Here is a 144,179-nt window from a genome sequence, read left to right as displayed (position 1 = left end):
CATTTATTTTGTTGTGGGGAGGATAGGCATTGCTCCAAAAAATATTTAAGACTGTGATGATTTGTGCGGATTTGGAAACATCGCCCCAATAAGTAAGGTCGCCAGGTCTCGAATGCATGTAAGATGGCCATCATTTCCTTCTCGTAGGTAGATTGGCCTAGATTCCTCCCACTTAGTTGTTGGCTTGCGAAGGCCAACGGTCGCCCTTCCTGCATTAAGATCGCCCCAATACCTGTACCTGAAGCATCACATTCAATGACAAAATATTTGGTGAAGTCAGGTAGTGCTAAGACTGGAGTGGAACACATGGCATTTTTTAGAGCTGTAAAGGCCTGTTGTGCTTCCTCATTCCAGAAGAATGAAGTTTTCTTTAGGAGTTAGGTGAGGGGCTTTGCTATGTGACCATAGTTGCGGAAAAATTTACGATAATAGCCTGTGAGACCCAAAAATCCTCTCAAGCTCTTCAAGGTCTTAGGTTGAGGCCATTCCTGCATTGCCTGGATCTTTTTCGGGTCCACCTTGACACCATCACGCCCCACAATGTGGCCCAAATACTCTACTTTTTCCGTGCCAAATGAACACTTGGACATCTTGACAAATAATTTATGCTTGCGGAGCAGTTGCAAGAGTAGATCTACATGCTGAAGATGTGCGGCCCAAGTGCAACTATAGATGAGGATGTCATCGAAGAAGACAAGGACAAATTTCCTGAGATATGGCTTGAGAATGTGGTGCATAAGGCTCTGAAAAGTAGAGGGGGCATTACAAAGACCAAATGGCATGACCAGGAATTCATAATGGCCTTCATGAGTTCTGAAAGCAGTCTTGCGAATGTCAACTTCCTTCATGCGAATTTGGTGGTAGCCTGAGCGAAGATCCAACTTAGTGAAGAATTGAGCCCCATTGAGTTCATCCAGCAAATAATCAACCACCGGGATGGGAAATTTATCTTTGACTGTCAACGTATTGAGGGCCGTGAAGTTGGGACACATCTGCCACTCCCCATCTTTCTTGAGCACCATGACCACTGGGGATGAATAAGGACTAGTGTTGGGACGAATGACACCTACTTCCAAAAGTTCCTTGATGATTTTTTCTATTTCATTCTTTTGGGTGAACAGATATCTATATGGGCGAACATTTGGGGGTTGGGCCCTTGGAACCAAGGTGATGCTATGATCATGTTCCCCTCGCGAGGGTGGAAGCTCATGAGGCTTGTCAAAGACCGGAAGATGGTTATTTAAAATCTGTTGCATCTCAGGATGAATTGGCAGAGGCTTGGTTTCGACTTCCTGGATGGCATTAAATTGAGATACAACTCCATGATTGCCCTTTTTTAACAATTTTTCCATCTTATGCGAGCTGATGATAGAGGGGGCTCCCGCCTGGAGTCCACGGAGGGTATGTGTGTAGTTGTTCTGCTTAAAACTCATATATAACTCCTGGAAATCCATTGTGATTGGCCCAAGAGTGCGGAGCCATTCAGCGCTGAGGACAATGTCGCAACCCCCCATGTGTATGGAAAGCATGTGGGTTTTCAACTAATAATCCCCCATTTGAAGTTTGACATTTTCACAGCGGCCTTCACATTTCATTGTGCCTCCATCTGCAATTTGAACTTGGAAGTTAGAAACTGCTCGTACAAAACAATGCACTGCTTCTGTGACTTTTTGATGGATGAAATTATGTGTACTTCCACTATCAATCAAGACTACTACTGGGAGATGTTTAATAAAACCTCTGATTTTGAGAGTTTGAGGGGAAGAAATCCCTGCCAAAGCATGCAACGAAATAACTGGTTCGTCAGAGACATTGTCCTTTTGGTTGTCTTCTTCTACCGCCTCATGTTCCTCAAGTGGTGGATCTTCCTCTGTTGAGCTGTAGTCAGTGGCATCAATTTGAAAAAAATTGGGCTCCTTTCATTTATGACCTGCGGAGTATTTTTAATCACAGTAGTAACATAGTCCTTGCTTTCTTCTGTCGGCCATTTCCGTAGGGGACACCTTTTGACCTTAAGTGTTTGAGTCATGTTGTGAGCCTGTGGGGGGCGACCTTTAGCGGAGAAATTTGGGCGACTGTATTGGGCTGCTAATGCACGTTCCACGTTACGAGCTACCTTGAAAGCCTTCGTCCATGTGGGAGGGTGGTGCAGTAGGACTTGAGCGTTGATGGCTTCTTTAAGACCACTGATAAAACATTCCATGTAGAATACATCTGAGAGACCCAAGTGCGGAAGGCTAAGGCTTCAAAAGCTGTAATATATTCATCCACTGTACCAGTCTGTCGGAGCTTAGTAAGACGACCCAAAAAAGAGATTCCTGGTCAAAGCGGTCTTGAAGAGCTTTGGTGAATTTGGTCCAAGTCCTAAAAGGTCCAGTGAAACGTTGATGCCATTCCCACCATTGCCACCTTTCATTGTCCAAGTACATGCTCCCCAACATAAGCTAAGTCTCATCATCTAAGATGTGATTCAGTTTGAAATACTACTCCATTTGTGCTATCCATGCCGACGGGTGAGAACCATCAAATTTATGCATATCCAACTTGGGAGGTCGATGACTGGGTTGTTGGTGGGTGTGCCAGACGTGAGGAGAGTGGCTAGACTCACCCTCATTGTGTCCATTGCCATTATACTCCTCCTCATGGGCTTGCTCCTTGCCCTTTGGGATTATTTTCTCGACCATGCTACATAGTCCGCTAAGCTGAATGTGGAGGGTTTGCACTGATTCTTTATCCATCCTTTCATTGGTCATCACTTGAGCTCTAGTTTCTACCGTACACCAACCTAATTTTTTTAAAATTGGGACCGCCTAAAAAAAATTTCCACTAAGAAGTGAATGGTACCACCGTGCTCAGCTCATCGTCCTGATTCTAATGGGCTAGATCACCAATAAGTACCCTGAAAGATCTCAGACTCCTAACGGAGTTTTACTCCTTCCTTATCAATACTGCAGTTTCCAAATCCTCAAAATGTCAATGCGACCAAAAGTCCTGCGAAAATTATACCCCTATATAGGAACCCTTCACAACGACTCCGATCTGGTGGATATGAGAGATCTAAATGGTGGATCTGATAGCTCTAGGCAGTGGAACAGACTGCTTCTGTGGATCTGATGGATCTAATAGATCGGAATGGCTGATCTGCGAACTTGAGACTGCAGGAATGATGTCTGCTACTGCTGCACCCCTTTGCACAAGCATATCTGGAAGAGATGATGTGTGATCCCCTGATAGAAAAGGGAACTATGGTCTTGAGGAGTATCAGGTGCTACAGATCGCAATATACATAAGGGTCTGGCAGTAGTACCCGGCCCAATGTTTCAGGGCTCTAACTAAGGAGGATCGACCGTACCCTTAGCCGTACAACCCGACTAGCCTATCGTACGGGTGAGTAATCTCTCCGAGTGTTGTTCTCGGTGTACTGTAGCCGCAAGACGGCCCATGGTTTATCTATGGCGAGGTTTCAAGGGAGCCTAGGGGGCTTCTGATATACCCATAGGGTACGTGGAAGACAGTCTGTGCGCGGTTCTGTCTAATGCGCTACTACTGGAAGGGGTACCCATAGGGGTTACAAGGGAGTCCAACAGATGTGACCACCTCTTGTATTTCCTGCGTGCATGCCTCCCCAAGTCCGCAGGTTTATGCGCTCAATGACAGATCCCGTGGTTTAAAGACGTCGGAACACATCTCTAGCCAAAAAAAATATTGCTAAGAAATGGAGATCCCACCGGCACTTGAAAGTGCTCTGATACCACTTGTTATGCTCTTAACCTGCAAAATGATACCCAAATATAGAATATGCGAAGAAAAGTTACCTAGAACACAAAATATCAATGATTTTATTATTAAGAGAGTAATGTTCACTTGCCTCTTCAAGGGGGCAACCTCCAATAGAGCAGAGCTCGATTACAAAATAACACATGATGCTCGTCGCAGGGAGTCTATATCCTTTATATATGAGTCATACATGCAATACCACGGACCAATACCGTGGGTTTTATTAATACCATCTGTCTAATACTATGGCCCATTTGCAACTAACTGTGGTTCCGTCATTAATTGCGGATTAACCACTTACAATTATTAATATGGGCTTTATTGACTCTTGACTATGACGTGATCCCATTACATAAATAAGGGGTTTAGGGTGGGACCCTAACATATCACCCCATGAATACTTTGCAGCTTTAACTTCCAACAATCTAAGGTGAATTATGAAATAATTATTTTGATATTGATCCATGTTTACTAGTCATTACATGGATAGGTATGTCTATTTTGAGATATGATTCCCAAAATTTTAATTTAATTATTAATAACTATTAGGTGGATTGTAGAGATTTTACCTCCACAAATATTCTATAATGTTCATAATAGTAAAATAAATCAAAAGTTGATATTTTTCTCCAAAGTAGTTATGTTATTTTTAAATTTTCAATTAAATTGATTAATAAAAAAAAAAATCCAACAAATGTCATATGAGTTTCAATTTTCTAGGCATGCGATATTGTTAATCCATGTTATTATAAGAAAGTCTATTTACATTAAGAATCTGCATAAGAAAGTGGCGTAAGTCTTTGTTTTTAAAAATCTTGTTCCCTATTTTTTTAAATGTATAAATGTTTGACTTGCCTATTATTTCTTTATAGTTAATAACAAAATAATAATAATTAAAAATAAAGTTATAATTGAATTAGTTTTTAATTTTTTTCTATTAGTGTTTGAATATGACTACACTAATTTAATCATAGATTTTCAAATTATTAATAGTGAAATAATACAATAAAATATAAATTATTCTTCCTAAAATATATATTTTAATATTTAATTTAATTTTTTATATCAAATGTTTAAATATTCTTAAAATATCCTAAAATTAAACCTAATATTTTAAAATACCCTAAATTTAACCTAACTGGATTATGTGTATGAAAGAACCACCATCATTCTTTACGTCACGAGGGTCACCATGTTTCGTGAGCGCTATAAAACTGGGCGTCCTCAACAGGGGGCATCCTCAGCAAATTGATAAGGATCAGAATTCTTTTCACTTGTTGTAGGAGTATCATTGTCATCTGTAGGTGCTTCCTTTTTAGTATTTGTGTATGATTCATCAATCACAACATCAATTTATTTAACAATATTTTGAATTATTCTATTGTAGGATTTATATCTTTTTCTTCTAGAGGAGTATCCAAGGAGAATTCCTTCATCATTTATAGCTTCAAACTTTCCAAGTTCATCATCATTACTACTTATATAACATTTACTTCCAAATAATCTAAAATGCTTAAGAGTTGGAGGTTTACCAAACCGTAGTTCATGATGATTTTTGTCACTGTTTACCCGAACATGAGCTTTGTTGAGGATATTTACTATTGTATCTATTTCATCCCCCAATTTGTGAGGTGTTCGAGAATCATCAAGCATGGAATGTGCCATTTGTTGGATTGTTTGTTCATTATTTCTGCCACTTCATTTTGTTAGGGGTTTTAGCTATAGAAAATTGCATCTTGATGTCATGTTGTTTACAAAAGTCGAAAAACTCATATAAATTCTCCTCCCCTATCATATCCAATACATTTGATTTTCAAATCTAACTCATTTTCTACTAGATATTTGAAGACTTTAAACTTATTAAATGCTTCAAATTAATGTTTTAATAAGCAATTCCAACACATGTGAGTAAAATCATCAATGAATAATATGAAGTATTGTTCCCCCTAAAGATATTTATTTCTTATAGGACCACACAAATTAGTATGAATAAGCTCAAGTCGCTTACTTGAAGTACCTTCTTTGGCATTAAACCCCACCCTAGATTTCTTTCAGAATTGACAAGATTTGCATATGGTACTTTCTAGTAGAGAGATGTTAGGAAAGTTGAGAACTCCTCCCATTCTGTTTGACTTTTGTAGTTGAATGAAGCTTAGGTGTCTCAATCTTCTATGGAGAGCCATCTTTCTTCTCATTTTCTCAAGTAACAACGTTCTAAAGCTCCTTTTAAGACATAGACATTACCTGGAGTTCTCGTTCCCTTCATTATGATTTTACCTGTATCAAGATTCTGAACCGCATAGTTCTTCGATATAAAAGGTTATTCCCTTATCACAGGTCTGACTAACACTCAACAGTTTATTTTTTAATCCATTAACAAATAAAAAATTCCCATCTTTAACTTTTTCTTTTAGAAAGATAGTTCCTTTTCATCTCAGAGCAACATGTGAATTATTTCCAAAGGTTACATTCTTTTCTTTATTTATTTCATTAAAGGACATAAACTTATGTTTATCACCTATCATATGCTTTGATCATCCACTATCTATATACCACAAATTTTCTTGATCTCCTGCATATACATCTAAACCACAACTTTTAGATTCCATGGTCTTCTTTTTCCATACCTTAGATGTTGTTGCCTTGTGTTCATTCTGAGGTGTTGATCACATTTTTCTCCTACATTCATATTATTTATGCCCAAATTTGTTGCAAATGGAACACTCATTTTCATCTTGAAGAGGTGAGAAAGTATTGTAAGAGTATTTCTTTACCCCAATCTCATTACTTTTCTTTCTTGCTTCTCTTGTCATGATAGTTTTATAAGAAACACCTTGAGCTACCTTATGACCCAAATTATGAAAATTGAAGCATTGACCATTAAAGTAAGAGTTTTTGGGAGTATAATACCTTCTTGTGTGTGTTTTCCCTTTGATTGTAGTAAGGGAGATTTACTTGAGAACTGTTTGATCCTTTATTCTTTTGCCGATGGCTGGAGTTTTGTTGATTGCTTCCTTTTACTGCATTGAGATAGCTTCTTGTACCTGCTTGAGAAGGATTTACAGTCTTTTATGATTCTCCACTGTATCCAAGACATGTTTTTGTGAGAGAAGAGAATTGCACTTTGTTGATTTCATCTAAGTTTTCAGATCCTTTAGCAAACCTAACATTTATACCTTTTATTTTCTCAAGTTCCTTCCTTACACTTACTATTTATAGTTATAACTTTTCATTATGCTTCTTCTTTTCTAGGATTTTTTTTATTTAGAGCTTCTTCTGCTAATTTATCTTATTCCAAACAATTTTAGGTTGAATTAGTTCTTCAATAAAATTATCATTTTCTTCTATGGCATCCATAAAAACATCATGAGTCTCATCAATACATTTACCTTCAAATGCCCTAAGTAATTGATATTCTTGATCAAAATCACCTTCTTCATGAAATACATCACTATCTTTGTGAGTGTAGAAGCTTCTTTTGTTTTCGTTCTTTCATCTAAAATTTTATTTTATGGAATTCTCCCCTTTATCATGATTTTCTCTATAAGAACATTTCGCAACATAGTGACTAACTCTACCACAAGAAAAACATTTGAAAGGAAGCTCACCTCTGAATCTTCGAGTACCTACCTGAAGTTTCTTCATGAAATTTTCGTCTTCTTCATCTAATACATAACCTAGTTCCTTAACTTCCTCCTTTTATTTTCCTTTAGAAGTAGCCTTCAATGCAACTTCTCTGATATCCGAGGGACCCTCTTTTCCTGCTTCATAAGTTTTTAGAATCCCATGAAGTTGTTCAGTAGTAAGATTCCTCAAATCCTACATTTCTTCAATGACAAATACTTTTGAATTGAATTTTGGAGTTAGATACCTTAATATTTTCTCAACCATAGATGTTTCTTTTACTCCATCACCAAGATTTCTCATTGAATTCTAAAATTTTGAAGTTTGGCACACTTTACCTTGGTGTCGCTTTCATAAATTTTGATGACCTTATCCCATATAGCTTTTGTGGTATTCATGTCCATGAGTTTAACTAATTCTGATTCTGCCCAGCTTCGTAACAAGCATTTAGAGCTTTTTCCTTTGTCTCATACTTTTTTTAAGCTTCATACGTGGGAATGGTTGATGGATAATCATAGCCTCATTGAACGATTCCCCAAACATTAGCTCCAAGTGGTTGTAGGTAAGATATTTTTCTTACCTTCCAAAAAAATAGATTGGATCCATTAAACAATGGTGGTCGGATGGATGTTTCTCCCTCTTGGTTCCTCATCTTGATGAATCTTCCTTCAAGAGATCAAGCTTCTTTTGGAGGACCCGCTCTCATACAAATTGTTAGTAAAAATACTAAGAGGGGGAGGGGAAAGGGGTGAATCAGTATTTTAAAACTTAATTGAACTTCTTGTTTTCTATTTAGATTTTTTTATGCGACTTTAATGAAGTAAGCATGCCTATGTAACCTACTATTATACAAACAACCAACCTATATCAAGTTAACTATCTTTTCAATGAATTTTCATTATTTTAACTTGAACCAGTGTATCAGTCCTTCATTAGGAATTAGTTAAACAATAAACAAGTGCAGTAAGAACATAATAAATCAACACACATAGTCAACACATATGAACACCAGGATCTTTGGGTGGAAACCCAATGTGGGAAAAATCCACAGCTCATTTTGTCTATGTCTTCTTTTAAAAATTATTCTTTACAAACTTGTAGTAGTGCAGACTCATACCAGCGTGGAGAAGGCTACAACCTTCTCTCATTTTCCACTACCTACTCAAAGGGAGCTACAACCCCCTTATCTTTAATTCGTTGTGGATGACTTTTCAGAATGTTTCAAACTCGATCGACCTCATCAACTTGTAGGCCACTTTTCATCAAATTTTCATACTCTACCCACTACCATCATGAAATCACCGAATCAACTAAAACAAATCAATCACTGAATATCATTGCAACCAATCAATTTAAACCAAAACAGATCATGTGAATTTACTATCAATCATCAACCCATACGTTATTACTAAAACCAACTATTGCTACTACAAACTCTGATCAAGAACATGTGAGAATATATAAGTTGCTGTCATACCCAAGTATATAAGCGCTTTCAATGAAACATACCTAGGTACAGATCTTAAAACATTGAACCCCTAAACTTAATCATTACACTACTGAAATAAATCATAGGCACATATATCCTTCATCACAGATTTCTCATCTACTTAGAGATCATTCACACCAATTCAATATTTCATTTACAAACCTTTCAACTTCACGACTATCACATACCGATTATTTTGAGGAAGGTCTCATCAACATACAAAAACACTCCTAACAAGACTAAGCAAACATCATTAATTGCACACACTTAAGAAACTCTAACATATGTACATCACCCTTACAAAAAACATTCACATGTGTACACTCATTTCATGAAGCATATCCGCTTACAAATCTTTCCATCATACATAATTGATATGCAACTATATAGAGGTAGACCTGCATGATGGTGACTTTATTGAGACAAACTAGCATATCGATATGTAATTATTTACTCATTCCTTTGCTGCACAACAAAACTTCAGTCAAACCCAAATCTTGGAAAACCCAGTAACAAACAAACTTTAGCACATTGTTATCACAAATCAACCCATAAACAAATCATGTAGCCATTTCAGATCTACAAGATTCGATTCCACATCACATTCCTTGTGCAACCTTATTTGAGTTTAAACAATTCATCAATAGCACATTATTTTTACACCAAACACTTTGGTCTTCATCTCCTTATATATCTTAGGCCTTATTGAATACCACAAGTCAAATCCTTAGTAATGTCAATGATATTCTTAGACAAGATCAAATATCAGTTGTTGCACTCGTTACTATGGGTCAATACCATGGTATGTACATGGCTTTATTTCACAAAGCCCGCATGTATTTATCAAAATATCACCTTCATCATTCTTCTATCTCTGGACTTATATGTCTTTTCCCAAAATCTCTGTCACATGTGTACTAGCTTGTAAAATCATCTTGTTATCATCATGTTCGCAAGATTCATCAAGCATGTTGTCATCATGCACAACACATGTTTCATAATGCCAACATATTAAGTAAATAAGGCTTCCAATCATGGACCTTTGCATGGTCTAGTTTGCTTCTAGAGACTCGTTGTCTTTATTGAGCTTGCATGTTGTTTTCATGGGAGTGCTCATTGGTGCACAACTTTCCATACAAAATTTCTTTAATACTTCTTTAAGGTACTTGGTATATGCATTTTTCTAATCGATGAACTTGCAAACCAAGAATGAAGGATAGTTCCCCCAACACAAACATTTTATATTCCTTTGAAATGTTAATTGCAAAACTTTTTCTCATATCATTAATATCACTTCCAAAAATTATGTCATCTAGATTGACAATAATGATTAGTAAGTTGTCAATTTTAGTGTTGATATAAAGTTGCTATCTCTTACCCCTCTCTTGAAGCATTGTTGTTGAAGATATTTATCCAATCTATACTATGAGGCCTTAAGTTCTTGTTTTAAACCATACAAATATTTCATCAATCATCACACATAATCCTTGTCCTCTAATAAATGAAATCCTTCACTGAGCTTAATATATAATTATTCTTGTAGTTCTCCATTTAGAATGACAATTTATATGCATATGATAAACATTAAACCCTTTAAAGATTATAAAGGCTAAGAAAATTCATATTTTGCAAAGTTTGGATACTAGAAAAGATTGTCTCTTCAAATTCCACACCTTCGGCTTGTGCATATCCTTTACATACAAGTATTTCTATGTTCCTTACTATATGTCCATTTTCATTAAGCTTATTTTTGTACATCCACTTGGTTCCAATTACATTTTTTTCCTTACGAATTGGAAAATACTCCCATGTCTCATTCTTCTAATTATGTTCTAGTACTTCATTCATAACTCTTAACCTAATGTTCATCGTGAGTGGCTTGAGAAAATTTTTGAGGTTCCACGAGGGATAGTAGAGCTAGGCTAGCCTGGCTTGTTATGCTAAGAAGATTCCTTCTAGTTTGAATTGATGATTCCTTATCTCCAAGAATTTATATATCTAGATGATTCATTTGGTCATACCTAGACTGGGATTTTGGATGAAATGATTCACCTTCTTCTTCTTATTCCTCATCATGCTCTTCATTTTGATTTTCTTCTTAGTGTGCTCGTTGATAGTTGTTTGGTTGTTCCTAGGTTCGAGGAAACATTGCATCTGTCGTTACATAAATACATTCAACAACCTTACGTGTCCTTTTGTTGTGACATATGTATACCTTGCTTCTATATGCTTATCCAAGATACATTATGTCCTCAAATATGGAATCAAATTTCCTTAAATCATCTTCATTTTTCTTAATATAGGATTTTCTTCCAAACACTTTGAAATGTTTAAGAGTGGTTAGTTTACCTTTCCATAGTTCATAGGGTTTTGTAGTATGGTTACCCTTATTTTTTGTCTATTCAACATATAAAATATTGTGTAAACTAATTCTCCCCAGAATCTATGTGATGATTGAGCTTCAATGAGCATGGTTCTTGCCATTTCCTTCATTGTTTAAATTTTTCTTTGAGCCACTCCACTCTAATGTGGAGTTCTTGCAATAATTAGTTGTCTTCTAATTCCATGGTGCTCAAAAAATATTTAGATTCATGGGAAATAAACTCACATTCTTTATTGGTCCCCAAGAAATTGTTTTTTAGATGAGTTTCATTTTCAACTATAGGCTTGAATGATTTGAATTTCTCAAAAGCCTCATATTTTTCTTTGAGGAAGGTAACGGGTGTCATTGAAAAACATCATAAAATACCTTTCTCCTTTATGATTAAAGTTATAATTTAGGTAATTTTTATGTCTTTTTTAAATCATGGCAATTTTAGGTGTATTTTTTTTTTAACCGAGAATGTAAATGTTGTATTTATATGCAATTTTGTTTGTGGATAAGAACAAAAGCAATTAAGGAGTGCCTATCTATATCTTTGAAAAGGAATAAAAATTCTTGTCACTTATTTATAGTATAGTAAGGAGAAAATGGAAATATGATATTCAAGAGAACCATTCAATTGCTTTCCTAATTCTTTTAGTAGACCAAATGTTGATTAAGGAGGAGGGAGTCTCACTGTTTTGATTGATAGTACCAAGAAAGTGGAAATATGCTATTGAAGAGAACCCTTCACTTGCTTTCCCAATTCTTTTTATAGGACTTCTTAATGTCTTTTTCCTTGGAGAGGAGATGTTAACTAAATCTTGATTAAGAAGGAGGGAGTCTCTCATAAGAGTGAGACACTTTGGTTGTTTGTCGTGTATCACCCCATGAATACTTTGCAACTTTAACTTCCAACAATATAAGGTGAATTATGTAATAATTATTTTGATATTGATCCATTACACTCATAGGTATGTCTATTTTGAGATAGGATTCCCAAAATTTTAATTTAATTCTTAATAACTATTAGGTGGATAGTAGAGATTTTACCTCCACAAACATTCTATAATATTCATAGTGGTAAAATAAATGAATAGTTTATATTTCTCCAAAGTAGTTGTACTATTTTTTTAATTTTAATTAAATTGATTAATAAAACAAAAATCCAAGAAATGCCATATGAGTTACAATTTTTTAGGCATGCTATATTGTTAATCCATGATATTATAACAAAGTCTATTTACATTAAGAATCTCCATAAGAAAGTGGGGCAAATCTTTGTTTTTAAAAATCTTGTTCCATATTTTTCTAAATGTATAAATGTTTGACTTGCTTATTAATTCTTTATAGTTTATAATAAAATAATAATAATTAATAAAACAAAAAATCCAAAAAATGCCATATGAGTTACAATTTTTTAGGTATGCAATATTGTTAATCCATGATATTGTAACAAAGTCTATTTACATTAAGAATCTGCATAAGAAAGTGGGCAAATCTTTGTTTTTAAAAATCTTGTTCCATATTTTTTTAAATGTATAAATGTTTGACTTGCTTATTAATTCTTTATAGTTTATAATAAAATAATAATAATTAAAAATAAAGTTATATTTGAATTATTTTTTATGTTTTTTCTATGTTTTTTACTTCTTTAATGTTTCATGCAACAAGTGTTTGAATATGACTACACTAATTTAATCATAGATTTTCAAATTATTAATGCTGAAATAATACAATAAAATATAAATTATTCTTCCTAAAATATATATTTTAATATTTAATTTAATTTTTTAAATCAAATGTTAAAATATTCTAAATATATATTTGAATATTTGATTTAATTTTTTAAATCAAATGTTAAAATATTCTTAAAATATCCCACGAATATTCTTAAAATATTTTTAGAATGTTAAAATATTCTTATAAGAACCACCATCATTAGTTACGTCACCAAGGTGAACATGTCTCGTGAGCGCTATAAAACAGGGGCGTCCTCAGCAGATTGATAACGCTGTCTCTTTGAAGGGATTCTTATTATTATTAGCAGAGGTGACATTATTTCATCTGCAGCTGCCATGACGATCACTTCACTTGCCTTTGCTTTGCCTATAATGTCACTGCTCCTGCTGCTGCGCGCAGGAGCAGTGGATTATAATCCAAATCCACCCTGTGCCCCGAACGGGATTTCTGACCTCACAGGAACCTGTAACAACGGCCCGCAGAGTCTAACGTACTCTGCTGGTTGTAACCCCGACACAATCCCAGACGAAAATTCTTTCCTTGGGACTGTGGGAACGCTGCTCGGATATCTGGGAGCACCCACGGTCACGCCCTACAAGACGTCGATTGCAGGCAGCGGCGGCTCACCCACTGCCTACGGGGCAGCAAACTGCACCGCCCTCAGTGCTACAGCCAATGATTGCCTTGCCTGCCTCACTTCCCTCACCCAGTCGGTGCTCACCATTTGCAGCGAGAGTGTCGGTGCTCAGATGTATACTGATCTTTGTAGCATCCGCTACGAGCAGTACGACTTTTAGCATGCATCTGGTATCTTAGTTGCTTGTGTGGTATTTAAAATAAAATAATAATTTAACTAGTTTTTTTTTTTTTTTTCAAATTCAGCAAGATGGCATGTATCTGATGTTGTAGTAAGTATTTTGATGGCATAGATTCATCAAATAATGAAATAAAATATGAATTATTATTTCTAACTTATGAGTTGCCACAAATGCACAATTTGTCATTAATAAAATAGAATTTTGTTTATTTTAAATACAAATTTTAAATTTTATTTTTTATTTTTTATTTTTGTTTTTTTTGGTTATTTCTAAGGTATGAAGTGAGTGTCTTTATTTTAGTTGTAAATTGCAATAATTTAGAGCCAAACGAATTGATTTGCATGGGATTAATCAATCTTGAATTCAAACCTTATAAAAAGGGGCTGAATATAACTTACTTTTGAGTTTGATTTTAGTTTTAGTTTTTTTTTCTATAATTTAATTAGTTTTTATGTTATTTTATTTTCTTAATTGATCTTTATAGAGAGTTATATGAGTGCACTAATTTCATCATACATTTTCAAAATCATTAAGCATCAAATAATGAAATAAAATATGAATCACTATTTCTAACTTGTGAGGTGTGAGAAATGCACAATTTTTCATTAATAAAATAGAATTTTGATTATTTTGGAACACAAATCTGAATTAGTTAAATATTATTTTTCATTGTTTATGTTATGTCCAATGTATCTACCTCTTCATAAATAAATAAACTAATAAAATAGTATTCTCTTGTTTTTAAATTTTTGTTATGCTAAGGTATCAACCTCTTCTTCCTAAATAAACCAAATATTGCATGAAGTGACTACCTCTATTTTCATTGTAAGCTTTAATCATTTAGGGGTGTACAGAAATTGATTTGCATGGAGATTAACAAATTTTGAATTCAAACCTCATAGAAAGGCTTTGAATATAATTTACTGTTGAGTATGATTAATTTTAGTTTTTTTTTATTCATGTCATGTTGCCAATATTTCTATTTCCATGTCTAAAGACACTTTCACATTGCAAAATCCCTCAAAAGTGTGACTTTCAGAATGAACTATTAATTTATTTTCTTGGCATGTTGTACTAGTTTTATGTTTATATACAAATCCCATATCATGCGTAGTGTCATATATTTTGTTAATTTAAAATGAATAATGGATTTTTTTGAAGATCAAAATTATTATCGGCCTCATTAGGCTTGTTGAAACATTATTTGATTTAGTTTTATGTTTATCTACAAATCCCATATAGCATGAGATATTTTGTTAATTTAGAATGAATAATGGATTTTTTCATTATGGATGTTTCAAATTCAATGATTGTCTCTAGCATTTTTAAATTAGACATAATTGTAGATTCATCCTAGCCTTAAATCTATGATAGAGTCAAGACAAAATCAAATCTCTTGAAGTACAAATTTTTTTTTACACTGCAAAACTTGAGGAAAGGTTGTAGATCCATGTATTTTATCCCTTTTTTACTTAGAGGTCCAAAGCTATAGTAGAGTAATGTTGATTCTTTCCATATATGTGTGTATATACACAATGTATCAACTTTACTTCATGCTCACATAAGAAGCAAATTAATAAAATGTTATAACTATATCTTTTTCAATTATTTTATATATTTTTTTGTCTATTTTATACTATGTCTTCCAAAATGATAATATAATTATTAAGTGGATGGTAGAGGTTTAACCTATGAGAGAATATTTATAGTAGTATTCAAATATCAAGCGTTAATATTTTTCTCCAAGTTAGTTATTCTCTTCTAATTAATTTATCTCACATTAATTAATTGAATAGAATGTGATATCAACCCTTATCATATTGGCCATGTGGTATGATAAACCATGGGAGCAAAAACTATTTTCAATTTAACATTTTATGTGGTAAAGTGTGTGTAACTCTGTATGATTGAAAATATCAGTACATGTTTTCTTAAATGTATATGTATGTAGTTCATATATTAATTCTTTTCATAATTAATAATAGTTGATCTAGCCTAGAGGGTTAGCTCCATGGAAAATTTTAGGGGCTAATGTTCGCCCAGTGGGCTAATTTTCCATGATTTTTCTACAAAAAAGATTCGCCAATTTCCAATTTTATAAAAGACGATTCGCCCAAATTTTAGAATATAAAATTATTTTACCTTAAAAATCGCCAACATTATATAGAGACTATATATAAAATAATTATAAATTTGAATAATTTTACAAATATATCAATAAACATTTATAATTTGCATATTAGGGATTAGTGAGATTCGCCAATGTTTTAAACTTCAAGAAAATTTTCCATCCTTAAAATTTTCCTTGGTTAGCTCAATTGGTCATGGGAGGTCTTATGATTTTTTTAATCTCAACAATGTGAGATGTATCATGGAATAAGTGTTTTGATGCTTATCATTTATGATTTATATGGCTTCATAATGTTTAATGTATACCTACTCCACATTGAAATATTTTACCTGGTATTGAAATATTTTATTTATGTTCTACATTGTATGATTTTTTTGATCTCAAAAATGTGAGAGGTATCATGGGGTAAGTGTTTTGATGCTTATCATGTATAATTTATATGGCTTCATAATGTTTAATGTATACCTACTCCACATTGAAATATTTTAAGTGGTATTGAAATATTTTATTTATGCTCTACATTGTTCATATTGAAACATACTTTTTGTTATTAATATATTTTTAATTCTATGTCTCCTTTATAAAGTATATCTCTATATGTATTTGATATTGTGCCGTCTCTCTCTATCTAGTTGATATTGAACTATTTTAGTTAATATTTATATTGAATTATTTTATTTATAACTCACATTGAAATATTTTTTAAATGTTTATTTCCTATTCCATACTAAAAAAAACATTAATCTAGACAATGTGAGATGTATTATGGGGTAAGTGTTTTGATGCTTATTATGTGCGATGTTTTCTTCTGACATTAAATTACATATTAAATATATTAATATATATATATATATATATATATATATATATATATATATATATATATATATATATATATATATATATATATATATATATATATATATATATATATCAACATTAAATATGTTAACATATATGAAATTGATATTGAAATATAGATGTTATTATGGATATTCAAATATTTTATTTAAGAATAACATTAAAATATTTTTAAAAATTAAAAGAATTACACATCTTGGATTAAATATCTAAATATAATAGTTTTTCCATCAACTCAACAATTTCTTTTACATTTACCTAGGAGGTCTACAATTTTGGGAGTTTCAGTGGATAAAATGTTTTTTCTATGGCTAGATGGCCATATTGGGTGGGTCTTCGCCTCTTCTCCCACCCCATGCTAAGATAGAATTGATTTTAATTCATTCTTTGCAAATGGGTTGTTTTACCACAAGGAAATTACTTCTAGTTTTTTCAAGAAGTTGGGAGAAATTCCAAAGGTCAAGGATTTTCCCCACATTCAAGAGCAGTGGCCCTACAACTGCTTGAATATGGATTGGTAGGCCAATTCATGGCGATTTGGACATCCCTACATTCTTTGAGGTAATGGGTTGAAAACAATTGGAAAACCGTGATCAAGTGTTTTTCCACTTTGGCTTTCTGCAAAAAAGATTTTTTTGACCTTTTTCAAGAACAAGGATGATCGAGACCTAATCTTTTGAAGTGGGTAATGAGGACCCAAGGGTTATATCTAAATTGAAGGAGCCCATATTTGAACCTTGAAAGTGATTCCCCATCTGTTTTCCCTTTTTGGGTAAAGATCCCCTTTCTTCCCGTGTACTATTGGAATGATACTACTACCAAAAATATGAACAATGAGCTTGGGAAATACATTGATTGATTTGAGCCACCAAAGGGGCTCTTCTTGTGTGCAAGGATATATGTGGAGGTATATATAGATAAAGGCATCTTAGTAGAAATAACTCTAAATCTAGATAGCTAGACCCTATTCCAGAGGTTTATTACTATCAAATTCCTTTTAAATGCAAAGTTTTACATGAACATGGACACTTTGCAAGAGGATGAAAAATGAAACAGGAGAAGAACTAGAATAATGCCAACCAAAAAAGAGTAGAAGAGGCTCACCTAAATAACAAAATGATCCACCAAAGTAGGGAGATTAGAATGAGAACAAAGGGAAAGGACCAAATTCCCCTAAGAAATCCATTATCAAGGAGAGAGGAAAGATCTAGTAAAGACCCAAATGAGAAAAATAATAGCTTCTAGGCTCTCAATTCACTCATTAAAGAAGTGGAATTTCTAGAAACCAATTTACAAGAACATGTACACAATTTGGGACTAGGGCTTGAACCAGAGAAAAATATTGAATCCATGCTGCCATTAGAAAATGATCCAACACTAGGGTAGAAAACAATGGAATATTTATCAAAAGAGGAAAAATTCCTCTCCCCTAAAATCTCCAAATTTGGGCCTTCTTTCCAAGCTCATTTGATGGGAAATTAGAGGAAGAGAAGAAAAAACAATTAGGAATGTTGTAATGAAACGTAGGTTGGGGGACTGATAGAGAGGTAAGGAACCAAAAAACATAGAAGGATAAGGAAATAGGAACTAGTATCCAAAACTAAAGGGATATAAGAAAAACTAGAAAAGGAGGTAACTCATCCCCTAATCACGGGGAAACTAGTACACAAATAAAGTAATGAGGGCTCTCTCATAGAATTCTAGGGTTTTAGGGTTGACAAAAAGGATATAGGAAGTGGAATATTTGATCAAGAAAGAGAGACCACTAGTTCTATACTTTAGGAGATAAAATATGGGGATTAAGAGGTCCTCTAAAATCAACATAAGATTTGGAATTATGGTGGGATTATTTCCAATAGTGCAAGAGGATCTTAATGTGGGATATTCCCCATATAGTCTCAATATTTTCTTTATTTTTAGAATCTAGTTCAACATCTCACTAATTGGATACTTGTTTTCTACATATTCCTTCAAATTAGGTATGTTTTGTTGTTAATATTTACATGCATATTCAATTTAGAGAAAAACATGATTGTTGGAATTCCTTAGTGGCCCTTTGGGAGACAAATTTTGGATCAGAATGTATATTGGATGGCAACTTCAATATAAACTCTGCCTCATCAGTGGGAGAAAAAATGGGGATCTCACATTCAATATCAAATCCAAGAACATTTAGAAGACCGTATCCATAAATTATTATTTTTTTATATAAAAATCCTTCCACTAATTAATTCACATGGAACAATAAATAGATTAGACTCACCCAAAAAAAAATTCCTGGTTAAATAGATTTTTAAATTCAGATCCATTCTTATCCCAAAAATTATTGGTCAGTTCCAAAATGCTCCCTTGAATCAGCTCAAAGCATAGCTAGATGGCTTTCAATATCTTAGAAAAAATAGACATGAGGTCACTACCATTTTTCTATTGTTCTATTTGAGAAAACTCTCCAAACTTCAATGATTTGGTGAAGAAGGTTTGGAAGGAGTGGGTATTGGGAAGAATAGTTATGATATGGGAGAGAAATATCAAGCTCTTGAAGCTTGCATTAAATAAATAAGTTCAAGACCAACAATAAAAGAAAAATAGGGAAAGATACATGGACATGAAAAAAAGAATGGAAATTATAAGGGATAAGATGGGAAATGGGCTAGTTTTCATGATCTTCTCCAAGAAGAAAGAGAAGAATTTGCGTCATATCATAAATCTCTCAAATATCAAGAAGATATTTGATGTTTAAAATCCTAGAGATTTGGTTAAAGGTTGGAGATATGAACACAATTTTGTTACAAGTAAGAAAAAAATTAAGTCTAGAAAAATAATATAAAAAAGAATGTTGAAATTGATATACAAATTCAGATTTTACATATCTCAAAGAGGAGGCAGTTTGTCACTTCACTTATTTGTATAGGGCCATAAGCCCTAGAAGCCCTAAAGTGGAACCAAGCACTAGGACTAGATGGATTCACTATTCATTTTTACCAACAATTTTGCGAGGTAATAAAATATTATTTTTTTAGAATGGTGGGTAATAGTTTAAAGAACAATTGTATGAGGGGTGGAATTAATTATTCCTTTTAATCCTTGATCCCAAAATATTTAATCCTACTTCCTTTTCAAAATTTTGGCCAACACTAGTACAAATCGGGCCAAAATCTTAAGGCTATTAGTTGGATATGTGACCTATTGGGGACTATTATCTGACACATTGGTGTTTATATAATCATTGCTGGAATTATGTCAAATACTAAACATTTTAATCACCATCGGATATGCCACGATACACATGTCAATTATCCAACACATAAAAGGCCAAAATGGTCATTAAAGAGTAGACGTTTACAAGTAGGTTTTGGGATGCTCTAAATCATCACATATCCTACAATTATAACATCAAATATTTGACACGTCATGCACTAGTAAGTAGTCATATATTTGACACATAGTTCATTCTATCTCATAGAACAAACTGATGTTGAGGCGTCATGTAATAAGCCACATAAGAAAATTGTGCAACAGAAGTGTTGTTGCTATAATGCTTCCAAACCAACGATGGTGCATCGAATATGTGATGGATAATTGACACATAGGTCATTTTTTATTTTGTAACAAAATGATGTTGATTGATCCAAGTGGTTTAGGAAAGGCTAAAAAGTCAAAATATTTAGATTTTTCTAAAACTATGACTAGAAGGTAGAGCTCATTGTCCCAATTCAAATGGTGCAAATGATGCTCAAATATGACTTTGTATGCTCAAGATATTCATAGTTAAAGTTTTGGTCAACTTGGCCCTATTGGCTAAATTTAGCACGTCACTAACTAAATTTGGAGTTTCGAATAAGTTTGGTGGCCACTAAGGTAGCGACAATTGTATATTTAGCAATGGCTGTAAATGGTCAATTTGTCACCTTTTAATTTCTGTGGTGCCCCCAAAAATTATGTTGATGGGTTTTGACCCCACAATCACCCACAACCAATTACTTAACTTGGGCACCTACCAAGTGGTCCTCCCAACAACCTTCTTCGGAATTCTTCCCACTAAAATTTATTTAAACCCTCTATGTCATTCAACCACAAAATGGATGGATATGGAACCCAACATGAAAACCAAGGAGTGAAACCCTAAACACACACACTTGACAACACACTGGAACCCTGACGTAGGGAATATGTGATGAATCTTTTAGATTTCTTGGAGTTGATTTTTGATAGAGTCAGAATTATGTCAACTTCATACTTGGATTGTTGGTAATTTCGCTAGGAGTGTGATGGTGGAGAAAATTTTATGATATGATTAGTGGATTTTTTTAGAGGCAGATTTTTGATCGAGAAACCATGAAGTTGGAACCTTGACGTAGAAATCTGCATGGACTCTGAAATATTCCCTAGAGGCCTCAAATTGTTAGTTTTAGAACTCACTTGACTTTATACTTATTTGAATTGATTTTTCACGAGGAATGTGATGGTGTGATTAGTTTCTTCATCTGAGGAGCTGAATTTTAGTCAACCTGTAGAAGAGAATCTTTGAGGAATCTTTAAGATTCCCAAGGAGTCCATATTTGACTCAGACACGAAGGGGTCGAGTTTATACTCAAATTTCATGATTTGTTTGCAAGGAACGTAATGACGTATTTTGTTTCTTCATGTGAACAATGAATTTTTAGGCCATCCTCATAATTCAAGGTATAAGGTGTACTTTTGCAATGTGTTCATTTGATTTTGTTGAGATAAATTTCTGATTCTGAGATCCATGTATGCCACTTTGTGAGAGGATCATTGTATGCCACTTTATGTGAGATTGTTCCTTGTCACACTCAAGGAGAAAATATTGTGAGTGTGAGCTCTTTGTAGGAGAACATCTCATGGAGAGACATGCCACTCTAGATAAGGGGTTCATCCTTGTATTAGCAAAGATTACATCATATACTCATCATATTCTTGCAACAACTAATGAAGTGACCGCCCCACTCTTGATACCAAGATCAAAGACGTAGTCCACATTGGACAAAATCCATCATCATATCTTGTGTAATGGTTGATCATGCTCATTTATTATTGTTTCATGTTGATGTTTTGTTGAAGTTGTTTAGAATATGAATTATTCATGATTTCACAACCAAATCTTAGTGTGAGTAAAAGGTCCTGTATAATGGGGATTTTTGTTTGAAAGCATTCATGAAAATTTCTCAAATAAAGTGGTATTAGAGAATTCTAGCCTTTTTTCAAGGGATTGTGAGTTGAGCATGCAAGAAGAAGGAAAATAGAGGATCACAAAGATCTCTACGAGGCCTTCAAGCAGATGGAAAACATAGTAGATATAATTTATGTAGATTATGAGGAGAAGATGGAAAAAGAGGAATAAGGGAAAGAGAGAGAAGATGATGATGCTCCGTTTCCATCTTCAAAAGAATATTCTTCTTCTTCATATTCTTCTGATCATTTAAATGAATATATCAACGAAAGCCTTCAGACATAGAATGATAAATTGAGAAGACTTCTAGAAGAAGCGAAAGAGGAGAAGCAAATCTTGTAGCTTCAATTACGAGCCTTAGAATAGGACTTGGAAAGTTAAAGTGCAACTAAGGCTTAGAAAAACCATCATCACTTGCTTCAAAATAAAAAACTCAGGAAAACAATGTTGATAGTTATTTTGTTTCATTTTCACATGATGTGATTTCTGTTGGAAGCATGGAGGTATGCATTTCAGGAACCGACATGAGACTCCTTACGAAGATGGAGTATAAAGGAGGACGATTTGGTGTTAATGGAAAAGGAATGAAAACCATTGGAGGTTGTATGAAGATCTCGATTTGCAGGATTCGGGTACACTAGAGGGGAGTGCTCAGAGGTAGTAGAAGAAAGGGTTCTTTAGGAGAAGAATCCAAGTGAAAATAATTGTGGAAAGAGGATGTTGGGAACACATCAAAATTTTTCTGTGATTATGAGAATTAAAGAGGAAGAGCTAATGCAAGCTCTCATCACGAGACATGCACTAGAGAAAAAAAAGAAAGGTATAAAATGTCTCGATATTCTAATTTTTCATTTTTGTGGCTTCTATAACCATCTTGTTTCCAAGTGTTGTAAAAGAATGACAACAAGAAAGAAGACAAGACATGAAAAACCTTCGCCGCATCAGGGCAGGAAGAGGATCAAGATGTCTAGAGGAAGAACCACTTTTGCAGCCATTGTAACAAGCATGGACATCAGAGAGCCACATGTTGCAAGCTCCATCTAGAGTAGTGACTGAGGGATAAACAAAAATATCATGAAAAGGAACACATCAATGAAGCAAATCAACAAGAAATCTAACTATACGAAGAGAGCCCATCAACCTAGTTGGTTAAGATATGAGTAGCATTTTTAAGTAGTTGATAATGGCCACATTTTGTAAATCACATGTTTTAATATGTTTGTAAAAGTGATGAATTAGTTTCCATCACTTATGAACGCAACATGGTTATATTTCTATCCTTTTTGTTGATCATTGGTGTATTGGTTTCTATTATGATCCTGATGTAAACATGACCAAAGAGTGTGTTATAAACTCTTGGAAAGTATGGGTTTTTCTTAGATCATGATAGGTCATGTAATTGAACATGTATTTTTTAATATGTACTACAAGTTTCCATAGGAGTACACACGTCAATTCATCACTTACGATTCCAAAGTACAAAGGTGAAGGAGAATGAAGTGTGACCTATTAGGGAACTTGGTGTGTAGATGAGAGAGTATAGCGGATTATAGATAGTTTTCATGCCTTTGGATGATCAAAAGCTCCTCAATGGGGAGGAATGATCTAAGTGGCTCACGAAAGGCTAAAAAAATCAAAGTCTTCATATTTTTTCAAAACTAAGACCAAAACGTAGAGCTCATCATCCTCATTTTGACAATATAAACGAAACACAAATCGGACTTCGTATACTCAAGATATTCACAATGAAAGTTTTGGTCAACTTTGCCTCACTAGCTAAATTTACGAATTCACTAACTAAACTTCGAGGTTTGCTAAATATGGAGGTTTGACTAAATTTGGTGGCCACTAGCAAAGAAACAATTTGGTATCTGGCGCTAGTCGGAAATGGCCAACTTATCACCTCTTTAATTTTTGCAGTGACCCCAAAAATTGGATTGATGTGTTTGACCAATTTGTTTATTAAAAATAAAATATATTAAAACAAAAGGGATGGAGGACCAAAACCCCTTCCACCCCCAACATTAACTGTATTAACAAATATAAAATATGTTTATATGGCACAATTTCCTTTCAACGGTCAACGGAGAACCGAGGTTGGCTAGATTTGAACTTGCTTGGTCGTTTTGTCAACCCATCTATCAGGCAGCCCCAGAACTACATAACCAAACTCGAAGTCAAAACACAAATGAGCTAGGTTAAAAAATAGAGTAGCGAGTTTCCACCCCACAACCGCCCACAACCAATTACATAACACAAGCACCCGCTAACTAGTCATCCCAACGACCTCATTGGGAACTCCACCAAGTGAAATTTATTGATACCCCCTATGTAATTCTACCGTTAGAACTGAGGGCTATGAAACCAAACACATAAACCAAGTAGTGGAACCCTGAATAGGCATGTAGGACAAGACAGTGGAACACTGACAGAGGTAATACGTGAGGAATCTTTTAGATTCCTTGGAGCTGATTTTTTGATAGAATTAGAATTATGTCAACTTTATACTCAGATTGCTCAAAATTTTGCTAGGTGTATCATGGTGCAGATAATTTTTTTACTTGAGTAACGGATTTTTCAGAGGATAATTTTTATGGCAGAACCATGAAGTTGCAATCTTGACGCAAAAATCTGCATGGAATCTGAAAGAGTCCCTCGAGGCCCAAAATTGACACTTTCAGGACTAGGTCAACTTTATACTCATTTGACTTGATTTTTCATGAGGAGTGAAATAGTGTGATTAGTTTCTTCATCTAAGAAATTGAATTTAATTCAACCCACATAAGAGAATCTTTAAGGAATATTTAAGATTCCCATGGAGCTTAGATTTGACCGAGACAGAAGGGGGTCGAGTTTATACTCAGATTTCATGGTTTCTTATAGGGAACACAATGGCGTATGCCATTTATTTATTTGAGAAATGTGTTTTCAATCCATCTCCATAAAGAAATGTTTAAGGTGTATCGTTGTGATGCGTTCATTTTTTTTTTTTTTGAGAAGATGTTTTGATTATGAGATCCATGTTTGCCACTTTGTGAGAGGATCATTGTATGCCACTTTATGTGAGATTGTTCTTTATCATCTTGAAGGATAACATCTTGTGAGTGTGAGTTATTTGTAGTAGAACGTATTGTGGATAAAAGTTTTACTCTAGATAAAAGGGTTCATCCTTTTATTTACAAACATTACATCATGTACTCAGCATACTTTTGTAGCAACTAATGAAGCAACCTCCCCACTCTTGACACTGGGCCCAGAAACATAGTCCATATTGGGTAAACTCTCTTATCATATCATATTTTTATGGTTGTTCATGCTTACTGCTTCTTGTTTCATGTTGATGGTTTGCTGAAGTTGTTTAGAATATTAATTGCTCATGATTTCACAAGAAAATGTAAGTGTCAGTAAAAGGTCCCGTATAATGGGGATTTTTGTTTGAAAGCACTCATGAGAATTTCTTGGATCATTGAGTCTTTGGGTAATCAATGAAATAAGTAAATTGTGTGACTTAAGTGTTCATTAGGGTAACATTGAGGTCTAAAATGGGCCTCTTAAGTAAATTATAAAATATTAGTGGAAACAATAGAATAAGATTAGGTTACACCATCAAATTTTAGAGGGAAAAAGAAAAAACTATTTTCTGAACTCATATTTTCAACGTATCTCCCTATGGGTTTACCTAAATTTCAAGCAATAACACTCATTGGATGCAAAATTTGATTCCTCATCCAAGGATTACCCATGTTTCATAGTTTCTATGGACCTTTCTACATGAAAAATGAGAAATACATGAAAAACGTGATTGCAACATGAGTACTCCTTGGATGAGGAATCAATCTTTACTTCTAGCGAGTACCCCCGCTCAAAATTTGAGTAAACCTTTAGGGAGATAAGTTGAAAATATGAGCTGAAAAAGTAGCTTTATTATTTTACTATTTTTTAAACTTTTATTTTTTTTATTCCAAAAATGGTGGATCATCCCCCATGGTTGACATCATCATCTTGAATCCTATTGGCTACTATAAAATTTATTTTGGTGGTACATTTTCTATGCACATTTTTTACCTTAGGAATTGGAACATACTCTCATGTGTCATTCTTCTCAATATGTTCTAGTAATTCATTCATAGTTCTTAACCTAATGTTCATGTCCCACCTTACCAACCATCAATAATATAGAGAAGAAGAGGTCACATTAATCACTAATACTCATTTTTTTCTTGTAACATTACTAACTTAGTTAACATGTAATCATGTTCCTTCATCTATTTCAATATAAAAATATCACATAAGAACTTGGGGATAACTTTCCCTTAAAATCAATTCCAAAACACATTTCTCCTAAAGTTTTAAAGAAGCATGTTCTCTTTTCATACTTATATGTGACCTTTAAGTAATATTTGAAATACATTCCACCATAATGCCATGTGCGAGCATTAAGCTATATCAACCTATTTGATATCCTAGATTATGCTAAATAAGTTCTAGATATTGACTCTTTACATCATAAGCATAAAAGTATGCCACAAGAACCTAAAATATTATTCTTCTATCAAATATAATGGTATGAATATTAACCTACTTGTAACAAGATAACTAAAGGAGGAATATGTCTCCTTTCATCAGTAAGTCTAATAAATATGATATGTTTACTGATTCATCAATGAAAAACTCCCAACAGCTTATGAGCCCCATAAATGGGTAATTATATGGGCTCATTTGGTGTCCTAACTTAGATTAATCCACCATTCTCATTATTTTATTACATGTTTTATATTATATTTATGCTAATAGAGTGAGTTGGGTTCGTCATTGTGCCAAGAAGTCTAATGTGTGCTTTATGCAGATTTTTGGTCAATTTTGAGACAAAATCAATGGTTTAATGAGAATTTGGCAGCCAATATTCAAGGACAACAAGGGAGAGGGTTCATAGGAGGGTGTCCCCCTCATTTATGACTCTCTACTTCGAATCCTCCTTCAGAAGGCTCGGAGCACAAGCAGCCACATCAATGCATCAAAGGGGAAGCTGAGCAAATGAAGAGGAACTGTTGTCTATCTTAAGTCTTGGGAGCCAAGCCTCTTTGATTTTAGGAGAGTTGTTGGGGGCTCCAGTGGTATAAATAGAGAGGCTTAGGGCCTCATTAGGTTGTTGGATGTTAGTCAAGTTTTCTCACTTTTGTTGCAGCTTTTGCTCAGCTCATTTCAAGCTTACTTTTGTGAACAAATTTATGTAATGTGACTATTATTTTGATAATGGAGATGAAATATTTTCTAAGCCAGCACTGAGTTATTTCACGGGGCTGAAGAACTTGGGTTAGGGCCAAACCCAAGCTACCCAGCACCTCTTGTTTTGTATTTATATGTTTTGTTTCAGTTCATGAATTAGTTGGTGTTAGATAGATTTCTTCCTTACTAAAATAGGTTGCTTTCTGGTGATTTACATTGTTGTTTCCATTTCAGTTGCTGAAGTAGGTTAAATAGTGGTAAGAGAAAGATACAAAAATTCCATCAACAGAGCCTTGACCTCCTTTCCTCCCTTTGGGAGCATGAACTGAGGTCAAGATCTCCTTGCTGCCATAAAAACACAGTTTTGCTTCCTTCATGCAATTTCTAGTGTTATAATTTGATTTAGAGGTTAATGCTTTGCTTCAGATCCATGTTTCCATACTCATTTCTATTTCTGCAATAAATCTCTTTCCATGCTTTCCTTTCCATATAGCACTATTCAGCATTTTATTTTCCTAGATCAGAATTTAGGTTAACATGAGATATAGTTCTATTTTTGGTGCAGCTAATTGTTTTCTTGCTCAGATTCAGTGTTTTGATTTGCAACTCTCTTACATTACATCTCTTCTCATAATAAGTCAATAAATATTCCATCACCATCTCTTTTGCTACATGTTTCACAGGTCATTCATAGCCCTTCACAAAAATGCCCCAATTCCTGCACTTTTCTCATAAGCTTTCCTCTCGTCTCTTGAACAAATCCAACAATAAATTTCTTTCCTAATCATCCTTGATGAACTTCAGACACCTTAACACATACCTCTAGTCTTTAGCTACCCTTTGCCACCATTTTTCCACCTTTAAACCCTCTAAAATAGCCCTCGACATCCTCCTATAGATCCTCTTGTAGATCCTCCTGTATATCCCCTGCAGCCTCGTGTAGAATTTCCTGTAAGTGACTTTTTTAAGTCCGATTGCAGGGAAAGCCTCCAAAAGGTTCTCGGAGGCCTCCTAGGATCCCTCCACACCTTCCTCCACCTTTGAAAATCCCAAAGCCACCCTCCATCGCCACCTAATCGCTGCCACATCCACAAACAAATAAACTACATGCATAAAAATTTCACATAAAATACATAAAAATCCATTTTTTTTTTCTTATTTCCTTCTAGAAATAGCTTGAATAGGTGTATTTTACTTCCTCAGTAGGTAATGGCACTCCTTTCCTAGATTTTCACCTCTCTTTTTGCAAAAGTAGGGTTAGTCAGTAAATTAGGGTTTGCTAGGTTTACTTCACATTTCAGTCTTCTTTCTCTTTCTGCAAGTAGAATAGCCTCTGTAGAGTAAGCTTTCCTTTCTTTCATCACATTTAAATCTTCTTATGGAATTCATAAAAGTTGGCTTGAGCTCGTAGTGATCTTGTGCCAACTGACCAAGTGACAACCTGTAGTAAGAACTAGTACTTGTGCATACAAAACTGTCGCTTCCAAGTTTGTTACGAACTATCGGGTTGATCAAAGTAAAGTAGGAAGCCCAAGGAGTTGTAGCATTATTACTGCAATACTGGCACTCACCACTTTTTGCCACTGTTTCCAGGGAAGTGTCAGAGTATTTTTTGATTACTACTTTTCTTCTATTTTCTACTGCAACATTCTACTAAGTAGTTCATTTCAGCAAAAGTAGAGTAGTTGTTTCTTTCAATTTCTACATTTCCTCGCTTCTATTTCAATTTTGCAATTTCCATTTCAGTAAAACTAGATTAGCCCTTTCAATTCTGCAATTTCCATTTCAACAAACAGTAGATTAGCCCTTTCAATTCTGCAATTTCCATTTCAACAAACAGTAGATTAGCCCTTTCAATTCTGCAATTTCCATTTCTGCAAAAGTAGATTAGTCCTTTCAATTTTGCAATTTTCATTCCAAATTAGTCATTTCCTTGCTTTCATTTCAATTATGTAATTTCCTTTTAGCAAGTTTATTTCAGTAGTTGCAATTTGTTTTTTCAATCAATTTTAGGTTTGCAAGTACAGGCAGAAAAAAAAAACAAAAATCACCCAAAAAGAGATTTGCTTTCATGCCTCATAGGAATAGAGATAATTCAGGGAAATTCTTACCCAACATCCCCACCACATCACAATGCCACCCTTCTCTCTTCTTCGGTGGCAGTGATCCAGAAGAACCTTTAGGGGAACAACCTGAGATATTTGAAGAACCTATAGGAGAAGAAGAGGAATAAAACATCCCTCTTGAGACAATGGCTGAAAACAGACATGCTAGGGGGAATGAAGAAAGAGAAGAGGGTACCTTTCCCATCTGAGAGACAAATGGGGACACTAAAATGAAGAACATAAGCCCTTCAGCCCTACCTCACTTCCATGGATTGACTACAGGAGATCCTGACACCTTCCTGTTTGAGTTTGCTGTTATCTGTCGAACCTATGACTATGGAGAAGATGAGCATAAGTTGAAATTGTTTCCTTCGACCCTCAAGGATGCAGAATTGCACTGGTTCATGGGGTTACTTGGCAACAACATCACAACTTGGGCTCATATGCAAGCCTTCAATAAAAAATACCGGGACTACTGTAGGTCAAAAGATACCAAGGAAGAAATCTTCTAAATGACCATGGGAAGTGATGAATCCTTGGAAGATTATGAAGAAAGGTTCCAACTTAGTTATAAAAGGGCCAGGTGCACACTTGACCCCGAATCTCTTAAGTTGGTACTACTCAGAGGAATTCCATAACACCTTCTAGACACCCTCCATTTACTGGCTGGGGGAGACATCTACGTCTACCTTATGAAGACATAAAGACTGTTTTTAGAAACAATTCTAGGGTAGCTAGAAAGAGAGGTAGGGGTGTCAACCCACAGCCAGTACCTCGTCATCCAGTTCATCCCTTAAAGGTGAACTTGGAAACATGCTGGAAGACTTCAAGGGTGAGATGCTCTAGACTCTTGCCATGCAAATGGATGCCTTGAATATCAAAAGGAAACAAGAGGAAGTAGAGAGGGCTTTGGCCATTTTTTGTCCTAGGTGCATGAGAAGGAATCCTAGGAACGAATGTCCATTGAACTCTATAGAGGTTTGTTCAGTTTGTGAAGAAGATCATTCTACAGATAAGTGCCCTTCCTTTCCTAGACTTAAAGTTGTATACCAAGGGGCCGAAGGAGCCACTGAACTACTCTATTTCGTGAACCAAATGAGACCACATGGACCTAGACCATACCACTAGGGAATTCAAGGGACATCTCATGCATACTACAACCCCAGTCAAGCCACTTCCATACCTTCTTGGGTCCCCCTCCTCATCCTTCCTGGTCCACACCTCATCCTTGGTCATATCAATCTCAGTATCATGCCCAACGTCGCTTGTTCATTCCACTCCTATACTCAGCCACAACCTCAGTGGAATGCATCTCATCAGGGGTGGACGCCCCAGTACAACTCTCCTCCAGCTCTTTTGCCTCCACCACATACTCAACTGCAACCATTTCCTCTTGCTCCACCAAGGCAACCCCAAATGCCTGCTCAACCTAACTCGAACCCAAACAATAGACAAGCTCAGCAAGTATACAGTGGGGAACCATCATTCCCAGCCTATGCTGTGGAGATTCGGGAGATTAACCTATGATCTCGGAAGGTTCCCCTAGATAGCCAGCCTCCCCCTCAGGAGGTTGAGGAAGATAAAGAGGAAAGTGAACCAAAAGAAATTCCACCCTTTCCTGAGAGATTATACAGAATAACATAGCCTACCCTAGAAGAAACTGAACTTCTGGGAGAATTGAAACAACGATGTGTAAAGATACCACTTCTCCAAGCCACAAAGGATGTTCCTATATACAATAAGACGATCAAAGAGAAGTGTTTCAGGCATCCAGGTAGGCACAAGAGAGATGCCCCAACCATCAATGTCATAGGACAACTGTCCAACCTGATGTTGGGGTAGGTAATCTGTTCGAAATATCTAGACCCTAGAAGCCCAGTCAGGGAAAATTTTAAGAACCCTCTAAATTTATAAATATAATAAATGGGTGAATCTCCATGTTATATAGGAAAAATGGAAGGCGATTTTATCAATAATATAATATGTATATATATTTTTTTGGCGAATCTCTCACCAGGCATGGCGAATATTTTACTCAATTATAAAATCTTGTAAGATCTTGGCGAGTCTTTCACTAAATAATAAAACTTTGTAAAGTCCTAGTGAATCTTAGCATAGGCTACATGCTAGTTTAATTCCCCCATTTAAATAGGCTACATTCCAGGTGAATACCATGGGTCAGTACCATGTGCCATTTTTATTTTTATTAATTCTAATATTAGGGTTAATAATGGTTTTTTGTATGGTATTAATAACAATCTAGTCCATGGTATTTGTCCCATAGTATTTTGGCCATAGGTTTCACCTAAATATAACCCATTTTTTGAGTGTTCGTAAATATAAGGTGACTTATGGAGTAAATATAAAAAAATGTTTTATTTGTTTACCATACCTCTTGTTTATTTATATTTTTATTAATTTACGATACCTCTTTTACAAATATGGTATTTGGCCCATAGGATTCACTTAAATAAAACCTTTTTCTTGACCCTTCATAAATAGAACGAGGGTTATGGACTAAATATAAAAAGAGGTTTTATTTATTTACGATACGTCTAGTTTATTTATATTTTTATTTATTTACCATACCTTTTGAGTAAGTATAAAAAGACGTTTTATTTATTTACCATACCTCCACTTTAGTTATATTTTTATTTGTTTACACCCTTACAGGTATATAAGGTGGCTTATGGAGTAAATATAAAAAATGTTTATTTATTTACCATACCTCTAATTTATTTATATTTTTATTAATTTACCATACCTCTTTTATAAATATGATATTTGGCCCATAGGATTCACTTAAATAAAACCTATTCTTGAAAATGGGCTAATGGAAGGTTGTAAGTCCTAATTTCAAGGGCTAAATTTACCTTTTTTACCCTCTCCCTTAAAATAAGGTGGGCTATTTGAGGTGATTTGTAAAAATGTACTATGATACAAAATATTCGCCCACTAAAAATTTAAAACCCCTTAATTTCGCCAAAGGGCGATCATTCGCCCCTAAAATTATCCTTGAGCCCAGTAGTTGATTTCCACATCAATGGCACCATGATCCCCCATACCCTGATTGATCTAGGGGCTGCCATTAATGTGATGACCAAGGAAACCATGCACAAGCTCAAACTCCAGGGCTCCTTGAGAAGTACCACGACAGTACTATAGCTAGCAGACCGCTCCACCGTGACCCCTGAGGGGATTGTGGAGGATGTGATGGTCTCCATTGATTCTTAGGAGTACCTTGTTGATTTCTTGGTTCTCCAGTCGAAAGCAAAGCTCACTGGGTATCCTCTCATCCTTGGAAGACCCTGGTTGGCTACTGCAGATGCCTACATTAGCTGTCGAGCTGGGAATGTGACAATCAAGAATGGGCATATGTCCAAGCAGCTAATCCTATACCCTCCTACCCAACCCTTGCTAGAACATGATCTACCTCTCTGGTTGGAGGAGGAGGATGAGGATGAAGTCTATTCTGCACAACTGTGTGTAGTAGAAACTTTTATGAGGGGGAAACTGCAAAATGAGGATGATATCATTGAAAATATAATTCAGAATCCACCCCCCAGTATTTTTCCATTAGAATATCTAGTGAAAGACACACAAGACAATCCCTTAACTGATCTTTGTGTGGCCAACCCAACCTCTCTCCATGTTAGGAATATAGAGTTTGGCCCTAAAAGGACCTTGAAAATCAACTCATCCATATCCACCTCCCAGGAGAAGGAACTGTGTAGCTTATTGAGAAAACATTTAGATGTCTTCACTTGGAGCTATAAGGAGATGAAGGGAGTGCACCATTCAGTCTATACTCATCACATTTACCTTAAGGAAGATTGCAAACCAGTCAGGAAACCTCAAAGGAGGATGAATACAACCCTTAAGGACATTGTCAAGGAAGAATTGCAAACGTTACTAGATGCAGGATTCATCTACCCCACCTCTGACAGTGAATGGGTCTCTCCTTTGGTGCTAGTGCCAAATAAAAATGGTAAGTGGAGAATTTGTGTCTATTATCAAGAACTAGAAAAGGCCACCAAAAAGGACCATTTTCCTTTGCCTTTCATAGACCAATTGTTAGATGGTCTAGCGGGGAAAAGGTTTTTCTCCTTCATGGATGGGTTTAGTGGGTACAATCAGATTCAAATTAGCCCGGAAGACCAAGATAAGACCACTTTCACTTGTCCTTAGGGTACCTTTGCATATCGAGTCCTTCCTTTTGGTTTGTGCAATACTCTCGCCACTTTCCAGAGAGCACTATTGAGTATATTCTCTGAACTGGTTCATGATGCAACACAAATATATATGGATGATTTTTCTCCTTATGGTTCTGACTTCCAAGAAGCTTTGTCTAACCTAGGAAAAGCTTTGGACAAGTGTATTGAAATGAACCTATCCCTCAATCCAAAAAAATGTGAATTCTTGATGACTGAAGGGACCGTGCTAGGTCATGTAATATCTCAACAAGGATTGTAGGTGGACCCCAAAAAAATTTCCATCATCCAAAGGGTCCCACCTTCTCAAAAGGTGAGAGATGTCCAAATTTTCCTAGGCTTAACTAGATATTACAGAAGATTCATTAAAGATTTTAATAAGTTAGCCTCTCCATTGTTTGGTCTTTTTGGAAAAGATGTTAAGTTCATATGGACTGGCAATTGTCAAGAAGCCCTAGATACCTTGAAAATTAAACTTGTGACTGCCCCAATATTGAGAGGCCCAAACTGGACCCTTCCTTTCCACATTCAAACAGATGCCTCGAACAAAGCAATAGGAGTAGCCTTGGGGCAGATTGATGAAAAATTACCTTATGCCATATACTTTATAAGTAAAAATTTGTCCAAGGCAGAGTTAAAATACACGGTCACTGAGAAGGAACTCCTAGCTGTAGTGCATTCCTCAAATAAGTTCAGACATTACATCACAAGCTATCAAACCTTTGTACACACCGATCATGCTGCAATTAGGTATTTAATAAATAAACTAGACATAAATGCTCGCATTATTAGATTGTTGCTTTTATTGCAACAGTTTGATTTAACCATTGTTGAAAAGCCTGGTAAGGAAAATGTTGTTGCTCACTTTTTTTCTAAAGTAAATTTGCCTACAAGTGAGGAAGGAATGGTGGATGATCAAATTCCAGATGAACACCTATTTGCTATCTCAGTACTCCCTCCATGATTTGCTGATATAGCAAATTACTTGGTTTCAGCACCATTCCCACCACACCTGTCCTCAAAAGAGAAGAGCAAGATCATGAGAAAAAGTGACCCTTTCACCTGGATTAGGGGCAATCTCTTCAAACTTGGCCTAGATTAGATTTTTAGAATATGTGTGAGGGAGGAGGAAGTTTTTGAAATTGTTCTAACCTGTCATTACGGGCCTTGTGGAGGCCATTTTGCAACAAAGAGGACTGCCTTCAAAATTCTGCAAGCAGGTTACTATTGGCCCACTCTTCATCAAGATGTGAAAAGATATATCAGCCAATGTGATTAGTGCTAAAGGATGGGGAAACCTACTCCAAAGGATGAGATGCCCATGCAACCTCAAGTGACTTTTGAGCCATTTGAGAAGTGGGGCATGGACTTTGTGGGTCTTATCAACCCTCCTTCAAAACAAAAACAATACATCATTGTGTGCACTAATTATCTCGCAAAATGGGCAGAGACAAAAGTAATCAAGGCAGCAACAGAAGAAAAAGTAGCTGAGTTTTTAAGAGAAAACATATTCTATAAGTTCGGGTATCAAGAGAACTGGTTACAGATCAAGGCAATCAGTTCACTTCCAATTTGATTTAAGACCTGATCACACATCATAAAATCAAGCATAGGACTTTCAGCCCTTACAATCCACAAGCCAATGGGCAGGTGAAAGTCACTAACAGAGCTTTGGAAGGAATTATGACCAAGGTAGTGAGCAGCAACAGAAAATATTGGGCAGATAGATTGGTTGAGGCCACCTGGGCCTACAACACCACATGGAAGACCACCATTGGGTTCACACCCTATGAACTGGTCTATGGGAAGAAGGTTTTGCTGTCAATAGAATTTGAATACAATACACTAAGGATGGCATCTCAGCTAGACCTAGACCTCAGCCATGCACAAAGGGAAAGGCTACTCCAACTCAATGGATTAGATGAACAAATATTCGATGCCCTTCTTCACACAGAGGTAATCCAGCTTCAGAGGAAGATATGGCATGACAAAAATATCAAGGAGAAGCAATTCCTAGAAGGAAATTGGGCACTGGTCTATGACTCAAGGTATAAATATTTGAAGGGAAAGCTGAGGACAAGATGGGTAGGACCCTACACTGTAGAAAAATTCAATGACAATGGTTCAGTTCCGATCAGAATCATTGATGAGGAAGCCATCCCCATGCTTGTCAATGGACATAGATTGAAAATTTACAAGAAGCCCCTCTCCAAGTGAGAGTTCGTTGAAGGTCTGAATAAGACAGTGCTGGTAGTGGAGCAGGTCTCAGCCTCCACTCCCCCCACTCACTAAGAAAAAAGAAAAATAATAAGGACTCAAGTGAAAACCTCTATGAGGTGCTTGAGTCCCATCATTGGGTTGAAAACCTATTTTGAGGCAGCCCAGTGATGACAAAAACACAAAAAGAGAGAGAGAATAAGATGCCTGGGTGAAAACCCCCCTTGGAGGCGCCCAAGGCAGGAAGATAGGGTGAAAACCTCCTGGAGGTGCCTTAGTTGTCTTTTTCAAAAAAAAAAAAAACAGAGAAGAAAAGGAAGAGGAAAATGATTTTTAAAATACATTGCATGTTACAGATGGACTACAAGAAGCAAGGAGACATGCCACAAAACCTTTTACACATCCTCTATACTCTTCTCCACCATTTCTGATTTTTTTCTCCACCTCTCTGTGTTTTTTCCGGAAGACTGTGCATCCTACAGGAGGCCCTGTGTGTTCTACAAGAGGCTCCTGTAGAAATCTTATAGGGCTCGGAATGGAGTTTAACAATAGTTCGAGGAGCTGGGGATTTTCATAGAGAGCATGTAGGCAATCCTACAGCTATTCACCATCGTGGCCATCCATCCCACACCTGCACCACCTCATTTACATTGATTTCTTTCCTTCCTGCAGAAAAAAACATAGAAACCAGTTTAAAAAAATAAATAAATAAGGAAATAAAAAGAACAACACCTCCACAACTCACCTGTAGCTTACCAAATCCCTGTCCATTTCCATCAAAATATTTAGTGGCCTCCTCACAGCTCCCAGCACAAGCATCAACTAAAAATTTTAGAGGGAGAAGCAACTACAGGAGCTATCGTAGGATTTCCTGTAGTAGCTGATCCCCTTAAAATCAAGCTCCAACAGCAAAATAGTTGCAGCCACCGGAATGCAGGGGATGTCAGAAGCAAGACTCTGCTAAATGGCATAGGTACGAAGAAACTGAGCACATATCAAGAAGCCAAAAAGCATATAACAAAAGTGATACATGCATGCAACACCGAAATCCGAGCATGCAGCAGCAACAGAACCTGACAACACCGTAGCACGAACATTCAACTTGCAGGTAAGTGCCTAACCCTCTCCTCTATTGCATCTGTATAATTCAAAAACTGCATGAACGAATTAGATGGTTGGAATTAAACTAGAAAGGTGGCCAGTTAATTGGCCACCCTCATCCAGTTCGACTGTGCTCATCTGGAGATCCCACCACACATGTGTCTAGTCAACTCATAGAAAATCCAAAAGATAGGTAGTGGTGGATGTTTAAACTCCAACGCAAATGATGGGAAGTGATTGCGGGTAGAAGGCATGAAGACTCATGATGACACAGTAGTGGGGACCAACAGTCCAAATAATGACAATGTACCCTTTTTGCCACCTCACAACATCGCGAGAAATATCTCCAGTAAACATGAGTACTCTTCCTTGAACTCATTCAACACCTTTATTTCCATTTTCTTATCGTCCCCATAGCTGCAGAAAGCTGCATGCCACCTCCATAGCCTCAAAACCACCATTCTCTATTGTTTTTCAGTCCTCCTCTTATCAGGTTCTGCAGGAGCATTATCAGGTTCTTCAGGAGCTATAACAGGTTCTATAGGAGAGCCTACAACTATTTCTACAAGAGGACCAGTAAGCAGTTTTGCAGAAGAGAACACAGGATTTTCACTCAAATTCGGGCGTGAAGAGGTATGTACAAACCCACCTTGGATATTCATATATACAAGGAGTGATGCAATTTTAGGGAAGAATTAAGCATGAAAAATAAGAGGAATTTCATTAAAATGTCTGCCTATTTCTTAAAGAAAAACACAATCTTTTTCTCTGTTTCCTATTTCTACAGAAATTATTGTCTCCTTATCCACCTGAGGTATTCCAAAAGATTATAAACATAATGACAGGGGGATTGATGAGGAAGGAACGCCGAAATTCAGTCAGGCTCCATGAACATCCTGAGGCAGTAGCCATCTTTACCAGAGCCAATTGGATGCCATTTTTTGAAAAACATCGAGGGTATGATGAAGAAGTGACTCGGGAGTTTTCCCTTTCCTTAGTACCCCACTCAAAGACTCATGCCACTCTTAATTTCAGAGGTCTCACCATGGAAATCACCCCAAAGTTTATCAATAGGGTTACCAGTCTTCCAATTGGACTACCCTGGAGCAAAGACGAAAAGCCACTGGGTCAAGTTGCCAGGAAAACTTTCTTCCAACCAAATGAGCACCTTGTAGAGGACAAAAATGGCATCAGAATAACAAGCATACCTTACCCTTGGGATGAGGTTAGTTACCAAATTATCAAGGACATTTCCTATGAAGGGAGGTATAGCATAGTTTATGGTTATAATTTCAGACTTCTGCATGAGTTGAGATATTGCATGGATATTCCCACACCCCAAAAACTCAACATTCCCTATTTTCTCCTACAGTCCCTTATAGATTCCAGCATTAAATTGAAGGCAGTAGGTCTAGATAAATTGTCTCACCATGGACTAATTAAACTGCTAGTGGAAGAAGCCCTCCACACCTTCACAATCCCCATAGCCTGGGAGATCTTTAGAAATATGACAGGAGAAGATGATATAAAAGCCCTCACATATGATCTCAGTCCTTCTTAAAGTGAGGGGGAAGAACAAAAAGGGGAAGATGGAAAGGAAACCAAAATAGAAGATGAGAAGGAAGATTATAAAACAGAGGAGAAAAATACCAAAGCAGAGAAGAAGGAACCTAGTACAGAAGAGAAAAAGACTAAAACAGAAAAGAGAAAGACTAAACCAGAGAAGAAAAAGACTAAAGCAGAGAAGGCAGAAACCAAACAAGATGAGAAGGAAACCGAAACAGAGCTAGAGGAAATAGAACCAGCAAAGGCAGAGAAGACAAAAGAATAGGAAAAAGGGGGAAATAAGATAGAAGTGTCTCCTGAGACACTAGAAAGGGAAGCATCAGTTGTTCTTGTTGCCCTCAACACCCCAGTTAAACCAAAACAAAAGGGGAAAAGGCCACCATCAATGTATTTCAGGGCCCAAAAAAGCACAAGAATAAAAATAGGGAAGCCACAACTATCCTGAAAAGATCCTACCATAATTGAAAATTCCCCTACTGTCAAAAGGGAAGAATCTCCATCCAAAACACCTATTACTTATGAAAGAGGAAGTCCTAGATCTTCCAGTTGGAAGGAAAGGTAAAACTGCAAGACTCAAAAACAATCCTATAGGAGGCACAGACTGCTCTACAGGAGACCCTAACAAAGCTACAAGAGATTGAGAAACTTGAGAAAATGGCAGAAGAGAAGACCAAAGGGAAGGATGAAACAACAAATATTCTAGAACCTGACCCCCAGCCTAGTTTGGGTTCTTATTACAATATCCTTGAGGAGGGAAAATTCATCCCACAGAAGTTTGTAGTCCCACTTTTCTTTGAGCTGGAAAAAGAAAGAGTAAGGAGCCATAGATGGATGCAAATTGCCAAGTCCAAATGGGTGGAAGACATTGGCCACATGGAGAGAAAGCTTAGAGAGATGGGTTAGGAATTAAGCACTGTAAGACATACAGAAGCAAACAGAAGATCTCACTTGGAAGCAGAATATGAAATGTTAAGAAAACAGTTGCAAGAAAAGGACACACAATTGGCATGGATGGCCAGCTGGTCTATGGAGGCACTACAGTGTAGGCAAGCAACCAAATAATATGGAGTATACCTCAAATACCAGTGGCTACAGTTTCAAATCAAGACCTTGGCACAGAGAGGCAGCATGCTTTTCAGGATTATAAACAATTTACAGACCTATGTGACCAAAGTTCAACAAAAGACAAGGCAAAGATAGCAGAGTTTTATTTGCATAACGTGGCCCTTACTAATATGAACCTACGGGATCCCAATGCTAGGCTAGGTGTCTTGCAGCTGATGGCCATGACATCATGGATGAATCATGAGGAGAAAAAGGTGGCAGAAATCAAAATTTTGATGGCAAAAGAGAAAAATGAACCCTTAATGATCTGAACTGAGCCAACAGACCCCATGGCTCTCATCAGTGTCCACTAGCTTCTTGAAAATAATCCTCAAAGTGCCCCTAAGTATATCAATGAGTAGGCCCATGATATTGCACATTTTGAAGACATGGAAAGATTACTTAGGGAAGACTGTATTCATGCTTGTATGAGGAGGTGGAACACTCTCCCACATAGTCTGCAAATCAGGGAGTATTACTCCCTAAAAAGGATAAAATAAGATTTTGGAGAGTGCCTTTGTACAAGAGCTGTATGCAGAGTTTGAAGGCCAATTGGATTGGCCTCAAATTGAGTCCTCCACTACTACTAGGCCTACTGGAAGGTGTAAAAGAAAAAGAACAACAACATCAGTGGGAAGAGGTGGACAGAAAGGTAGGATTCCATGAAAAGGAGGAGGATCTCACATCAAAAGCATGGGATGTCAGGGAGTCTGTCAGGGCCATCAACGATGAGGAGATAGACTAGTTGCTCAGAGGATGAGAAACACATTCAGTAGGGGGGCGATGATGAGCCCCATAAATGGGTAATTATATGGGCTCATTTGGCCTCCTAACTTAGCTTAATCCACCATTCTCATTAGTTTATTACATATTTTTTATTACATTTATGCTAATAGAGTGAGTTGGGTTAGTCATTATGCCAAGAAGTCTGATGTGTGCTTTATGCAGATTTTTGGTCAATTTTGAGACAAAATCAAAGGTTTAATGAGCATTTGGTAGCCAATATTTGAGGAAAACAAGGGAGAGGATTTGTAGGAGGGTGTCCCCCTCACTTATTGTTATCGGGAAAACTAGTGTCCATTCAGAGCTACTAGTCCCACTAAGACAGGTAACTATCTTAGAACGAAACAAACTAAAGTCACTTGTGTTTTCCTTTATGAGAGATAGATGAGAGAGAAGAAAATCGTACCAATCTTAGTCTTTCGCTAGTCGCATTGCTTGTTTCCTCTCTCCTTTGACAGAGCTTTCACCACTCCTTCCTCACTTGTCCTGCTTCAAAGAACACCTGTACAGTCAAAGCAGCAAAATACCATTAAGGCATATAGATCTATAATCATAAATAATGTAGGATCAGATATACATTAACCATACAAATGCATATACAAATACAAGATTTAGAGATATACAAACATATGGAGGAAAACTCAAATATATTTATTGATAAAAGTAGTAGAAGAGAGGATTACAACTAAAAACAATTAAATATATTTTTTATTTTCAGAGCTTTAATTTGGTTAAGTTATATGATCCTGATGCAAATGTTGATTGAAAAGCTTTCTTTTGTAAATGCTGCAAATGTCTGTCTAACACATAATTTTCTAATGAATCAGTTAATGTGTTTAAGTTTATGGAAATGTGTTGATATTGAACAGAATCAAACCGCCTTTCCAAAATCCTGACCCTTAGGAACATATGATAGATAGCTGGATTCCGAACAGAATATATGGCAGTACGCAGTAGGACAACAAGTTGTGAGTCTAGACTGACAAAACATCAGCGTATGCCATGTGCGATGGCATCAGAGAGAAGTTCTATCAATGCGATATACTCAGCGATGTTGTTCGTTGATCGACCAATACACACTCCTCTAAAGCTCATTAACTCATTGTTTGGATAAAAAATGGCCCAGGCCGTAGAAGATAGGTCCCGCGTATTACGACTAGCTCCATCGGCATATCCAACGAATGATTCCAATAGGTTCGACATCTGCAACAAATGTAAAAGTGGATTACCTAACCAAAATGATCACTCTTGATGAAACAAAAAATGTAACAAAAGCATATAAAGAGGTTACTACACTTAGTCAAGCATAGTAACGCTTAAGGTACAACCCGTTTCGGGGTTGCACCAGTGGAATTCCATCGTAATCTACTAGCTCGTAGGCTCCCTTTGCTAACACTCGTTTAACAATGTAGGGGCCCATCCAAAAAGATTGGAACTTACCTGCTCCCAATTTATCAGATTCCTAATCGTAAATCAAGACTAGGTCACCTTCTGAGAAGACACGGGGTTTGACATTTTTGTCAAACTGCACCTTAACTCGTTTCTTATGGGCTTTGTTACCCAAGGTGGCATCACGATGGGTTTCATCCAATTGGATTAGTTCCAAGAAATGAGCCTCTTTCTCTGAATATCTGGGGAGAAGGTCAATTGCGAGCTTGAGAGATGAAATCTCGCATTGGATTGGTAAGACGGCTTCCAGGCCATATACCAGCTGAAAGGGTGTAAACGCGGTCGCATTTCTTACTGAGGTTCTGTATGCTCACAAGGCTAAGTACAAGATTAGGTGCAAACTTCGTTTGTGGACTCCAATCATCCTTTGCAGCATGCACTTTAGGACTTTGTTGATGGCCTCAACTTGTCCGTTAGCTTGCAGATAATATGGAGTATAATTGTTGTGGGACAATCCTAGTTTGGCAGCCAATTCGACCATCATGTGATTGCGAAAATGCAATCCATGATCTGTGGCTATAGCCTATGGAATACTAAACCTAGAGACTACATGATTGAAAAAGAAAAGAGCAGCCGTTTCGCCGCTGTTGTTTAATGTAGGCATCGTCTTAGCCGATTTCGTAAAATAGTCAACTGTGACTATGATATACCCATGCCCCCCGGTCGAGGTGGGGTTACATGTCATGAAATCTATGCCCCATTTGGCGAATGTCCCAACAGAAACTACTGGTTGCAAAGGTGCAGGTGGTATTCTAGTTTTGCAGTCGAAGATTTGACAAGCATGGCAACTTCTGACTACGGTTATGCAATCTTTGAACATTGTTGGCTAGAAGTAACCTACTCGTAAAATATTTTGTGCCGTAGCATAACCAGATTGATGCCCCCCACACGTGCCTAAATGAAAATCATTCAAGACTTTTTCGGCCTCCTCATGGGTGAGGCACCTTCGCAGAACTGTATCGATACTGCGACGGTAAAGTGTATCACCAACGATCATGTAGTCTTTTGCTTGGTATCGAGTACGTCGTTGTTCAGAGCGAGAGGTATTAGGCCTGTATGTTTGGGTTTGGAGATAGATGATTATATCTCTGTACCATGGATCGCTTGACGATATCAGAAACAAAGATTCATCCACGATTGTTGCTTTGGATGTTGAATCATTGGATGACGATGGGAAATCACATAATAACTCCGTGAAAACTAGAGATTTCTTTGATTTGGATTTTACGAATTCTAGATCAAACTCTTGCAAAATAGCTATCCATTTTGAATATTTGCCCCCAAGTAACTGACGCGACAGAATGTAAGTCATAGGGTTGCAATCTGATAAAATGGTAGTTTTGCGAAAGAGGATATAGTGTCGAAATCTCTGTACTGCTTGAACAGCTGCAAGAGCCAACTTTTCAACATAGGATTATTTTCTTTCTGTATCATTTAGGTTTCGGCTTAAATAATAGATAGGATGTTTGATTCCATTTTCTTCTTGAACTAAAACCATTGCGATGGTTGAATCTGGTGCAGCTAGATACAGGTTAAAGTCTTTTTGATAATCAGGAGCGTACATTAATGATGCTTTTATTAGGGATTCCTTTAGAGTATCAAAGGAATCTTGTGCAACATGATCCCAGTTGAAGGGTACTTATTTTTTCAAAAGACGTGTATACCTTTGGCAAGTTTGGCGTAATTCGGAATGAACCTTCTCAGAAAGTTTTCTTTCCCTTGGAGTTTCTGAATCTGAAGCAAATTTGAAGGTGGAGGCATATCGATGATTGCCTGAACCTTATATGGATCGATTCGAATTCCCTCCTTAGAAACCACGAAGCCAAGTAAATGACCATAACTGACACAAAACACACAATTGTGTGGATTGAGTCGTATCTTGTAGTGTCGGCAATGTAGAAATATAGCTCTCAAATACTGCAGATGATCAGTCGGCTTTCGCGAATGAGCCGGAAGATCATCGAGATATGGTTGAATGATGATCTTGATGTCGTGGAAGGCATAATTCATAGCCCTCTAAAAGGTTTCCCCTGCATTTTTTAAACCGAAAGGTAATTTGTGATACGCAAATGTGCCCCACAGACATATAAATGCAGTGTTCGACTAGTCCTGTGGGCAGATATTTATTTGATTATACCCGGTGTTATCTCAAAATCAGATCCTGATAGGTTGCTGGTCAGGTTGACTCTAAGTAACTATTTCAAATCGACTTTAGGCTGAGGCTTAGCCTCCTCAACCTGAGAGGGCTCTCTCTTGATGGATTAATGATTTTGATTAAAGATAAGATGGCTAACTCTTATAGAACAACTGTGAGAAATATGAATGGTGGAAACACATTAAACAAAACTATCCATTGGGCTTATGGAGTCAAAAACACCTCAATATAACAATGAACTCAACCCTACATGGAAGTCAGGGCATTCAGCATTTAAACATTCAGAACATAAACTCATATGGGACCACACAGTTTATAAATGTATACAGGAAGTCAGAGCACATTCAGTGAATTCTGAGTGATTATACATCCATACCACTGTAAGAATTAAGAAAAGAACAACATCACATATTCTGAACATAAAAAGTCCTTCATGAATCCTGAGAAGTAAAGTCAAGCATGTATTACTGAAAATGAGTCTTACATAGGCCAAATACAAGCTTTTCCATAAAATTTTCCAACCCTGATTACATTGCTGTTTCAGCTATATATAGAGCTCTTATTCTAACTGATCGAGATTCATCCTCCAGCATGAGGGGAATTCGAAAACTACTTCTATTACTGACAACTCTTAAACTCTAACTAAATAAATACAACAAAGTGTTGACTGGAGTTTTTAGAGATCTAAATCAAGTAGGATTCTAACACCATGTTATGCTAATAATAACCTTGATTACAATGGTTCTCGTTCTTTGACATCTGCTCCCCTTTAGTTTGGCTGTAATGGATGTTCAAGGCTCCATGTTTGATCTTCAATGGCACATATTTTCCATTGCCCTGAAACATAGGAAACTACCCCTGTTTGTCGGTCCTCGGTTTGCCTCAAAATGTTTGAATCCAAAGAAGCATGCCTTTTATCTTTGATTACCCAAATAGAACAAATTGCCACGTCCATGATGTGCTGGCCACCCTTTTCATGTGTGAAGGCACCAAGCTATTATGAAATATCTTGAACTGTGGTAAATATGTTCACTTTATGACAAAAAAATTTAAAATTGTATTCGAATACATATCTTCTCCACCTGTCTTGTCCTGGTTTAATGTTAATAGTTTCAAATGATGCCTTATATGCCTTATATATATTTCCTTTTCAAAATTCCAGCTTCAACTTCAAAACTGCTTGATTTATGTTGAAATCATCACTTTCAGCAGTTTCGTAGTGCGCTACGAAACTGCTGAGTTATTTAAAACATCTTGTTTTTAACCTTAGACCTTTATTAACCGAGTGCTTGATTGCCAAAAACTTCTTTAGACTTTCTAAAGGCCGAATAGGGATTTAGATTTCTTCAGAAAGATAAGATCAAGCAAACTTATCAAAATTTTGAAATAGAATCTTACTTGAAATGAAAACTCATTTAGCATGTCCTTTAAGCTGGCTTAATTGTGCCTTCAGATCTTCAATTTGTTTCTTCATAACCTTATTCCCAGCTCTCAGTTGCATATTGATCCTTCTGATGTACTTGGCTTCTTTGATTGCTGGTACTGTCCAGGTGTGAAATTGTGAATGGCCATCAACCATTGAATTCAACTGGGCTTCTACAGTTTCATTCCCTTTCCATAGAGTTTTATAATAGTTTGCTTGTATGACTGCATGTTTTCTAGCAGCTTTCTTCAATTTGGAAATCTCATGCTTAGCTGATTCTAATTGGCTCTTCAGGTCTACTATATTATCTTCTTTAGATGTGATGACTGTTTTGCCTGTGTTTTTCTTTTGCCAACGTTGTGTCCCTTCCCCTGTTTCCTCTGTTCTTGACAGTGCTTCCTGTACTTGCTGGAATCTCCTTGTCATAGGTCTTCTAGGTTTAAAAACAAACTCTTCAGCTGGCTCATCAAATTTAAGCCTTTTTGAGGCCTTGGCTTTCTTGGTGCTTTCTTGTTCTGACTGTATCAACTCAATTTGAACTAGTAGAGACTGCTCAAAGTCAATAGCCTGTAATAAGGTATTTAAACTTCCCTTGTACACTGGACTTTCTTCGACTGCTACAACTTTACCTTTTTCCTTATTCATCTGGATTCTTGTTCTTATCCTTGAGACTACTTCAGATGTGCTTGTTTCAGGTACAGTCTTTTTACCATGAGATTTTTCCTTAGTTTATTGTTGAGGTTGATCTTGGATGATGAGTGGCTTCACTTATTTTCTTACTTGTGAATTTGGAACTTTTTTAGCTCTTGCTTCTGTTTGGAGCTCAGCTATTGTAGAATCTCTAGCAGGTAGAGGAGTGAGGCCAGTCTGGCTTTTGAAGCCAGCCATAAAAATGAATGAATTCCAATATCTGTCTACCTTTTGGAGCCCATCTAAAACCAGTAGTTTGATCAAACCATGATGAAACAAAGAGGTTTCACAATCCTCTTTCCTCAGCTGTACCTTATCACACATCTTACTCAAACTACGGAAAAGATAAAAAGGTAAGTCTATGGAGACCTTCCCGGTGAAATGCAAAAGGAGTTTAAAATGGTAAGAGTAAACCTTGTTATACCTTCCTTCACAAGTCAGATATTTCTGTATGCAGGTGAGTAAATGAGCATAATATTCTTTGACATAACTCCTGGGCACTGCCTTACTTAAATCTTCATTTACAAATTCATCCTTCAAAAACTCGCAAGGATTCATGTCAAACTTGAAATTTTTAAACCATTGCTCTTGTCCTCGTGGTATCTCTGTCACATTAGATATCACTTCTGGCGAAACCTGCAATTCTTTCATGGCTACTTTTCAATTCAAGCCTGTGAAGTTAAGTGCAAATTCTTTAGTTACCTGTGCATGCCCTCGTAACTTTTTGCAAAAATTCCAACACCCGGCCTTTTTAAATGCTTTCTCCACCTCTTTATTTCTCAGCGTTATATCTAAGCCCTCAGGCTCATTCCTTAGACATTTGCCGGATCTGTGCTCCTTTTTCTCCATTGGTTCTTCCAAATCTTCGCAAACAATAACTACCAGTTCCGGTTGGAATTGTGATTCAGCTTCTATTTGAATTCAGCCTCGCTTGATTATCAGCCTCGCTTGATTATCTTTGCAGTTGAATTTTAAATTTTTCCGTTTAAAATCTTTCAAGTTGTAATCTTGCAGATTTGTCATTTCATGCAAGACTTACGACCATCATTAAGTTTTATGCACGGTGGTCTTTCTTGGAAATGATGATTCATGCGTATCAACAGATCTAGTGGTGGTGATAGTGGCAATAAGTGGTGAAATGTGATAAGAGGGGTACATGAGCTGACATGAGAAGACACGGCCTATGACTCACCTAACGGATTTGACATTTCGGGAAAGATTCGCTGCGAAATGTACGAATCCATGATTTCGCAGTGCTGTCAGTTTTAAATTTGAATGATGCGCTGCGAAACTGCCTAATCAGGATTGCGCTGCGAAATTGCCTAATCAAGATTGCGCTGCGAAATTATAAAAAGACACGGTGACTGACATAAGATAACAGGTGGCTATAAAACAATGGTAGATGGAGGGGAACCAATGGGAGCTGAGAATAACTCGACTCAAAAACTCTTCAAAACTTCAGATTCTAAGTGAAGAAATTAAAACAAAAATAAACTAGCACTGACCTTTGTCATCGGGCTAGGATGAAAAGTTACATATATCAATTTTAGTTCTAAGTGATAACACCCGAAAAATCCATCCATCAATGAAAAGATTTTGCATCTGGCGCATTCATCAATTATCTGGTCGATGAAGGGTGTAGGGTAGTTATCCTTTGTACAAGCTTGATTTACATACCTATAATCAACACACACTCTAATCGTTCCTTGCTTTTTCATCACAGGAACAATATTCGATACCCAATCAGTTAGAGGAACTGGGTAAATGAAACCAGCGTGTAAAAAAATTTCAACTTCTGCCTTGATGGCAGCGACTTTCTTCGGGTGCACCTATCGAAGCCGTTGTCGTACCGATTTGACATCTCGATACATCTTGATTTCGTGTTCAACTATACTAAAGTCAATTCTTGGAATTTCTTCGTATGACCATGCAAAGAAATCTCTGAATTCGCGAAAGAGAGTGCAATATATTTCCAGTTCTAAAGAAGAACAAGATTTTCTGACATGAATATTCTCTACAACATTAGGTTTGATCGAGATATTTATGGCGATAGTTTCTTCAATATTGGACAAATTTCCCTTGGAATCCACCGTATTTATAGTATTTGATAGAAAATAAAAAACTGAAGGATGATCAAGGTCACTGGAATAATCTTCATTGTAATCCGAAAGATGGGAACGATGGTGGTAATATTCCCATGGTGCCTCTTCTATCATCATCGATTGAATAATTCCTTCGTTTGTAGAATGTACATGTGACCAAGGATCTGAAGAGGTGCCATATTCCTTTGACCTATCTACCCAAACACTCGATGAGCGTTGATTTGGGTTTTCTGCCCAGGCTGAGAAAATTGATTGCTACAAAATCTCTATTGGGCTTGGAGACAAAACCTGTTGATGATCCATGCTAAAAAAAAAATTCAGAAATATTTTGAATGGAAGATACCATATTGTAGGTTGCTACTGTTGCCACTTCTGCCATATTACTCAGAGGCGGTAGGGAAAAAGTACCCATTAAGGTAGGGTCTTTTAGTAGGCCTACTCCGACATTTTGAAGTGAATGAGAGCTTCCCTGGATCACTAGGATGCCTCCTATAAATTGCGAACTGCTGGGGATAAAGGTTTGTTGATCAATGATTGTAATTCCTCCTTGGAAAGGAAATGCAATCTTTCTAAAGTAAGTTGATACAATGGTGTCCATGGCGTAAATCCAGGGCCTTCCTAGTAAGATATTGTAATCGAGGTTTCCATCGATAACTTCGACGTCAATTTCTACTATCTTTCCCCCCAGTTCAACTTGTAAGTTACTTCAAATCCCATACAGGGTGTATGTTTATCCATCAAATGCTTTTAATTTCGTTGATGCTCTTCACAAGGGTGGTGATCCTAATGTTTTCCAGCAACTCATTGACATAATGTAGGTAGATGCCCCCTCATCAATAATTGTTCGATGAACAATTTTGTTGAGGGCTTTCACTTGGATGAGGAAAGTGAGTTGAGCTGGTAACTAAGGTTCAAATCCTTTATGATTAAAGGCCACAAGACTGGAATCCATTGGGTCAATCCCACCTATTGCTGATAATAGAGCTTTCTTTTGAGAGGGGAAATTTTGCAGTACTTCAAGTGCCGACATAGCGGATGGCGATTGGGCCAGATCCTCTACTATATTATAATTTTGTGCTGCTCAGGCATGAGGATTAAATGTTGATTTGTGTACTACTCCCTTTGGCGGCTTTATTGTTAGCTCAAGAATGATGGGTGGCACAACTTCGGTTGAAGTTGTTGTCGAACTACTCGGTTGATCTGTAGCCTTGTTGTTTGATAACTGTGGATTCTTGTAATCTTTGTTCCTTGTCAATATCAAAGCATCATTTTTCTATTTCGAAATGGACAACATAAGCACTTGGGATGGGGAAGCATTGTCGCTAGCAACCAGATTGGTTTCTGGGTTTGGAAATGGGTCAGTCAATACCGCTGAAGTTCTTGAACTCTTAAATATTTTCTTAACTTCAGCTTTGTATGGACAATCTCTCGTCCAAAGGTCCTCATCACATATGAGAAATGGCTGATTAGGTTTCTTTTTCCTAGAAGGGTTTGCAGAAGATTTTTCAGGAGATGAATCATCACGTTTCTTATTTTTTCTTTTCACTTTTTTCTTGCCCCCTAGTTGCTTCGGTTCTTTTCCTTTTTCGGTGGACACGGCATTAACCTCCGAGGCAAGAAGTTCTTCATTTCCATTTTGACCAGGAACCGTACAGGCTTTCTTAGATGTGGCCTTTGCGGTTTTCTTGCTGGTTGTACGTATCACACCATTGCCGACATGAGAGTCTTTGCTTGATTTAGGAGGAGGAGGAACGAAAAACTCTGGTCTAGGAGCATCACGAATTTTTTCATAGAGTGTGCCAGACTGAGTATAAATCAATTCTAGATATTGTGCACGAGCAATGACTTTCTCTTTAGTGACAACTCCCCCCTTAGCCACATCTTCTGTAACAGAAGGTAATAATGACTTAATAAACCATTCAGCTAGCATCTGATCAGGAACATATGTTTTTACCATTCGACAACGACGTCGCCACTCATGAATATGATCAGATATGTGAGTGGTTGTTGTTTGCTTAAAATTGGTAAGAAGCTCCATTCCAGTTTCGTACCTTATGGGTAATTTAAAATGGGTTAAAAAGGTTTTGGCAAGGGCACTGAAGTTATCGAATGAAGCTCTAGGCAATTCGATGTACCATTTTGTTGTCGGACGAGTTAACGTTCACTGAAAGAGGCGAAGCCTGATCGAAACATCATTGAGAGTGTTGGATGAACACCACAGATGAAAGGTCATCACATGATTCGACGGATCTTCACCCAAATTTCCATTGAATTTAGGAATATCTGACAGAATTTTATGAGGAATCACCAGCCACCAAGGGGTGTAAGCAATTGGATCATTTGTTAGCCAATTCGGATCTGGTAATTCCAACGTTGCGAGGAAAGGAAATTGTTGATTCAGGTTTGGCGAAGCATACCCAGGATGAGATGGGATTGTCTGAGCAGTGGATCTTTACATACCAGCATAATCTATCTGATGCTGATAACTTTGATAAGGTTGATGGGCGTAACCATTATGATATGATTGATGGTGACCGTTTTGAATATACGATTGCCCATTACCTGCAAAGCTTTGTTGCTCAGGTCCTCGGTAAGCTTGCTGGGATTGCGATTGTTGATATTGCACCAGCCATGGTTGTGAAGCCATTTTTTGTTATCAAATACTGGATTTTTGACCAAGATGAGGGGTGATAGTACCCACTTGAGCCTGAGTTGCTTCAATTAAGGAGCCATTAATTGCTGATTGTGGTTGAGTCGTTGAGACAAGAGGCTATTGTATTACGACCTGAGAGACTTGAGGTTGACAGACAACAGGCAGTGATTGTACTTGCGACACCGTTACAATAGCCAGTGTAGTGGGAATATTCGACAAAGGTAGATTTGGTTGCATTGAATATGCAACTCTTGGTTGCTGAGGCAGTATTCGTACCGAACCACTGGATGCAATTCCAGCTTGACCTAAATTCTGTTGTGAACTCTCATATGGTTGTTCTCCTGGAGGGAACAATGAAAAGGCATACTGCCCCCCATATGGCGGAAGCCCAATGTTCAAGGGGAAAATTAGCCTTTGTAGACTGGACTGCCCAAATTAATACTGTTTTGAAGGATCAATTTGCTGAGACCCAACATAAGAAATTCCATATATTATTCCAGACGAACAAACGGGAACAGACCATACTCTGGAAGTAGTCCCTGGGTGGACTCCATCTAGCGGTTGAGAGTTATTTGGGACAGATGGTACACTAGTGAACATTGTCGGAGTAGTGGCAGGAGGTTCTGCTACTATTGTATCGGATGACACAGTCCTAGATGTCGATGGTTGTTCAGACATATTGAGTCTATCCAAAAGAATTCCTAGCGATTCTACAGGAGCTTGCGATGAAGGTTGACTGTCTTCTGAATTAGAAGGATATAGGTGGATCCCAGTTCCAAAATGTAGTGGGGTACTGGATGGAATATCCTCCACAATCTCTTCTATTGCAATCAGTCCAGGTGGAAGAGGTAGACCATCAGGTCCATAAAATATTTCTGGTGCTGAAGAAGGTACACACTCTGCAGTGACAGATGTTCGAGGGTTAACACCTTCCGAATAAGTCCTAGGTGGAGTTGGTCCAGGAATAGATGTGTTTACCGTTATAGTAGGATCAGTTCTAGTGTCCTCTTGTAACTGTGGAACTTCTCCTGTAGAGGCAGGGATACCAAAAATAGTTGGAGTAATTGGAGTTTCTGAGGATGTTGAAACACAAGTTTCAAACAAACCAGGATACTTTGACCCAGTTATATGAGATCTCTTGGCCCGGAATGGTTTCGTTTCCAGAGTCAAAGACGGTTGACTCGTTAGTCTCTGTGAACGATGGGGTTTTGATTGAATTTCTTCCACGATTGCGGATTACTTAATCAACTCAAAATAAAAGGGGGAAAAAGTTATTCCGAATTAGATGGATTTTATGACACTTTGACACAACTTTCTTTTTCAATTTTTAAGAGTCGAGAAAAAGCTAAAGATGACTCTAGTCGCCTTTGATTTTTAATGACCCTGAAGTGACAAGTGCTCAGATGGACCTTTTCTTTTAGGGAGTCTGAAAAGGAACGAAAGTGACTAATCTGGAAATCTAGACAGAGGGATTACCAAACCAATCGCAAAACTGTAGAATACATTTTATGGTACGGAAATCAATCTTCCCGAATGCCATGTTTAGTGCATTACGATCGATAGGGCAGCAAACACGGCTTCCTAAGGATAAAGGATGTAGTCTATTGTGGTCTCCCAATATATGATCGATGGTACGTGGGAGAACAAGTCTATACTGGCACTTGTCGTCTCAAAGAGGAGGAATCACCCAACCTACGATGCAAGTGATAGCTACCAGGCTTTACGACATCGGAATATGTCTCTAGCCTAGACTTCTAAATGTTGTGCGTTAGGTTCCAAAGCATTTTTATGTTCATTGAAGTTTATTTTATAGTTGATCTCTCTTAAGAAGTTTTCCTTTAAGGTTCATCACGTGATGTAGATATACAACTCCTGAATATGCAATCTAAGATGATAAACAGTCATTTATTTTCTTTTTGCAATGAAAATCCTAGCTACTAAGGAAAGAGAAATGAAATTCTTTCAACATAGAGCAGAGAGAAGACACTAGATGCACTTTTCCTAAATCAACTTCAACATGTAGTCTTAATGCAAATGCACATGCATGTACTGTTTTTCAGTTTCCTTAATGTGAGAATGACAAAAAAAAAACTAAGTATAGATCTGAACTATCTTCTTTCAAAGTGACAGTACTAACAATTCTCCTTTCAAAAAAACGAAAGTAAAGCCAAGATGACACTTTGGGATTTCGAATTTAAAATTGCTTTCGACATTTGAAATACTAATGATTCAAATCAAATACAATGGAAAAAATGTAATCAACTATCTAAAAGTGGAATGCTTTGTGACACTCTTTTTCTTGACTGAAAATGACACTTGTGACACTTTCAAATCAAAAGACGACAGTTCGATTAAGCTACTATTTCAAAGGAGAACTGTAAATGACGCAAAATACATAAAAAAAACATTCACAATTCCTTCTGATGGAGGCTAAATAATGCAAAGGAAGATGGTTTCAATAGAGATACACTGATCATAGACAACAAAACTACTGAATAAAGCTGAAGACAATGAAGAAAAAACCAAAATCTGGAGGCAAAAACAGTCTCATTCAATCATCGCAGCTATAACATAGGGAAACAGGGATTAATCTCACCTGCAACACACGAGAGGTGCGATGCATCTAGGTTTCCAAGAAGAGATAGTGTGATGGTCCAGGGACAAGACTGTGCTTGGTTTTCGCTCATAGTTTGCAGCTAAGTTCAGGGGTTTAGGCTTAGCTAATGATAGTCAGTAAACACAAAGTATAGGGGCTGATCTAATGAGGTTATTTGAGCTACCACTAGGGCACTTAGGATGTTTGCAAGCTAGATGTTCAGTTCATAAACCAACCCGGAGATTGACTGAAGCAACGTTGATCTAATTTGCAGTTGCATAGAAAAAGCAATTCGAAGGCTAGCTGGCTTAACTTCAGGCTCCGTCTATGATTTATAAAGAAAACAATAGTAACAGAACAAATAAACTATTCGCTCCCCAGTGGAGTCGCCATTTTATTATCGGGAAAACTAGTGTCCATTCAGAGCTGCTAGTCCCACTAAGACGGGTAGCTATCTTAGAAACAAACAAACTAAAGTCACTTGTGTTTTCCTTTTTGAGAGATAGATGAGAGAGAACCAACCTCAGCCTTTCGCTAGTCTCCTTGCTTGTTTCCTCTCTCCTTTAACAGAGCTTTCGCCACTCCTTCCTCACTTGTCCTGCTTCAAAGAACACCTATAGAGTCGAAGTAGCAAAATACCATCAAAGCATAGAGATCCATAATCATAAATAATGTAGGATCAGATATACATTAACCATACAAATGAATATACAAATACAAGATTAAGATATATACAAACATATGGAGGAAAACTCAAATAGCTTTATTGATAAAAGTAGTAGAAGAGAGGATTACAACCAAGCTGTCTGATCCAGCATCATCCTCCCATCATGAAATCCCTCTTCACCTCATACAAAGCAAGATCACCCAACAATGTCTTCAAAGAGAAACCAACAACACTTCCTTGCAAATTACAAAATTCCAGCCTGTGGATCTCTAGGATGAGGGATCCATATATAGATGTTTACAGGAGAGTGAGTTAGCTTCTGGGATTTTGATTAGTGTCATTTCACTGATAGTTCTTGGTTCCACTTGGATATTTTAGATCTCTTACTCATCCTTGGGTGAATTCAGAGAGGCATGTGTCATATGAGCAGTTTTTAGAAGATTCTATGGGTTTCCACCTAGCAAACTACTTCTTCCATTTGTCTGCTCTCGCTCATCACACCCTACAGAAGGGCTTTCCAGTATGCATCGCACCCCTCGTGTGTAATAGGTGAGATGCATCACACCCTATGCATGGAGCAGTATGTATGGTCCTGTTTTGACCAGTTCTAAGTAGTTTTTCATGGAGAACTTCTCGGAGAAGATGTAATCAGCTGACCTTGTTCCTTTAGGGTATGAAACAACACTTTTAGGAGTTTAGAAGCTCTTAGTTTATGCACATATGTCATTGGGATTACAGTGCCCAAATATGTCTATAACACTTATGACTCCCTACTTCGAATCCTCCTTCACAAGGCTCGGAGCATAAGCAACCACATCAATGCATCAAAGGGGCAACCAAGCAAGTGAAGAGGAATTATTGTCTATCTTAAGTCTTGGGAGCCAAGCCTCCTTGATTTTAGGAGAGTCATTGGGGGCTCCAGTGGTATAAATAGAGAGGCCTAGGGCCTCATTATGTTGTTGGATTTTAGTCAAATTTTCACACTTTTGTTGCAGCTTTTACTCACCTCATTTCGAGCTTACTTTTGTGAACAAATTTATGTAATGTGACGATTATTTTGATAATGGAGATGAAATATTTTATGAGCCAACACTGAGTTCTTTCAAGGGACTGAAGCTCTTGTGTTAGGGTTCAACCCAAGCTGCCCAGCACCTCTTGTTTTGTATTTATATGTTTTGTTTCAGATCATGAATTAGTTGATGTTAGATAGATTTTTTCCTTAGTAAAATATGTTGCTTTTTGGTGATTTACATAGTTGTTTCCATTTTAGTTGCTGAAGTAGGTTAAATAGTGGTAAGAGAAAGATACAAAAAGGCCATCAATAGAGCCTTGACCTCCTTTCCTCCCTTTGGGACCATGAACTGAGGTCAAGATATGCTTTCTGCCATAAAAACACAGTTTTGCTTCCTCCATGCAATTTCTAGTGTTACAATTTGATTTAGAGGTTAATGCTTTGCTTCAGATCCATTTTGCCATGCTCATTTCTGTTTCTACAATAAATCTCTTTCCATGCTTTCCTTTCCATATAGCACTATTCAGCATTTTATTTTCCTAGATTAGAATTTAGGTTAACATGAGATATAGTTCTGTTTTTGGTGCAACTAGTTCTTTTCTTGCTCAGATTCAGTGTTTTGATTTGCAGCTCTCTTACAGTACATATCTACTCATAATAAGTCAATAAAGCTACCATCACCATCTCTTTTTCTACATGTTTCACAGGTCATTCACAGCCCTTCACAAATCTGCCCTAATTCCTGCACTTTTCTCATAAGCTTTCCTCTCGTCTCTTGAACAAATCCAACCATCATTTTCTTTCCTGATCATTCTTGATGAAATTCAGAGACCTTAACACATCCCTCTAGTCGACAGCTACCCTTTACCACCATTTTTCCACCTTTAAATCCTCTAAAATAGCCCTCGACATCCTCCTGTAGATCCTCCTGTAGATCCCATGCAGCCTCCTGTAGAATTTCCTGTAAGTGAATTTTTGAAGTCCGATTGCAGGCAAAGCCTCCAGAAGGTTGCCATATGCCTCCTAGGACCCCTCCACACCTTCCTACACCTCTTCAAATCTCAAATTTACCCTCCATCTCCACCTAATCACTGCGACATCCACAAAAAAATAAATCACATGCATAACAATTTCACATAAAATACATAAAAATCCAAAAAATATGTTTTCTTCTTATTTCCTTCTAGAAATAGCTTGAATAGGTATAGTTTACTTCCTCAGTAGCTAATGGCACTCATTTCCTATATTTTCACCTCTCTTTTTGGAAAAGTAGGGTTAGTCGGTAAATTAGGGTTTGCTAGGTTTACTTCACATTTCAGTCTTCTTTCTCTTTTTACAAGTAGAATAGCCTCTGTAGAGTAAGATTTCATTTCTTTCATCAAATTTAAAGCTTCTTCTGGAATTCATAGAAGTTGGCTTGAGCTCCTCGTGATCTTGTGCCAGCTAACCAAGTGACAACCTGCAGTAAGAACTAGTAACTGTGCATACAACATCATCGCTTCCAAGTTTGTTACAAACTACCGGGTTGATAAAAGTAAAGTAGGAAGCCCCAGGAGTTGCAACATTATTGTTGCAATACTGGTGCTCACCAATAGAATTGCTTCATTATGAGAATCATATAATGAATGTTGTAGCAAGAGCAACCGTTGTTACAAATTCATAAGCATATTTTTTCAAAAGTGCCAAATAAAACGTTGGACTTGCCAAAATCAACCACATTAGTGTTTTGCTGCAACCATTAAAACATACGATTTCACTAATGAATACATGCAGCTTAGGTGAAAGGTATTATGCCTATTTGAACAAAATCCTACATAATTAGTCACTGTAAAATTGTTTCCAACAACAACACTTTTTTAAATGAAAGCTTTAGATAATAAAAGTGTTAGGCCCCTATAGTACTAGTGTAACCCCTTATTGTTATTAGTAAAACCCCCTTATTAAGTTGTTGTACGCATGTAGTCCCATATTGTCATTTTTGTGCCCCATAGAAGCCCACTATTGTTATAATTGTGCCCTTACATTATTATTGTTATGTCGGCTCTCATTATATTATGACCCCTTAGACTCCTATATATAGAAAGGAGGTCTTGTCATTTGTATCATCGAAGAATTGTTCATTTGTGTAATGTAAAGGAGGTTTACCCCTTGAAGAGGCTTACTTCTAAGGCATTTATATATATTTTCTATCTTTTTGTGAGTAGGTTTCATAACATTTGGTATGAGAGCTTTGGATTCTAGGGTTTCACTGCTCCAAACAGATCATCCTAGAATTTTCATTATAAATTTTTTTCTACGATGTTTTAGAAGCAAAAAAAAAAAAACCCCCATTTGAGAGGAAATCGTGTTGAACCTTGGATCCAAATTTCAGATGTTGTCTCACTACATGTTTGGAGATATGATCAGAGGAATTTATGGTTTTGGCAAGCTCCATAATTTCATTTAAAACAGGTCATCGTGGAATTTTCGATATACCATTTTTGCTATGAAGTTTTAGAAGTTAAAGGAAAAACCCATTTGAGAAGAAATTGGTCTGAACCTTGGGTCCAAATTTCAGATCTTGGATCATTATATGTTCAGATATATGATTTGACGAAGTTGGGGTTTTGGCAGACTCCCGAATTGCATCCTAAAAAGGTGACCTGGGGAAAATCATCATAACTATCTCTCTGAGCATTAGATTGAATTTTCGTAAGAATTTTAGAAAGAGGATGGACTTTAATTTCTTTTACATAATTTTCAGATCCACAGGTCACTACAGTGACACCTGGAACTTCATACAAGTTCGCTCTTCTGAAAAGGTATATAATTCGGTAATCTTGGGAGATTATGCATAACGCTTTCTTGGAGAATCCAATTTTGATTAGACTGGTGGAATTGGAAAGAGGACACAGACAGCTAATCCAGGTAGAAATTTCAGAATTGGAAGAGTCGAAATTACAGAGTTATAGTTGTTTCAAGATCAAGCTCCTAAAATCAAGAAAAGGTGAAATGAGGAAGTTTGATGGCAATGATCCGATAAATTGGATACTATATATGGAGCAATATTTTTATGTACATGAGATGAAACTATTACAAAATGTATGTACTTCATCTCCATATTTAGAACCGGATCAATTTTTATGGTATAAAGGGCTTTGTTCTCATAAACCACTTGTTACATGGTGAATTTTCATGAAGGAAATGATAGTGCATTATGAGAATACAAAGAGAAACACCTTCTTTAGCCAATTGATAAATCTCAAAAAAAATTGTTCAATGGAAGAGCACATTGAAGACTTTCAAAAATTGAATATAAGGGTAAATGATATCCAGAGAGGCAAAGGACTGATGTCTTCATAAGTACTTTAAAGGATAACGTTCAACATGAGGTTAGTCTTTGGGAACCTAATTCATTGGAGAAGGCATTCAGGTGGGCAAGAAAAATTGAAAGTGAAATTATGGAAACAATGAATCCCACCACTCATGACTATAATTATGGAAGTGTTTCTTTTCCTAGCCTTCAACAACATACAAGGTTTACACCACAACAATTGGAAGAAAAAAGAGAAAAAGGGCTTTGTTACAATTGTGATAACAAATGCACTAAAGGTGATAAGTGTGCTGAGAAGAAATTACTTTACATAGAGTATGAAGAGGAGGAAGAAAAGGATCAAGAAACGTCAAAAGAAGAGGATATATGCCACGACCCAACCCTAGAGAAAGAACAAATGAATCCGACCATACCTTGTAAATCATTGGCAAGAATTACCACTCCTTAAACTCTCAATATATAAGGACATATCAAGAAGAAAAATGTTCAAAAAGTGAAAGATCACATCAAGAAAGAAGAAATGAATCCAATAATATCTTGTAATGCATTGGCCGGAATTACCACTCCTCAAACTATCAATATAGAACGACATATCAAGAACAAAAATGTTCAAGAAGTGAAAGATCACATTGAGCATCAAGAAATGAATCTCACCATATCTTGTAAAGCATTGGAAGAAATTACCACTCCTCAAACTCTCAAGATAGAAGGACATATCAAGAAGAAAAAGGTTCAAGTAGTGAAAGATCACATCAACCATCAACAACAAGTTCTCCAACTTTTAAAGGATAACGCCACCTTGATGCAGAATCGAATGAAACAACAGGGAGATCAAAATCGTAGTGAAAAAGGTTTTGACGTAGGTGATTGGTTATTTTTACAACTACATCTCAAGCAAGCTATTTATGAGAAGGAAATGTTGGCAATACTACATGCACTTAAGAAATGGTGACCTTACCTAATGGAAAGACACTTCAAGGTAAAAATGGATCATGATAGTCTTAAATACTTTTTAGAACAAATATTACCTTTAGAATAATAGAAAAAATGGGTCACAAATATTTTGGGTTATGACTTTGACATCATCTACAGAAAAGGGAAGAAAATTAAGGATGAGGATGTGGAAGCATTATTTTGTGCCACTTCTATTATCCAACCAGATTGGATAAGAGAAGCGATGGATGAATGGAAGAAGGACAAAGAAGTGTGGCCACTTATTCAAAAGTTGTACAATATCCAAATCCAAACAATATTGCCAGAACTTGAAGAGGAAGGAAAAGTCATATTGGAACCTGGAACAGTCACAGAGACAAGAACCCAATAGCTACGAAATCAATTAGTTTCAGAGTATCTCATCAAGTGGAATGACTTACCCGCTGAAGATTCCACATGGGAGGACAAGAATTTTATACTGAAGCATCAAGAACTACTCAAATGTTGAGAACAACACTTTTTGAAGGAGAGGGGCATGTTAGGCCCCTCTACTACTAGTGTAACCCCTTATTGTTATTAGTACAACCCCCTTATTATATTTTTGTACCCATGTAGTCCCCATATTGTTATTATTGTGCCCCATAGAATCCCACTATTGTTATTATTGTTCCCTTACATTATTATTGTTATGTTGGCTCTGATTATATTATGACCCCTTAGACTCCTATAAATAGAAAGGAGGTCTTGTCATTTGTATCATCGAAGAATTGTTCATTTCTGTAATGTAAAGGAGGTTTCCCCCTTGAAGAGGCTTATTTCTAAGGAATTTATCTATCTTTTCTATATTTTTGTGAGCTGGTTTCATAACAGAAAGTAACAACTATCCTATTCTATATCACACTCCAACAACTTATTAAATTCGTTTTCACATTCATATAAAAACTTGCAGACATAGGAAGCTACATCCATTAAATAATCTATTCATAGATTTTCTAGTACATAAAAGCTACATTAAGTATGGCATTTACTCTAACAATTATATGTACAAAAACTACATCCATTGAAGTTTTGAAAAACACTTTGCAAGCATGCAATCTACAAGCTACAACCGTTGAGGCCTTTTGGAAAAAACTTTGCAAGCATCTAATCTACAACCATTGATGCCTTTTGACAAACAATTGCAAGCATGAAATATATAGCTATTGAGGTATTTTGTTAAATACTTGGAAGCCATACTATCTTAAGGAAATTTGACATGAATCTAAGATTATTCCTCAACCTATTTAGCTCATAAAATTTATAAATTAGTTCTTCGAATGAAAAAATATTAAAATAGGGACTAAATCATCTTATTATTTCACCGAAAACTTCACAACAAGTGATAAGCCTCATCATTGGTTAATTATATGGGCCTTAATTCACCTCCTAGCTTAGTCAAACCAACTATTCTCACAACTTATTGCATACTTTGGATTCTATTTAGTTTATGAGATGAGTTAGAGTTGGATATTTTGCCTTGTGGTCTAATGTGCATTTAATGCAGGATTAAAGGCTAAAAGAAAGGAATTTTGGCAAAGGCTTTGGTTAAAACTCGAATGGGACAAGGGAGATGAATTATAGAAGGTAAATCCTCCTCATTTACTACTCCTCCATTCGAATATTCCTCCATAAGCTCGGAGTGAAAAAAACAAAATCATGTTGACTAGAAGGCAGTCGAGTAAGTGAAAGACAAATCACCAGTTTATCTCAAGTTTGGGAGCTGATCCTCCCTAATTTTAATGAAGTCATTGGAGACTTTAGATGTATGAGTAGAGAGGCCTAGGATCTCAGTAGGTTTCTGATTTTTATTGTAAAACTCTACTCTATTTTTGAGCTACAAGACTTGTGATAGTTTTTTATGTAATCCATTGTTTTGATAATAAGAATGAGCTTTATTTTGAGCCAGCATTGAGGTAAGTCAAAGGGCTGAAGCTCTTGGGTTAAAGCCCAACCCTAGTAGCCAAGGCTCCTCTTTTGTACATGTATGGTAAAATAGATTCCTAGTTTACTTGTTCATTTGCTTAAGTAGTTGCATTTCCATTACAACAATGTAGAGTAGGTTGGTTGTATTTTAGTTTGCTTCCATTTGTGCCTTCTTTCAATTAGCATTTTAGCAAGGAGAAAAAGATCACACAAGGTCGTGAGCAGGTGTCTTGGCCTCACCTCCTCCCTCTGGGACCATGACTTGAGGAAGAGACCCTACATCAACCCCGAAAACACAAATTTCTACTTCTTGCATGAGCTTTGGGAGCTGAGCCTCCCTAATTTTAAGGAAGTCATTGGAGACTTTAGATGTATGAGTAGAGAGGCCTAGGACCTCAGTAGGTTTCGGATTTTTATTGTAAAACTCTACTCTATTTTTGAGCTACAAGACTTGTGATAGTTTTTTATGTAATCCGTTGTTTTGATAATAAGAATGAGATTTATTTTGAGCTAGCATTGAGGTAAGTCAAAGGGCTGAAGCTCTTGGGTTACAGCCGAACCCTAGCAGCCAAGGCTCCTCTTTTTTACATGTATGGTAGCATAGATTCCTAGTTTAGTTGTTCATTTGCTTAAGTAGTTGCATTTCCATTACAACAATGTAGAGTAGGTTGGTTGTATTCTAGTTTGCTTCCATTTGTGCCTTCTTTCAATTAGCATTTTAGCAAGGAGAAAAAGATCACAAAAGGTCATGAGTAGGTGTCTTGGCCTCACCTCCTCCCTCTGGGACCATGACTTGAGGAAGAGACCCTACAGCAACCTCGAAAACACAAATTTCTACTTCTTGCATGAGATTTTTAGTTTGTTGTTTTGATTCATCATTTGGTTCATTTCATTGTCATATTTTTCCCATTACCCTATTTTTGCAATAAGATCTCACTCATTTTCTCATTTCGTTCAGCACTTTCTTCATGCATAATATGGGCAATTGATTCATGCTTTTCTATTTTATGAAAATGTATCTTGTTGCATAGTTCTTCGAAGACACACATGTTTTAAGCACTGCAGGTACTTCAGGAGGAGGTCTAGACTTCATCACCAACATCCATCTTCCAACTCATCCACCTTAACCATCTCTTGTTCCACTGTCACTCTCACTAGTTTTTTTGTCATTTTTCATTAAAATTCCCCTAGACACATTAAGCGAATCTGGCCATCTCTTATCTTGGATATTGACCCCTGATTGTTCATAGACCCTCTAACACCCTATTCCACTCATCACACACCTTTTCAAAGCTTCAAAACACCTCAAACACCTCACAATGAGCTCTCAGATGCATCTTGTAGGTTTCATGTAATTCCTACATGATCATCCTGTAGGTTTCTACTACATCTTGTAGGTTTTCCTGAAACGACATGTTTTGAGGCTTGATTGATGGGGAAACTCTAGGAAGTCACGAAAAACCTTCGAGGACCCTTCCGCACCATCCAAACACTCCATAGACCTTCTAGCCATCCTCAACCAACTTCCATCCACCTGCCACATCCACAAGAACAATTAAATTGCATGCTTGATTTTACCAAAAAACCAAAAAAAGTGAAAAAAGATTTAATTTAGTTTCCTTGCTTACATATTAGTATGGTTTGATGCTCTTTAATTATGTAACTTAGATAGCAGCATTAGGTTAGTGTTGATTTCAAAATTCTGATTAGCATAGTTGTTTAACTGGTTAATTAGTATATGGTGTGATTTAGCATTACATGTTGTTTTCTTCATTACTGCAGTAGAGTAGCTCTCTTAGAGTAGATTTTCTCTTCTTCCATCAAAGGATCAAGCTTCTTTTCACTCTATAGAAGTCTGGCTTGGAACTCGTGGGGTCTCTCGCTGGCTGAACAATGACAACATGCAGGACCTTCACTTTTAGTGTGTCACCTCCAAGTTTGTACGAACCCCAGGTTTATAAGTAAAGCTGGTAGCCCAAGAGTTGCAACACCCGTGCTGCAATATTGGCACTCATCTTTTTTTCCCGCCATTTTTGGGGAGGTTTCTGAGTAGAATGTGATTATTTCTTTCTTTTCTTCTATTTCTAGTCTCCAATTTTCTGCCATTAGTTTATTTCTGAAAAAGTAATCTAGTATCTTCCTTTCTTTGGTTTTTCATTATCAACTTTCCTTTCTATTATGCAAGTAGAATTTCAATTCAGCAAGTATTTTTTTCTGTCAATAGTTTTCATTCAATCAACAATTTCATTTATGCAAAGTACTTTCTAGCTTAAAAAAATCTTACAAAAACCAACCTAAAAAAATTTCCTTTAATTCCTTGTAGGAATAGGGATAATTTAGGGAAATTATTGCCAAATGCCCCCACTGCATCCAACATCCAACCTTCTCTCTTCATTAGTGGCTGTGAACTATAGGAAATTTTAGGTTAGCAACCTGACATATTTGGAGAACCTACAAGGGAATAAGAAGAAGAGGAACCCATTCCTACTGAACCAATCGTTGAAAACTGAAATGACAGAGGGAATAGAGAGATATTTGAGGGTGCCTTCCCCATCAGGGAAACCAACGACACACTAAGATGAAGAATCTAAGCCCTTCTTCCCTACCTCATTTCCATAGCCTGACCACAGAGGACGCTGATAATTTCCTATTTCAGTTTTTTGTTATATTCCAAACCTATGACTATAGAAATGATGAGAAAAAGTTCAAATTGTTTCCATCTACCCTCAAGGATGCAGCATTGTGTTGGTTCATGGGTTTACCTTGAGATAGCATCACAACTTGGGCTCAGATGCAACAAGATTTTAACAAAAAATATTAGGACTACTGTAGGTCAAAGGATACTAAAGAAGAAATTTTCAGGATGACCATGGGCCAGGATGAATCTTTAGAAGACTACGAAGAAAGATTCCATCTCGGTTACAAAAGGGCCAGGTGAACACTTAACCCCGAGTCACTAAAGTTGGTCCTGATCAAAGGAGTAAGGGAAGATATTTTGGATACCTTACATTTGTTAGCAGGAGGAGATATCTACCAATTACCCTATGAGGATATCAAGACTGTCTTTAGACACCATTCTAGGGCAGCCAGGAAAAAGGGTAGAAGTAGTCAACCTATGGCCAATACATCATCTTCCAATTCATCCATCAAGAGTGAAGCTGGAAATATGCTGGAATACTTCAAAAGTGAGATGTTGCAAACCCTTTCCTTGCAATTGGACAACATGAAAATCAAAAGGAAACAAGATTAAGCAGAGAGAGCCTTGGCCATATTTTGTCCTAGATGCACCAGGAGGCATCCTACGAACAAATGTCCATTGAACTATATTGAAATTTGCTCAGTATGTGAAGAAAACCACTCCACAGACAAGTGCCCTTCTTTACCCAGACTCAAATTTGTATATCAAGGAGTTGAAGGGGTCACTAAGTAGCTTTTCTACATCAACCAAAGGATACCTCTTGGGCCTAGACCATATCAGCTGGGTATGAAAGGGTCATCCCATGCATATTACAACCACAACTATACCTTATTAGGGACCCCCTACTCATCCTTCCTGGCCTACACCCCCTCCTTGGTCCTATGCATCCTAGCCAGCCAGCCAATAATTTCAACCTTACCCTCCACCACAACCTCAATGGAATACACCACTCTAGGGGTGGAGGCCCCAATACAACAATGCTCCAGCTCTATTGCCTCCACCACCTACCCAACCACAACTCCTACACTCTTCTCCACCTGAGCAACCCCAGATGCCTACCCAGCCAAATATGAACCCAAACAATAGGTAGGCTCAATAAGTATACAGTGGAGAGACATCATACCTAGCTTATGTTGTAGAAATTCAGGAGATCAATCTAAGATCTTGGAGAATTCTCCCAGATAACCAACCTCCCCCTCCACATAGGTAGGTTGAGGAAGAAAGGGAGGAAAACAACCTTAAAGTAAATCCACCCTTTCTTGAGAGATTAGCCCAACCACTCCAGCATACCCCAGAAGAAAAATCTATGTGTAGATATTCCCCTTTTCTAGGAAATAAAATATGTTCCCATTTACAATAAGTTGGTTAAGGAGAAATGCTTCAAGCATCTAGGAAGAAGAAAAAGGGATGCCCCTACCATTAATTTCATTGGGCAACTGTCCGAATTAATGTTGGGGAAGATGATATGTCTGAAATATTTGGACCCTGGAAGCCCTGTAGTAGATGTGCACATCAATGGTACATTCATCCGACACACTCCCATCGATCTTGGGGCTGCCATTAATGTGATGAGAAAGGACACCATGCTCAAGCTCAACCTCCAAGGGTCATTGAGGAAGACCACAACAATTATGCAACTTGCATACCATTCCATAGTCACCCCTTAGGGAATTTTGGAGGATGTGACGGTCTCCATTGACTCTTAGGAGTATCCTGCAGATTTTATAGTTCTCCAGCCTAAGGATCAACTTACTCATTATCCTCTCATCCTTGGGAGGCCATGGTTGGCCACAACTAATGCTTAAATTAGCAGCAGAGCTAGGAATATGACCATCAAGAACAGGCATATGTCCAAACAGTTAGTCCTATACCCTCCCCCTCAACCTTATCTAGAGCATGATTTACCTTTATGGTTGGAGGAGGAGGAAGAAGATGAGGTTTATTCCGCCCAACTTTACGCTTTGGAAGCAACCATAGGAAGAGGATAAAAAGATGAGGATGATTTAATTGAGCGCTTGCTCCAAAGTCCAACTCCTGGTTCATTACCATTAGAAGAATAAGAAAAGGAAAGAAAGAACAATCATCCATTTGACTTACGCTTGGCCAATTCCAACACACTCCGTGTCAAAACCATAGAATTGAGCCTAGATAAAACTTTGAAAATTAATCCATCTCTTTCTATTTTCGAAGAAGAAAAGTTATGCAACATGTTGACAGAAAACCTAGAAGCCTTCACTTGGAGTTACAAGGGAATGAAGGGAGTACACCCCTTCGTGTGTACTCACCACATATACATCAAAGACAGTCGCAAGCTAGTCTGAAAACCACAAATAAGGATGAATCCGGCTCTTAAAGATATAGTCAAAGAAGAATTGCAAAAGCTGCTAGATGCAGGATTCATTTACCCTATCTCCGATAGTGAGTGGGTCTCTCCTTTAGTGTTAGTTCCCAAGAAAAATGGTAAGTGGAGAATTTTTGTCGATTATAGGGAATTGAATAAAGCTACAAAGAAGGATCATCTTCCGATACCCTTCATCGACCAAGTACTAGATGACCTAGCACAGAAAAAGTGTTTTTATTTCCTAGATGGATTCAGTGGGTACAATCAAATCAAAATTTGTCCAAAGGACAAAGATAAGACCACATTCACCTGTCCTTGGGGTACTTTTACCTATAGGGTCCTTCCTTTTGGCCTAGGCAATGCTCCTGCCACTTTCTAGAGAGCAGTCTTGAGTATTTTCACCGAATTAGCACATGATGCAATGCAAATTTATATGGATGATTTCACACCTTATGGATATGATTTTCAAGAAGCCCTGACTAACCTAGGAAATGTATTGCAGAAATGAATCGAAATGAACCTGTCTCTCAGTTCAGAAAAATGTGAATTCTTAATGACTGAAGGGATCGTGCTAGGTCATTCAATATCTCAGCGAGGATTATAGGTGGACCCGAATAAAATAACAATCATCCAAAGGGTCCCACCTTCTCAAAAGCAGAGACAGGTCAGGAGTTTCTCAGGATTAGTTGGATACTATCGAAGGTTCATAAAATACTTCAGCAAGTTGGCCTCCCCTTTATTTTGGTTGTTGGCCAAATATTTCGAGTTGATATGGTCAAAAATCTACCAAGAGGCCTTATACATTTTAAAGGGTAAGTTGACCACTACACCAATTCTCCGAGGCCCAAACTGGGCCCTACCTTTTCATATTCATGTTGATGCCTCACACAAAGCTATAGGAGCACCCTTAGGTCAGGAAGAGGAGAAACTACCCTATGCCATCTATTTTATCAGTGAAAACATGTCAAAGGCTGAGCTAAATTATACAGTGACTGAAAAGAAACTCTTGTCTGTTGTGAATTCATTAAACAAATTTAGGCATTACATTACAGACTATAAAACATTTGTGCATACTGACCATGCTTCAATCAAATATCTAATGAACAAACCAGATGTGAATGCTCGAATTATGAGATGGTTTCTTTTATTACAGCAGTTTGATCTAACCATAGTTCATAAGACTGATAAGGAAAATGTTGTTGCAAACTTTATATCTAGTGTGAATGTACCTGTAGGTGAAGAAGGAATGGTGGATGACCAGTTAGGAGATGAGCACTTGTTTGCTATTTCAGTTCTCTATCCATGGTTTGCTGATATAGCAAACTATTTGGTATCAGTACAATTCCCACCAAACTTGCCCTCCACCTGGATTGGGGGCAATCTTTTCAAACTTGGCCCAGATCAAATCTTGAGAAGGTGTGTGAGGAAAGACGAAGCTTTTGACATCCTTCTGACCGGTCATGATGGGCCTTTTGGAGGTCACTTTTCATTAAAGAGGACAACATTCAAAGTGTTACAAGCAGGCTAATATTGGCCCACTCTTCATCAGGATGTGAAAAAGTACATTAGTCAGTGTGACCGGTGCTAGAGGATGGGGAAGCCTACTCCAAGAGATGAAATAACCCTACAACCTCAAGTTACTTTCGAGCCAATTAAAAAGTGGGGCATGGCCTTCATTGGGCCTATCAACCCTCCTTCAAAGCAAAAACAATATATTATTGTGTGCACTAATTATTTGAATAACTGGGCTGAAACCAAGGAAATTAAGGCAACAATAGAAGAGAATGTGGCTGAGTTCTGATGGGAGAATGTATTCTACAAATTTAGGTACCCTAGAGAGCTAATCAGAGACCAAGGTAGCCACTTTACCTCCAACATGATTGAAGAACTACTCAACCATCAAAAAATCAAGCATAGGACCTCCACTCCTTATCATCCACAACCTAATCAGCAACTGGAGGTGACCAATAGGGCAATAGAGAGCATCTTAACCAAGGTAGTGAGTAGCAGCACGAAGGATTGGGCAAAGAGACTAGTTGAGGCCACCTAGGCTTATAATACAACATGGAAGACAACCACTAGATTTATACCTTATCTGCTGGTCGATGGGAAAAAGGATTTGTTGTCCATTGAGTTTGAATATAACACATTGGAGATGGTAGCCCAATTAGATTTCGATCTCAGTCATGCACATAAATAAATGTTGTTCCATTTGAATGGCTTGGATGAATTCAGAATGTAGGTCCTCCTACATACAAAGATAGTTCAGCTTCAGAGGAAGATCTAACATGATAGACATATTAAGAAGAAACAATTTCAAGAGGGCGATTGGGCATTGTTATATGATTCTAGGTATAAATACTTCAAGGGAAAGGTAGGGACAAGATGGCTCAGACCTTATGTGGTGGAGAGATGCCATGATAATGGTTCATTGCAAATCAGAACTATAGATGAAGAAGCCATTCAATTGCTTGTTAATCGACGTCACTTGAAAATGCACAAGAGGCCTTTATGAAAGCAAGAGTTCATTGACAATATCAATAAGACAGTGATGATGGTGGAACAAGTTCCAGCTCCTCCCTCATTAGGTCATTGAAAAAAAGAGAAAAAAGAATAAGGATTCAGGTGAAAACCTCCATGAGGTGCCTGAGTCCCATCTTTGGGTTGAAAACCTCGTGAGGCGGCCCAATGATGAAAAAAAAATGGAAAGAAGAATAAGAATATGCTTGGGTTAAAACCTTCCTTGAGGCACCGAGGGAAAACATCTAGGGTGAAAACCTCTCTGAGGGAGCCTAGGTGTTTTTCAAAAAAAAAAGAGAAAAAAAATTAATTGTTATTTACAGGTGGGCGAGGAAGACAATCAAGGAGCAAAGAGAGGATCCAAAGGGAACCCTGCCTCACACCTATCCATCTACCACTCCTTACCATGCATCCCTCCATCAATTCCATTGCTTTCTTTCACTCCATTGCTTCAATTTAGGCGAATATTGTGTTTTCTACAGGATCCCCCAAAAACCTACAGGATGATCCTGTAGGAATTACATTGGCTTGGAAAACCTACAGGAAGCAATCCGAGGGTGATTGGTAGGTTGGTTAGCTCCCTAAAATTAATCCTAGACATGATATAACCCCTCACCTCATCCATTACCATCATCTATGCACTCGCCATTATAAACAAAAAGAAGTTAGTTTCTACCAATTATGGAAAAGAAAGAAAAAGGAAAAAGAGACGAGAGTAAGAGACTTACCTGAATGTCCCCTGCTCCACACACACTCCTACTCCCACTGTCCATTCATTGCAACATCCTGACAGCTTGAGCCAACAACACGATTAAGAAATTCCTAAGGGAGAAGCAGCTACAGGACATCATGTAGGAAATTCTATAGTAGCCTATCCCAGAGAATAACAATCATCAGCTACAAGTCTTCACTAGGATGATCCAGGATCTCCACAGCAACAACAGCATCAGATCTTCAGTCATAGACACCTGCAAAAGCTAAGAAACCATCAACAGACAATAGAGGAGGAAGAAGAGTGACTACGCAGCAAATAAACAACACAGCACCTCTGATCTTCGACAACTACAGCATGTCATCAATAGCATAGGTAAGTATCCCGCTCACTCACTCATATGCATAATTTGATCAAAAGTTGTAAGGGTTACGAGGTAGTTGGTTTATAAGTGAAAAGGTGGCAAGTTAACTTGGCCACCTTAGTTGAGTCATCATATACAAAACCGGGTGTCCTCTCACATGTTGTTGTAGTCAACTCAAAGACAAAGGAGGAGTAGGACAAGAAGTGGTTAACTACGCATCTATGAGGTGCGAACTGATTATGAGGAGTGGGAATGATGAAGTGGTAGTGGGGATGAACGGTTCAAAACTGGCAACATACATCTACTGTCAACACACCACCTCACCCCGAAACACCATAAAGGGAAATGTAACATCATGTGCATGCATTCATGCATTCCACCTCCTTGAAACTGCCTCACTCAAGTCACTCTCATAACTCTAGCCACCCAGCAGAAGCAAGGATCCATCGCTCTGAAAGAAAATTTCTACAGGAGCATGCATAGGAATTCCTACAGGAACAGCCTACAGGAGCAGTCTACAGGATACATAGAGGCAGTCTACAGGATAGGTAGATAGGGGTTTAAGAGGGAATATCATGAGAATTGTCCACCGCCACCATTATAAAGATGTAGGCCATAAAAATCCATCCCCATTTAGAAGAAAATGAATAAAAAATGCTCTAAGATCTAGTGAATTTAGCAACTATGGAAGGTGAATTACATACACAATAAACTATGTTTTCCTCCTAAATTTAAAATTTTTGTGTCAAACCTTTCATTTTCTTCTCAAGCCTCACAAGCAAGATGACAGGAGGGTTTAACACGAGAGAACCCACAAACTCTGTGAGGATACAACAACACCCCCAAGTGCTTGAAATCTTTATGAGACACCAATGGATGGGGTTTTTCAAAAAATTCATAGGGTATGATGATGAGGTGGCTCAAGAATTTTCTCATTCCCTCACTCCATACAGTAGAATCCATGCCACTATTATAGTTATAGGGCTCACTATATATCTCACCCCAGAGCTCATCAGTAGCGTCACCACACTTCCCCTAGGAATTCCATGGAGAAAAGAAGACAAGGGAGACAGCCAGGTGGCTAGAAGGAAATTCTTTTTAGAAGGTGAAAAACCCACAGAGAATAAAAAATGAGTAAGGAGGGATAGTCTGCCATACCCATGGAGTGAAGTAGGCTACCAAATCATCAAATATATCTCATGTGAGGGTAGATACAATATTGTTTATGCCTACCATTTTAGGATGCTTGAAGAATTAATATTTGGGGTAGAAACACCAATCACCAAAGACTCAACATACCCTATTTCATGATGGAATCACTCATACACTCCAGGAACAAAGTAAAGGAAGCAGATCCCCAACAATTGGCTCAACATGGGTTGATCAGGATCCTCATTGAGGATTCCCTCCAAAATCTTAGAATCCCTATAACATGGTCAGTGTTCAGAGACTTGCCAGCAGAGGATGACATAAAAGCCCTCACTTATGATGTTAGCCCTTCTGTCAGTGAGGAGGAGGCAAAACAGGGAGAAGAAGATACAGAGCTAGATATGGATGAGAGGGATGAAGAAGAGACTAATACAGAGGAACATGATGAGGTAGAAGAAGAAGAGGAAGAAGAGAAGGAAAATGATGATGAAATCGAGGAGGAAACTAAGAAAGAAACTAATGGAGTTGAGGAAGAACAAAAAGAGGAAGAAGATAGGAAAAACAGAGAGGAAGAAGGCATTAAAACAGATAGGGAAGAAAACAAGGAGGATTCCCCTAGGGTGTCTCCAGAGGCCCCTAAGAGGGAGGCAACGGCTTCCCTCACTGCTCTCAGCACCCCAGTCAAGCAAAAAGTGAAAAGAAGGAGGCAAGGCCCACTATATTTTAGAACAAGAAAGAGCACAAGAATCAAACAAGGGAAGCCATAAATGTCAACAAAAATCACTATTGATATTGAAGATTCCCCTACACTAAGAGACAAAATGCCTTCCCCTAAGTCACCAATCACCTATGTAAGGAGGCCTAGTACTAGATCAACTTCCAAAAGGGTAAGGCCATCCTATAGGATCCACATAAAAACATACGGGAAGCAAACACAGTCCTACAGGATACTCTGCAAAAACTATAGGAAGCACAAAAATTGGAGAGCAAGGTAGTGGAGCAGCAAGAAACAAAAAAGGAAGACCCTAAAACAAAGGAACCAAGCCCCCAACGTAACCTAGACTCCTACTACCGATTTATTGAAGGAGGCAGGGTAATACCCAAAAAATTTTCCATCCCGTTTTTTTTCGAACTTGAGAAGGAGAGGGCCAGAACCCATCGATGGATGAAAATCACCAAGTCGAAAGGGGTGGAAGACATTGGGAACGTGGAAGAGAATATCCAAGAAATGGGCAAAGAGCTAAGTGGCTTAAGGGACAGAGAAGCAATAATGAGAGATCAACATGAAAGGGAAAATGGATGGCTAAGGGTACAATTGCAGGAAATAGAAAACCAATTAGCATGTATGGCTACCTTCTCCTTGGAGGCCATCTAGTGTAGGATGCTAGATGAATCCTATGCTCTTTACCTCATAGAACAATGACTACAGTTTCAGATTAAAATACTAGCACAAAGGGGCACCATGCCATTCTAGGACTGCAGGCAGTTTATTGATCTTTATTGTCAAAGTAAACTAGAGGATAGGGAAAAAATGGTTGAGTTTTACTTGCATAACATGGCCCTCATAGACATGAAGGTTTGGGATCCTAATGCCAAGCTAGGAGGTATATAACTAATGTCTTTGGCATCATGGATGAACCATGAGGAGTCAAGGGCTGCAGCAATGAAAATAATATTGGCTAGAGGGCAAAATGAACCTCTTTTCATCATAGCTAAACAATCAAATCCCATGGCCCTAATCAACATCCATAATATGATTGAAAATGATCCTCAACTGGCACCTAGATATCTTACTACCCAAGAGCAAGAAATTTCACATTTTGAGGATATGCTTAGGCTTCTAGGAGATGATAGTATACATGCTTTCCTAAGGAGATGGAACACACTTCCACACAGCTTGAAGATCAGAGAATATCACTCCCCTCAAAGGTTGAGAGAGGCACTCAACAAGACACCTATATATAAGAAATCAATGCAAAGGTTGAAGGTCAATTGGATAGGCCTAAAACTTAGTCCACCACTACTCCTAGGGATGCTAGAAGGGAGAAAGGAAAAAGAGGAAAAGAGTCAATGAGAAGAAGTAGAAAAGAAAGCAGGATTTTATGAATAAGAAGAAGAGACCACATCATAGGCATGGGATGTTAGAGAGGCTACCAGAGCCATGAAGGTCATGGACATTGACTAATTTACTTAAAGGATGAGAAACACTTTCAGTAGGGGGGTGATGATGAGCCTCATCATCGGGTAATTGTATGGGCCTTAATTCACCTCCTAGATTAGTCAAACCAACTATTCTCACAACTTATTGCATACTTTTGATTATATTTTGTTTGTGAGATGAATTAGAGTTGGATATTTTTCCTTGTGGTCTAATGTGCATTTAATGCAAGATTAAAGGATAAAAGAAAGGCGTTTTGGCAAATACCTTGGTCAAAACATGAATGGGACAAGGGAGAGAAATTATAGGAGGTAAGTCCTCCTCATTTACTACCCCTCCATTCGAATATTCCTCCATCAAATCGAAGTGCAAATAGTAAGATCATGAGGACAAGAAGGAAGCCAAGCAAGTGAAAGACAAAGCACCAGTTATCTCGAGTTTGGGAGCTGAGCCTCCCTAATTTTAAGGAAGTCATTGGAGAATTCATATGTATAAGTAGATAGGCCTAGGACCTCAGTAGGATTTGGATTTTTATTGTAAAACTCTACTCTATTTTCGAGCTGCAAGACTTCTCACAGGCTTTGATGTAATCCATGGTTTTGATAATAAAAATGATTTTTGTTTTGAGAAAGCACTGAGTTAACTTAGAGGGCTAAATTTCTTGGGTTAGGGCCCAACCCTAGCAACCAAGGCTCCTCTTTTGTACATGTATGCTAGCATAGATTCCTAGTTTAGTTGTTCATTTTATTAAGTAGCTGCATTTCCATTACAACAATGTAGAGTAGGTTGGTTGTATTTTAGTTTTCTTCCATTTATCACTTCTTTAAACTAGCGTGTTAGCAAGGAGGAAAATATCACACAAGGTTGTCAGCAGGTGTCCCGGCCTCACCTCCTCCCTCTGGGACCATGACTTGACGAAGAGACCCTACAACAACCCCAAAAACACAGATTTCTAGTTCTTGCATAAGCCTTGGATTTTGTTGTCTTGATTCAATGTTTGGTTCATTTGATTGTCATATTTTTCCAATTACCCTATTTTCGCAATAAGATCTCACTCATGTTCTCATTTCCTTCAAGACTTTCTTCATGCATAATATGGGAAATTGATTCATGGTTTTCTTGTTTATGAAAATGTATCTTGTTGCATAGTTGTTGGAAGACAAACATGTTTAAGTCACTATAGGTACTTCAGGATGAGGTCTAAATGTCATCACCAACATCCATCTTCCACCTTAACCATCTCTTGTTCCACCATCACCCTCACTAGTTTTTTTGTCATTTTTCATTAAAATTCCCCTAGACACATTGAGCGAATCTAGCCATCTCTTCTCTTGGATATTGACTCCTGAGTGTTCATAGACCCTCTAACACCTTATCCCACTCATTGCACACCTTTTCCAGGCTTCCCATCATCTCCAACGCCTCACAATTGGCTCTCGGCTACATCCTGTAGGCTTCTTGTAATTCCTATAGGATCATATTGTAGGTTTCTAGTATATCTTGTAGGTTTTCCTGAAAGGGCTTGTTTTGAGGCGGGATTGATGGTGAACCCCTAGGATGTTATGAAACCAACTCAAGAAAAGATAGAAAAGATAGATCAACGCCTTAGAATTTAGCGTCTTCGAGGGGGCAACCTCCTTTACATTACATAAATGAACAATTCTTGGATGATTCAAATGACAAAACCTCCTTTCTATATATAGGAGTCTAAGGAGTCACAATATAATCCAGCCGACCTAACAATAATAATATAAAGCCACAAAAACAACAATAGAGGGATTCTATGGGGCACAGAAATAACAATATGGGGGTAATAGGGGCACAATAATATAAATAAGTGGTATAACTACAATAGTAATGGGGTATGACTAGTATTATAAGGACCCAACATGCCCCTCTCCTTCAAAAAAGTCTTGTCCTCAACGCTTGAGTAGTTTTGGATACTTCTGCATAAAATTCTCATCCTCGCATGTGGAATCTTCAGCAGATAAGTTCTTCCACTTGATAAGATACTCTGAAATTGATCGATTTCGTAACTGTCGAGTTCTTGTTTCTGTGATTTCTTCCGGTTCCAATATTATTTTTCCTTCCTAGTCAACTTCTGGCAAAATTGTTTGAACTGGGAGCTTGTCGTCTATAACCTTCTTTCAACATGAAACATGGAAACCTGGGTGCAATCGAGAAGCTGCAGGAAGCTCCAATTTGTATGCCATAGTACCAATCTTTTGCAACACCTGGTACGAACCATAATACTTTGGTGATAATTTATTATCCTTCTTAGCTTGCTTTAGGGACATTTGCTTATATGGTTGTAGCTGTAGGAATACCCAATCACCTACATCAAAACTTCTTTCACTGTTATGTTGATCTCCCTGTTGTTTCATTCTATTTTGTGCCAACACGAGGTTATCCTTTAAGAGTTGGAGGAATTGTTGTTGATGCTCGATGTGATCTTCCACTGCCTGAACCTTAGAATTTTCTCTTAAATATGATGTGATGGATGGTGGATGATACCCATAAAGTGCCATAAATGGGGTCATTTTTGTTGTTGTATGGAAGGAAGTGTTATACCACCATTCAGCCAGAGGCAACCATTTGACCCATTGTGTCTGTTTATCAGATACAAAGCAACGAAGATATCCTTCCAAACATTTGTTTACTATCTCAGTTTTCCCATCAGATTGAGGATGATAAGATGAGCTATGAGCTAACATAGTACCAAGACAAGAAAATAATTCTATCCAAAAATTTCCAGTGAAAATGGGATCTCTGTCACTTACAATAATCTTTGGGTTTCCATGTAGCTTTTGAATTGTTTCCATAAATGCAGTAGAAACTGTACTGGCTTTAAATGGATGTGATAATGCACAAAGGTGTGCATACTTGGTAAGTCTATCAACTACCACCATGATGACACTTTTTCCCTCAGACTTGGGTAAACCTGTGATAAAATCCATTGAAGCCTCCTCCCAACGTTGGCTTGGAATGAATAAAGGTTGTAGTAGACCCAGTGTCTTAATTTTTTCAACTTTATTTTGTTGGAAAACCAAACATTCCGCCACAAACTTTTGAATATCTGATTTAAGGCCATCCCAAAAAAATTCCTTCTTAACCCTGTGGTAAGTTTTTAAAAATCCTGAGTGCCCTCCTAAGGGAGAAGTGTGCAATTCCATAAGAATCTTTTGTTTTAGCTGGGAATTCTTACAGAGGTATAAGTGATCTTTGTACCATAACGAATCATTTTGGCAGCTAAATGTATCAGACGTACAAGAATCTTGTTGTAGCTTTCAAATAAGTGCCCAAACTTCTTCGTCATTCTTCCATTCCTCCCTTGCTTCATTTATCCAATCTGGTTGGATAATAGAAATGGCGCACAACAATGCTTCCACATCCTCATCCTTTCTTGAGAGTGCATCTACCACCACATTTTGCTTCCCTTTTTTGTAGATGATTTCAAAGTCATAACCCAACATATTTGTGACCCACTTTTGTTGCTCTTCAGAGGATAATCTTTGTTCTAAAAAGTATTTAAGGCTATCATGATCCGTTTTTACCTTGAAGTGTCTTCCCATTAGGTATGGTCGCCATTTCTTAAGTGCATGGAGTATTGCCAACATTTCCTTCTCATAAATAACTTTGCTTAAAAACTTTCCCTTGATTGGACGACTTTCAAAAGCAATGGGTCTTTCATCTTGCATTAGAACAACACCAATTCTATTTCCTGAAGCATCACATTCCACAATAAAGGTTTTTGTGAAGTCCGATGTAGCTAAGACCGGTGCTTGGCACATTGCCTCTTTAAGATGTTCAAAGGCCTTTGTTTCTTCCGGAGTCCATGAAAATGCATCTTTCTTCAATAATGTTGTTAGAGGTGCTGCTATTCTCCCATAATTCTTAACAAACTTGCGATAATACCCTGTCAACCCAAGAAATCCTCGCAGATGCTTTATGGATGTGGGGATTTTCCATTCCTTAATGGCTTTAATTTTGCTAGGGTCTACCTTAACTCCTTCATGAGATACAATATGACCCAAATATTCCACCTCCTAGACTCCAAAGAAACATTTGGATCTTTTTGCATATAATTGTTTCTCCTCCAATAGTTGTAGCACCCTGTCAACATGTTCAACATGATCCTTCCAAGACTTTCTGTAGATTAGTATATCATCAAAAAATACTAACACAAATTTTCTAAGGAATGGTTTGAAAATTGAATTCATCAAACCTTGAAATGTTGAAGGTGCATTGGTAAGGCCAAAAGGCATGACCAAAAATTCATAATGACCCTCATGAGTTCTAAATGCTGTTTTCGGAATGTCTTCAATCTTCATTCTGATTTGATGATATCCCGAATGAAGATCCAACTTGGTGAAGTAAATTGATCCATGCAATTCATCCAGTAATTCATCAATTACAGGAATGGGGAACTTATCTTTAATAGTGAGCTTGTTGAGCTCCCTATAATCTGGACACATGCGCCATGATCCATCCTTCTTGTGCACCAATACTACTGGAGCAGAGAAAGAACTTTGACTCGGTTGAATTATACCAGCCTCTAGCATTTCTGCAACCATACATTCAATTTCACTTTTTTGGACATAGGGATATCTGTACAGCCTGATGTTTTGAGGAACACTTCCTGGAATCAAATGAATAGCATGATCATGATCACGCATAGGTGGGAGACCTTTGGGAGTCTCAAATACCCTGGAATTATTGTCCAGGACTTTTTGGAGATCTAGAGAAATAGATGATTCCAATGTGGAAACATCTAGCGAACATAATTGTGCAATTACACCTCTTTGCTCCTTTTTTAGAAGCTTTGTCATACCATTAGAGCTGATTATCTTTCATGGTTTCCCTGCAATACCCCTTAATTCAACTTCCTTTCCTTCCGTAGAAAATTTGATGAAAAGTTCTTGAAAATTAAAAGCTATTGTACCCAAGGATTGTAGCCATTGGACTCCTAGTACAACATCAACACCTCCCATTGGAATGGAAAGCATTGGGCTAGTCAATACATATTCTCCCATGGATAGCTTGATATTATGGCACCTTCCAGAGCAATTTATTGTTCCTCCATTTGCAATCATCACTTGACACTCTGGTGTTGGATATAGGAAGAAATTTAATTCTTTTGCTACCCTACAATGAATAAAATTGTGGGTGCTTCCTGAATCAATCAACACTATTACCTTTTTCTTCTTGATTTTTCCTTCTATCTTTATGGTTTGAGGAGTGGTAATTCCTGCTAATGCATTACAAGATATGGTCGGATTTAATTTTTCTTCATCTAGGCTTTGTTCCTGGAGTATATCCTCTTCTTTTGACCTTTCTTGCTCCTTTTCTTCTTCCTCTTCACAATCTATGTAGAATAATTTCTTCTCGGAACACTTATGACCTTTAGTGTATTTGCTATCACAACTGTAACAAAGCCATTTTGCTCTTTTTTCTTCCAATTGGTGTGGTGTCAACCTTATAGGTTGTGGAAGACTAGGGGCAAAAGCACTTACATCTTTATAGTTGTGAGTGGTATGCTTCTTGGTTGCCATAATTTTGCTTTCCATTTTTCTTGCTAACCTGAATGCCTTCTCTAATGAATCAGGTTCCCAAAGGCGAACATCATGTTGGATATTATCCTTTAAAGACCCTATGAACACATCAACCCTATGCTCCTTTGGAATATCTTTTACCCTTATGTTCAATTTTTGGAACTCCTCAATGTGCTCCATTACTGAACCCTTTTGTTTGAGACTTATCAATTGGTTAAAAAAAGTGTTGCTTTTTGTATCCTCATAATGTGCTATCAATTCTTCCGTAAAAATTTCCCAAGTGATAAATTGTTTACGAGAGGAAAGCCATTGATACCATACAAACTGATTTGGTTCCAAATATACAGTTGCCATACGTACCTTTTGTGTGTTTTGCACATTATTGAGATTGAAGAATTGCTCCATCTGTAATATCCATGTGGCAGCATCCTTGCCATCAAACTTCCTCATATCGATTTTTGGAATATGATGAGTCTTCGATCCAACATTAGCATCTATGGAATCATGATTAACATTTCTCTTATTCTCATCATGAGTTTCCTTTAGTACCCTTTCATCCTTAGTGCCCATTTCTTGTAGCAACTTATTCATATTTATCTTTAATTCGTCCATGTTTGTCTCCAAATCTGTCTTCAAATCTGCCATGTCTCTCTTCAAATCTGTGTTCGAATCATCCATCTTAGCTTCCATGCCCTTTATCTTAGATTCCACACCATTTATCTTAGCTTCTGTTATCTTTTGTGAGCGTGACATTTGTTGCACTTGTTCTTGTAATTTTGATATATCATGTAGCATTTCTTCCTCTTCTTCATGAGTCATGCTAGAGCTTTCAGGTTCCTTACTAGGTGTTTGTATTTTCTTTCCTCGGGGCATCAGTTATCGATAATAATACTTTACTATTCCCTTTGAATTCCTTCAAACCAAGCTTATGCAAAAATAAAAATAAAAACTACACACCTTTTTTCACTTTGTAGAAGCCTGATATTGAATCTAATGTATCTCTGTAATTTTAGATCATTCAATTCTGCAAATTTTGACCTGTAGTAGCCTTTTGAGTTCTCTTTCCAATGACACAAGTCTAACCCAAATTGGTTTCTCCAAGGAAGAGTTATGCGAAATCTTCCACAATGACTTGCTTATAGACTAGTTTAGTACAGAAAACTTGTACGACGTCCCACGAGTCATTGTTTCGACCTATGGATCTGAATAATACATACAAGAAACTACATTCTGTCCTCTTTCTGTACCTTCTTACGAAATTTAAATCCGATCCTCAGAGAGAAAGTTATGACAATTTTCCCCAGGTCACCTGTTTTGAATGTAGTTCAAGAGTCTGCAAAAAGACCAACTTCCTCAGATCATATCTCTGAAACTATCATGTGAAAAAATCTGAAATTCGGACCCAAGGTTAAGCTCGATTTCTTCTAAAATGGGTTTTTTTTTCCACTTCTGAAACATCACAGAAAAACGTTATAGTGAAAATGCCATGATGACCTGTTTGGAGCAGCGAAACCCTAGAATCCAAAGCTCTAATACCAAATGTTATGAAACCAGCTCAAGAAAAGATAGAAAAGATAGATCAATGCCTTAGAATTTAGCCTCTTCGAGGGGGCAAACTCCTTTACATTACATAAATGAGCAATTCTTGGATGATTCAAATGACAAAACCTCCTTTCTATATATAGGAGTCTAAGGAGTCACATTATAATCCAGCCGACCTAACAATAATAATATAAAGCCACAAAAATAACAATAGAGGGATTCTATGGGGCACAGAAATAACAATATGGGGGTAATAGTGGCACAACAATATAAATAAGGGGTATAACTACAATAGTAATGGGGTAATCACTAGTGTTATAGGGACCCAACATAGGAAGTCACAAAAAGCCTTCTAGGACCCTTCTACACCATCCAAACACTCCATAGACCTTGTAGCCATCCTTAACCACCTTCCATCCACCTGTCACCAAGGATAATTTTAGGGGCGAATGTTCGCCCTTTGGCGAAATTAAGGGGTTTTAAATTTTTAGTGGGCGAATATTTTGTATCATAGTACATTTTTACAAATCACCTGAAATAGCCCACCTTATTTTAAGGGAGAGGGTAAAAAAGGTAAATTTAGCCCTTGAAATTAGGACTTACAACCTTCCATTCGCCCATTTTCAAGAATAGGTTTTATTTAAGTGAATCCATTCGCCCATTTTCAAGAATAGGATTTATTTAAGTGAATCCTATGGGCAAAATACCATATTTATAAAAGAGGTATGGTAAATTAATAAAAATATAAATAAATGAGAGGTATGGTAAATAAATAAAACATTTTTTATATTTACTCCATAAGTCACCTTATATACATGTAACTGTGTAAACAAATAAAAATATAAGTAAAGTGGAGCTATGGTAAATAAATAAAACGTCTTTTTATACTTACTCAAACGGTATGGTAAATAAATAAAAATATAAATAAACTAGACGTATCATAAATAAATAAAACCTCTTTTTATATTTAGTCCATAACCCTCGTTCTATTTATGAAGGCTCAAGAAAGAGGTTTTATTTAAGTGAATCCTATGGGCCAAATACCATATTTGTAAAAGAGGTATGGTAAATTAATAAAAATATAAATAAACGAGAGGTATGGTAAAGAAATAAAACATTTTTTTATATTTACTCCATAAGTCACCTTATATTTACGAACACTCAAAAAATGGGTTATATTTAGGTGAAACCTATGGCCAAAATACTATGGGACAAATACCATGGACTAGATTGTTATTAATACCATGCAAAAAACCATTATTAACCCTAATATTAGAATTAATAAAAATAAAAATGGCACATGGTATTGACCCATTGTATTCACCAAAATGGCACATGGTATTGACCCATGGTATTCACCTGGAATGTAGCTTATTTAAATGGGGGAATTAAACCAGCATGTAGCCTATGCTAAGATTCACTAGGACTTTACAATTTTTTATTATTTAGTGAAAGACTCGCCAAGATCTTACAAGATTTTATACTTGAGTAAAATATTCTCCATGCCTGGTGAGAGATTCGCCAAAAATTATATATACATATTATATTATTGATCAAATCGCCTTCCATTTTTCCTATATACTATGGAGATTCGCCCATTTATTATATTTATAAATTTAGGGGGGGTTCTTAAAATTTTCCCTGCCTGTCACATCCACAAGAACAATTAAATTTCATGCTTGATTTTACCAAAAAAAACAAAAAAGTGAAAGCATATTTAGTTTAGTTTCCTTTCTTACACATTAGTATGGTTTGATGATCTTTACTTTTGTAATATAGATAGAAGCACTAGGTTAGTGGTGATTTAGCAATTCTTCTTAGCATAGCTGTCTAACTAGTTAATTAGGATATTATGTGATTTAGCATTACATGTTGTTTTCTTCATTACTGTAGTAGATTAGCTCTTCTTCCATCAAAGGATCAATCTTTTTTTGTCTCTATAGAAGTTTGGCTTGGAACCCCTAGGGTCTCTCACCAGATGAACAGTGACAACAGGTAGGAGCTTCACTTTTACTTTTGCATATAACACTATCACCTCCAAGTTTGTACCAACCCCAGGTTGATAAGTAAAGCTGGTAGCCCAAGAGTTGCAACGTCCTTGCTGCAATACTGGTGGTCATCAACAAGCACATGTAGTTGGCAGCAATAATCTGCAAAATCACCCAGATTTAGGATCTCGGTTTGGAAAAGTATTTTTTCAGAATCAAGTTGGGGATTACATGTCAAAATTGTACGGATACCCCCTAATGTTGTCCTAAATAATTATGAAACTGCCCACGGACGCAATTGTTTAAAGTAGAAAATATTATAACTCCTAGAATCTCATTTACAGGTTTTGTCAAATATATGGCATGCGAACTTGAATCTACAGCCATGAATAAAAAATAAGTAACACATAATTAAGATATAATTACTTATTTAATTCCCAAATAATTTTCTAAATCATTTCATCTATTGTAAGTGAGTTGAAGGGTTTTGAGATTCACCAAGCATTCTTTTTCACTTAGTCATTCGATCAAACACATGACAAGCATCCTAAGTTTTTAAGAATCACACCAAAATAAGAGTTAACCAGTGATGATTATTTTAATGCATTATGTATCCTTACTTGTCATCTACATTTGAAATGATTGTCAGCATATAATAAAAGAAAATTACCTCAATTACTTTCCTTACTTACCTCGTCGGCTGAAAGTTATCACTTATTCATGCATAGTCATTTTCATATATAATAAAAGTTATAGCATTTCCCATTTACAGATTTTTCCAAATGCTTTGCAACATATTTTGAAACCTTTTCTAAAACATGTATCTAGTTAACTATTTTAATTAAAATGAAACAAAAACATAAGTCATGAAACTCTTACCCAAGTACTTTGTAAATTCTTTACTGAAATTACCTTCAACAATATTTGGCTTTCCTTTCTCAAATGATACAATACCAAGGTTAGTACCATAAAATACACCAATAATAATTCCAATATTATTCTAAATAACATAATATTAAACCAAATTAGATCCTTACAACTCTAAAATTTCAAGACAATTAAATTTATACCTGATCATATGTGCAAATCCAATCGCCGAGAATATGATCCATATCTAATTCCTTAACCAACTCATTTCAGCCATCTCGTTTTCCACCCAACCATGTCCATGGAGAAATTCCCCCCTTAGAAAGCCTAAGCTATAACAGCTCACAAGCAGTACCAAAATATAGCAGTAGAGAAATATATAATGCAAGTTGAGGAAGATAAAATTTACTTCCTCTCAATAACACTCATTTTCAACTCCATTGGGTAGAGATACTTAGTAATTTTGATTAGCATTTGGATACTCTCCAAATCTCTCCCTATCACAAAATTCTTCAAATCTCTCAAACTCTTAGCATCACCATGCACCTCCCCCAAGTGAGAATAAATGAGACACATATTTAGGAGGAGAAACAAATTATTTTCATAAAACATGAGTAATATGCATGCCTTGTATTCCATTTAGATGAGTGTAACTCATTCCATTAAGGAAAGGTATGCATGCCTTAGGTAAAGGGAGTGTAACATATGCATTAAAGAGAGCATAAGAGGAATATTTTATGTCATGTCCTTAATGAGTGTAAGATGAATATGCCATTCTTTGATGAGTTCGTAAAAGAGACTCTAATGTACTATTAAAAAAAATAAGAGATTAACATAGAGCCATGAGAGTCATCAAGGATAGAGATGTGAAGTGACTAAGGAGATGAAGGTGACTTGTAATTCCCTTTTAATAATAATATGATAGTCTCATAAAAGATAATAATATTAATATTATTGAGTATTAAGTCGAGATTAAACTATTAGGATTGAGTAATGATAGGTTAAGTGATTTTCCTTCAACTATACTTTATTACCCATTGATTGAAGATGACTTTATATTCTTGGAAAGTCATACCTATGGTGCTAGACATGACTTCCTATTTTTAGAAAGTCACTCCAGAATGATCATAAATGAGATTTTTTTTAAGGAAATTCATCCCTGTGCTGCCCGCGAGTGCTATTTTTCTTCCGGAGAATAGAGATTCTGCATCGCTATTTCATACATCATTGTGTCTTAGTAGATGGATGACTCCGTGCCCTGATCTACTCCAAGGATACAATACTCCACACCTTGATCTTTTAAATATTTAGGATTATGCATCCCAATACTTTTATTATAGATCCAAGACTCCATGTATTTATCTTTCATAGATTTAGGAATCCGCACCCTAATCCTTTTATTATAGATCCAAGACTCCATGTCTTTATCTTTCATGAATTTAGGAATTCCTGCCCTAATTTCCATGGATTATTGTCTACTCTTGTATCATGACTTCTACAATCATTTATAATTTGAGCATCCTTGTTTGTAAATAACCATGTCCCTTACCACATCTTTCTCAATACAATTTTAAGCATATATAATCATACAAATCATGTATCATGACTTCCACAGTCATTTATAATTTGAGCATCCTGGTTTACAAATAATGATGTCCCCTGCCACATCATGCTTAGTACAAGGTTATTCATATATAATCATACAAATCATATGTCATCCATTAATAATAATTAACCATATGTTCTACATAACCATGATCATTCATGTATCTATGTGTATCAATATTGGATCACCATCCATGTCATACACATATGTCCAAACTAGGATACAAAAAGAGAAAACATTGATAATATGCTCTTAACCAAAATCAATTCTTATACACAAAACCATAGATATTATCATAACCACATTGAAACTAGGTGACCCAAGCTAGGCCTATACCATAAAAGCATGTACATAAGTATGTCATGCATAATATTATATCATTACATCAAAATCACCCTCTCTAAGTGTCACAAAACTAACCTTGCCAAGGTGGGACACTACATACTCCCCCTCTTGGGCTAAACTTGGCCTCGTGTTATTCGTACAATCATAAGATACTTAGTAACTCTTTTTCATTCTCTTACCAATAAGGTTTTAACCTTATGTATATTTATTTTATTTATGTTTCTTCATTCCAATCCATAGTTTAATATCTCCTAATTTGGAAGAAACTCCATGAAAACCAAAACATACCATTTTTAATTAGGTAGAGAATATATCCATGCCATATTAGGCATGTTTTGATATAAAATTCCAAATATTTCTATGTAAAAACCAACCATACAATTTATAATACCATATCAAAATACTATTTTATGTACTCTACTTATGTTATCTATAATAATTTGATTTTCTACATGTCTTTCTTTCTCATAGTCTACATGAATCTTACATGTGTCATCTTCTTGGTTCTATAGTAAGTTGAGCTTGAAAAGCTATAAATATCTCACACATTGGTTGAATAAACAACAATTATGGTCCATCCCATCTCACAATCAAATTTCTATACAAGAAGCATAGAATTATCCACATACAATTGCCAATGAAACTACACAACAAAACCTGATGTCATATATAAAACCCACTCTTACAGCCCAATTGATTTATGTCTTATAAATCCAAGTTTCCCCTTATCATTCCATAAGACATCCTTGCAATCAAAATATTTAGGATATACCTATAGCTTTTACTAAATGTTTAATCTTTAGGAAAAATCACAATTTGAGGTTCAAGACACCATTTTTTTCTAACTAACAAGCTGAGGTTCTATACAATCTTCATTGACCCACTTATGTATTACAGATCATTGATTTCCTTTGTTTCCATAACATTCCTTATTATTGAGAATAAACTATGAATGAATTTGCTAGAATATCTTCATTCTGAAAGAAAATTAATGATATCTTTTTGAAAGCAACATCTAATACAGAACAACCCTCATAATTATGTAATTACATTATCTATATTCTTTGATCTACCCTAGCAACTATAAGTCAATTTTTTTCCCGCTATAAAATCATTCATGACTTATGTTGAGTAATTAATCAAATCGTTTGAATAAAATGATGAAATTAGTGACTAGGTGACTAAGAAAGTTAGTCACCGCAATTATTTCAAGTGAATTACTACTAAATTTGAGCAATTTTAAGTCGCTGAACTTCAAATGACTAACTTAAACGACTAATTTAGTCAAGGGATAAAATATATGGCTAGATAATAAGTGACCAAACTGAAAGTGACTAACTTAAATGACTAATTTAGTCTAGGACTAAAATATATGACTCGATAATAAGTGATAAAATTCATTATCCATCATAAATGCCATAAAACCCATTCTTATTATGCAAAACATATTAATTATGCCCATATTCCCATTCCAATATCTTGTTCATGGACATTTAACATGAGAAATACTTATTTTAGTCCTAAGGTCCTTTTTCATTCCTTGGCCAAGATATAAGCCCTTACTCACATATATGATGTGGAAAACCTCATAATGGAACACTTATTCTAGATAGATGCATAAAATCCATCAAAGGGGATTTATATTGTTCTTTATGGTATTTTTCATGCAGTTTAAGCCAAAGATGTTTCGTTTTTGGGTGCTTGAGGCCACTGTTTCCATCCCTTTGCCACGGTACAAGCCTAAGACCCATTCTTATTATCACTTCTGCAATCCAAACTTACAAGTGATATGGAATTAGTAAACATTAGCCGATAATAATCATGTCCTCCATGTGGGTCCAATAGTAAGAAATCAACATCTCATCTGAAAAACATATTTGATGAGCAGTTGTGTGTCTTCAAAGGTTTATCATGGTGGCCACATTTGTACTCAAAAAATATATATCATGTCGATAAAAAAATCATGGTTACCATTTAATTTATTTTGTGTTTCGACAAGGATATCAAAGAATAACATTGTCTAGATTCTCTTCACTCTTCGTCAAAACTATGCCCTGCTCTAGTCTGAAACTCCACGACCCTTTCTCTGCTTGCAATTTTTGTGTGGGCCTCCAGGGTTTCTCCAGTGTTGAATTCCTCTCACATGGTAGAGATGTTGTAATGTCCTCTTTAATATTTTGGCTTCGTCAAAATAAAATAAAATTTAAAAAAATAAAAACATAAAATTAATAATTACAATTATAATTAATAATTAAATCAATCTAGATTCATCTTAACTCTAGATATACCAAGCGCCTAGAGGTAGGAATGAAATATCTTGAGGTATAAACCTCTTTTAAAGTGAAAAAAAAATTGATCCCTCTAGGAATTTGGTAAATTTGAATTTAAGATGGATCTAGATTACTCATATACAATGAAAAAAATGAAAAACAAATGAGGAAAAATGGCTTGCAAACTCAACATGTTTCTACATTTATTTTGAAAATATTAAAATATTTATAATATTGGAATAACTTTAAAATAACTTAAAGTATTTATTATATGCAAATAACGTTTTTACATTATGATAAAATTTTGGACACTTCCCATTAAAATGCTTTGACTTATGAATATCATTTTCCCACTCCATTTAAATTTCAAGAATGTATTATCCATGGAGGATTGGAGCGAAATCCAAACATAGATCACATTTAGTTACCAACACAGTAAGGAAGTGCCTTATTGCAGAGTGATTGTCAAAGCTAGCATCGGCCCTAGATATGTTGTTGATTGCTGGAATAAGTTGGATAAAGAGAAAATCACTGCGGAGAAGTATCATGGGCTACGAGATAGAGTTATGTGAGAGTCACAAGCACGATACCTACTTCATGAAAAAATGGGAGCAACACACAAACAAAGACAAGCATAGCTTGTGTGGATTATCCAAATCCATCACAAACAAACTTTATTTAGCAGACAATCATAAATTAACTGGAACGATTCCTCTATGAAGGGTCATATTTTCTTCAAATTTTACTTATAGTGTTATGATGTCGATCCGGCAACTACAATGAATTTTTTTTCACTATAATTTCATGTAAAATTCCAATAGAAAGGTGCCATGGTTAGTGATCCGCTAGCGTGGTAACTGAATCAAAAAATTAAATATAAATGGTTGGCCATCAGCTTGACAGGAGGGATGTCAGGGAATATGGTAGATAGTAGAAGCCCAGGGTAGGTCAGTTGAGCATGAGAGGATGTAGCAAGAAGACCCAATGATTGATTTCTCCTTTAGTGGTGGAGCCAATTTTTGTGGCTTGCTACAAGGCCATGGCGCCATCCAAGGAATTTTATAGACCAAATATCATGAGGCAAGCCAAGGAAACCATTGGAATATGCTTTATTTTCACAGTGTCCTCTAGGTATTGCACTAAAATCTTTATGTCATTAAATAGTCAAAGGAATTATCATCCAGGTATGCCCCGCAAAGTAGAAGGTACTACATGAATATGGAATCTAGAGCCAATTCAAATGAATGCTCAGAGATCATAATAAAACGAGCTATCGGGATGCTCCCGTTATACTTGACAAAGATTTGGTTTTAATGTAGCACATAAAACACTGGATGTGGTAGCGATAGTAGGTTCAACAGTACATTGCTTTAATATTTTAGATTTAAGAAAAGTTCACTCTTGATCTAGAGCAAGGATTGTTAATGGAGAGTTCCCTATATGTAAGTTGATATGTGCAGAGGTTAAAAAATGATGGAGCATGGTTTCTAGGATGTTCTACAATGTAGAGGACACTACACTACTAGGGACTCATTAGAAGACACTACACTACTATGGACTTAGAAATATTTTTGGTGCTTTCATTCCCCATTATCTTTTGTTCTACTTGGGTACCTCCTTAATGTATCTAATTTGTTTGTGCACTCCTTTTGAAGATGTTTCTTCTCCTATGATGTGAGGTAATCACCTCTTCACATGTTCAATGTGTGCATTATAGCTAGCTCCTACTATTTTGAACTTCTCCATGGTGAAAATAATGTGCAATCTTGGGAAACTATTTGATGTTCTAGATTGCATGCTAGAAAGGGGGGCTTGGGTTAGCAACGAAAGAGTATAAAAATTTCTTGGAGGTCACAACTTTGGGATATGACACTGTGAGCACTGGGAGGGATATACTAATTTCACCATTTTCTCAAATACAACTAAAATATTTAAAAGTGCAAATAACATATTATATCTATTTTCTGAACATTTGAAAATGTAACACTTTTAAAAATTTAAACATTAATTTTGTTTTAAAATACCCCTCCCAACCACAAACTTTTCACAGTGTGGGAAAATTACATCTGAAAAAAAATTTCATAATGCCCACAGTAAAATGACATCCCAACAAACCTTTCATAATGTCCAAAAATGACATCTGAGAGAATTATGAATTATGGTCTTACTACTAGCGGACCCAATATGGAAAGCCACCATCGAATCTTCAATGTATTGATGGCGACGGACCCAATATTGAATGCTACAATCAAATATTTAGTCCATTGGGGTAGATGCAATATTGAATACCACCATTGAATCTTCATGGACAGGAAGTGATTCTGGTGGAGGATGCTAAGGGGATTTGTTAATACTATATTATAGCATCTAGACCTAGCTAGCCAGATATTGTAGTATACCTAGGGGGGATAGTATGGTGTACAGAAGCAGATACCCAAGGGAGTAATGTAATAATGGGACGGGCCATAGTAATAAATAAAGTGGCCATATGAAATGATACCAATATACCCAATAACTATAAATAATCACCAAAAATAACAAGATTTGAATATGGATAGAAACCTTTCTTTATTGATCAAACCCTTAAGGTAGGGCAACACCATACATTCACTCCTTAAGGAAGGAGAACACTCCACAATTCACATCCTTGTTCATACAATATTCGTTGATATCTCTCAATGGGGAGTCTCTAGCCTCTATATAAGCCTCATACATACAATACCATGGGTCATTACCATGGCTCCCTCAATACCATCTATCTAATACAATGAACTTATTACATTATTGCTAACTACTTGTGGTCACTTACATGATACTGGTTAACCACTTTATTTATTACTATGGCCCATCCCATTGTTACATTATTCCCTTGGGTACCTCCCTGTGTACCCCATAAAATCCCCTCTTGGTATACTACAGTTTTGAAAAAAAATCACTTACTTGGCGAAAATTTGAAATTGCCACAGTTTAGTCAATATTGCTTAGAATACCTATTATGACCTATTTTTGGAAATGAAACAACCATTATGCATCTTTCCATGTAATAGAAATCCCGATCTAGAAAATGAAATTTCAGATTGGCACCGCAGCTGTCATGTCGTCACTTTTTTTTTTATAAAAAGGAGCTGATTTTAAACCAACGCTATCTCCCTCATCCGGACTTCGATTCGAACAATTGTTTTTTTTAAATTGGGTATTTTTTCACAAAGAACCCATATCTGCAATTATATTATGCAAATTTTGCATCACAATGTACAGATCTGATCTGAAAACTCGCCGCCCCAAAAAATGTCTGCAACACAGCTGATTTTTAAGTCAGCGATATCTCCCTCATCCGGACTCCAATTCAGCCAATTGTTTTTTTCAAATTGGATATTTTTTCACAAACAACCCAGATCTGCAATTATATTCTACAAATTTTGTATCATAATGGACAAATATGATCTATAAACTTGCCACCCCAAAAAATTTCTTTAACACAGCTAACTTTTAAATCAACGATGTCTCCCTCATTTGGACTCCGATTCGACCGATTTTTTTTTCAAATTGGGTATTTTTTCACAAAAATCCAAAATATGCAATTATATTCTAGAAATTTTATATAAAAACGTAAATATCTAATCTGCAAACTCTCCGCCCCAAAAAGTTCTTGCAAAAATAAAAATAAAAATTCTTCTTTTGCCCAAGAAAGTGCTCTAATACCACTTGATATAGATCTGACCTACAAACATAGGAAATGATACCAATATACCCAATAACTACAAATAATCACCAAAAATAACAAGATCTGAATACAGATAGAAATCTTTCTTCATTGATCAAACCCTTAAGGTAGGGCAACACCATACATTCACTCCTTAAGGAAGGAGAACACTCCACAAGCCATATGCTTGTTCATACAATATTCCTTGACATCCCTCAATGGGGAGTCTCTAGCCTCTACATAAGCCTCATGCATACAATACCGTGGGTCATTACCATGGTTCCCTCAATACCATCTATCTAATGCAATGGGCTTATTACATTATTGCTAACTACTTGTGGTCCCTTACATGATATGGGTTAACCACTTTTTTATTACTATGGCCCATCCAATTATTCCATTATTCCCTTGGGTACCTCCCTCTGCACCCCATAATATCCCCCCTAAGTATACTACATATATCTCTGAGTGCTAGATTCAGGTATCTCTCTTGTCTGCATCACGGTTGCAGGTAAACATTGTTCACTCTTTTTATAAACTACCATTCGAGTCAAATTACCATCGGAACAAGTAATTATAGTGAACCCTCTATAGAGGAGCACAATTTTTGGCCTCGGAAATCAGTGATGGAGTTCGGGCTAAGAACGATACAAGAATGTTTGTTGTATGCAGTTTGATCCAAAGTTTAGGTCACGTGATCGACTCCGAGAGAGTCTCAATTCAATCGGACAACTTACAGAGACTGTGTTTAGTGCCAAATAACTAAACTTCCAGAGCTCTGTAGAGAAATAAGGCAGCTCTACAGGATTTTCCAGATCTAGGAACCATTATCTTTCAAAAACTCAGAGACATATACTCTTGTTGTCGTTGCTAATATCCATCTTCCTGAAGCAACTTTCCTCTTTTCAATATATTCAAAACCTGGTGAGTCATTCCCAGCTTTAAGTTCATCTTTAAAAGCATGATACTACCATTCTGGTACAAATTAGAGTTTGACTTATACTATAAAAACTATCCCATTCTCGATTCGAGACATGAAGTCGCAGATAAATACTAGAGATCACTTTTGTACATTTTGTTTTGAGCCCAATCTGACACTCCAAACTATTTTTCTATAGAAACCAAATCCAGAAAACTGAAATTGCAATCACATTGTGATCCCAGATGGGTTCAATCCTCCTCTCTCCAATAGAATCCTCAATTTTTTTGAATCCATTGCCGACCTCTTTCTATAAGAGTGAAAGTATATTATCCCCTACCTACGGGATAAGTTAAGGGTGCTTTGCATTCAGATGTTGTTAGTGGAGGTTGTTGTAGTGATCCCTTAGGCGAGTCTAGCCTTTGGTGCAACAAAAGATGAGGAAACACATGTGAGGATTTCCCTTTTGGTTGGGCTCCGTTCCTCTTCATTTGGAAGGTCCTTCATGCCATTCCCAAACATTCCAAAGATGATATGGAAGATTTTCTATCGATGCTAAGTGCATGCTGATTAGACAAGCATACATATATATTATGCTCCATTACAGGTGTGATCTGCTAATGTTCTGTCATGTAGTAAAAATATTTATAGCCTTCATTAGATAAATTTTCATGGCTTCATGCAGATAAAACACTAAGGTCACATGATTCGAGTTCATCCCATAATGGTTAATTTTTTCAAAGAGTTTTAGTGCCTCCTTGCCCTAGTCATGCATTGTGTATCCTAGAGTCATTGCATTCCATGAGACTATATTTCATTGAGGCATTTTCTCAAATAATTCATGTTACTTATGAATGCACCAACATTTTGCATACATTTCTATCAAGGAATGCACCCCCATGACATCAAACATGAATCCATTTCTACTTATTTTATCATGGATCTCCATACCCTGCTCCAAAGCTTCTAAATTGACACATACTAGAAGAATACTGACAAATGTTTTTGAGTTTGGATTCATACCTACCAATTTCATTTGTTGAAAAAGTTCGAAGGCTTCTCCACCAAGCCCATGCTATGGAAATACTCTTATCAATGCATTCCATCTGTCTACATTCACATCAAGAATTTCCTTAAAGAGTTCCAGGGCTTGCTGAAAAAGTCCATTTTGTGTATACCCTATAATCATTTTATTTCATGACATGAGGTCTCTATGATGCATTTTGCGAAATAATTACCATGACTTGCCTATCATACATATCAATAAGTGCAGTCATCACCACAACATCAAAATTGAAATCCATTTTGAATTATTTCTTGATGGATTTCCATACCGTGCTCCAAGCCAGCACAAGCTAGAAGAAGACTAATAGATTTTTTTGAATTAGCTCTCATGCCCATCAATTTTATTTCGAAAAATAGCTTTAGGGCTTCCTTACAATGCCCATTCTGTGTAAATCCATTCTGTGTAAATCCTGCAATCATGGCATTCCAGGACGCCACATTCTAATGAGGCATTTCCTTAAATAACTTTGGGACTTCGTCAATGAGTCGATTTTGTGCATATCCTGAAAGCATGGTTATTTGTGAGGCAACATTTTGTTGATGAATTTTGTTAAACAATTCACGTGACTTCGATATACTTCCACATTTTGCATACATTTCTATGAGGGAATTTTTTACAACCACATCATACAGAAACCCATTTCTAATTATTTCTTCATGGATCTCCACACCTAGTTCTAGGGCTTCCATGTTACTACAAGACGAAATAATGTTGGCAAAGGCAACAGTGTCTCACAATTGTCAATGCTATTGTGGTTGTCTTGGCCCCTGATGGGTTGATTCCAATGAGGGATCTCTCTATTTAGACTCTTGTGGATGGCTATGGACTCTATGGCATAGATCTGGAGACAGTCTATATGATTAATCTGGGAGGAACTAAGATCGATTCCAGGAATGATACTTTGTGAATAGTTTGGGAGATTGTTCAAAAGAATTTGAAGATAAAAAATACTGCTAAGAGTGCTTCTATTAATCCCATCTTTATCAAATACAATTCTCTTTTTAGTGATGTTATTTCTACTAACATGGTCTATGAAACAACAAATGAAATGGTTGTGAGTGCATCCAGTACTATAAACCCATTTTCAACATTTCTTGGACTTTTAGTGTGGACTCTATTCTCACATATTTTGTTCATATGCATTTCTGTGATATTGGTAGTTGAGATATATATCTATTGATTTGTAGTGTCTATATCAATGGCCAATCTGCATTAGTGGAGTTTCATATGTCTAGCAAGTTAAGGGGGTTGGATGTGTCATTTTATCGAGACTTTGTTGCCAACACTTCAGTTGGGTCGAAGCTAGTCCAGATCCAAGTTGAGCCGACAAGTCCTCTATATGATAATACCAATGTTAATGCTATACTAAATGGGTTGGAAATATTGAAGATAAGCAATCCTGCTGGAAGTCTGGATGAGCCCTATCCTATTCATGGCAATAGTCTTATGAACTCCAAAATGAAAAATTGGAAGATGGTGGGAATTCAGAAACTATGGCCAGCAAAGTTTCCCCAGCTTCCCACAAGAGTGGTATTGGTAGCTATGTTTCATTTTCACCTTCAAGTATGGCCCAGTTCTTTACATTTGTAGAGATACAATAATCTACCAGCAACCTTGATGAAAATTTTATACTTGGCATGAGAATTTTTTTTTAAGTTTATAAAGGTGAACCAGAAGATGGGAGAATGTTTTTCTAAGGGATCTTGTCAAACATATCACCTACAATTTATATGCTTCCCGATTTCACATACATGCTTACAAAGGGATTCCATACAAACATATTCATCTCAAAACCACTCCCTTGATTCGTTCATGAATCTCCATGCCTTGTTCTAGAGTTGCCAAAGTGGCACACATGAAGAACCGTATAAAATCTTTTGGATTCTAGACCAATACCTTAATGTTGTATCTTTTCATAGTTTCAAGGCCTCAAGAGCATTTCAATTATGTGCATATCAAGCAGTGATAGTGTTCCATCAAACCACGTTTTGTAAAACAATTACCTTGCCTTATCTATAGTTCAACATTTCACATGCATGTCTATGAGGACACTTTCCACAAAGCCACTCAACTAATATCTACTTGTAATTATCCTCACATTGAAACCTTCTAAAGATCTCAGTTTGGCACACAATCAGAGCAATTAAATGCACCTTTTTCATTTTAATTATGTTTTATGCTAGTTATCAAAGTTTTTTTTTAGTCATAGGGTATATGATATTAAGTTGTAGTTGGTGGACTTGGTCAATGGTGGTTGGAGGTAGCTGGTGAATTTGCAGGCCCTAGTTCAATGAATGGTGTGGTCTCTTTTGTGATCTGACAATAGTCCAAGAAGTCTTAAAATCACATACTTTAGTTCCTTCATAGAATCATTTGTATTGGAAAATAATGTACTGCTACAGCGTGCTCTATTTTTCTCCCCTTCATTGCCAAGGAAGGTATTAATTTTTCATCATTGACATTAACTTTTGTTGCAAGACTTGGAGTCTTCATGCCTTCACCAATTTTCCATAGTTTGTTGCTAGTTTTCTCAAACAAGAAGAATGAACGAATATGTTTTTCTTATCGTTACAATCTACACCAATATGGAAAACATTCTTTCACAAAATCCTATCTCTAGTTAATAAAAATTTACCATTTTGAGATGAGTCTATATTATTAAAAGTTGTTACCATGATCACGTATTATGGTAGCGATCCTTGAATAGGAGATATACATAAGAATCTCTACAAAAAAATGTACCTGCAGTGAATAGATGAAGGGATTTTATACAAACATTGATGCTAGTGCCACCATTGCATTCAAATATGACAATGTTGACTACATGGTGCATGCTGATGTACACTATGGAATGATATTAAGAGGACTTGTGCATGAAGTCTTATGTTCCTATTTAGTGTTGTTTCACACTACTACAAAATGAACAAGTCCTTAACTTTCACTATCGTACTACAAATAGTTGCAACAAGGCATCCACAAATGACTCTAGTAGTACCAAATTTCTGGTCACAACTTGTAGATCCCTTCATTGAATTCCTAACATTAATTTTATGAATTATTATCTTTTCACTAGGAACTGATTTACTTTTAGCTCCATTGAATCCAAAATTACAATTCTAGAGTATTGATTTTGCATTAGTAATTTAAAGATTTCTCTTAAAAACATCAATTCCAATGTGTAATACAATAATCCTTGATTATTTATCAGAATCCTCTTCTCCAACCTTACCATTAAAAAATTCTGAAGAAGCATTCAAAAAACACTTTCAGCCTTTTAGAGCACACGAGCTGTGAAATGGGGTGTTGACTTCATCTTTACAGTTCTTAAGATGACCTACATGTTCCTCATCACCTACTAATTCCACCTCTATAGAATTTTCAAGTTCATAACATCTCTTCTGAGCTTCTTTGTAAAGCATTGTCAAATTCTAGTGCATTTGACTTATGAACTAGGGTGTTCAACTCATTTTTACAGTTCTATACAATGCCTACATGTTCCTCATGACCTGAACATTTCCTTTCTCTATAATATTCTAAGTTCTTAGAGTCATATCTTCTCATCTTCCTCATAATGTTGAATATATTTTGAGAAGCTTTGTTGAACAGATTATTTAATATATGATTTAGATAAGCCTAATAATTCATTGATGAGTGCTAATAAGCAGTCTTCCTCTCCTATTATAATTTCTTTGCATCTAGAAAAGCTACCATTGATGGTGTGCACCTATGAGCCAAGAGTGGTTCGAAGGTTCTCAGGTGGAAAGTAAGAAACATCCATTCTCCTTTGATACTTATTAGGTAGACAATGGCCCCATTAACTAGTATTTTAATTATATCATCAATCTAGCACCAATTTTCTCCTTTCCAAGCACAGTGGTGGAAGGATTGCCATTAAGTAGACTAGAAACAAATTTTTTATCTGACCGCATTCCATTTGTATATACTTTACTTTCAAAAGTCTAGAGTTGATTGGATGGTGATTTTTGATGTTGAATCCTGGAGAGAAGGCCCTAAGATTTAAAAAGTTTTACTGTCATAAATAGTAATAATGTAGAAGCATAAAAGGGAAATGTTGAAGGTAATATCACATCAATTCAGAAGGCTACTTATCTACAAAGTTCTTTACATTTCACTGGGAAGTGACATCCCCAAGTGGAGCCACTGTTAGGTTCCTATACCAATAGGAGTCATAATTTTGAATGGCTGAGATTAAATCTTATAATATTGTACACACCTTAGCTTTTTGCAAATGTTTTCCATATTCAAAAAATTAAATAAAAAATGTAAAGCAGGTATGTCCTAAAAGAATAATCAAAGGACAAAAAGGGTCAAAAATATGAAAAATATGAACCCCAAGAAAAAAAAGACCATGAAAGTGAGAAAGTGAAAATGGCACTACTATTTACTTTTTGTGCACAATAAATGATCGTGTGCAGCTTGTGATCATTGCCATAATCCATGATAGTCAAAATGTTTAAACTTGGCTATTTCATGTTTTCAATTTACGTTTATAAGTAGAGAATAAAAATATGGCCAAACATTGTAACCTTGGCAGATAATTATATAGGTAGAGTGAATAAAAAGAGCTCAATTGTTTAATCTAAGCCCTTGGATGTAATAAGGTTAGATTTAGTTAGTTTACTATTGTAAAGAAAAAGAAAAATATTTGATAAGGGTTTGCAAGCTTAAGTGCACCCTAATAAAGTGAAGTAAAAATGGTAGGATCCAGTAGATGGGTAAGTAGGAGAAAGGTTGCAGAAATACGATGATTGATTAGACAAAAGAATATTTATCATTCTCATCATAAAGTTCCAGGTATGAATGAACAATCAAGCATGCAAACGGATTTTAAAGTCAATTACTTAACTTCCCCCATTCATTTCACCTTTTACTTAACTAATTTCCCATGAGAAAGTTCAAAGTGCTAGAAAAACTTTAAGTCAAAGGAGCTCAAAGCATTTCTCTAAATTTTGGAGGGACCAGACCCTTGGCTCAACTACTTATAGATGTTAAGTACTAAATTCCCCTAAAAAAAAATTCATCTCCCTTCATTCCCCCTTGTTTCCCTAATAAAACCCCTTTTCCTAAGGTTAAAACACTATTTGCCTAGGGAAAGTAATCACCCCCATGTAAAAACCCTTTTTCTCCAAAAAAACCTAGAAGAAAACTTTAGCCTTAGTTATAATGCATATATACAAAAAGCAAACAAATCACAGAAAATACATTATGCTTAGCACAATTTTATTTCCACCATTTTCATATTAACTTCTAAATTTTATATATTAATTCCCATTAAATACCCTTTCCCGTATGTATATATTAAATCACTTACATTAATATCCTTAAACCTAGTTTAACTGTAAAACTACAAATTTCACCCAAACCCCAACAAGGTTCATTATCTAATCGAATCACGATTACGTTAAGTAAACCCTTTGCTAATCACCCTAATAGCCTAAAGTTTAAACCCACCTTAATCCATCATTAACCCTAATACTGCCGCATTTAAGTGCCCATCGGGCCCCCCATTAACCCCTACGCGCAATCGCGTCCTGTTCATTGTTCGATCTGGAAGCCCAGATCTAATGCCCCAAAAATTATTTCGGGCGGGGTTATCTGCCGAACAATACATGCCTGAAAAAGTTTTTTTCCATGAGACCGCCTAGGCAACGTGGTAGTCACTGAGAGAAATCGGGTGGCCCCTTCCAAAAACCATAAGGAGACCAAAAGCGGTGCGAAATTTACTGCTTACCATCTACCTGCACCCGCCAAAAAACATTTTTCTATGTATAAAAGCTAAAAAGCCCCTAATATATCTTTTTCGTTGTAATTTCACCTGCAAGATTCTGTGTGTATGCACGACACCTACAAAATTTTGAAGCCATAAACCCACGTGAAAATCCACTCCAAAGAATGTTGCAGGTCACCTAGTCAACCATGCAGCTTCTGCAAAGACCCTTCAACCAATTGCAGTTGCCATTCACCCTGCTTAGAGCCAATTGCCCAGGTTTGAAGTATTTAAACCTGAATTCACCAAGCACCCTATTTGTTTTAAAGCAAAACCAGTTATTGGGTATTTTCTCTAACTTAAGAATTAATTAAAAATAATCAATCCTTCGCATAGCTGAATGCCTAAGAAAAACCCCCAAATTGCCAAATTACATTTGCAAACCTCAATTTGACCCTGTGCAAACCTAGTTTGAATCCAGAGAGAACCGAACCATGGCTACCCATGTTACATTGAATGTCAATCCTTTGTATACGCCACATCTAATCCTAGACCACCTTCCATTGGCTCACCAAGATTTCCAGATAAAAGACATGAGCTCCACTAGCCCGTTGATTAAAATACACTACTTAGCAAGAGATGCCTACCTCAACAATGCTGATGAACTTGGAGTGTGGGAATCCAATTTACCCAAGTATATTTTCCCACAAATCCATAGCTTTCCTGAGATCATTCACCAATGCAGAATACAATACATTCCTAGCACCAAGGCAATCATGGGCCCCCATGAGGGAATCCCTTTTAAAAATCAATGTTGAATTCAACAACCAAATGCTGCAGTTGCAACTAGGCTAAAATCTGACCCCAGTGGTTGTTGGAGACTTGTTAGAGAAATACTCCACTTTGGGCCTTTCCCGACTAACCGAAATTATAAAAGCTTTTATTGTAAGAGAAGAACACATGCCCACTAATACCCCAGCATATGTCTCTGCTATCTTTTCTGAAAAAGGAAAAAAAAATTGTTTCCATGATTTCTTCTATCTTGGGCTACACCACTGATGAACAGATAGATCAAACAATCCTTGCTTTCATGTCTATCTTCAGCCCTGGCAAACCTCTAGCCAAAATCTATGACTAAGCCTAGTTCATTGCAGATAGAATGCATGAACAACTCATAAGATTACCCATTGAGAGAATTTTCAAGTACTCTTCAGTACCCTTGTTACAGGGAAAAATGTCTATGTAGAACTAATAATCCCACTATGGCTGGTAGCTACCTTAGAAACAAACAGAGTAAAACTACTTTCGTTTTCCTTTATGAAAGATAGATGAGAGAAGAATAAAGGAGACCAACCTCTGTCTTGGGCTTGGTTCCTTGCTGGATTCCTCTCTCTTTTGATAGTCCTTTGCTACTTGATTTCTCGTATACCCAGCTTCACAAAGTACCTGTAGAATCAAAGCAGCATAAAAGTACACGAGAACATGGATCTATTATCATAAACAATCTAGGATCAGATGTAAATTGACCACACAAATGCATAAAACATAAATCACACAAGAGTATGGAGGAAAACTTTAATAGCTTTATTGATAATCAAGAAAGAGCCAAGAGAGTTACAACCAATTGTTCTGACCCAGCATCATCCTCTCAGCAAGGAGCCCTTCTTCACCTCATGAAAAGCTTAGATCACCCAACACTATGATGTTGCACCAATAAAGTAGCAGCACTTCCTTACAAGATACAAAATTCCAGACTCTGGATCTCTGGGATGAGGGATCCATATATAGATGTCTGCAAGGGAGGTGAGTCAGCTTTTGAGATTTGATTAGTGTCTTCCCTTTGATAGTTCTTGCTTCCACTTGGATATTGATGATATCTTACTCATCCTTGGTCAAATTCAGAGAGGCAAGTGTCACAGGAGAAGTTTCTGGAAGATTCCATGCTTCTCCACCTCGCGGATTGACACTTCCATTTTTCCCTTCTCGCCCATCGCACCCCATAGAAGGGCTTTTTGAAATGCAATGCACCTACTGTGTGTATTTAGGTGAGATGCAACACACTTTACCTATGGAGCAGGTGAATGGTCCAGTTTTGACCAGTTCTGAGTAGTTTTTCATGGAGAACTTCTGGGAGAAGCTATAATCAGTTGACCTTGTTCTTTTAGGGGTTGGAACAACACCTTTAGGGACATAGGAGCCCTTGGTTTATGGACATTTATGCTTGGGGTTGCAGTGCCCAAAAATTTCTATAACAGTTGCCCCTAAAGCATGAGGTCGTTAGTCTTTTTGATGTCAGGTGAAATGCTTTATCATGAGGATTCGAAGTTCTTTCAAGCTAGAAGGAGACCTGTAATAAGATACAATGCAAAACATTATCTTCATAATACTTTCATGATCTAGCTGAGGTGGGCATTCCCATGCTCAGCTTTATAAATTCATTTTCATATACATGAGACAAACAATCGTCTGAGTGTAGACTGATGATTTTGGTAGAGCCATCATCCCATAGATTGGATGATTATCTGTGCAGCAATGATGTACATTTTATGTCTTTATTTTCCTGAATATATATCGCAGCCCGGATGGATGAAACTAGATCCGAGGTCTTCAATCTCGTTCGATCTTCACTCAAAGTACAAGTCGATCCATGTGAGAGATGTTCTGGAGTCAAACATGGAAAGACATCGCCTGATTACCAGCCAGTGATGTAAGTTGTTAACAGGTGCGAGAGGAATCACCGATAATGATGATGACCCTCAAGGTACTATAGTACAATTCACGTGGTGTGAATAAAGGACTTGGCGTCGAACACCATGCAAAATCATTTGGTCGAAGGTCATTGATGTAAAACTGTCGCCGGAAGTGAGAAACTTGCCATTGAGGCATGCAAGCTTCAAAGTACTGAAAGGGGTGTTCCTAGATCGACTTCTCGGATAATGAGCTGATGTCAACAAGAAGTGATCCGTCACAGGAGGGCCTTAATGAATCCAAAATCAATGAAACGGAACAGACCAAATGATTTTAATGGAGGTGAAAATGATCTAGTGATATAAGGTTCAGGGTGGCGGTCATGAAAGAATGGAGCGTAAATGTATTGCAGCGGGTGAGATACAGGTGAATTCTCTGAGTGACTTCTCTTGAACATATCGGCGACACTGACATGATGGATCGGTAGCATAAACCCAAAATGTGGATGGGGTGATGGAACCATGGTGATGTGACCAGTGAATGGAACAACCCAACCCGACTTGGATGCAGAGTGAAAGTGTCATGTTCAAGAGCGACTTTCTACCAACAAAGTTTCTTCAAGTTTTCTTCCCAATTTTTCCCCAGTCATTGTTGACCAGTACCTCTTTATTTTTGTGAAGCTTGAGGAGGATAACATATTCTTGTTCTATAATTTTCCCTTCGGACAAACCCATCGCTACGTTTTAACGAGCCTAGCGATAGTGAAACTCGTTCTTGTCTGTTATGGACAAGTTTGTCGCTATTCGGTTTTAACGAGTTTAACAACAAAGATAACTCGATCCTTTTCAATTTTAGAGAGTCTGAAAAGGGACGTAAAGGAAACTCCAAAAATTATTTTTCGTCATCTAATCCCTTAAGTCTGAAAAAGTATAAAACAATAAAGAAGGGATGAATTTTCGGTACTTTTAACGAGCCGAACAAAACAAGCGCTCGATATTTTTGTGTAATAATCCCTCAGGTACAAAAAGATTAAAATCTAAAGGAGGGATAGCACTTCCGGTCACTTTAACGAGCTGGAGAGGCCAATGGCTCGGAAATCTTTTCATATTTTACGAGTCAGTTGAAAAGAGCTTAAAGGAGACTCGTTTTTGAGGAATGAGTGATAAATTGGGGTAGCAGCTGATTCCAGGTAAGGTTTGGAATTTTCCAATCACGACAGTGTTACAAGGATGGCTAATAGGATCACTCTTCGCAGTTGTTCCTCAAAAGGGGTAAACAATCAAGTGGAGGTGAATGATCGGCCAATACAGAGTGTAGGTGGCGATGAGAGCATGACCAAGGCTTTAAAGGCTGAGGTACTACATTCACGACGGTTATTTACCAGAAATTGGTTCATTTTTTTTTGAGCTTAAATGTTGGGGGAAACATTTGCTCATTGCTTATGTTTATTTTTTAATGAGCATGAAGTCCACGTTAAAACTGCTCGATATAACAATCTTTTCTTGACTTTACCATTAATAGCTTTTTTCCTTCAAAGATTGTACTGCATGCTCAATTGCTTCATCAAACTAGTTAGAAATGAACAATATATGTTTGAAAAATGAGTTAAGACACTAATATTTTACTTGAATTACGTAAAAAGTAATTTAAAAGTGCTTTTACCTCTCATTTTACCATTTCATTTGAACTTTGGCTTGTTGGAGCTTTGGAGGTGATTTCCCCCCTTGATTTTCACCATCTAATTTTAGGAGATTCTGTGGATGGTTTTTGGCGCCGTGTGGACCAGGTAGGAGCTAAACCTGAGCTCTTTCATTTCATCCTTTCCATTTTGCATTCTGAGCCTCATTTCTAGTTTTTCTAAGCCTCTGGGGTTTGAAAAAATTTCCCTGGCTCCATCGCAGCCTTTCTATATCAAAAAGTGCGTTGCATGTTGGCCTGTCGACTGGCCAATTGACATGCAATGCACCCAGAACACTACTGTAGGTGCGATGAGCGCAAGGAAGGAAATTTCTGCACAATTTTCAATGGAAATTTTTGCTTGTTTCTCACCAAATCAGGATCTAACTCTTCTCTTTTTTGTTTTAGAGATTTATTGGAGCAAAATGACCATTACATGGCGAGAACATGAGCATGAAGAAGAGGACATGCTTGCTTTACATGATCCGGTTACAGTAAATGCACTGCGGAACTGTGGCCTGCTGAAGTTTTTCCGTATCTCTAGAATGAGGCAACAAATCAACTTGCTGCAATACTTTCTCGATGCTTGGGACCCTATCAGCCAGGTGTTCCAGATTAGGGGCAAATCCATCCCCTTGACTGTCGTGGACGTCTATTTTTTTACCAGCTTATCGAGGCAGGGTGCCCCCATCTCCTTATCAGGTTCGGCCCATGGGGGTGAATCTGTGAGAGATTACATTCGCAGGTATTGTAGAGAGGGATCTCATCCAAGTAAGGACAACAAGATCATCATCTGAGATGTCACTGACAGGTCACTGAGGACCATTCTGCTCACCTTTGGTAGGATGGCTGGTGGTGCGGTTCTTCATGTGGCCAACCGGTCTTATATGCAGTATGCCTTGGAATGTCTCGAACTGAAGGTGTTCAACTGGTGTGATGCAGTATTCCTTGTGATGAAAGAACAGTTGACCAAGGTAAAAAATGGAAGATTGAAGAACTTTGGATATGGTTCTATTTTGACCGCCTTCACCTTGGAAAAGATACCACTGATGCAGGCGCAGTATATTGCACTTGGTTTACCTCGACCAACTGAACCACGGATGCAGAGATGGGTCGACCATATGTCCAGGCATGCTGGTCAGTCTCAAATTTCTTTTTCTGATACCTTCTTCGAGTGGCTCAATCGTCAAGAGATGGTTTATTTCGAGTATCCATATGCTGGTATGGACTTCCTGGGTGACCTGGATTTGGTACTGCCGGCTGGCAAACAGTGGGGTGCCATTGGTAAATTCTTGACCATATTTTTGTTTATTGTTTTTCTTTTATAATGTCCTTTTTCTTTACTCTGTCAAGACTAATCAGAACTCATGTGCTCATGCAGATGTTGGTCCCATTCAACCAGTAGTACGCTTGAAAGTGCGAGCTACCGCTCCGGCAGGGGAGGCTGTAGGAAGGGCTATCATTCACGACCTTGATGTGGCCGAGACTATTTCAGCATTACAGGATCAGGTTGAGGGCCTCACTCTCGGTATTCAAGATGTGAGGACTGACAAGCTGCCTTTGAGGTTGCATCGACATACTACTGGCGTGCCAATTCGATGGACTAGGCTTTTATGCATGATTGCACAAGCGGTGACTTGTTATCACCAGCATCATTAGACTAGGGTGCCCCCTATCATTTTGAGTTTTGGGTCATTTGACCAATTTTGTCTTGGTTACAGAACATTATGTGTAAACCATAAACATTTATATATATATTTTTGATTTTCGGAGTTTTATTTTGGTTAAGTTACATGATCCTGATGCAAATATTGATCAGATGCTTCTTTTTATAAATGTTGCAAATGTCTATCTAACACGTAATTTTCCAATGAGTCAGTTAATGTGTTTAAGCTTTTGGAAATATGTTGATATTGAATAAAATCGAATTGTCTTTCGAAAATCTTGACCCTTAGGAACATGCGATAGATAGCTGGATTTCAGACGAAGTAGATACTAGTGAGTTGTAGTATGATGAGCTGTGAGTCTAGCCTAACGACCAGTCGGTGTATGCCATGTGTGATGGCATCAGAGAGAAGTTCTATCAACACGCTATATTCAGCGATGTTATTCGTTGATCGACCAATACATACCCCTCTGCAACTTACTAACTTGCCGCTTGGATCAAAAATGGCCCAGGCCACAAAAGATAGGTTCCGCGAACTACGACTTGCTTCGTCGGCATATCCAACAAAAGATTCCAATAGGTTCGACATCTACGACAAATGTAAAAAGCGGATTTACTTTACCAAAACAAATACTTTAGCGAAAACAAAATTGTAACAAAAGCATATAGGTTACCACACTGAATCACGCATAGTAATGCTTAAGGTACAACCCATTACGAGGTTGTGCCAGTGGAATCCCGTCATAATCCATTAACTCGTAGGCTCCTTTTGCTAACACTCGCTTAACAATATAGGGGCCCATCCATAAAGACTTGAATTTACCTGCTCCCAATTTATCAGATTCTTGGTCATAAAGCAAGACCAAGTCACCTTCTGAGAAGACACGGGGTTTGACATTCCTATCGTACTACACCTTGACTCGTTTCTTATGGGCTTCGTTAGCCAAAGCGGCATAACGACGGGTTTCATCTAATTGGATTAGTTCCAAGAAACGAGCCTCCTCTTCTGAAGTTCTGGGGAGAAGGTCGATTACGAGTTTGAGGGACGAGATTTCACACTGAACTGGTAAGATTGCTTCTAGGCCATACACCAGTTGGAAAGGTGTAAACCTGGTTGCATTCCTTACCAATGTTCGGTATGCCCAAAAGGCTGAGTATAGGCTCAGGTGCAACTCCCTTTGTGGGCTCCAATCATCCTTTGCAACATGCGCTTCAGGACCTTGTTGATTGCTTCAACTTGTCTGTTGGCCTGTGGGTAATATGGAGTAGAGCTGTCGTGAGACAACCCTAATTTGGCAGCTAATTCGACCATCATGTGATTGCAAAAATGCTATCCATGATCTGTGACTATAGCCTATGGGACGCTGAATCTGGCGACTACATGATTGAAAAAGAAAAGGGCAGTTGTTTCACCAGTGTTATCTAATGTAGGCATCGCCTCAGCCAATTTGGTAAAATAGTCCACTGCGACTATGATGTACCCATGCCCCCCAGTCGAGGTGGGGTTACATGTCATGAAATAGATGCCCCATTTGGCAAATGGCCCAACAACAACTATTGGCTGTAGAGGTGCGGGTGGTCTTCTGGTTTTTCTATCGAAAATTTGGCAGGCATGGCAACTTCTGACTGCGGTTATGCAATCTTTGAACATTGTTGGCTAGAAGTATCCTGCTCATAAAAAAAATTGTGCCGTAGCGTAACCGGATTGATGCCCCCCACACGCGCCTGAATGGCAATCATTTAGGACTTTTTCGGCCTCCTCATGGGTGAGGCACCTCCTCAGAATTGTATCGACACCACGATGGTAAAGTGTATCACCGACGATCATGTAGTATTTTGATTGGTATCGAATGCGTTTTTGTTCAGAACGAGAGGTATTAGACCTATATTTTTGTGTTTGGAGATAGATGATTATATCTCCATACCACGGATTTCTTGAAGATATCGGAAACAAAGATTCATCCACGATTGCTTCTTCGGATGTTTCATCGTTGGACGATGATGGGAGATCGCATAATAATTCTGCAAAAACCAGGGCTTTCTTTGACCTGGATTTTACAAATTCCAGATCAATCTCTTGTAGAATTGCTATCCATTTTGAATATTTTCCCCCGAGCAACTGTCGCGATAATATATAAGTCATGGGGTTGCAATCTGACAGAATGGTAGTTTTTTGAAGGAGGATATACTGTCCAAATCTCTGTATCGCTTGAACCGCTGTGAGCGCTAGCTTTTCAACATAGAAATATTTTCTTTCTGTATCATTTAAGTTCTTACGCAAATAATATATAGGATGTTATGTTCCGTTGTCTTCTTGAACTAAAACCGTTGCGATGGTTGTATCCGCTGTAGCCAGATACAGGTTAAAGTCTTTTTGATAATCAAGAGCGTACATTAATGATGCTTTCGTTAGGGATTCTTTTAAAGCATCAAAGGAAGCTTGTGCAACCTAATCCCAGACGAAGGGCACTTCCTTTTTCAATGGACATGTATAACCTTTAGCAAGTTCGGCGTTATTTGGAATGAACCTCCTCAGAAAGTTTGCTTTCCCTTGGAGTTTCTGAATCTAAAGCAAATTCAAATGTGGAGGCAAATTAATGATTGCCTGAACCTTACTTGGGTCGAGACGAATCCCGTCTTTTGAGACTACAAAGCCAAGTAAACGGCCAGAACTGACACAGAACACACATTTGTGTGGATTGAGTCGTACCTTGTAGTGTCAGAAACGTAGAAATATCGCTCTCAAATGCTGTGGATGATCAGTCCACTTTCGCGAATGAGCCGGAAGGTCGTCGAGATATGGCTGAATGATTTTTTTGATGTCATGGAAGGCATAGTTCATTGCCCTCTGAAATGTTGCCCCTGCATTCTTTAAACCAAAGGGTAATTTGTGATATGCGAATGTGCCCCACGGACAAATAAATGCAGTCTTTGACTGGTCCTGTGGGCGGATATTTATTTGATTATACCCAAAGAATCCATCCATAAATGAAAAGATTTCACATCCGGCACATTCATCAATTATCTAGTCAATAAAGGGTGTAGGGAAGTTGTCTTTCGGACAAGCTTTATTTACATCCCTATAATCGATGCACACTCTAATCGTTCCTTGTTTTTTCATAACAGGAACAATGTTTGATACCCAATCGGTTAGAGGAACCGGGTAAATGAAACCAGCGTGGAGGAGCTTTTCAACTTCCACCTTGATGGCAGTGAATTTCTTGGGGTGCACCTGCCGTAGTTGTTGTCGTACTAGTTTGACATCTGGATACATCTTGATTTCGTGTTCAATGATACTCGAGTCAATGCCTGGCATTTCATTATATGACCAAGCAAAGACATCTCAGAATTCGCAAAAAAGAGTGTTATATATTTCTAGTTCTGAAGGAGAACAACATTTGCCAACATAAATATTCTCTACAACATCCGTTTTGGTCGAGATATTTATGGCGATAGTATCTTCAATGTTGGACAAGTTTCGTTTGGAATCCACCGTGTTTACAGTATTTGATAGGAAATCAAAAACTGAAGGATGATGAAGGTCATCAAGAGTATCTTCTTCACAATCCGGAAGAAGGGAACGATGGTGGTAATCTTCCCATGGTGCCCCTTCAATTACCATTGATTGAACAATTCCTTCGTCGATGTAATTCACTTGAGACCAAGGATCTGAAGGGGTGCCATATTCCTTAGACCTATCTATCCAAATGCTTAATGAGCATTGATTTGGGTTTGCCTCCCATGCTAGAAACATTGATTTCTACAATATTTCTATTGGGCTTGGAGGCAATACCTGCATATGATCCATGTTTATAGCATTTTCTGAGATCTTTTCAATCGAAGATATCATATTGCAGGTTCCTACCGACGCTACTTCCACTAGATTGATTGGAGGCGGAGGGGAAAAAGTTCCCATTAATATAGGGTCTTTTAGTAGGCCTACTCTGATATTTTGAAGCGAATGAGGGCTTCCATGGATCATCAGAATGCTTCCCGTAACTTGGGAACCATTGGGGAGGAAAGTTTGTTGATTGACGATTGTAATCCCTCCTTGAAAGGGAAATGAAATCTTCCTAAAATAGGTCGACACAACAACAGCCTTAGCATATATCCATGGTCTTCCCAGTAGGATGTTGTAATCAAGGTTTCTGTCGATTACTTCAACATCTATTTCTACTGTTTTCCCCCCTAGTTGAGCTGGTAATTGAGGATCGTATCCTTTATGATTAAAGGACAAAAGATTGGAATCGTTTGTGTCTATCCCATCAATAGCTGATAATAAAGCCTACTTTTGGGATGGGCAATTTTGTAGTACCTCAAGTGTCGACATAGCGGATGGCGATTGGGCCAGATCTTCTACTATATTATAATGTTGTGCTGCTCTAGCATGAGGATTAAATGTCAACTTGTGTACTACTCCCTTTGGCGGTTTTATTGTCAGCTCAGGAATGATGGGCGACGCAACTTTTGTCGAAGTTGTTGTCGAACTACTAGGTTGATCTTTATCCATGTTGTTCGACAGCTGTGGATTCCCGTAATCTTTGTTCCTTGTCGATATCAAAGCATCATTTTGCTGTTTGGAAACCGACAACATCAACACTTGAGATGGGGAAGCATTTCCACTGTCAACAAGATTTGTTCCTGGATTCAGAAACAGATCAGTTAATATTGCTGAGGTTTTTGAATTCTTGAAGAATTTTCTAAGCTCAGCTCTGTGTGGACAATCTGATGTCCAATGATCCTCATTGCATATAAAGCATGGATTTTTTGGTTTCCTATTTCCAGTAGGGTTTGCAGAAGATTTTTTAGGTGATGATTCCTCCTGTTTCTTCTTCTTCACTTTGTTTTTCTTCTTGCCTCCTGGTTGCTTGGTTTCTTTGCCTTTATCAGTCGAGACGGTATTTACCTCCGAGGTAAGAAGTTCTTCTTTTGCATTTTGACTGGAAATCTTATGGGCCTTTTTAGATGTAGCTTTTTTCGATTTCGTGTCTGTTGTGCCAATCACGCCATCGCCGACATGAGAGTCATTGTTTGATTTAGGAGGAGGGGGGACCGAAAATTCCAGTTTGGGAGTGTCAGGTATTTTATCGTAGAGCATGCTAGACTGAGTGTAAATCAAGTCTAAATATTGTGTAGGAGCGATAACTTGTTCTTCGGTGACGACTCCCCCTTTTGCCACATCTTCCGTGATGGAAGGAAATAGTGACTTAATAAACCATTCAGCTAAAAGTTGATCAGGAACATATGTTTTTACCATTCTACGACGACGTTGCCACTCATGTATATGATCGGATATGTGAGTGGCCGTTGTTTGCTTGAAATTGGTAAGAAGTTATGTTCCCATTTCGTACCTTATTGGTAACTAGAAATGGGTTAAAAAGATTGTGGCTAGGGTACTGAAGTTGTCAAACAAAGCTCTGGGTAATTCGATATACCATTTTTCTGCCGGACCAGTTGATGTCCTCTGAAAAAGGGGAAGTCTAATCGAATCATCGTTTAGGGTGTTTGATGAACACCACATATGAAAGGTCATCACGTGATTCGACGGATCTTCACCCGGATTTCCATTAAATTTAGGAATATCTAATGGAAGTTTATGCGGAATTGCTGGCCACCAAGGGACATAAGTGATTGGATGGTCTGTTAACCGATTTAGATCCGGTAACTCTAAAGTCAACACGAAGGGTAACTGTTGATTCAGGTTAGGTGAAGCATACCCAGGATAATATGGAATCGCCTGAGCAGTTGGTCTTTGCATACCAACATAATTCATTTGATGTTGGTAACTTTGGTAAGGTTGATGGGCATAACCATTATAGAATGGTTGATTTTGACCGTTTTGAATATACGGCTGCCCACTATTTGCAAAGATTTGTTGCTCAGATCCTTGGTATACTTGTTGGAATTGCAGTTGTTGGTATTGCACTAGCAATGGTTGCGAAGCCATGTTCAGTTGTCCAATACTGACCGTTTGACCATGATGTGGGGTAATTGTACCCATTTGGGCCTGTGTCATTCCACTAGTTGGCGATTGTGGCTGAGTCGCAGGGACAAGGGGCTGTTGCATTACAACCTGAGAAACCTGAGGTTGACATACAATAGGCAACGCTTGTACTTGTGACACCGTCACAATAGCTGGCGTAGTTGGTATATTTGACATAGGTAAACATTGTTGCATTGAATACACAACTCTTGGTTGTTGAGGCACTATTGGCACTCGACCGCTAGATGTAATTCTAGCATAACCCGAATTTTGTTGTGAACCCCCGTATGGTTGTCCTCTCGGAGGAGACAATGAAAGGGTATACTGCGCCCCATACAACGGTAATCCGGTACTTAAAGGAATTGTCTGCCCTTGAGGACCAGACTGCCCAAATTGACATCCTGAAGGATCAATATGTTGAGACTCAACATAAGAGTTTATGGATACTAATCCGGATGAACAAATAGGAACGGACCATATTGTCGAAATAGCCCCTGAGTGGGCCCCTTATAGCGATTGAGAGCTAGTTGGGACAGATGGTATACTAGCGAACATTGTTGGAGTGATGGTAGCAAGTTCTGCCGTCGCTATGTCGGATGACACAGTCCTAGATGTCGACGGCTGTTCAGACATTTCCAGTGTATCCAAAAGATTTCTTAGCGATTCCACAGGAGCTTCAGATGGCAGTAGACAAATTTCTAATGAGGAAGGATACAAAGTGATCCCGGCTCCAAATTGTGATGGGGTACTAGATGGAGGATCCTCCATAATCTCTTCTATAGCAATCAGACCAAGTGGAAGAGGCGAACCGTCTAGTCCGTAAAATATTTCTGGTGCTGAAGAAGGTATGGAATCTACAGTGACAGATGTCTGGGAATAACACCCTCTGAATCAGCTGTAGATGGAGTTGGTTAAGTAACACAAGTGTTTACCCTCAAACCAGGATCAGTGCTACTGTCCTTTGGTGGATGCTGAACTTCTTCTATAAAGGCAGGGACACCAAAAATGTTTGGAGTAACCGGAGTCTCTGATGGTGTTGGAACACTTGTTCTAACTTTGCCAGGGGATTTGGAACTGGTTAGACGAGTTCGCTTTGTCCGTAACCGTTTCAATTCTGGAGACAAAGACGGTTGACTCGTAAGCCTCTGCGAACGACAGGGGTTTCAATTGACTTTCTTCCACGATTGTGGATTGCTCGATCAACTAAAAATCAAGGGGAAGTATATTTCCAAATTAGATGAATTTTAGACGCTTTGACACAACTTGATTTTTCAATTTTAAAGAGTCGAGAAAAAACAAAAGATGACTCTAGTCGCCTTCGATTTTTAATGAGCCTGAAGTGACAAGTGCTCAGATGGACCTTTTCTGTTAAGGAGTCTGAAAAGGAATGAAAGGGACTACTCTGGAAATCTAGACAGAGGGACTACCAAACCAATCGCAAAACTACAGAATACTTTTTACGGTACGACAGTCAATCTTCCTGAATGCTGTGTTTAGTGCATTGCGATCGATAGGGCGACAGACACAGCTTCTTATGGATAAAGGATTAAGCCTATTGTGGTCTCCCAAAATATACTCGAGGGTACGTGGGAGCACAAGTCCATACTGGCACTTATCGTCTCAAAGTGGAGGAATCACCCAACCAGCTGTGAAAACAATAGTTACCAGGCTTTACGACGCCGGAATACGTCTCTAGCCTAGACTTCTAGATGTTGTGCATTAGGTTCCAAAGCGTTATTAGATTCATTAAATTTATTTTATAGTTGATCTTGCTTAAGAAATTTTCCTTTCAGGTTCACCGCGTGATGTAGATGTACAATTACTGAAATGCAATCTAAGATGATAAACAGTCATTTTATCTTCTTTGTGCAATGAAAATCCTAGCTACTAAGGAAAGAGAAATGGTGTTCTTTTAGCAAAGAGCATAGAGCACACACTATATGCACTGTCCTAAATCAAACCAATCAAACAGTCTAAATGCAAATGCACATGCATGTATTTGTTTTCAGCCTTCTTAATGTGTGGATGATAAAAAGAAAGCTAATGCGCAAATCTGAATTATTTTTCAAAGCGACAATTACTAACGAGTTTCTTTTCAAAACAAAATGAGGACAATGGCAACACTTTGCAATTTGGAAATGAAAACTTGCTTTCAACACTAGAAAAACTACTAATTCAGATCGAATACAAGAGTAGCAGGGTAATCAACTATCAAGAACAATCAGATTCTCTTCTATTACTGAAAACGACACTTGCGACACTTTCAAATCAAGAAATGACAATACAATTACGTTACTTCTTTGTAAAGGAGAACTGAAAATGACTCAAAAAATACATAAAAACGTTTACAGTTCTTTGCACAATGGAGGTGGAATATCAACAAGGAAAGGGGTTTAAAACAGAGGTGTATTGACTACAGACAGCAAAACTCCTGAATAGATCTGAAAAGAGTGAACACAGAAACCAAAATTCAGGAACAAGGCCTTGTCTGATCAGCACACCTGTAACACAGTGAAACTCAAATGAAACGCACCTACTACACTCGGGAAGTGCATTGCATTTGAAGTTCACAGAATAGACAGTGCGCTGCACCAGGGACGAGACTTTGATTAGGTTCTGGATCACAGTTTGCAGTTCAATTGAGGGATTTTGGCCGAGCAAATGGTAATCAGTAAATCAATCATAGGGGTAGATCTAAGGAGGTTACTAGAGTCACCACAAGGGCAACTAGAGAGCTTGTAAATCAATTTTCTAATTCATAAACGAAACCCGGAGATTGACTGAAGCAGCATTGATCTACTTTGCACTTGCATAGCGAATGTAGTTCGAAGGCTAGCTGGCTTGACTTTAGGCTCCGTTTGTAAGTTTATAAAGTAAAAAAATGTAGATAAACAATCAATCTATTCGCTCCCCAGTTGATTCTCCATTTTGTTACAGGGAAAAGTGCCTATGCAGAACTGTTAATCCCACTAAGGCTGGTAGCTACCTTAGAAACAAACAGAGTAAACCTACTTTCGTTTTCCTTTATGAAAGATAGATGAGAGAAGAATAAAGGAGACCAACCTCTGTCTTGTGCTTGGTTCCTTGCTCGATTCCTCCCTCTTCTGATAGTAATTTGCTACTTTCTTTCTCGTATATCCAGCTTTATAGAGTACCTGTAGAATCAAAGCAACATAACACTATACAAGAACATGGATCTATTATCATAAACAATCTAGGATCAGATGTAAATTGACCACACAAATGCATAAAACATAAATCACACAAGAGTATGGAGGAAAACTTGAATAGCTTTATTAATAATCAAGAAAGAGCCAAGAGAGTTACAACTAATTGTTTTGACCCAGCATCATCCTCTCAGCAAGAAGCCCTTCTTCACCTCATGAAAAGCTTAGATCACCCAACACTATGATGTTGCACCAATAAACTAGTAGCACATCCTTACAAGATACAAAATTCCAGCCTCTAGATCTCTGGGATGAGGGATCCATATATAGATGTCTGCAAGGGAGGTGAGTCAGCTTTTGAGATTTGATTAGTGTCTTCCCTCTCATAGTTCTTGCTTCCACTTGGAGATTGATGATCTCTTACTCATCCCTGGTCGAATTCAGAGAGGCAAGTGTCACAGGAGAAGTTTCTAGAAGATTCCATGCTTCTCCACCTCGCGGATTGACACTGCCATTTGTCCCTTCTCGCCCATCGCACTCCATAGAAGGGATTTTTGAAATGCAACGCACCTACTATGTGTCCTTAGGTGAGATGCAACGTGCTTTGCCTATGGAGCAGGTGAAATGGTCCATTTTTGACTAGTTCTGAGTAGTTTTTCATGGAGAACTTCTAGGAGAAGCGGTAATCAGTTGACCTTGTGATTTTAGGGTTTGGAAAAACACCTTTAGGGACTTAGGAGCCCTTGGTTTATGGACATTTATGCTTGGGGTTGTAGTGCCAAAAAATGTCTATAACAACCCTATCATATGTTCCTCTACTTCCAAGATGATAAATTCTGACTCACATTGCAAAAGTTGGACACCAAGGGCCAACCAAGATCAGTGATCTTTTGGACCCCCTTCACTCATTAGTATTCCTCCCCCTATTCATACAATGAATTCATATATTCCTTTATTCATCCTTTGATGACCATGCATAGTGGAACCCCTCCACCAAGAATTAGTTTTGAGATCAGGAAAGTCCTGCATCTGAACATGAATCATCAAGTGGGAGATTTGTAATTGTATCAGAACCACACTAAAATCAGAATATATGGATGCGAGCTAGCCCCATATAAAATACCAAAATACCTCCCAGTGAGGTTATTTGCCCTGGAGTACTACATGTAGATAATCAATTCGGATGAGGTAAACTTTGTTTCTGCTAAAAAGAAAGCCCAACTTAAGATCAAAGACCAATTGGGTCCTTTTATTTGCAATAGGAGAGAAGCTGGGAAGGAGGCAGACCTCATCCTTCAAAGGTTAAAATTGAAACAGAGCTTCATATGGAGGTATGATCCCTTAGACTTCATCTACAAGATGATACAGAAGAACAAAATGGATCCCTACATCCATCACCGCATCCCTGAAATAGAAAAGTATGCCAACTAATTGCAATGGTTGGAAAACACTTTAGAGGATAGGGAAACTACTGAAGTTGCTGTGGAAAATACATTACTTGATCTAGAAAAGCAACTTGATGGGAACTCATTTCTGTAGGTATCACTTCAAGATGGTACAATGAGTACTCCCCGATCATGAAGACTCCCTGCAACATCCACAAACTCAGGAGGTGTTACAGTCTCAAACTCATCATGAGGAACTAATGGATTTGGTCCTCAAATTGAATGATCAATTAAGAAACACTGAGAAGGAATTGGATGCCTTAGTCTGATCAAAGCAAGGAGAATTGTGGAGTAAGGTAATCCCAACAGTGAATATTGCAGTACCAGCCACATTGGCTCTAAAGACTCCCATAGTCACTACCTCACCCATCAACACAACAACATCTACTTCAGCAGCATCTACAACAGCAGCAGGTACATCCACAGATGAAACAGCCAAGCTTGTTCATGCGATGGAAGAAATTTCTATAAAAACAAATGAGATAAACAAGCTAAAGGAACAAGTGGCAAGCTTAGAAACAAATTATAAGCTTGGAAAGATCATGTAGGAAGAGGAAGAAAAGAAAGATGCCAGGATAAAGGAAAGGCTCAAGTCAGTAGAAAGAGACTTGACACTGATGCAACCACTTAGAGAAGCTAAAGAACAACTATGGGCCAATATCATTGACTCTGTCAATGATATTTGGCCATCCATACAGACTATATTTGAGCAAATTGACCTCATAAAGTTAATTACATATGCCATTGAGAAAGTGAAATTATAATTAGGCCATAGGCCTAGAGAGGCTATAGACTCATCTAGTACTTAAACTCAAATAACAAGTACGAACTCCAGGAACTGGAAATTGAAGACAGGACTGCTACTATTTTGGAAGAAAAGAAAGTTATCACCAAGAAAGACCTTATGCAGAAATTAGTAGAATAGAGAAAAGAAATGCAAGTAGCCATTAATAAGTTCATGGCTAAGTTTGATAAGTTAAAAGAAAAGGGATTACCTAATCCCCTAGTTATCCATGATAAACTTATGGCTTGAGGAGATTACAATGATAAACTCCGGGATGAAGCAAGACACCAAGTAGCTACCTCATAATGATCAGGAATGCTAATTGGGAAAGTATTGTACAGTTCTTTTGAAAACCTCTTTTCCCTCCAGCATGAGGTAAAACATCTGTTTGTAAATAAGCCTTCATTTTCCAAATACACTGTGTTGGCATTATGATTCAAGTGTTGTCCTTGATGGCAACTCACTCAGAGGTTGGTACAGATGCTCAGAAGTTGGTACAGGTGATGGCAACTTAATCATAAGACAGATCCTAGTACAGCTTGCCAAGGAAGTTCATACACGCAGGTTTGTTAAGCCCAAGTCGCGTGTACACGCAGGTTGGCTTCAGAAAAAGCGCGTGTATGTGGAAAAGTACCTTTGGTCCATGGCGGTTAGTCCTTGGAAGTTGTGCCTATGGTTTCGGACCATTGTGTCTCGACGGGCGTGTCGATCCCTAGTTTTGAAGTTGATGGTATTGTGTTTCTATGGTTTTGGCTCTTGGTATTGAACAAGGCCTAAGGCTATATAAGGAGAAGATCACTAAGCAAAGATATGGTTGTGGGTGTCTGACGCAGTGAGAGGATCTAGTATTGCTGGTTATCTGTTCGGGACGCTTGGCAAGGGTCGGATCTGACAGCAAAGGCAGAAGTAATCATTTCTAGATCTGCACGCGGGTTGCCTTTGGAGAAAGCGCGTATACACGCGGTTTTGGTACAGTGAAGTAGTGTATGCATGATAAGGGTTGATATTTCAGGTTGCTGCTGATTCTGGTGGTTGTTGCAGAGTTCTAGATTCTGGTTTGGGTTCTGTGTTCTTGATGACAGTGTTTCAGTGATTCGGTATTGGGTTGTTTAATGAATTATGATGCAAGTATAAGTTGATGATTGTATTGCGGTAATGTTTGCTTTGTACTCTTGGATCCAGTCTGAAAATTGATGAAACGTGGTCCCTGAAGGTTGTAGGGTCAGCACCTACGTACTAGTAAATGGATCAGCTAGTACAAGAGCTGAGGGGGTTGTAGCTCCCTTCCAGAAGTAGTTGGAAAACGAGAGAGAGGGTTGTAGCCCTCTGCAGGTTGTAGCCTACATACTGGTAAAGGACTGCACCAGTATATTGTAAAAGAAGTTTCTCATTAAAGAAGAAAGAGACGAATTGCAGCAGGTGGTTTTCACCCACATTGGGTTTCCACCTTTTATCATGGTGTTCATGTGTGTGGCTCTTGTGTGATGTTCTGTTCTGTTATACTGCACCTGTTTACTGTTAAATTGCTTAATAATGTTCTGATGCATTTACTGAAGATAAGATTAACTGAATCATAAGATATCTGCATATACGCTAGTTTCTTTAGACACAGTCGCGTGTACACGCGGATTCACTTAACTGAAGTCGCGTATATGTTTCTGAGTATGAAATTGAAAAGGTTTTATTGATCTGATAATACTGATTCACCCCCCCCTCTCAGCATTATTTCCAACAATTGGTATCAGAGCAGGTCCTTCAGAGAAGCTTGATCGCTTGAAGGAGATTCGTAGAACAATGGGGAAGAAAGCACGTCAGAAGAAGAAGACAGCTCAAAGGAACAATGACAACCTGCCATTGAGTGGAAGCAAGTGTTCAGATCCTGAAGCATCTCAGATTGAAGATGGACAAGCAAATGAAGCATCAGATCAAATCATAGATCAACAAGATCTACCTAGCAAAAGGGAGAATGCCCTCAAGGAAGAAATCATCAGATTAGAAGATCAGTTAGAATGTGCCTCCAGAATTCGAGAAATGCTGCTAGCACTGAATAAAGAGCAAGAAAACGAGATTCTCAAACTAAGGCATCAGTTGGATGAAGGAAGGAAAGCTGAAGAGACCTTGGAGAAGCAATGTCTTGAAAAGGAAGAACAACATCAAGTTGAGGTAAATATCTTGAAAGGTAAAATAGAAGAAAAGGATAAGCTTTTACGATTTCAAGATAGTACTAAAGTCTTGGATGATATTCGTAATAGTCAAAGATCTCCTGCTATCAAGACTGGTCTTGGTTTTCATGGATATGTTGAAGGTGAATCTAGTTCACAAGGTGAGGCAAGAAACTCTAATGAGAAATCTAAAATGCCCAACAAGGAACAACCAAGGAAAGAAATTCCTCAAGGAAGATTCTTTACTCCTAACTATGGACGTGATAGACGATTATTTCCTCCACTGAATAATGTTGAATGTTATGTATGTCATAATCTTGGACATGTTGCAGCCATATGTAGAAGAAGAAGGTTTCAAGACCATCATGCAGAAAGATCATCACATTCGAGGTACTTTAATGGATATTGTTTCTCTTGCAATATGTTTGGCCACAAAGCTGCTGATTGCTACAGGAGGAATATGAAACATGTAAGATGCTATGCATGTAACAAGTTTGGACATAAAGCAGGAGATTGCAGGAACAAAGCTCATGATAAGAAGAAATCATCAAAATGCTTGAAGATATGGAAGAAAAAGGAAGTTCAGTCAGAAAAATATGGCACAGCACAGGGTACTCAGCACAGCACAGACATAACAGACTCAGGGGGAGCTGAAGGTGTAAAACTTCAGTGTTCTAATTCTCATACGCAAGTTTCATGAAGGAAAGCCGCGTATATACGCGAGTTAAAGGCTGCAAAGTCACGTATATGGAGAAAGGGCAACAGAACAGACCCAGGTTCAGTCATGGTTGGCTCAGGCTCAGGGGGAGCAGAACAGACTCAGGAAATGGTTCAGACATGGTTGGCTCACACTCAGGGGGAGCAGATTCTTCAAATAATTCATTGTTGGCATTATGGTTAGAAGTTGTTGATAAAGTCTATGAAGCTAAATGATACATCTTGCTGTTTAGGAATGGTATTGCAGGCTGATGCTTATGATACAGATCATGATGCTACTGTTGGCTTTCATAAGTCTTGGTCTAGATATTTCATCACTATGTCATGTATCTCTTTGTGATATCTCTTTTATGATGTCAAGGTCATGTAACGGTCTATGTTGGTTTCCCCACTATGCCTGGGATGAATGATGAAATGTTTATGTATTGTCATGAGTAAACTCTTAATGTATCTCCACATGGTTAGGTGGATGAGTCAATATTGGTATATCCCCAGTAGGTTGGGTGATGAATGTATGTATTGAGTCTTTGGTGATAGGAAGGTCTTCTATAATGTATAAGTCTTTGTTCTTCTTGAAGAACATCTTTTGCAGATCTTGCCTACAGTCAAGGGGAGCATGAACAACACAATTTAACAAGAGCAGGATGGATAGATTGGTACACTTTGGCATACTCAAAGGGGGAGCACATTTGGAGATTTCAGCAGGTACTTAGGGGGAGTATGGATAGCAGAAGGTATACCAAAGAAGAGAATATCTTGGTCCACCCTTTGCCCTTGATGTCAAAGGGGGAGAGTGACGTGGTGTGGTGGTTGCCATCAAGTCCAAAGGGGGAGATTGTTGGCATTATGATTCAAGTGTTGTCCTTGATGGCAACTCACTCAGAGGTTGGTACAGATGCTCAGAAGTTGGTACAGGTGATGGCAACTTAATCAGAAGACAGATCCTAGTACAGCTTGCCAAGGAAGTTCATACACGCAGGTTTGTTAAGCCCAAGTCGCGTGTACACGCAGGTTGGCTTCAGAAAAAGCGCGTGTATGTGGAAAAGTACCTTTGGTCCATGGCGGTTAGTCCTTGGAAGTTGTGCCTATGGTTTCGGACCATTGTGTCTCGACGAGCGTGTCGATCCCTAGTTTTGAAGTTGATGGTATTGTGTTTCTATGGTTTTGGCTCTTGGTATTGAACAAGGCCTAAGGCTATATAAGGAGAAGATCACTAGGCAAAGATATGGTTGTGGGTGTCTGACGCAGTGAGAGGATCTGGTATTGCTGGTTATCTGGTCGGGACGCTTGGCAAGGGTCGGATCTGACAGCAAAGGCAGAAGTAATCATTTCTAGATCTGCACGCGGGTTGCCTTTGGAGAAAGCGCGTATACACGCGGTTTTGGTACAGTGAAGTAGCGTATGCACGATAAGGGTTGATATTTCAGGTTGCTGCTGATTCTGGTGGTTGTTGCAGAGTTCTAGATTCTGGTTTGGGTTCTGTGTTCTTGATGACAGTGTTTTAGTGATTCGGTATTGGGTTGTTTAATGAATTATGATGCAAGTATAAGTTGATGATTGTATTGCGGTAATGTTTGCTTTGTACTCTTGGATCCAGTCTGAAAATTGATGAAACGTGGTCCCTAAAGGTTGTAGGGTCAGCACCTACGTACTAGTAAATGGATTAGCTAGTACAAGAGCTGAGGGGGTTGTAGCTCCCTTCCAGAAGTAGTTGGAAAACGAGAGAGAGGGTTGTAGCCCTCTGCAGGTTGTAGCCTGCATACTGGTAAAGGACTGCACCAGTATATTGTAAAAGAAGTTTCTCATTAAAGAAGAAAGAGATGAATTGCAGCAGGTGGTTTTCACCCACATTGGGTTTCCACCTTATATCATGGTGTTCATGTGTGTGGCTCTTGTGTGATGTTCTGTTCTGTTATACTGCACCTGTTTACTGTTAAATTGCTTAATAATATTCTGATGCATTTACTGAAGATAAGATTAACTGAATCATAAGATATCTGCATATACGCTAGTTTCTTTAGACACAGTCGCGTGTACACGCGGATTCACTTAACTGAAGTCGCGTATATGTTTCTGAGTATGAAATTGAAAAGGTTTTATTGATCTGATAATATTAATTCACCCCCCCCTCTCAGCATTATTTCCAACACACTGAAGCAGATGAAACTTACCAGAGAATGTTGAGTATCCGGTTGCCAACTGATCAGGAATGGGAAATGTTGACTGATCTACTATAGTAAAACACAGTCAAAAGTCAAACAAACAATCAACAAGGTAAAAGCGTATCAGAGTGAAAGAGTATCCGTTTGAAAGAGTATCGATATAGAAGACAACAACCCTTGGCTAGCACAGAGCAGAGCTGCAATAAATATCCAGCTAAATCATAATAAAAGGGACAAAAATTAAGCAATTAAACATCTGTATCTATCTTCGTGCAAGAAGATATTTATTCCTCCTAGATTAAATCTCAAATTGTTTTGAGATATTTTGTAAATTTTTTTGTATAAATACTTCATATTTCGAAGTATGCAGTGTGGATTCCGAGACATTTATATAGACTTTTTTCTCTCAAATCAAAATTCTATTGTATCAATGACTGGATTGGCTTGCTCGATTAAGGAATAAATATTAGATATTTTATAGGATTCTTGTGTAAGGAAAAATACAAATAAGTATTCTCTCATGTTTAATGTTGTCTTTCCTTATGTTATTTCCATAATATTTTATATATCTCTAAATAAAAATGTTATAACATGGAATGATATTTCAAAAATTGCTTAAATGCACTCTGCCTTCACTATTATGCATTGTTGTATGTTTTCTTCACAAATCTAAGTTAACGAATTCTTGATTTCTCCTTAGTTCAGGTAACCCCTAGTGAACCATAACAAAGGATTCTTAGTTGCCTTTTGTTCATAATTATCCTCTGTTCTTCATTATGATCCTGGTCCAAGGATTCTTAAGTGCCCTTTCACCTTGGTTAGAATTACTTCACCCATTAGGCCTAAAGGTTTTCATTTTTCTCTACTAGCTTGCCCTGTGAACATTCCCTTTAATGATCTGGTCCAGCTATGCTATCCATTTGTTGACTCCATAGCCCAATGGCTTGAAGACCTTTATATATCTATATGTTCCAATAATTCCACCACCAAACCTTCAATTCAAAACCATAACTCCAAGGACCACTAAGAACTAGCCTAAAATCCATTAAAAACAAAGCTAAATTATATAGAGAGCCCTCTCTGAGTCATAGGTTAGCTAGAGCCTATACTTAAAAGATTGGTTTGTGGTCAACTAGGTTTCTTCCTTCTTCTGATAACTTCTAAGGAAATTATGAGTGATAACATAGTGACTACCATACTGGGGACAAAATCCTTAGTCTTAATAAACCTTTAAGAAAATTTTATGTCCTTATTTTAAGCCTCTTAAAGAGTTTATTAGAAGCTATTTGCAAAAACTCACAAAAATAAAATAATTAGAAAAGCTTGAAATTATGGCTTCAAGGAGAACTCACTACACGAGGGCTAATCCATATCCAAATCCTGCCCCAGTAGTTGAGAATCCCAACCTGATTTCGAGAAGGCCCAAAAGACAAGAGAGTTCAGTCAGTCTAACACCATCAATCAAAGCAGATTCTTGCCCATATGAGTGGTTGCCTTTAGAAGACCTTCCTTTTGATGTGCCATTTTACCTTTCCCTATTTAGAACCAGGTCTGAAAGTGCACTTGATGACATAGTTCTAGATCCATATTTTATTATAGACTTAGAATTCCAAAAGGCCAACAAGTCAATTGATGAATATATTCTAAATTCCCCATAGTCATCCCTTCCTACTGCTAAGATCCCCTCACTTTCTGAACCAGTATCCACTACCCTTAGTTCACCGTTATTCCCTTCTACTTCTAAAGTTATTTCCTCACCATCATTTATACCTTCATCCCCTTATTAGCATGTCATTACTTATCATTCCTGTATCATCCCCAAGTACCTAAAACCCACATCCTAGCCCCACCCGACTTAGAGTTGTGGCAAATAGATATTCTCCTGTTGTGTTACTTGCCCCACTTGGTGCCATGCCACAAGACTACCAAAAAAAAATTGTTCAGTTTGATGGTATGGGACCTTTTACAACACAAAATCATGTAAACAAAATGACATACTACTTTGAATTACATGAAATTGATATTGTAGATGTTCAAACGAGACTTTTTGCTCAAACTCTAGCTGGTGATGTTAGGAAATGGTTTAGAGAAGTACCTGCCAATAGTATAGATAGTTTAGATGTATTTTAACAACAATTTTTAAATAGATGGGAAAAGAAAAATAACCCTTTCCATATCCTTTCAGAATATGAAGATATCAAAAGAGGACCTAATGAAACATTCTAGGATTATTTCACAAGATTTAACAATATTTATAATGCAATACCAGTTAATCTCAGACCCCCACCTGACTTAGCATTAATTAAACTTGTTGATGGGTTTGATACTGATATGGCATTCCAGCTTATAGAGAGTAATCCCCCAACTTTAGAAGACATGTATAGTGTAGCAGTTAGCATAGAAGCCAAATTGCTAGCAAAAAGAGCTAGACTTAGGAATGAAAGGAGAGGATCTACAAAAGATGAAGCCTTACCCTCTGACCTTAAAATAGATGTTCTGGCCAAGAGTATGGAAAAGCTTATGGATAGGATAGATAACATGGAGAGGAAGCCTTAATGGGACAATCAACACAAACGTCCAGTTAGAAACCTAAACTTTCGAAAGAATCAGAATCAAAACACTAGAAATAATGGACCTGATCAGAATATTAGGCCTCCCTTTCAAGAAAACTATGCTAAAACATCTCATTAAGATGACCATGAAAAAGACACATAGATTAACGTAATGGGATTGGATGAAGAGGACATTGTCATCTTGACTCAAGATGAGCAGGAACTGCATATGCTGAAGCAGTTGCAGACACAGTCTGGAGAGTCATTTGATTATAAACAAGGGTACGATTCTGCCATCTTTGAGGTACACAAACAACACAACTTAAGGAGTAAAAAGAACACTGATACTCCAGACCAAACCAACAAAAAAGTACCAAATCAACCCAAGAAAGTCAAAGCATCTCCAATTACTAAATCTCTCCAAATTCTCTGCAGACCAAACAAGAACCCTCTTGCCCCCACCATTGTAGATATAACTCGTAATCAACCTTCTGATGATCAATCTTCCACGACAATCCCTTCCAAGGAAACAATGGAAAAATATCCAAACACCATAGAAGAAAATCCACATAAAAAGGCTCCAAATACGGAAAAAGAAGAACATCCTACTCAAAATCCTGCCATGAAGATTCCAAGCCCTCAAGCAGAAAAAGCTCCTTTGCCTTTCAATTTGGGAGCATAGGTAGCTAAACTAAATATTTCAGTTCCTTTGACAGAACTAATTGAAAGTGAAACCTATAAATCTCAAATAAACCAAACTCTGAACATTGTTGAGAATGAATATTCTATCAACTTATTTGATGATCAACCAGAACTTATATTTTGTCCTGATGTGAACGAAAAACCAATAAAATGATGGGTACCACCCTTTTACATCAGCCTGAGCATTCATGATAAAACCTTACACAATGCAATGTTAGATTCTGGGGTCTCACACAATTTAATGCCCAAATCAGTTATGGAAAAGTTAAACTTAGACATTACAAGGCCTTACAAGGACCTATTTTCATTTGAATCAAGTCAAGTAAAGTGTCTAGGATTAATCAAAGACCCGTGTGTTACCTTAGTAAAATACCCTACTAAAAGCATTCTCATGGACACAGTAGTCGCTCACATCCCACCCAAATATGGCATGCTATTATCTAGATCATGGGGAGCCAAAATTCAAGGGTCTTTACAAATTAACATGGCATATGCCACCATCTCTATTTTTGGACAACCTAAAATACTGTATAGAGAGACCCTAATGAAATATGTAGTGAGTACACAAGATAGGCCTCAAAACTTTCCTATCTACTCCATGCATTCGGACATTGTTTTTTTTATTTTGTATAATGTTGATGTTGGCTTAAATGGACCTGACCCAGGTTCGTAAGAGTTATTTAGCCAAACAAATCCTGCAGCTACCGGCCCTTTCGGCAATAGCCCGCAGAGTGCGGACTGAGCTCTCACCCGAGGTAGTAGGGGAGGGTGATGGAACCAGGTTTTCGCAGCCTTGGGATGTCCTAATGTGGTCTGGAGCGTTCACACATCGTTCTAAGGCCTAGCGCCATTCTGCTTCCACGCAGATCCCAAATAGGGCTATTCCTTAATACTTATTAATTAATGAGTTTATTATAGATTAGATATACTTGTTACGGTCTTTAAGCAAACATTTAATAAAGATAACCAGTGCACGCACTCAAAAGAGATACATATTTGCATAAACGCGTAACATAAGCATAAGCATACAGATCTAGCAGAAATATCAAGCATAAATTAACCAGATCCATAGTATTTCATATTCAAACAAAATATTTTAGAACCAACTTATCTTCTTTCAACTCTTCTGCCACTGCAACCAGATCTACCGTGCACACTCAGCTGTAGGGGTCCACGCACACAGCTGTGGACTCTACCAGGCCTCTGCACACACAGCTACAGAGCCTCTATATACCCACAAACACCCTTTACTTATACATAAAAACGCTCCAAAACTTCTTGCCTCATAAACCCATTACAATTTAGATCAATATTGCATCAAAACTAACTACTCCCTAACCATAGGACCTTGCTCTATTTATAAATTTCCATGGTCCACAAACCATGGGCAGGCCGACTCACTTCCTATTATTTTACATTATCTTTAGGCAGACAACCCTTTAATTTGACTCATTACAATTCGTGCTCCACACATTTCGCAGAGTCCTTTACCATAAATTTCCCAAAATTGCGAGCTTTGAGCCCCAAAACTGTTATGCTGGCCCTTTGCTACCCAACAGTCCCCCAACACAATCATCGTGAATCATCCCGAGTCACTCGGCTGGTGTGAAAATCATTTCACAGAGGTCACTTAGCAACTTCCACGCTTTGCTTGTACTTGCAGCAAACTCTTCCACCATCCACTGTACTTGTTCAACGCGTGCCACCAACACATCTCTCTCTATCTCAGCTACTTCCCTGGGTGCAAATTCTGCCTGCATGTGTGCCACCTTACGATCGATGGTAGTGGGAACCACGAATGCCTCATCAATCCATGGATAGAGTAATTAATTGTCATTCTTTAATTACTGCTTCCTTCTGTCAGGCAGCATCAACTTGTAGTTTCAGGGCCCGGGCCTCCCTAATTTTGGCCAAACGCTGCGTAATAGCAACTGTCTGCGCGGTCCCTCTAGCATTATCATAGGCTTTCTAGAGCTCCCTTGCCTCTGTTTCCAACTGCTATAGGGTTGGATCTTCCTGAAGTGAAGTGAGCGTAATAAGCGACTGTGTCAACAAGTTGGTGCATTCCTTCATGGAGCGTGTGATTGTTTCCCGCCCTGAGTGAATGATGCTTTTGTGCTTCTCAATGACCTCTAGTGGTGTCGAAGATAGTACGTATAATTTCAGCTATGTGATCTGCAAGCTGAGCTCCAATTCAATCCTCATGGCCTCCTCCCTTCCTACATGGAAGCCACGAGCCAGCTTGTCGATTCGTGTGCCAACAGGCAACTTGGCTGTAATCTCCACCTCAAGGGCACTCGAACATGCTTCCCCTACAAGTTGCTCCAATTGTTGACTCTGTGCGATGGCTTCATCCCTTTGGAGGCTCAACTATTCTGTATTAATTCTCTATTCACTGAGCACCTATTCTGCACGCCCTTCCCCGGTGCAGAGCTCCATCATCGTGCCATCCTGGAGCTGGTGCAAGCATTTGCGCGAGAGGGCAACAAAGTCTAGTCCCAGCCCCATAATCCATCCTAGCACAGCTCTATCCTCTACATTCTTTGTTATCAGTGCTCCTTCTGGAACCATGATAGTATGAGCCATTTGGGCCTTCAGCAGTGGCTCAGTAGCTGACATACCCGTAACTCCATGAGTAGCACCGGTGCCCATCGGTGTTGCTCGTATCCCAAGTTCCTATAGTGGCACGCGGATCTCCCCCAACACAATCAAATGCTCTGACATGGCCTCGTCGATGGCGTCTCGAGTGACTTCGTGAATTATGTCCCCTATGTCACCTAGGTTGCCCTCGGTCAAGGTGGTTAGTTCGCCATCCCATTTAGACGCCTTGGCCTTCTTCTAAGGCTTCGTTCGTTTTGTCGTCAGCGACCATTTTAAGGTCGCACCCATGGTGGTTAACGGTGTTCCTTCTATCCCTTTCTTTGTGGCCATCTCTGTGGGCACCTTCTGACTACTTCTGTTCTTTTTCATCGCAACCCCTTTTGCTGGTGCCTTTTCTGTCAAGGTCTGCGCCACCTCTTCGGCTGCTCAAACCTCTGCAACATGTTGTTCGTTCGTCTTATACTATGCTACATGCTTAGCTTCATCCTTCTACTTCTGGATAGTGGCCTCATCACACCCTACTGCATCTAGTCTGCGCCATTCCATTGGCCAGGTATCCAAGACCGCATCAACAGCTTCGCCAATGGCAAGGAAAGGGAGTGTGGTCCATGTCTGGTCGGGGTCCTTGCGCGCTAAGATGTAGACAAAGTGCATGTCTACTTTAAACTCAACAATGTGCTTCACACTGTCATAGATTTCGGTGGATAGATGGGGTTGCTCGTTAATCCATTATCGAACATTGACATACATCAATATCTAGAAGATCTCGATGACCTAGATTATTATAGCATCCCTTGTCGCCCACAGTGATGCATATTTCGCAGCTTCTGGCCAATCGTTGTCCAAGGAGGGAAATTGGCTATCCTCGAGTAATTCAGTGGTAACCAGCATGATGGACAACATTAGCCACGCATAATGGAAGGTCTTTCCCTTCTCTTAGACCTCCCTATAATTGGTCAGGAATTTTTCACAAAGGAACTGCGACCAATTGAACCGTTCACAGCTGCGCATTCCTCAGCGAGCGCGATGACTATCGATGGAACCTTGATGCCATGGAATTTCTGCATCACTTTCCCTGCTAGCAACTGGGTAGCAACATGGACTACCTTATCTGAAATACTATCAATAATTTACCCTCACTGCCCCTTCTTGATCTTATATTTCTTTTTTAGGGTTTCTGTCATCATCACATCGCCACTCTTATCGAAAATTTCTCTCGGGCCTCTTCCTTCACAGGGAAGTTGCGGGATCCTATGAATGAGTTCGACTATGATGCAGAGAAGTTTTCCAATCCATTAGAATCCATCATGTACCAAATAGATAAATTGTCTGATGACCAACATTGTGATAGGGGGCCGGAGAAAGTGGGGAATGGACAAGAGATAGAGCAACCCGGCTTTCTCCACATTTCATAGCCGCTCCTTTGGTTGAAGTTTCGTAACTATCCCTTCCGCACTCTTCTCCATCAGCTCGTCAGTCACCAAATAGGGAAATTTTGTTGTATCTACAAGGTCCGAGTCTTCAAATTTCATTGTCGAAATACAGCAGTCAGCGTGCTTTCAACTGGAACCCCTTTTGGAAGAGATGGGGCGATGAGTATATTATCGACTTCATCCAGATTGGTAGGGACCTTAGCCTTTCCTTTGCTTGGAGGCACATACTTGGGTCATCGCACTAGCTCTTTTCCTCCTCGTCGCTTTCAATTATAACAGTTTTGCCCTTTTCTTCCATCTTGAGCTTACTAAAGCACAAATTTCATGGCAACCTCCTTACTAGTTCTGGTATCTGGGGTCCTTCTTGGTCTATGACATCCTAGGTGATTTAGGGAGTTCGGTTTTCTGCAGCATGGGATTCTGTGGAGTCTCCTTGGTAGGGTTTATCGACTTGAGGAATGACCCTCGGAATTCCTTGGGTAATTCCTGAAACCGCGGGATTTCTTCTATTGGTTTGTCATTCATCTTTCTCTCGACTTGAACCCAGGGCATCCTATTTGTCGAATGATAAAGCTGGATTGTTTTCCCATTTACTTGTTGGTTATATATGATTTCAAATTCAAAGTCGACCGTTCGACCCCGTCGTGGCTCACTAATGTGATTTTGGCGATTACCCTTACGCCTTAATTTCCCACCGCCCGCTCCTCCATGTCTTAAATGGGACATCTTATCATGAACAACACCTGTAATGGTCACCTTTCGTCCCTCCCCCGTGGCAGCACAACCCTTGGTACGTAGATGCGTCCTCTATATGTGACCGGTCTTGCGTGCCGCAACCACATCATGTAGCTTTCTTGCAGCCTGTTTTATAGTCCCATGCCCTGTTCCAACTACCTGGGGTGTTGAGACTGGGGCTCCTATGGATATTCGGGTGGTCGCACCCATCATGCGATCATTCCACGGCCTTACTAGCCCGGGTTGCAGGCACCATTCACATTCCATTGAGTCTAACGTCGTATTGCGGTCTGTGTTTCCTTGTGACCTAGGGTGTGGTCATAACGATGCTAGCAGGGTCGCGGCTTGTCCTACTAGTGTAGGAGAGCCAACGATGTCTGATCCCTTCAATAGCTCTTTCACGTGGCCTATGTGGGTGACTTCTAATTTTAGCTTATCAATTTCTTCATCTAGCCTCGCACTTTTCTCTCGTAGTCTGGCCCCCGTTTCCTCTAACTCACGAAGTTTCATCTTGCCACACTGAACAGCTTCCCATAACTACCGAATCCCTTCACACAGGTCTTTGTGTCCAGGTCAGACTGTAGGGGCACTGGCCCGTCTGGCTGGGGATAGAGTTTCCTTGGCATACCCTGCTCTACGTACAGTCTCTCCGGCCCAGCAAGCCCTTGTTCTGCGCAAAGTTGGGTGGGTTGGTGGTTGCACAAAATACAACCATACCCTTTGTTGTAGATGGATGAATGCCCTACTCCAACGTGGCTGCCACACCCATCCTTCAATTTGTAACTGGAACCACCCTTTACTTCTCAGCCTTGTCTCTGCACACCACCTTGGTGCGTGTGGTGCTCCTTCTGATTCACAAAGCTGCTTCTGGGCTACGATTGGAGTGTCAGGGTTGACAAGCTGCCCCTCATCTGTGGCATTGTTATATGTTGGTCGTTGTCTTACTTCAGTGGTAATGCGTCACAATCATCTAACCATCGTATTATAGTTGAGTGTTGTGACATCATGTAATCATTTCTGCCATGGTTCAGTCTCCTCATCCGAATCCGAGGTGCAGGAACTATCACACTCCCATGAGATTCTTCCATCCTCTATGGGATTCACCCAATCCTGATCTTGCACTGTTATCTGTTAGATGCAGTCCAGTTCATCGTCACTATCCTCCTCGTGCACTGGTTCGGTGTAGAGCTCTCCTTCAGCTAGGTCTAGTGGAACTATTACCCATAATCACTTCTTTCTGAATGTCATTTTCCTTCTTTTTAAGTTGATGGCCCCATTCATGTCCACGGCCCAATCGATTCTAAGCAATGTAGGGTAGGGATTAGTATCATCAAAAAATTGTATTACCTTGAAGTTGGTTTGCGTACTTACATCTTCAATGTCCACTGTCACCACTTGCAGTCAGCCCATCGGTAAGATCTTTTGCTGGTTGGCCATATTTAGTTGAATCAGAGACCATTGTAGTGCGGGCCTACCCATGAACTGCCACGTTTGCTTAGGTAATACATTCGCATCAGAGCCTAAATCCAGAATGACTTGGTCCATCTCGTACTCGCCGATTTGCGCTATCGTTCTCATCTCCTGTCCGGTGCGCAGAGCATGTCTTCCCATTTTCTAGACTACGCAATGCTTACTTGACCCTACGCACTTAGTGATCATCTCCTATAGTCATTTAATGTCTTTACTATCGTGCAGCAGAATCATGCATGTCTCCAAAAAGGTAGTAATCATGGAGGGATCCATTCCTGGCTCAATTGGGTCCCTCCTACCTGGAGTAGAGACTTCCGTGAAGCTCTTCTAAGCTCCCTTAGGTGTCCTCATCCCTTGTTCCACCTCAAAGTCAGGTTCCCTTGTAGGGAAGTCATGCCCCTTCACGTATTCTGCAAACTCTTTCCACGCATCTCCTCCTGTGTTTATGCCGCTCCTTAAAACCATGTTTACGCTGGGGTCCTCTTTGCGTGGTTCCAATCTCATCATTTGGACATTTTGAGTTGAGGTGGGTTGTAACACTCCCTTCTCACACATCTGGGCAATTAACGTTGGATAATCTACCATTTCATGGTCAAACTAATCATAGTATGGACAAGAGATCCTAGTCGGGTTAGTGCAGTCGCGAGCATAGTGTCTTGGCCCTCCACAGTTATAACAGATCAGCTATCTGCACGCTCACCTAGGTCCCATTCCTATTCCTTGGCCCCATCCTTGAAATCCCCTGCATGGCCCTATGGCTGGGTCGAAGCCTCGCGCTTCAATCTGTACTCGGTAGGCTAGGGTCCTTTCAATCATTAAGTCATAACTCCGACATGTTCGCTCATTGTGACCCACTGATCTACAAATTTTACAATATAGATGTTGCGGGGTCTGGGTATACTTCGGCAACAATGGTAGTTTTGTTTTCAACCCACTTGACAAATCGTGCACCAAAGCATATGTGTCGTACTTGGCCATGCTTGTACCTCCAGCTTTAATGGCATCCCTCCCACTCCCCCCCCCCACCCTCCAGATAGTTCGTGAAGACGGGGTAGTGGTCCTTGTCATGTCCTTGACCTTTTCATTTAATGCATCCTACCTCTGTATGCACTTATGGTTAGGACACCCTTTCTTGCTTCAAGCTTTAAATTTCTAAGCTCAGGTTTTGTAGTTGTGCATGGATTTACTGAACTCCCAACCCTGGATCCTGGATTGGAGTTTCGTGTAAATTCATTTCTATCTCTAATGCTTCAGCTTGGGTTGAGATCTTTTTTTGTGACAGAGTCATCCTCAGATGTGGTGTTAATGACACCACAAACCACACGTAGTGTTGTGCATCTTTCAATGTGATTTTAGCCTCACGGATGGTGCTTTTCAATCTCTGATCCAGATCCCATAGGGTTTCACCAGGCAACATCGCGATCTCCTTGAACCCAATATCTGATTGTGCCTCTCATTTTGGTTTACCAAACTCTTTGTTTAATGCATCCTAGATTGCCGCTATTCCCGCATTCGGATGATTGCTTGAGTAATTTATATACCTCATCAACGCGTGGTCTTGCAGCACGTTAACTAGAGTAGCCTTTTTGATTTTATCAAATTTTATGCCTTGAGCTTCCCATACAACACTTACCACAAACCAGAACTAACCTGGTTCCTCATTTCCTACGCCCTTAAATATTGGAAACTTGACTGCGCTCGCCATCCCAACCTTTGGTGGTGGTGAAGGTGGGGGTGGGGTCGGTGTAGATGGATTTGATGTTGGTGAAGTGGGTGGTGGTGTGGATGGAGATGGTATCAGTGGAAAGTGCACCTTAATTAACCCGAATTCACTTCTTGGAGAGAACCTCGCGAGCTCCTCCTCGCTTTCCCATGAAATAGAAATCAGAGGATTGTTCTCTAATCCTTCAATTCCTTAGTAACCTCTTCCACTCTGCGTTATGCCAGACATCAATAAATGTGCATAATCTGTTTTTCACACAACAACATTTTAATCCAAGTATTCAACGATTTGATATACTTACCCGGTGGTCCTTGGAGAAATCCCCTTTCTTCTTCACTATAACTCAAGGTTGTGTGTATCACGAACTCATTGATAAACCCTCCTATTAATCGATCCAACCAGTGATCTAGTGTGCGTGTTATTTTACTTTTAGTTACTTCTAGCCTGCGCATCAATTCTGGAGTCCACACAATACATTGATCTAGTCTGCACCTTCCCACGCTGTTAGCTAACCTCGTGATCCACTCGTAAAGCTCTATTGCAGATGTCGCGAAGAAGATCTCGTGGATATCTATGTATATGTAGTGATCCAACCAATCTTCCTCTGATATCCGCAGATTTCTGTTTTCCTAAATCGCGAACTCGTGAAGCTTATGATCCAACCAATCTTCAAGCTCTTTCTTTATAGGGTTCCAATGTTCCGACATCAGACATCACTTAGGCAAATCCTGGTCCTAGCAATGGAACCATTTATTGGCTTATATGGGCCTGACTCAGGTTCGGAAGAGTTATTAAGCCAAACAAATCCCGCAGCTACCGGCCCTTTCGGCAACAACCTATGAAGTGTGGAGTGAGGTCTCACCTGAGGTAGCAGGGGAGGGTGTTGGAACCAGGTTTCCGCATCGTTGGGATGTCCTGATGTGGTCTAGAGGGTTCACACATTGTTTTGAGGCCTCGCGCCACTCTGCTTCCACGCAGATCCCAAACAGGGCTATTCCTTAATACTTATTACTTAATGAGTTTATTATAGATTAGATCTCCTTGTTACGGTCTTTAAGAAAACATTTAATAAAGTTAATTAGTGCGTGTACTCAAAAGAGCTATAGATTTGCATAAACTCGTAACATAAGCGTAAGCATCTGGATCTAGCGGAAATATCAACCATAAATTAACTAGATCCACAATATTTCATATTCAAACATAATATTTTAGAACCAACTTATCTTCATTCAACTCTTTTGCCACCGTAACCAGATCTACCCTGCGCACTCAGCTGTGGACTCTACCAGGCCTCTGCACACATAGCTGCAAACCCTCTATCTACCCACCAACACCCTTGACTCGGACTTACAGACGATCCAAAACTTCTTGCCTTATAAACCCATTACAATTTAGATCAAGATTGCATCAAAACTAACTACTCCCTAACCATAGGGCCTTGCTCTGTTTATACATTTCCATGCTCCGCAGACCATGGGCAGGCCAACCCACTTCCCATTATTTTACATTATCTTTGGGTGGACAACCCTTTGACTTGACTCATGAAAATTCGTGCTCCGCACACTTCGCGGAGTCTTTTACCATATCTTTTCCCAAAATTATGGGCTTTGAGCCCCAAAACTATTATGCAAGCCCTCCTTCACCCAACAATTGAACAAAACAACAATCTATTTCAAATAGTACTATTGCAGAACCAAAAGAAATTATATTTAACACTACAAATGAAACTGTCCAATTCAAGAGCTTTCCAATAATCAAGATGATCAAAACATAGCAAACAAATAAAATTTCATTCCTCCAGATAGTGAAAATTATGAACATGAAATACTATGGCTTCTTGAATTTGATGGATCAGTAAATAAGTTAGGAGTAGGATCAGGAGTATGGATATACAATCTAGAGAACGGTCATTCAGAAGGCCATGCCTATAGACTAAATTTTAAATCCACTAACAACATGGAAGAGTATGAAGCCCTATCATAGGTCTTAAACTAGTTGGAAATTGAGGAGCTAAAAGAGTTTCCATCATGGGAGACTCTGAGATAGTCTTAAAACAAATTAATGTTGTATATATGACCAAAGACCATAGGTTAATCTTGTATAGAGGAACAATTGTAGAAATAATGAATACTTTCCCAGAAACTTGTTGTCATCCCAAGGAAACATAATATGCAAGCTCATAGTTTAGCAACATTTGCGAGCACTTGTAAATTACCATTTCAACCTAACCATCAATACACTGCTGAGGTCAGGCATAGACCTGCTATCCCAAATAAGTTGAAAAACTGGCAAGTGTTTCTAAATTAAAAACATATAAATAATTTTTTGACCTTAGAAGAAGAATTTGTAAATAGTAATATAGATACTAACATAACATTAGGTCCTGACTTTGAAGATGAAATAGAAATTAATGAAATATAAGGGGTAGAGATAGATAGGTTTCATCCCACTAAATTCACAATATTAGATGTAGAAAACCTAAAGGAAATTGAGATTGATGAGATAATTGATGAAGACACTGAAATCATTAATCTCAAAGACAATTTTATGCCCAAAGGATTAACCCCTTTGGAAGAATTGTTTGACTCAAATGATGTCCCTAGAAAACCAAAGATGGAGCCCTTAAAATCTGATATAGAAGAGTGTAATATAGGTACTAAGGAAAATCCAAAATTAATCAAACTTTCAAAGTCATTACCTCCAACTAAAAAATTGAAATACATTGAATTATTAAAATAATTCCAAGATGTTTTTGCTTGGAGTTATGAGTACCTCAAGTCCTACGACACCAACATCATACAACACACTATTGGCATTATGACACAGGTTTGGAACTATGACATAGGTGTTTTCCTTGATGGCAACGCACTTAGATGATAGATCATAGTTCAGGCTCTCAAAATCAAGAAAAAGAGATATACGTAAGTTCCCCTTGACCAAGCCGCGTATACACGCGGGTTCGCCGACCAAAAGGCGCGTATGCATATACACGCACTTTCATGGAAAGAAAGGCACGTACATGTTGGAGAATTTGGATTTGATTTGTGGTATTTGGACCATGGTATTTTGACCCATGGTATTTCTCTAAGGTATCTTGTCCGAAGTGTTGACCCCAAGTATTTGGTCCAAGGTATTGAGTCTAAGTGGTTTTGGACCATGGTATTGAGTAAGGCCTAAGACTATAAAAGGAGGAGGAGATAATTAGGAAAAGTCACTCAAGTAATTGAATATCTAATGAAGAGCAAGATCTAGAATACTAGTCATTAGGTTATGGTGCATCGCTGGATCTGAATCAAGGAGGAACCTGAGCACTTGAAGAAGGATAAGTTCTATTGATGGGTCAAGATCTTAAGACTTGAAGAGAAGTATATTTATGTGGTTTTGATATTCTATCTGTATAGTTGGCACATGTCGTAATCTATAAATCTGATGATCTGGGTATTACTGATGTCTGAATAGTTGTAAAGGTTAAATCATCTTTTACATATCTGTACGCAAGTTCATTATAGCAAGGGGGCGTATACACACTGGTTCAGCATTTCAAACCAGCGTATACGCAGGTTTGTCTTGAGCGAAGTGCGTATGCACACAGGTTCGACACATTGAAGTAGCGTACACCTCATAAAATATGTTTTAGATACTTTTGTTTGTTGTTGCAGTGTTCTAGGTTCTGGCTTGGATTCTGTGGTTACTATTACTGTGTCCTAGTTACAACTTTCAGAAAAGTGATTGTTTGATTCAGTTTTGGTTGGTACAAAGGAGATTGATTCATGCAGATATATTTGGTGTTTGATTGATGTTATTGATGGATCCATTCTGAAAATTTATGAAACGTGGTCCCTGGAAGAAAAGAGAAGGTTGTAGCCTTCTATAGGTAGAAGCCTTATACTGGTATAAGACTGCACTAGTACAGAAATACTGTAAAGATAAGTTTCTTATTAAAAGAAGATAGAGACGAATTATAGTAGGTGGTTTTCACCCACATTGGGTTTCCACCTTATATCTTGTGTTCTTGTGTGTGATTGTCTGCTCTGTGTTTATTGTACCCGTTACTCTTTATATGGTTCTAATACACAGATTAAAGATCAACTAACTAAATTATAAGTTTGCAAGGTATACGTTGGTTGCTCTAAACACAATTGCGTATATACACAAGTTGCATTAACAGAAGTAGTGTATATAAATCTATTTATGGAAATGAAATATTGTTAAATTGTTAATACCGATTCACCCCCCCCCCCTCTCAGTATTGTTTCCAACAATTGGTATCAGAGCAGGTCCTTCAGAAGAAGCTTGATCGCTTGAAGGAAGATCCATCATCATGAGTAACTATGAAAGAGAGGCATCCATTAGACCACCAATCTTTGATGGGAGAAACTTCATCTATTGGAAGGTAAGAACCAGAACTTATCTTCAATCTCTTGGAATAGATGTTTGGGAAATCATGGAAGGAGGATACACATTTCCATCAGCAATTCCTACAGATACGACAGGTAAAAAGTAGTATGAAACAAATGCCAAGGCTATCAATACTCTATTGGGGAGTCTATCACAATCAAAATTTGTCAAGGTTATGCAGCTCAAAACAACCAAAAATATATGGGACAAGATCATTCTAAGCTATGAAGGAGACAATCAGGTAAAACGTGCAAAACTACAATCTCTCATAATTCAATATGAAACTCTCAGAATGCACAATGATGAAATTATAGCTAATTATTTCTTACGTATAGATGAGATTGTTAATCGCATGAAAAACTTCGATGAAGAGATAAAAGAATTTACTTTAGCTGAAAAGGTTTTAAGATCCTTGTCTTCTAAGTTTGAATCAAAAGTTTATGCCATAGAAGAAAAGTAGGATCTTCAGAGTATCGCTATGTCGCAGCTGCACGGAATCCTAACTTCTTATGAAATGAGAAAAGTGGGTCCATCAGATATAAGAGAAGCTGCATTCAAATCTTCAAGGAGATGAGAACTCAATGAATTAGGACATACGTCAAAAGGAGAGGAAGAATCAAACTTTGTCAAGAACCTTCAATGGGGTTCTGGAAGATTAAGAGGTAAACTACCTTTCAAATGTTTTGCTTGTGGAAGAGTGGGTCATTATGCTTCCAAATATGCTCACAAAGATAAGCTTGATAAAGATAAGGAATCAGCAAAATGGAATAGAAAACAAAGTGTAAATAAGAAGAGCTATTATACTCATGAAGATAGCGATGGTTTATCAAATAGTGATGGAGATGAAAATAGTAATGATTATGGACTTCTGATGGCTTTTGAAGATGATGATTTCTTGGATGCTTTAGATGAAGATGGTCTCTATGAAGAAATTTCTAAATTTTAAATCTATTTAGAAGAAAAGAGTATGATTATAGATACTTTGACATTCCAACTTGTTGAAAGGGAAAAACACAATGACAAGTTAGAATGTGAAATTGTGGGTCTAAGAAAAGATATTGAGAAAACAAAAGCTCTCAATCTTAGGTTTGCTAAAGGGTCAGAAAATTTAGATGAAATTATCAAAGTGCAATGTTCTCCTCTGATAAAGATAGGTCTTGGATATACTAAAGAATCATCTCAAGCATAGAAGCCATCAACCTCTAAAAGCTATCTTGATGCAGCAAGGAGAAGTGAACAGGTTGACAAGCATCAGCAAAGGCTTAAATCAGATCAGCAGGTAAATTGAGTTAAATCCACTTCAAGGATGAATAGAAGCTATAATCAACCACAGGTAAGTCATTCTCAGTTTTCTTCAAGAATGAATGTCAATGGAAACTACAATCACCAGGTCAATAGATTCGATAATCGCAGGAATTGCTTTAATGGCCAATGTTTTCCATGTCATAACTTTGGACACAAAGTTGCTCAATGTGTTGCTTACAAGACCATCATGACTAGAGAAGCATGAAATAAAAGGACCTACAATAACTTTTCTCATCTTGAAAATGAAATAGAATTCTCTATCTATAAGAACTTCGGTCATGTAGATTCTGAATGCAGGAGCAAGTTTTGGCAAACATCTCGGAAGGAAAAAAATTCATTGCGTCCCAAAGCATGGAGAAAGAAATAACCACAAACAGAAAGATGGGGTATAACCTTGTATGAAAAAGGACAAGAAAATCAATGGTATATTGATAGTGGATGCTTGAAACACATGACATGTGATAAAGAAAAACTTCAGCCATATAGCGCCTTAGAAAAATAAAACAAGGTCCCATTTGGAAATGACACCCCTGCTGTCATAAAAGGTAAATGTTATGTTCTCTTCAAAGAAAAGGTTAAAGCTGGGAATGTTATGTATGTTAATGGTCTTAAACATAACCTATTGAGTGTCAGTCAAATGTGTGATCAAGGAAATGAGGTAGTATTTCGATCAATTGGATGTGTTGTTCGTGACCTTAATACAGGAGACACAGTGATACAAGGCATAAGAACTCCAAATAATTTATACATACTCAATGGAGGACAAAAATAATGCTATCTAAGCAAAAATGATGAACACTAGCTATGGCACAAACGATTGGGGCATCTAAGCTTCCCTCAAATAAGGAAAGCATTCAAATTCCAGGTTGTTCACGATCTTCCTGACATCCGAATTCCAGAAAATACAATATGAAAATCATGTCAATTTGGTAAGCAAACCAGAGCACATTTCCCAGAAAAGGAAGGATCAGCTAGAAATCCTCTTGAGCTTGTTCGTACTGATTTATGTGGTCCTTCAAGGAAAAAGTCACCTCGTGGAGAAGAATAATTCATATTTTTCATTGGCAATTTTTCCAAGATGTGTTGGATAGGACTTCTAAAGCACAAAGATGAATCATTTGAAAAGCTCAAAGCCTTCAAAGATTTGGTTGAAAATGAATCAGATCGCAAAATCAAATGCCTCAGATCTGATCGAGGAGGGGAATTTATCTCAGATGAATTCTTCAACTTTTGTGAAGAACATGGAATAAGAAGAGAATTTTCCACCTCAAGGACTACTCAACAAAATGGAGTGGTAGAAAGGATGAACATAACTATTCAACAAATGGCTCATGCCATGCTAGATGAATCCAGAACTCCTACAATCTTCTGGGGTGAAGCTGCATTTGTTGCCGTCACTATTCTCAACAAAACAAATGTTCGGGTAAACAACACTCAAACTCCACATAAACTCTGATATGGTAAGACTCCTACTGTAAAATACTTCAAAGTTTTTGGAAGAAAATGTTACATCAGAAGGGCTGATGAAAAACTTGGCAAGTTTTAACTTAGAGCAGATGAAGGCATTCTCCTTGGTTACTCTTCCCGAAATAAAGGATACAAGTGTTATAATAAAAGACTAGGGAAAATCGATGAAAGTATTGATGTTGTGGTTGATGAAGCATGCGAAAATCCAAAGCAGGTAAAAACTAAAGAGTGGGAAGAAGATGAGGATTATCCTTCTGCATCAAATCAGACTAATGCTAAAGAAGAAGAAACCAATGAAGCACCAGAAGAGAAGATAACGACAGAAGAAAAGAATCCATCCAGATATGTTCAGAAAAATCATCCAGAGACTCAAAATTTGGGACAAAAAGAGGCAGGTGTGCAGACAAGAATAACTATTATAGAAGCTTCGAGCTATCTAGCATTGCTTTCCTCTATTGAACCTCAAAATTTAAATGAAGCATGCAAAGATGAATGTTAGGTCAAGGCCATGAATGAAGAACTTGAGAAAATTTAAAATAATAATATTTGGGAATTAGTTCCTAGACCTCATGATAAGAATTTCAGAGGAACCAAATGGATATTCAAAAACAAGCTGAATGAAAATGGAGAAGTTATTAGAAGCAAGGCCAGACTTGTTTGTAAAGGGTATGCTCAACAAGAAGGTATAGACTTTGAAGAAACGTTTGCACCTATTTCTAGACTTGAAGCCATAAGAATGTTCCTTGCTCTTTCTAGCTTTCAGAAGTTCAAAGTATATCAAATGGATGTGAAATCTGCCTTTCTTAATGGAGACCTAGAAGAAGAATTTATATTGAGCAAGTAGATGAATTCATCCTTGGAAATGATCCAAAACTTGTATGCAGACTCAGAAAGGCTCTCTATGGTCTAAAATAATCTCCAAGGGTCTGGTATTATCGTCTTGAGAAATACCTTCACCAACAATGTTTTTCAAAAGGATCAGCTGATAGCAATCTATATAAAACTTGACAATGATAAATTGCTAATACTTGTTGTGTATGTTGATGATATCATTTTTGGTAGCAATGAAGAAGCCATGAGTCAAAACTTTACTTTGGTAATGCAGAAAGAATTTGAAATGTCCCTGCTTGGTGAGCTCACATATTTTCTTGGTTTACAAGTTCAACAAAATAAAGATGGTATTTTTCTATCACAAACCAAGTACCTCAAGTAGATCTTGAAGAAATATGGCATGGAAGACTCTAAACTAGTATGTACCCCTATGGTAACAGGATGCAACCTCAGCGCAAATGATGAATCAACAACAGTACATCAACCAACCTACAGATCCATGATTGGTAGTCTTCTCTATCTAACAGGTACCCGAAAAGACATCATGCATGCAGTGGGAATAGTTGGAAGATTCCAAGAAAATCCAAAGGAATCACACCTTCAGGAAGTCAAAAGGATTTTCAAATATCTTCAAGGAACACAAAACTTTGGTTTATGGTATCCTAGAGATATAGATATTACACTTTAGGCATATAGAGATGCAGATTGGGAAGGACGTGAGGATGACAGAAAAAGCACTAGTGGTGGTGCATTCTTTATGGGTTCTAGATTAGTGTCTTGGTTCAACCAGAAAGAAAGTTCAATTTCATTATCTACAGCTGAAGCAGAAAATGTGGCTGCTACATCTTGTTGCACACAACTCCTTTGGATGATGCAAACATTGCAAGAAATTCAAATCACATGTACTCCACCCATCTCCATTCTATGTGATAATACAAGTGCAATCAGTATTTCAAAGAATCCAATCATGCATTCCAAGACCAAGCACATACCTATCAAATATCATTTTCTCTCTGAACATGTTCTTGAACAAAAGGTAAAATTGGAGTATGTTCCCTCCAAAGAATAGGTTGCTGATATATTCACCAAACCACTACCCAGAGAGACATTTGAATATCTCAGACAGAAGTTGGGAGTAGTTGATGCACCATCTTACTGTTGAAACCTATATGGTTATGAGAAAAGTGGTTTTACGCGAGTTTAATGAAGCATATCCGCATACATACATTGGTTTCTATGGATATAGTCGCGTATATGTTGGTTTGAAGAAAAACAGTGGGCCAGACTCAGGATGAAAAGAGTCTGATATGGGTTTGACAATGATCATCTGGCACAGGTTCAGGGGGAGCATATACTTCTAATAATGCATTGTTGGAATTTTCTTAAAGATTTGGGTACAATTTCACAGTTGCATTTGATACAGGTGGAACATGTGCAGAGGGAGATCATGGTTGCTGGTATGGATGGTGACTAACAGATGCTACTGATGATAGTTGCTAATAACTATCATAGTCTTGTTTTAGATATTTTGTCTCTATTTCATGTATATATTCTCTTATCAAGGTCATGTAATGACCTATTTGGTTTCCCCATTGTGCCTAGGATGGATGATGTAATGTTCTTGTTTTCTCATATATAAACTTTTTATGTATCCCCACTTGGTTGGGTGGATGAGTCAATCTTGGTATATCCCCACTTGGTTGGGAGATGCATGTATGCATGAGTCGTTGGTGATAGGAAGGTCATTTATGATGTATAGAGTCATGTTCTTCTTGTAGAAACTCTTTTTGCAAACATTGCTTACAGTCAAGGGGAGCATGAACATCACACTTTAGCATATGAGAGAATTCAGCATGTACTCAGGGGGAGCATAACCCTTTTCCCTTGATGACAAAGGGGGAGAGTGACTTGGGGTTGCCATCAAGTCTAAAGGCGGAGATTGTTGGCATTATGACACAGGTTTGGCACTATGACACAGGTGTTGTCCTTGATGGCAACTCACTTAGATGATAGATCAGAGTTCAGGCTCTCAGAATGAAGAAAAATAGATATACGCAGGTTCCCCTTGACCAAGATGCATATACACGCTAGTTCACCAACCAAAAGGCGTGTATGCGTATACACGCACTTTCACGCAAGGAAAAGCACGTACATGTTGGAGAATTTGGTTTTGATCCATGGTATTTGGACCATGGTATTTTGACCCATGGTATTGGTCCAAGGTATCTTGTCCGGAATGTTGACCCTAGGTATTTGGTCCAAGGTATTGAGTCTAAGTGGTTTTGGACCATGGTATTGAGTAAGGCCTAAGACTATAAAAGGAGGAGGAGATCATTAGGCAAAACCACTCAAGTAATTGAATATCTAATGAAGAGCAAGATCTAAAATACTAGTCATTGGGTTATGGTGTATAGCTGGATCTGAATCAAGGAGGAACCTTAGTGCTTGAAGAAGGATAAGTTCTATTGATGGGTCAAGATCTTAAGAATTGAAGAGATGTATCTTTATGTGGTTTTGACATTTTATCTGAATAGTTGGCGCATGTCGTAATCTGTAAATCTGATGATCTGGGTATAACTGATGTCTGAATAGTTGTAAAGGTTAAATCATCTTTTACAGATTTGTACGCAGGTTCATTACAACAAGGGCGCGTATACATGTTGGTTCAACATTTCAAAACAACACATATGCAGGTTTGTCTTGAGCGAAGTGCATATGCACACAGGTTCGACACATTGAAGTAGTATACAGCTCATAAAATATGTTTTAGCTACTTTTGTTTGTTGTTGCAGTGTTCTGGGTTCTGGCTTGGGTTCTGTGGTTACTATTACTATGTCCTAGTTATAGCTTTCAAAAAAGTGATTGTTTGATTCAGTTTTGGTTGGTACAAAGGAGATTGATTGACGCAGATAAATTTAGTGTTTGATTGATGTTATTGATGGATCCAGTCTGAAAATTTATGAAACGTGGTCCCTGGAAGAAAATAGAAGGTTGTAGCCTTCTGTAGGTAGAAGCCTACGTACTGGTATAAGACTGTACGAGTACAAAAATATTGTAAAAAGAAGTTTCTTATTAAAATAAGATAGAGATGAATTGCAGCAGGTGGCTTTCACCCACATTGTGTTTCCACCTTATATCTTGTGTTCTTGTGTGTGATTGTCTGCTCTGTGTTTATTTTACCTATTACTGTTTATATGGTTCTGATACACCGATTAAAGATCAACTAACTAAATTATAAGTTTGCAAGGTATACGTTGGTTTCTATAAACACAGTTGCATATATACACAAGTTGCATTAATAGAAGTAGCGTATATAAATCTATTTATGGAAATTAAATATTGTTAAATTGCTAATACTGATTCACCGCCCCTTAGTATTATTTCCAACACACACCATCCGCATAAAAGAAAACCAAAAACCTTTTAGGTAAAAGCTTAGGAGGATTAATCCTGTCCTATTACCTTCTATTGAAATGGAAATCCAAAGGATGTATGAGGCCATGATAATAGAACCAATCATATTCTCTGATTAGGTATCAAATTTAGTGCCAACAAGGAAGAAAACTGGTGAGATCAAACTTTGTGTTGATATCAGGAATCTTAATAAAGTTTCACTTAAACACAATTACCCTCTACCTAAAATGGATCATATCTTACAAAGGGTAGTTGGGTCAACTAGAATCTCATTATTGGATGGGTTATCTGGTTATAATCAGAAC

The 144,179-nt window shown here is 37.8% G+C and overlaps 1 pseudogene; it reads left to right on the top strand.

Annotated features, from left to right (window-relative positions):
• The first annotated feature begins 13,330 nt into the window (after positions 1-13,330).
• LOC149256717 (antifungal protein ginkbilobin-like protein pseudogene) lies at positions 13,331-13,792 on the top strand (annotated as a pseudogene).
• The last annotated feature ends 130,387 nt before the right edge of the window (positions 13,793-144,179 follow it).

The sequence above is a fragment of the Pinus tabuliformis genome, chromosome 7, assembly GCF_031772625.1.
Source record: "Pinus tabuliformis cultivar Carrire ecotype Pingquan chromosome 7, CPIR1, whole genome shotgun sequence".
Lineage (NCBI taxonomy): Eukaryota > Viridiplantae > Streptophyta > Pinopsida > Pinales > Pinaceae > Pinus > Pinus tabuliformis.
Note: the sequence above shows the minus strand (reverse complement) of the source record. Positions and strands in the feature narration are given on the sequence as shown.